This window comes from Cryptomeria japonica, chromosome 5, assembly GCF_030272615.1.
Source record: "Cryptomeria japonica chromosome 5, Sugi_1.0, whole genome shotgun sequence".
Lineage (NCBI taxonomy): Eukaryota > Viridiplantae > Streptophyta > Pinopsida > Cupressales > Cupressaceae > Cryptomeria > Cryptomeria japonica.
This window is the reverse complement of record NC_081409.1, coordinates 463,911,798-464,055,976: the sequence shown is the minus strand read 5'-3', so window position 1 is coordinate 464,055,976 and position 144,179 is coordinate 463,911,798.

The following is a 144,179-nucleotide window of genomic DNA, read 5'->3' as shown; positions in this document are numbered from 1 at the left end:
AGCTTACTATGATCTTGAGTATTTGCAGTACTAGAGCTTTCACCAACTTCAAAGCCAATTCTAGAAGTGTCACCTTTAGGTTTTTGATTCTTCAGCAAGGTGCCAAGTTCCTCTGAGCTTTTCTTGAATTTTTCTTTATGTTGATTTGCAATTTCTAGTTCTCTTTCTAAGACCTCTTTCTGTCTCATTAGTTCATTTGAGTCATTCTGAGTATGCATCAGATCTATCTTCAACATGTCATTTTCATAGCTAAGTCTTGTGTTCTCATTTGCTACATCACTTAGTCTTCTGGTCAATTCTTCTTCATTCTTCTTCCTATCCTCAGTCTCTTTACAAAATCTCATAGTCATATCCTGCATCTCATTCTTTGTTGTCATGTTCTCTTGTTTCAACTTGCTTATCTGATCATTAAGTGATTCCTTTTCATCATTCTCATTTTGCAACTTTTCACAAAGTTCTCTTCTCTTATTTCTTGCAACAGTAAGATTCTCTTGAAGTGCTTGAATGATATCCCGAGCTGCCCTTAAATCATCTTCTAGTTTGATATTTTTCAATTTCTCTGCATCATACTCTGAAAGAGCTCCTTCTAGTTGCTTCATTAGATTTTCCATCTTTACCGATGTCAAGATCTTCCTCAAGCTGTTAGGCTTCTGAAAATAGAGGACCAAGATTTGATACCAATTGTTAGGAATCCCATAGATACTAAGAGGGGGGGATGAATTAGTATCTAATCAGTGATTAGAATCTTAACTTAAAACATGCAGAACATATTATAACAGAGTACCGATATGCAAGAAATAATGCAATAAACAGAATCAAGACCATCCACATGAAAAACACACCATAACACAAGGATTTAGCGAGGAAACCCAGTGTGGGAAAAACCTCGGTGGGATTTGTGACCCATAATATTCACTCACTGGCCAATAAGAGAATATTACTTACAATAGGGGCCTACACATGTAGGAAGGCCAACTGCCTAGAGCTCACTTCTCAATGGGAAGTCTCACTGACTTATAATGTGGATTCTACAAATCCAATATCTTGTACTGCTTTACAATAGCATCTATAATGCCAGATCTAGTACCGGTTGCTTCTCTGCTTCTTACATAAACCTTTTAGCCTATATTTTGCATAATAGGTCTGCCTTATATTCTTTTCTTTTCTTCACTTCCATTACTTACAAAATGTCTACAATGATCTCTCTTATATATAAGAGTCATCTTACAACTTGCCAATTTGGCTTACAAAGTTTTTACAATAATATAACAAAATCTTGTCGGTCTCTGTGTCGGTATACTTCCTTTCTTTGTGCCGGTGCCAGTGTCCTGAGTGCTGGTGTAGAGTGTGATCTGTTGATGTCGGTGCACTATCTTGTTGGTGTAATGCCTTGCCCGTGCCATAGGATTGCAAGGTTGCCATCAATGATAAAACCTTCAATCACCTACAATGTCTCATTGGAGTGTGCATATGCCAAAAAGAGATGCATCAATCTAGTGAGCTTATCAGACATACTTTTCTGATCTGGGTTGATGAAGATGGTGCTACTACTTAGGGAGAGTAGTCAACTATTTGTTTTAGTAATCTTGGTTTAGTATCGGTCCTTTGTCATTTATGTCAAAGGGAGAGAAGGTATTCATGTGAAAATTTGTCATATTTTTTTATGGTGTTTATTTCAGATTAGTATTTTCTCTTTTGGAGATTGTTGGCATTCCTTCGCACTTGGATATTTTTCACATTCAGTGTTGCCATCAATGCCAAAGGGGGAGATTTTTGGAAATATGCTGGATTTGGTTAAGTGTTGTCATTGATGTCAACACTGTATCTATTGGGATCCAAGAACACTAAGAGGGGGGTGAATCAATGTTCTGCCGGTAAAATAAGATTTTATGCCTTTATGCCAAACACATATAAACTGGTAAACAAATAAAAATATAACTTGAAGCAAATGAACCATCCACATGAATGAACACCATAACACACAAAATTTATACATGGAAAACTTCAAAGAGGAAAAACCATGGTGGGATTTGTGACCCACAATATCTTCATTGGCCATATGAAAGGATATTACATATAATGGGGGCCTGCACTTACAAGAAGGAACACTGCTCATCACTAAAGAGCGTCATTAACTACAAGCTTCTACTGAAGTAAAACAATGAAAATGAACTCACAAGATGCATCTGCTATGCCAAATAGAGTTTCAGTTATAGCTCTACTCTATTCTGGCTCATAAAACCTCAACACTACTACTAGTATCTCTTCTCCTCCAAGAAAGCTATCCAAACTATCTATAGATCATTGCATGATATAACATTCACATACAAATGATCTACATACACATATTTTGCATTATACAGTTTTGCTATATTCTCCTATGTTACACCATATTGCACACTACAAAATGACCTAGCAAACTAACCTATATACCCATTACAAATAATATGCCTTATCTCAGCTTACAATACATTACAAATGATATTCAATGTCGGCCTCGACAATAATTACAAAATAATTTACTAAATAAATCTTCCTTAATGTCGGCTTCCTGAAGTGTTTGATGTCAGTGCCAGTGACAATGACGGTGACAGTGCTAGTGCCAGTGTAGCCTCAAATGCTCCAAATCTGGTGTCTACCGGTAAATGATTCCAATCAAATCTTGTTGCCATCAATGACAACAAAATCAATCCAATGAGTGCCAATTGCCAACAATCTCCCCCTTTGGAGTTGCTGGCAACACTCATATGAAAATGCATTCCCTATTGGTATGCTCCCCCTAAGAAATACACTCCTCTTGATATTCTAATATCCTTCCCATGTGTTCCTGTCTAATATTTTCTGATATTTTTCACATATATACATACTCCCCCTTTGGCAACAATTTCAAAGACCAGTGAAATGATTAAAAAAAAGATTTCAGAATAAAAGAATGAATAACTATTGTTTATTTCACTGGAGCTTGGCTATCCTAAAAATTTTGGGGTACGCATTATCCAACAATAGAAGATATGTATCCCAGTCAGTTTTGAAAGTTTTAGAAATGGATACTAGTCCACTTAGTAAGTGTGCTAGTGTTTCCTTCTTTTTGACTTCTGTCGGTGTGGGTTTAGCAATCATGTCCATGCACTCTCTCTTATGTACACCCAATGAATCTAATCTGGGACTTACAAGTCCTCTAAGACTTCTTGCCCTCCGAATGATCTTATCTTTCTCCTTCTCCAAAGAAAAAATTTGGTTCTCCAAGGACAAAATTTGTCCATCAAAAAATGTGGTCAGTGATATTAATCCATCAAAAGAATTTGAAATGTTAGCTATCTTATCATACAATTCCTTCAATTTTCCATCTAGATTAGTTGTAAGAATTTCTATGTTACAACACACTTTGTAGATGTTTGTACACTGTTTTAAATAAACCTCAATAAGAATGAGTTTGGCCTCAATTTTCTTTTTCTTTGTTTCTATGATTTGATCAAAAGCTACTCTTTTAGCTATGGTGAACCTTTCTAAATCCTATCGATCTCCAATCTGCTTCAGTGATTGAAAATTGTTACAACTATGTTTTGTTAGTGTTTTGAGCTTGTCGGAAGGGCTTGCTCCATCTTCAATCTTATAGTCAGGTATCAATTTGTGTAACAATCAAACTGATTGATCACTTACTCCTTTGTCTATAGTACCTTTAGTAATTTATGAGTAGCCATCATCATCAATTCAGTTGGACTCAACTTAGTGACTGATCTCTTCTCAACTTGAGAAGTGTCGATTGCCAAAACCTTTTCTGGGGAATCAATATGAATTGTTGGTGTAGACTCAATTCCCTTTACCTTATCCTCTTCAGCACCGGTGGTTTTGCCACTTGGTGTAGTGTCAATTACTGTTAGTGGAGTATTATCCACAATAATTTATGTAACCTATACATTTCCTTCCTCAAAAATGGTTTCAGCCGGTATGAACTATACACTCTCCTTAGTCAGTTTAGTCTGTATATCTATAGTTACTATCGGTTGAGTCAAAATTGGAGTTGAACTACCCAAAACACCTTTCCCTTTTGATTTGTTAGGAATGGTGGAAGTTGTTTCTTTTACAAATTCTTCATGAGATGTAATAAAATTTGGATTCTTCTAGAAGAATTTGGTCCAACCCTTACTGGTCTCATTTATCACCTGATTAACTCTACCCATCATTAGGCTTATTTGTTGGGGTTTTCTACTACATACTATTATGTTTGCAACATCTATGCATCTTTTCATTTCCTCATTGTTTATAGCACCACACATTTCCAAAAGTTCTACTTCCTTAATTTCTCTATCCCTCTTGACAGCGTCAAGTCTTCTAGCATCAAGTTTGTTATACAAAGATAGAGGTATCTCCATCAAAATTTATATTAAGGCTTTCTTATAAATGTCTATATGTAAAAAAATAGCCTCTTCTATCTCATAACACATAGATACATTTTTCAAAATTCAATCTATAGTAATTTCATCAATTAGCTCAGCATAGGTCATTTTGGCCTTACCAGTTTTAGTAACATCACTCTTCTTTTTGCTTGGGGTTGCTGGAGTAGATGTGACTAGTTGCCTCTTCTGTGTAGGCTTTATTGCCAAAGGTGGAGGTGTAATAGGTTTTGTTACCTTTCTGACAAGTCTCCTCCTAGGCTTTGCCTTCTTCTGTTCTACCAATGGCTTATCTACCTTCTTCCTCTATACCCTTCTGAAAGCTAAAGGTTCATTGCCCTCAGGGTCAGAATCAGAGGTGATGGGGGAAATGAAAGCATCAAGCTTCTTCACTTCCAAAGTACTAGCCACTGCCGGTTCTCCTGCCGATTTAGATCCAGAACCCATTTCAGTGTCTATTTTGTGTAAGACATTTTGCACAAAAGTAGACATCTTCTCTATTTTCTTCTCCCTTCTCTTCCTATTAAAACCAATTTTAACTTCAAAATCCTTCTCTTGTGTTGTACCAAAATGCTCTATTTTATCATCTAATGGGGCATCTAGCAACATTTTTTCATAGAGGTCCAGGATGTTGTCATCCACCTCATATCCAAGCTCTGTCACCCATATTTTCCTAGGTTCAACTACCTCCATAAGGGTTTTGTCAGTCTTCACCATGAAATAGATGTCAGTGGAGTATTTGTCCACAATGTTCTTTGATAACCTCTCTCTCTGCCTCATGTTTTCCTGAAATGATTTGAAGTATCCCCAAAGATTTTCATCTTTGTCAGTACTAAGACCGATGATTGCTTCCTTAATCTGCATACCTACCAGTATGTCATGAGCCCAATTCTTCTTGTTGAGACCATGTAGCTCATTCATGAAGTAAAGAATCAAACATATAATGAGATTACCATATCTAAAAGTTCCTTTCTTGACTCCCTTAATCTTTCCAAGATTTATCATTAACTCACTCCTCAACCATTCATATAAATCATACTTTGCATTATTCCTCAACATCTGATATGTGCCATGAACGCATGAAATAGGAAAAGAATTCAATTGGCTAGATTGAGTTACCTTGTAAACAATTACTATACTTGCAAACTTCACATCAGTGTCGGTGAATGTTCTGATCCTCATTGATCTATGATCATGAGTTGCACCGGTGAGTTTCTCAACCTCTGAGTTTGAAATTTTCTTGCCAAGTTCTTGACCCACCTTGGGTAAGTCGGTGACCACTTGAATAGCCTCCTTGGTGATCATGTAAAGCTGATATAGCCAAATAAATTCATTGTGAACCCTGCTCAAAACATATCTAATGACCTCATCCTTTAATTCTGGTATGTATGAAATGTCGGTTAACCCTAGATCCTCAATTGCTTTGAATTCCAGTTTGATGGTTCTGGAGCTACCTAGTATCATGGATTGATACATTCTTTTTATCTCCTTTGTGCCTAGATTCTCTAGGGTGTAGTGAATGTATACCCTTACATCTTCAACACACATCACCTCATCATGAACCTTAGAAAATGCTCCCATAGAGTCTTCCTTCTTAGAAATTTGGGGAACCTCCTTGAATACAAGCCTCAACCTATCCTTAACCTCTACAATAGTGGGATTTGCAATGAAAGTAGGGGTTGAAGATCCAGATGCCATTTCGAAGAATACCTGAAAGTGAATGCTGGTTGGAATATGAGTTCTTCTCAGATAACTACTTGAAATCCTTTCAGAATGCCTTTGCATGCTCTTAATTTACCTAAAATTTACCTTTTCTTCACTCTGAATGCTTGAATGTTTGGTGAGTGAAAATGAATTCACTTACCCCTTTTATCAATGAATAAAACCCTAATCTTCCTCTCTAATAAATGCTTTGCCAACAACCCTACAGATGTTGGTTTCATAGTCTTATGTAGGGTGAACCTTCATCAATGATGAACACAACTCTCCAGATCTCTTCTAGATCTTCTTAGATCTCCTCTGGGGTAATATGTAGGATTTTACAATGAATTTTCCAACCCCTAAGGCTTATGCCTTAGTAACTGGTGGAATTTCCTGTCGGTGGAGGAATACCCTATTCTACTGATGGAGTAACTGGTGTAGATCCATCTCCAATTGGTCCTTCATATTTCTAACCCATCTCTTATCATGATCTTGTTGTATTTCATCTACCTTTTTCTTTCCTTTCTCATTATCTTTATCATTGCTAACTGGTTGAGTCTTGATTCTGCAATATTTAGCAATATGACCTATTTTGTTGCATACATAACATGTAACATTGTTCTTCTGAATTGCTTTGACAAATTTGGTATCATTCCTTGACCTACAGTGATTTGAAAAAATGTCCAAACTTTCCACATGCATGTCATTTAACATTTATTCTATAGTCCTCTGACTTATGACCGTACTTCTTGCTATTTGTGCATTGACCGAGAACAAAATTGTAGTTTTGATTTGCTCTATTTCTACAATGTTTAGCCATATGCCCAAGTTCATTGCAAACAAAACATCTACCATTGAATTTATAAGAATTAGATTACCTTACCGATATTCTCTCTTCTAATGAGTTTTGCACACTGGTTGTCTAATTTGCAGTACCAGATCTTTCACCTTGTACAAATCCAAGTCCTCTAGAATCATCAGTATGCCTTTGTCTTTTCAACAAGTCATCCAATTGTGCAACACTGATCCTAAACTTTTCTTTGTACTCACTTGCAGTAGTCAGATCATCTCTTAGTGATATTCCTGGTCTTTCAAGTTCTTGTTCATTATGATTGCACCAAACTAGTTTTCAATATATCATTCTCATGAACCAATCTGTTACATTCCTCAAATTTGTTCTTCAGAGATGTAGCAATATTTTCTTCTTTCTTCTTCCTATCCTCAACATCCTTAGACATCCTCATTGTTAGGTCTTGCATTTCATTTTGCATGAGCATGTTTTCTTGACTCAGTTTCTAACATTGTTCCCTATGTGCATTCTTCTCCTCATCATCTGGCTTTTGCAAGAGTTCCTTCCTCTTGGCTTGAGCTGATGATAACCTTTCTTGCAGGACAAGAATGAATTCATTTGCAAAATTTAGTTCATGTTGCAGTTTCAAGTTCTTCATCCTTTCAACATCATAATTCTCAAGAGCCATCTCAAGTTGCTTCTCCATAGTCATGCTAAAGATTCTGGTTTCAAGATCTTCCTCAAGTTGTTAAACTTCTTTCGAGGTACCAGGCTCTAATACCAATTGTTGGGATCCAAGAACACTGAGAGGGGGGGGTGGGGGTGAATCAGTGTTCTGACAGTAAAATACGATTTTATGGCTTTATACCAAACACATATAAATCAGTAAACAAATAAACATATAACTTGAAGAAAATGAACCATCCACATGAATTAACACCATAACCACACAAAATTTATACGTGGAAAACCTCAAAGAGGAAAAACCACAGTGGGATTTGTGACCCACAATATCAATTCATTGGCCATATAAAAGGATATTATATATAATGGGGGCCTTCACTTGCAGGAAGGCACACTGCTTAGAGCACACTGCTCATCACTAAAGAGCCTCACTGACTACAAGCTTCTGCTAAAGTAAAATAATGAAAATGAACTCACAAAATGCATTTGCTATGCCAAATAGAGTTTCGATTATAGCTCTACTCTGTACCGGTTCATAAACCCTCAACACTACTACCGATATCTCTTCTCCTCCAAGAATGCTTTCCAAACTATCTATAGATCATTGCATGATATAAAATTTGCATACAAATGATCTACATACACATATTTTGCATTATACAATTCTGCTATATTCTCAAATGTCACACATTATCACACACTACAAAATGACCTAGCAGACTGACCTATATACCCATTACAAACAATATGCCTTATGTCGGCTTACAATACATTACAAAAGATATTCAATGTCATCCTCGACAATAATTACAAAATAATTTACTAAATAAATCTTTCTTGATGTCAGCTTCTTGAAGTTTTTGATGTTGGTGTCGATGTCGGTGTATCCCTGAATTCTCCAAAGCTGGTGTCTGTCAGTGAATGCCTCATAATTCCAGTAAATCATTCCAATCAAATCTTGTTTCCATCAATGGAAACAAAATCAATCCAATGAGTTTCAATTTCCAACAATATCCCAGTTGGAGACTATCCCACATGGATCTATCCTAGTTAGTCTTGGTGATCTTCGTGGTTTTGGTTGTGGTTTTGATCCAGTATGATCAGATTTTTGGAATCGGTATTGGATGGTTATTCTAGTGGGTTGAATTCTTTCTATATTCTATTGGTTCATGATTTGGTGCTTTGGCTATAATCACTTTTGGTATTTGCCTTTATTGGCTTGCCTTTGCTATCCTGGTTAGCTTTACCGGTATGCTGTTTTGGTGACTTGGTGAGTAGATTTTGTGTCTGTCTTATGGAATCGATTTCTCTCATGCTGAAGGTGTTTCTTGATCATGTCTTGAGCATTTGGTGACTTTTCATTGGATGGTGTGTTATTGTGATGGTCCTATTTGGATTTAGTTAAACTTTCAGTTACTTCACTAAGGGTTTCTATCAGTTGGTGAAGCGTGTTGGATTTTGGTATTAGCGGAATTTTTGGTGGATATAATTGTTTGGATATTTTCTTTAGGTCCATGCAATGTAATGTAAATCATAATATTGGTCCATTGGTATCTTGTGATGTAATTTTTGGTAATTTTTGGGTTTAGCCAACCTTGTCAATAAGGTTGATGATCTGTATTTATAGGTGACTTATTCATGTAATTTGAGAATAGATGGTTATGGGTGGTTATGTCTGCATTATCAGAGAAATGATTATGTGTGAATATAGTCATATCATTCCAGTGAAGGTTGGAAAGGTTTTGTATTTTCGAGCAGACATCCATGCTTAACCGAAACTATATCAGGCATTAGTAGATGCTACTTTCATAGTTCATTTCTTTTCAGACTGTAGTTTGATGTTTATGTAAGTCATTGAGACTTCCCTTTGTGATAGCAATAGGTCGAGTATAGTCATATCATTTCAATGAAGGCTGGAAAGGTTTTGTATTTTCAAGCAGACATCAGTGCTTAACCGAAACTGTATCAGGCATTAGTAGATGCTACTTTCATAGTTCATTTCTTTTTGGATTGTAGTCTAATGTTTATGTAAGTCATTGAGACTTCCCTTTGTGATGAGAAATACTTGCAGAAAGGTTATTGGCCTTTCTGCAAGTGCAAACCCCATTGTAATTATTCATAATACTACTACAAAGTATTCAACTGACTATGGGTAGGGTTTCCCACCATGGTTTTTCCCTTTCCAGGTTTTCCACGTTAAAATATTGGTGTTATTTATGTTGTTCTTTAATGATATACCTTTCATTGTGTTGTGCTCTAGTGTAAGGTTTATAATTGTATTAATTGTTTTACTTGTGAGTAAATTGATTCACCCCCCCCTCTCACTTTACTGTTGGTATCAGTGCATTCCAATAATACAATTATTTCTTGGTGAGGTTTTGAACCTCTTAAGACCAAAGGAGAGGACTCTCAAATTAGGAGTAATGCATAATTGGGGAGATTGGTATTTCCATGCCAATAATACTGCTAGCAAGGTTTATGGGTGTCTTGTAGCCCCACATATTTTAGCAAAATTTTTGCCCAAGAGATTAGTATTTTTAGAGGTGATGTGGCAAATAAATGAGACTGAGAAGTGCCACTTAAAAATCCTAAAGAAGGTATTTTTCCATCTTTCCAACCTTATATTCTCAGATTTATTAGCAAACAAGGAAGGGTTAGAATCAATTGACCTGATCCTTAATTCAAATAAGATGCAATCAAAAGTTATTAAATATTTTGAACTTGAAGGTTTTATTAATTTGGTTAGATTGAAAAGCAAAAGATTATATTTTGTGCATAAAATGCACTTTGAAGAAGATGTAATCAAGAATTGTTTGATATCTTAGGAAATAATTGAGAGGAGGACTAACTAGGATAAAATTCAAACTAGAGAGAAACAAACGAAGAGGGAGAATCCTGATTAGAAAGGGGCATTTTTAGACATTGAAGATTCTAATGCTAGATTGAATAAAATGACTGAAAATGTTGAAAGGTTAGCTAGTGTTGGCCTCCTATTTGAAATGGCCAAATTTAAACTTTTATGCCCAACTATTATCCCATGAATAATAATATGGTGTCCATCAAATGATAGGCCTGAATCTATTCTTCTGTAATAATGATAATCAAGATATCATGGAATCAAAAGTTATACACAATGTAAGCTATTGTCCCATGAATAATAATATGGTGTCCATCAAATGATAGGCCTGAATCTATTCTTCTATAATAATGATAATCAAGATATCATGGAATCAAAAGTTATGCACAATGTTGAAGCGTAGATAAAGTGCACGAACTATTTGACTAAGTGCTTCAAAGCAATTTCACCTCATGGAATGAGGTGATTGCAAGAAGTTTTACAAAATAAATTTTATATAAATACTTTCAATAGTGAGGTAAATTATCACTATGTGATATGGTATGGACACCCAACAAAGAATGGAGAAACTTTGTTAGACATTGCAGTCACTATTGCTATAATAAATGAGAAAGAAAAATGTGTAACCATGATCAAAGCACCCAAATCATTAAAATAGAATATCTCAAAGAGAATGACATCACAAGTGCACAAAACCGACTTGTTGAATAGACTTAGGATATCTTAACTAAATGAAATTGTAAGGAATAAAATCAAACTCTATGACCTTTGTGCACATCCTCACTATTTATACTAATTAGGGAAGCTTTGGAAGAGTGTTTAGATAGCGATTAAAGTGCAACAAAAAGGAGATTATTGTCAAACACTATAGTTGGAAATGAACTCATAGACATACATATAAAATATAGAATTATAGACAATGTACTTGAATTGTTTGCCATAATGCCTGGCATAATACTTCGAAGAGAGGTCATAGCAAGGAATGGAATGTAATAACTATATAAAATGCACAAAATAGATTCATTGAATAGGGCTTTGGAGTCGGGTTTTTACATTATTCATGAACCACAAAAACACTTGACATAGTTCAAAATTTAAAAAGACAAGCAGAAAGCTGACACAAATATCTAAATAGATTTATTAAAAAGGATGTAGAGTCATGTGTTCTCGTGCTTCTCAAACTACCCAAATCTCTAAAATAGTTCAAAATCAAGTGAGGTGCTGACACGGTTCAAGAATTATCCAAATCACCAATAATGAATGAGCTCATTGTATTTTTAAAAAAAAAATTCATTAAAGATGTTTGGGATGCATATTGCAAAGCTTATAACCATTGAGATTATCATGAGACCAAAATTGAAGATAATGTTATAATTATTGCATTCTTCGATACTTAGAAGATAACAAATTTATTATAAAATGACTAATAAATGTGGAATAAGGATTTTAAGAGCACACATGATGGTATGTTGAGAACCCAAAGTAAGCCTCGTATCATCTATTGCTAGGTACTGATTTGATTCTAGATAGAAGGAAAGTCCAACATGGAAGCTATGCACTGTCACAAGAAGGTTCTTAAAGCTTTGTAGACTTGCCTCAACTTCAAAGACTATCTTTTGATAACAATGAGCTTAGTGGTTCTATACCAGCTGACATTGGGTTGAACATGTCATTCACTTCTAATTCAACATTGTTACTAGACTTTCAAAACATTAGCATTTCTTTTGTAAATTCTCCTACAATCATAAATGTCCAAAACATCACCATGGGGAAAGCATGTTTGTAGTCAAGATATATCAAGTACAATAGCTCAATTATGTGGAAGTAATGCATAATTTTAGATGGTGAAAGCTCAAACAGAGTTCCTACGTGCAATCCAAATTCTTGTGTACCCCCTTACTTTGAGTATATTCCTGATAGTAATATATCTATGTCGTATGAATGGATAAATATGTTGGACATAATGGATTGCCGAGAGGGGGGTGAATCAGTGATTTAAACACTTTTTCTTCAACAGGGATATACCAGTATAATATAAAACAAACTAAGTGTTGACCGATAGCCCAAACAGTGAAAACTAAGTGTGTGAAAGTATTTGCTATAAAATCAACATAACTCATACACAAGAATGCATCACATAACACCATAAATATGAGGAAAATCCAATGTGGGAAAAACCTTGGTGAGAATAGCTATTGGAGATCTTTTGCTCCAATCCAGCCTCACAATGTAAAAGATCTGATTACAATTTTAGCGCACCAACCCAAGGAGCACTAACCCCTGATTTATGAGCACCGACTCAAAGGACCACCAACCCCTAGACAATTTATAGGTTACAACCTAAAGGAGCTACAACCCTTGCACTAAGCACCTACTCAATGAAAACAACATGAAGATTCAAATATAAAAATAACTTCCCTCTTGCAAATCAAGTTTTGCAACCCTTCAATACACTACTCTACTAGTTTCAATCTTATCGGTATGTGAAACCTCCACACTCACTACAACACTACCTTTATGCTGGTCCTTACTCTATTAAAAACTTCCCTTCCTTTGTCTAGTGGGTTTACCTCACACCTACTCACACTTTGACAGGTTCTATCTTTACTGATTGTTCTCTACTAGTTCATGCACCTTGCCGGTTTCTCCTTCAACACACATTCACTTGAGATTTTCCTTGTTTTTCACTTAAACAATCTTTTCTACCTCTCTTTCATTCACTAGTATAATCACATATCATTCCGCAACAACAGTCTCATCTATTTAGACTTGTATATTTAAAAAAAAAAAATCCCGCCAAAAACAAATTCAAAATTCAAGTGGTTAGGGTTTCTTTCCTCCGACCAATTTTGCATCAAATTTGATTCGATCTGCCTTGGATTGTTCACCTAATTTTGAGGAGATGCATCTGTACATGTTTTTATTCATCCAATACATTTTTTCTAAAAATATGAAACTACTGGATGCTTTACGGCCTTTAAATTTGTCGACCTCATCTCATCTATCTATTTCTAACTAAAGGTCAATCTACAATTAGATTTCATGTCCCGATCACCATGCCAAAAACTACTTGATCAATCTCTATCATTCATTCTTCCTCGAGCCGCAACAGTCAGATAATATACCATGATTTGTGGATTTATCATTTAATGACCACCAACTACAAGGACAACCATGTTGATGAACATTTTATCACCCTCTGCATATTTTCCACCTCATCTCTCCATGAAACACATCGACATACTTTCAACTCACCGTCAAAGAGTCAGTTCAACCCTGAACATCCTTGCCAATACAAACCCTTATACTAGAACAAACCTTTATCGGTATGCCTAACACACAAGACAACTACTGTTATCGACATCATATCATATTGATAGTCCATCTTACCTTCCAGTATATCTTCGTGCCATTTGTTCAGTTTAGCTCACTAGGCGTTGTTGTGATTCATCTAACATTTCACCTCTTCATCACAAACAAATAGCCAGCCATCATACCGGTTAATACTCAAGCATTCCAACTCACTCCTACATCTCACTTTATACTAGTTATATCATCTATCAACACATAATCATACTTCTCTTCTTTATGTCGATTCAATCTTCTTCATATCAGTTTGACACACCCTACCGGTATCCTACAATATCGGTTGACATCAATGACAACTCAATACCAACAATCTCCCCCTTTGGCATTGATGTCAACATTTGTGTTTCAGTTTCTCTCCCCCTTTGACAACAATGGAAAAGGGAACCTTAGTCTAACACCAATCATACTGCTAGAGACTACCCATAATTTCTCCCTTGTCTACATCCTGTAGGACACATTCTCCCCCTATGTCCATGCTTCATAATTTAGGAGCCATAAGATAGTAACAATTATTGACTCCCCCTAAACCATACATCCTCCTACACATTTAAGTGATGTCGGATGGTGGGACAACTCCCATCTTTTGTCTCAAGCACTCAAATGGGCCCAAAGGAAGTGGCTTGCTAAATATGTCAGTAATTTGCTCACTGGTCGGAACATATTCTACTATGACCTCCTTGTCTGCTACCTTCTCCCTCAAGAAGTGATACTTGATTGCAATGTGTTTTGTTCTTGAGTGCATTACTAGATTCTTGGAGATGTTTATTGCACTTGAGTTATCACACTAGATTGGAATAGGTTCTGGTATCTCCACCTGTATGTCTTTCAGTGTCTTCTTCATCCACCATACCTATGAACAACATGTAGTAGCTGCTATATACTCCACCTCAACAGTAGATAATGACATTGAATCTTGCTTCTTGATGTGCCATGATACTAACTAGTCTCCTAAGTAGAAATCACCTCCACTTGTACTCTTCCAGTCATCAATACTTCCTTCCCAATCTGCATCAGTATAATCCTGCAAAGAGAAGTCTCCTTTCTTTGGATACCACAGGCCATAACTAATAGTTCCTTGTAGATACGTGAAGATTATTTTGACTACCTTTAAATGAGACTGTTTAGGAGCAGCTTGGAATCTTGATACCATGCAAACAAGTTGTACAATATCTAGTCTAGATGCTATTAGATATAACAGACTACCAATCATAGACCTATACAGTGTTTTATCAACTTCTGATGACTCATCTAGTTTTCTCAACTTACAACCAGTAACCATGGGAATACTTACTGGTTTGTTGTCCCCCATTTAAAATTTCGTCAACATGTCTTTAACATACTTGGTTTGTGAGATGAAAATTCCTTTCTCCTGCTGTGAGATCTACAAACCAAGAAAATAGGACAACTCACCCAGCATGGACATCTCAAATTTTGTCTTCATCTTATCTACAAATTCTTTGCACATGGTGTCCTTGTCTCCACCAAAGATAATATCATCCACATATACAACAATTATAATCATGTGATCTACATTTACCTTGACATACAAGTTAATGTCTGCATTTGCTTTCCAAAATCCACCATGCAAACAACTTGTACAATATCTGCTCTAGATGTTGTTAGATATAACATACCACCAATCATAGACCTATACAATTTTTTCTCAACTTCTTATGACTCATCTAGTTTACTCAACTTACAACCAATAACCATGGGAATACTTACCAATTTGTTGTCCTCCATTTAAAATTTCTTTAACATGTCTTTAACATACTTGGTTTGTGAGATGAAAATTCCTTTCTCCTGCTATGAGATCTACAAACCAAGAAAATAGGACAACTCACACAGCATGGACATCTCAAATTTTGTCTTCATCTTATCTACAAATTCTTTGCACATGATGTCCTTGTCTCCACCAAAGATAATATCATCCACATATACAACTATAATCATGTGATCTCTATTTAGCTTGACATACAAGTTATTGTCTGTATTCCCTTTCTAGAATCCTTGCTCCTTCAAGCATTTATCTAACCATAAATACCATGCTCTAGGAGCCTGCTTCAAGCCATACAAGGCTTTCTTCAATTGACATACAAAACTCTCATCATCTATTGGCAATATAGCACTATAACAGACAATGAAAGATTGTTGGCATTTCATAAGGATATTGAGAAGGTTGTTGATGATTATTGATATAACTGATTAAGGATGTTTACTGTCTTGATATTATTATTTTTTCATTGATGTCAAGAAATTGATTTTCTAATTCAGTATGATGTTGCCATATCTTGAGAAGTATGATATGAAGAATAGAAAGTTGTCGGTAAAAGACACAGGAAAGAATATGATGAATAAGGGGATGAATAAGGTACTCAATGGGTAACTATTACAAAGTCAAACAATGATGAGATCATGATGTTTTAGATTGTTTTAACATCATACATATGTTGTAAATTGTAAAGGTTAATACTATACTTTGTTATCAAGAAAAGAACCTAGTCGGTAAACCCTAAGGTTATCGCTATCGGTTAATGAAGGCAGAATGTCTACCAAGTGAAGTTTAGTATTCACCGAGTTGTTACCGAGTTGTAACTGAGCAATAATAGAATGCATTAAATGTTTGCATGCGTTATTTAATGAAGGAAGCTGATGAGCTAGAACTAATTGAATGATTGGTATGTCATTAATATAGTTTGTTAAGAATTTAAGGCAATGGAAAGTCAGCATGAAGATCTATAGCACAGATTGAACCGCAATACCCTGGCACAAATTCCAAGAAATGTATGCAAGTTCCAAGGTAGGGTAAAATGTTTTCAGATTGAAAGATGCATTGAACCTGGACAAGATCAAAGATCTGATGGCTACGATTGATCATGGGAAATGTGATCAAGGAGATTAATCGGTTACCTAATTGTTTATAAATAGGAAATTGATGATAAACAATGCATGCGGGCAAGTGTATGCACAGGGATGCTACATAGTGATTACCGAGCATAGATGCTTGAAGACCTATTTGAATAATAGAGTATAGAAGCCCAGCAGATGGACAAGATTAATTCTATGTCTAGATTGTATTGAACAAATATGAATCTACTTTAGCATTTTAGATGTGAAGTTGCAGATAGATTTTTATTACTGTTATTTTGTGAAAGTGACAAAAAATATCTTAACCGAGTGGACTTAACAGTCTTATTTGTAAAACCCTCTAGCAAGGTGACATTCTGATTGAGTGTTTGAAATCCTTTAACAAGGTTACTTCTAACAAGGTGAAGATCCTAACAGATCTGAGGGAAATCTCTTAACCGGGTCACATCTAGCAATGTGTTTGTAATCTTTAATAGGATTTGATTTTAAACGAGCATACTCTAGAAGAGTATATTTCTTAGTGGGTCCGAAATCCCATAGTGGTTTTTCCCTATTTGGGTTTCCACATTAAATCTAGTGTTATGAGGTTTATGATGTTTATATGCTTTTGAGTTTGCATGTTTGACAGTTTTGGTTATATTACTGAAATATATATTACCAAGGTTGAATCTGATGTTTATATGGATGATTAAGTTTGTATGATTCACCACCCCCCCCTCTCATCTTGTTGGCTATTGGATCTGTACTTACATTAAGTATTAGAACTATCAACTGGTATCAGAGCTTTGGACTCCGGAAGAAAAGTTTAAAGGCACTTGAGTTAAAGATCCAAAGATGTATAAGAGGGATGCACCAAAGCTGAACAAGTCAAGTTTCTCTACATGGCAAAAAAGGATGAAGCTACATCTATCAGGAGATGGAGAATATGTGGTATATTATCTAGAGAATGATTTTGTTACACCAAGTACCTATCTATTGACTATGGAAGAGATAAAGGCAAAGCAGGAACATATTCAAGTAATGATTGAAATAACATCTGCATTGATCGACTCATAGTTTAATGATCTAGAAGGCTGCAATGATGCAAAGGCAATGTGGGTTAATCTCATATTAGTATATGGAGGAGATGAACATGTTCAAAGAGCAAAAGTAGATAGTCTAAGAGGACAACTTGAATCTATGAGGATGAATGAAGGTGAGAACATAACTTAGTACAGTACAAGACTAAAGGAGATTGTAAATCAAATCAAAGGAGCAAGTGGAACTATTGAAGAAAAGGATATAACAAGTAAGTTGTTGAGAACCCTTCTACTAGCTTATGCAATCCGAGTCTCTACAATCAATGAATTGAGGTTTGTACCTAATATGCCAGTTTCTTTAGATGCTACTATTTGTAAGCTACATGCATTTGAGTTAAGTAACTTTGATAACAGTGGATCTTCGGTAAATAAAGTTGAATCTACATTTAGTTCTTTTCATCTTGATAAATCTAATGATTACAATGAAAGAAAGTATAAGTACTCTGAAGGAGATTACAGTGGAGCAAGTGAAAGATTTCGTAAGAACATGGAGGAAGTACACAAACTATATGAGGAAATCAGAAAGCAAGAAGAGTTTGAAGCACTATTAGCCAAAAGGTTACTGAGAGGAAAAGGTAAGTATAAAGGAAAGCTACCTTTGAAATGTTTCAATTGTGATAAGATAGGACATATGGCTTCTAACTATCCTGACAAAGATTTTACTGAAAGGAGAGATTATTGAGATCATAGACAAAAAGACAATCATTATAGAGGACACCGAGACTTCAGAAGAAGAGATAGAAAGACATGCTTAATAGCTGATGAGGAATCTAATGATGATAAATCAGATGAAACTAATACAAAGGAAGTAGTTTATGTGGCTATCAAAGATGGATCAGATGAAGAAAGTTCATGACAAGAATGGAAAGTTAGCTGCTACCAGGACACAAACAAAAGGTAACACATTTCACCTTGACTCAACTCGTAATAAGTGTTTGCATGCAAAGATAGATGATACCTGGTTATGGCATAAAAGGTTTTGTCATGTCAATTTTGATAATCTGATCAAAATAAGCAAGAAGTACCAAGTAAGAGGTCTACCAAGTCTTGAAAAACTTGAGAATGCTATGTGCCAAGGATGCTAGATGGGTAAGATGACAAGATCAAGCTTTACAAGTAAGTCTTACACTTCTAAAGGAATTTTAGATCTAGTGCACACTGATCTTTGTGGTCCTATGAAAGTTCAAAGTTATTATGGTGATAAATAATTCATATTATTTGTGGATGACTATTCAAGGATGATGTCAATAATGTTTTTAAAAGAAAAATCAGAAGTTTTTCAAATGTAAAAATTGTACAAGGCAAGAGTTGAAAATGAAACAGGAAGACAACTGAAATTTCTTAGATTAGATAGAGGAGGAGAGTTCACATCTGATGAATTCAACTTATTCTACAATGATCATGGTATTAAAAGACAAGTCTCTGCATCGAGAACTCCATAGCATAATGGAATATTTGAGCGAAGAAACAGATCTATTGTGGATTGTGCTAGAACACTGATGATTGAAAAGAAGGTACCACAAACATTTTGGAGAGAAGCAATAAGCACAGCAGTTTACACCTTGAACCGAGTACAATTGAAGAAAGGTACTTTGAAGACACCATATGAAATCTGGTATGATAAGAAACCTAATGTTAGTTATTTTAAAATCTTTGGAAGTAGATGCTATGTTCACAAAGATGATAGAAATGGCAAGTTTGATCAGAAAAGTGAAGAAGGAACATTTCTAGGTTATTCTTCTAGAAGCAAAGCATTTAAATGTCTGATCAAATCATCTAACAAAATAGTAGAAAGTGCAAATGTGAAAATTGATGAAGGAAATTCCAAGGAACCAGAAGACTATGATGAATTTGTCTATGTTCAATTGAGAAGTCTTACTGAGAAGGCTGTTGAAGGAAATGAAGAGAATATCCAGTTACCAAGTGATGAAGAAGATCATGCAGAGCCTACCGAGCCTGTATTAGCCAAGTATGTCAGAAGACATCATGTACCAAGTCAGATTATAGGAGATAAGGATGATCTAGTGATGACAAGGAACAAACTGAGATAGAACACATGTTTGATATATGAATTTGAACCGAGAATAGTGAAAGAGGCATTTAATAGTGAAGATTGGATAAATGCTATGACAAAAGAGATTGATCAAATCAAGAAGAATGACACGTGGACACTAATCCCAAGACAAAAGGACAAGAATGTAATCGGTACAAAGTGGATTTTTAGAAACAAGCTAAATGAAAAAGGAGAGGTCATTCGAAACAAAGAAAGACTAGTTTGCAAAGGTTATGCTCAAGAAGAAGGAATTGATTATGGTGAAACCTTTGCACCTGTTGCTAGACTTGAAGGAGTAAGAACATTGTTGGCCTATGATGCTTTCAAAAATTTCAAGGTATATCAAATGGATGTCAAATCTGCATTTCTGAATGGAATATTAGAAGAAGAAGTTTTTATTGAACAACCTAAAGGATTTGTTGAAGACAATAATAAAGATCAGGTATGTAAATTGAACAAAGCTTTATATGGTTTGAAACAAGCACCTAGAGCATGGTATGAAAGATTGCACTCTTATTTGATTAAGATTGGTTTTATAAGGACAAGTGAGAACAACAATATGTACATGAAGAATGATAAAAATGGAATACTAATCTCAGCCATATTTGTTGATGATATTATATTTTGTGGAAATGACTCTTTATGCAAGAACTTTGGAAATGAAATGAGCAAAGAATTTGAGATGTCATTAATCGGTGAGATAAAGTATTTTATAGATTTATAAATACTACAAATGAAAAATGAGATTTTCATTACTCAATCCAAGTACATAAAGGAAATCTTGAAGAAATTTGGAATGGAGGATTCAAAACTAGTAAGTACTCCTATGACTACCAACTGTAAATTATCAAAGAATGATGAATCTGCATCTGTTGATGAGACACTTTACCGATCCATGATTGGAAAACTACAATATGTTTTTCACAGTAGACCAGACATAACACATGCAGTAGGTATAGTTGCAAGATTCTCTGCAGATCCTAAGGAAACACACATGACAACAATCAAAAGAATCTTTAGATACTTGAAAGGCATCGAGGATTATGGCTTAGTATATCAAAAAGGAAATGATTTTGATTTAAAAGTTTATACTGATGCTGATTCAACAGGCAACATTGATGATAGAAAAAGCACAAGTGGAGGAGCTTTCTTTTTAGGAGAAAGACTAGTGAGTTGGCTTAGCAAGAAACAAGGATGTGTTTCACAGCCAACAACAGAAGCTGAATACGTTGCTACAACATTGAATTGTACCAACATTGCATGGATCAAACAACTGTTGGAAGGTATAAATGAGAAAGTTACCAAGCCAGTAACTATATTCTATGACAATACTAGTGCCATTAATATTTCAAAGAATCCTGTTATGCACTCTAAGACAAAGCACATCTCTATCAAATATCATTATCTTAGAGAAGAAGCTCAAGAGAAGAAAGTGGTGTTGGAGTATGTTAGCACAAAGGAACAAATAGTAGATATCTTCACCAAGCCACTACCAAGGGACACTTTTGAATATCTCAGAAGTAAGTTAGGGGTCCTACCCCTATCTTCTACTCACTGATCAAGTTCGGTGAAAGCATCAATCCGATGACTCTATCGAATATCTTTTAGGAGTTGATGTTGAATTATACACTTTAGGGTGTTTTCTAAAGGTGTACAAGAATTATTACAGGGAACAGGAATTGAAGACAAAATGCTTTGACTGAGACTGAATTGATACACAACAAGCAGGAAATCACTTCATATACGAATAAATTATGTTTTAGTTCTTTACTTTTTGGCATTGTTGTCAAAGGGGGAGAAGAATAATATTGGGGGAGAAGACTGAGAGAAGACTGACTGAAGAAAGAGGAGAAGTCTAATGTATGGGGGAGAGCATTATAGCATTTCAGAATCATAGGAATCCGAATCTTTTTAAGGTCAAATCAATTGGTTTTTCCATCAATGCCAAAGGGGGAGATTGTTGGCAATATAGCATTATAACAGACAATGAAAGATTGTTGGCATTTCATAAGGATATTGATAAGGTTGTTGATGATTATTGATATAACTGATTAAGGATGTTTATTGTCTTGATATTATTATTTTGTCATTGATGTCAAGAAATTGATTTTCTAATTCAGTATGATGTTGCCATATCTTGAGAAGTATGATATGAAGAATAGAAAGTTGTCGGTAAAAGACACAGGAAAGAATATGATGAATAAGGGGATGAATAAGGTATTCAATGGGCAACTATTACTGAGTCAGACAATGATGAGATCATGATGTTTTAGATTATTTTAACATCATACATATGTTGTAAATTGTAAAGGTTAATACTATACTTTGTTATCAAGCAAAGAACCTAGTCAGTAAATCCTAAGGAACCTAGTCGGTAAACCCTAAGGTTATCACTATCGGTTAATGAAGGCGGAATGTCTACCAAGTGAAGTTTAGTATTCACCGAGTTGTTACCGAGTTGTAACCGAGCAATAACATAATGCATTAAATGTTTGCATGCGTTATTTAATGATGGAAGCTGATGAGCTGGAATTGATTGAATGATTGGTATGTCGTTAATATAGTTTGTTAAGAATCTAAGGCAATGGAAAGTTGGCATGAAGATCTACAACACAGATTGAACCGCAATACCCTGGCACAAGTTCCAAGAAATGTATGCAAGTTCCAAGGCAGGGTAAAACATTTTCAGATCGAAAGATGCATTGAACCTGGACAAGATCAAAGATATGATGGCTATGATTGATCATGGGAAATTTGATCAAGGAGATTAAGCGGTTACCTAATTGTTTATAAATAGGAAATTGATGATAAACAATGCATGCAGGCAAGTGTATGCACAAGGATGCTACATAGTGATTACCGAGCACAGAAGCTTGAAGACCTATTTCAATAACAGAGTATAGAAGCCCAGCAGATGGACAAGATTAATTCTATGTCTAGATTGTATTGAACAAATATGAATCTGCTTTAGCATTTTAGATGTGAAGTTTCAGATAGATTTTTATTACTGTTATTTTGTGAAAGTGACAGAAAATTTCTTAATTGAGTGGACTTAACAGTCTTATTTGTAAAACCCTCTAGCAAGGTGACATTCTTGATTGAGTGTTTGAAATCCTTTAACAAGGTCACTTCTAACAAGGTGAAGATCCTAATAGATCTGAGGGAAATCCCTTAACTGGGTCACATCTAGTAATGTGTTTGTAATCTTTAACAGGATTTTCTTTTAACCGAGCATACTCTAGAAGAGTATATTTCTTAGTGGGTTGAAATCCCACAGTGGTTTTTCCCTATTTGGGTTTCCACATTAAATATGGTGTTATGAGGTTTATGATGTTTATATGCTTTTGAGTTTGCATGTTTGATAGTTTTGGTTATATTACTGAAATATATGTTACCGAGGTTGAATCTGATGTTTTTATGGATGATTAAGTTTGTATGATTCACTCTCCCCCTCTCATCTTGTTGGCTATTGGATCTATACTTACATTAAGTATCAGAACTATCAATCATCATGTAAAAGATAACCCTTTGATTGTTCCATATACACCTCTTCTTCAAGGTTACCATTCAAAAATGTAGATTTGACATCTATTTGGTAGACCTTGTAACCTTTATAAGAAGAGAAAGCTAAAAATATTATTATTGCCTCTAACCTAGCAACCGGTGAAAAGGTTTCTTCAAATTAAATACCTTCCACTTGAACATACCCTTTGCAAACTAACCTTGCTTTATGTCAGATTATTTTGCCTTCTTCATTCATCTTGTTCCAGTAGACCCACTTGGTACCTATGACATTGTTGTCTTCTAGTCTAGGAACAAGTTCCCAAGTTTGATTTTTCTTAGTTTGTTTCAGCTCTTCATCCATGGTATCTATCCACTTTTCACTTTTTCTAGCTTCATCAAAAGTTTTGGGCTCAAGTTCTATCATAAGGTAGAAATTAACCTGCTCATCATTCTAGGCTAGTCTCCTTCTTGTCTACACACCTTCATTTTTATCTCCTATGATATGTTCTTCTAGATGGTTCTTCTACACATACCGGTTGGAGTTATTTCTTAGTGCTTCTTCTATTGGTTCCTTGTCAGATTGATCTTCATGCTCATCATCTGAAACATCAATATAGGGTGACGGTGCAAATTATTTCTTATGTAGCTCTTCATCTATTCTCGCATTTATACTATCAACCATTTTTCTCAATTTCTTGTTGTAGCATTTGTAGTCTTTTCTATTGGTTGAGTAGCCCAAGAATATTCCTTCATCACTCTTGGAATCAAAACTTCCTAATCCATCAGCTTCTCTCTTGATGAAGTACTTACTTTCAAACACTCTAATAAGCTTGAGTGATGGTTTTTGGTCGTACCATAACTCATAAGGAGTCATTCTACTGTTCACTCTTAGCTATACCCAGTTTAATGTATAAGAAGTAGTATGAACTGCTTCCTTCCAGTATGTATCCGGTGTGTTGGCCTCATTCAACATTGTTCTAGCCATTTCCTTTACTGTCCTATTCTTCCTTTCTGCCACACCATTCTGTTGTGGTGTTCTTACTATTGAATACTATCTCCAGATTGCATGTTTCTCATAGTAGTCAATAAACTCATTTGAAGAATATTCTCCACCCCGGTCTGATCTTGAATACTTTAACCGGTGTCCACTATCATTTTCAACCATCCTTATAAAAATCTTGAATTTTTCAAATGCCTATGATTTTTCTTGCAAAAATGTCACCCAAGTCATCCTTGAGTAGTCATCAATGAATAGCATGAAGTATCTCTCACCGGTCAGAGCCCTTGTCCTTGTTGGTCCACACAAATCTATATATACTAACTCTAGAGGTATTGAGGTATTATAATCTTTGTTTTTGCAACTCACTTTGATTTGCTTGCCTCTAATGCATTCATCACAAAAGGTACTTGCTAGTTTAGTTATTTGTGGAATATTTCTCACATAACAGTTTTTACTTATCTTCACCAGATTATCAAAATTCACATGACCTAATCTTCAATGCCACAACCAACTTTCATCAACCTATACCATCATGCATTGGGACTCATAGCATTCCTTTAGATTGTAGATATTATCATTTGTTCTCTTTCCCTTTGCTACAACCTGACTAATACTCTGCTTGCTTATCTAACAGCCGTGTAGAGTCAAATGTGAACTTCTTTGTCACACATTTGACTTACACTTAGCAGATTATTCTTTAGTCCTTCCATATAGTACACATCACTAGCCTTGAGATTTCCATCAATATTCAATATACCACGACCCTTAATCTTGATAGAGGAATTGTCACCAAACTGGACTGAAAACACCATTTCAATCATCAAGCTTGATAAACTGTTTATTGTCTTCAATCATATGGTTTGAGTAGCCACTATCAACTACCCATAAATTATTCCTTTCAGCATGTAGAGCAATTTGCACAATCAAGCTTGACTCTGTCTTGTTCTTCTCCTTCTCTATCCAAACCTATTTCTCTTCTTTCTTCTCCTCTTCTGTCATCTTGTGTTCTAGTTTAGTCTCTATCTTTTGATCTGGTACTTTTTTATTTTGCTCGTCAGTTCTCAGCTTACAATGCCTTGCTATGTGACCAAAATTTTGACACTTGTAACATTTTACATTAGCATTGAAAGATGTATCCAAAGCATTCTTGTAGGACATCAACACATTTCTCCTATACTCATAACTCTTATGACCAAACTCATTGCAATTATAACATGTGACAATAACCATGAAAATTTGGAACATACCAGTTAGATTGTCTTGGTCCTACAAATTAATGCCTTATTGGGGGTCTTCCTTTCATGCTGCTAACTTTGGCAAATCCTTCATGATCAACTCTTTCATTTCTCCTTAGATTTGCATGTCGGTGCATTGAGTATGGCCTCTGGTTTATTGATTGTGTACATCGGTTTGTGTGGTAGTTCTTAACAACATATGCATATGTCTTTTTCTCTTCACCTTCATTTGAAGAAGTAAATTGTATCTCTTTACTGGATATGTCTTTTCTATTTGAACTTTGACCCTCTTCAAATCGTAAGCCACCGGTATCTTTAGATTGCTTCCGTTTTCTCAACATCTTGTCTAAAGCTTCAGTGTTGCCTTCATATTTGCTTCTCACTTTCATTTCTTCCTTCATTTTCTCTAATTCCTTCCAGAGATTGATAATTTCTTCTTATAGGTTATGATGCTCCTTCTCCTTTTTACTTAAGAAGGTACTAGTAACTTCAGAGATCCTCTTGGCCTCTTCCAATTAAAGTTTTAGATCTGCAATTGTTTTCTTGGATTCTTCAAGAGATTCTTCCAACATCTCTTGTTCTTCAACTGCAGCTTCTTGCTCTTCCTCTTCTCCTTCTTTAGGTACCAGAACCTCTTAGGCAATAAATTTTTTTTCTCTAACTTCATCTTCACTGCAACAGTCATCTGAGGCACTTTCCTCAAGTGTGGTATCATTTTCATGTGTGCAAAGACTTCTTTGCTTCTGGTAGCCACTTCTACCATGCCGGTAGACATTCTTCTTCCTATCCTTACCATATGATCTGCTACCACTTGATTGATCATCTTCATTCTTATCACCATAGGGAAATTTAGTAGCAAAATGTCCAATCTTTCTATAGTTGAAACATTTCAAAGGTAGATTGCCTTTACATTTGCCTGGACCCATCTTGTGTCTTCTGACAAAGTTTGCCATGATGTCATCAAAGTCTTCACTGGTTCCATCATGAGCAGACTCTTCTTTTCCTTTTCTTGATGTTTTGAATGCAGCTTCTTTCTTCACAGCCTCAGTACTGACAATCCTCATCACATAATCAGTTAGGGAACCATACAACTCATCCATTGTAAAGACTTTCAGATATTTTTCTTCTTCTATTTTTGAAACTTTTGTATGATACTTAGATGTGAGAGATCTAATTACTTACTTCACTACCACCTCATCTTTTATTTTTTCTCCAAGCCCTCTAATGGTGTTTGTTGTTTCATAAATCCTTTGGAAATAGTCAACAATCTTCTCTTCATCTCTCATCTTCAAACCCTCAAGCTATGCTCTCAATGTCTGTAACTTGGCTTCCTTGACTTTAGCATCTCCTTCAAATATCTTTTGCAACTTATCCCAAGTTTCTTTGGCAGATGAGCAGTGCATGACCTTAACAAACTCATTATCAGATAACCCACTAAGAATGGCATTTTTAGCTTTATCATTGTTCTCATATTCCTTCTTAGCATATAGAATACTAGGGGGATTATTAGGGACCATATACCCATTCACAGTCGACATCCATATATCACAACCTAGAGAGGACAAATAGGTTTCCATTCTTCTACTCCAAAAGGCATAGTTGACACCATCAAACATAGGGGCTTTTGAGGAGGCAGATTCGTTTCTTGCTGTTATCACTATTTAAAAAATGGGTATTCTTGTTCCATAATTGGCTAAAAGTTTGAAAAATTTGAGTCTGATTGTGCCCTTATTGCTTCTTTGTTCTTGATCTAGAAGAGGGTTTAAGGTTTTTGTTTCTAACCCTTTAGGTTTTTTGAGAAAAACCCTAATGATTCTATTCATGCATTAGTTTTGTCACTTAAAAGAAGGGTTGGTCTTTCATGAGAAGTGCTCCCCCCCCTTCTGTTATTTCCCTAGGCGATCCCTTAATATTTCAAATTTATGCGCCCTTCCTTTAACTTGTTCTAATGTTTGTCGGGCCTAGTAAATATTGTGCAACTCTTTGTTGATCGAGTGATTGTCATTGCTTCATTAAGAGAAGTTGCTAGCAAGTTAGTCATCGTGAAATAGCGAAAGGCATAGGTGGGCCCGACCAGGTGGATTGATCGATGGATAAAAGACTTGCATCTTGATTGTGATCCAACGGCTCATGTTGATTCGCTAGCCCGAGATGCACATGGTATATGTTTTGCGAAATAGCAAAAACACATGGCGGGTCCCAGAGACAAGCGGTTTTCCTTGGTTAAAAGGTGATCGGGTTGGAGAAGGATCAACGACTCGCGTTGATTCATGGCTGGGAGATGCACATGTTCTACCTTTCATGAAGTAGCAAAAAGGTGGTGGGTCCCGCTAAGATGGCTGTCAAAGTGGTAGGTCCAGGTGGTGATGACAAAGCAGTGATGGGGCACCTAGTTGGTGGTCCGCGGTGGGCCCGGACGAGGTGGTCATAAAAAGGATAAACAATGGGCAACTTCTTGAGATCTAACGGCCCGCGCGGATTTGCGAAGACAAAATAATCATAAGATAGTCATCGTGAAATAGCAAAAGAGGCCGGTGGGCCCAAAAGACAGGTAGGACATGAAGTTAAAAGCTAATCAAGTATGTCTTGATCGAACGGTTATCATGGATTTGTGGCCGCAAGTCAAACGAAGATTAGTCTCTGCGAAGTGGTGAAAGACAAGTGGAAATCACAAAAAAGCATGACATGGCAGGACAGATGGTGTGTTTTCGTACAGTAAAAGGTGACTTGTCTGGTACATGTGGTTTTAAAGGATAGTTGAGGGCCCGCCTGGGTGCAACTGATAGTTATGTGGAGAATAGTGAAGCAAAACACGTGGCGGATTTAGAATGGAACCTGAAGGAACTTCTTGGGCTAATGACCAACTGCCACATGGCATTTGTTAACTGGTGATGAGGTGACATAAATGATCTTTGAGTTAAAGGGCCCACTTGAAAGGTTTGAAGCCTGTTAAAAGCTATTCATCTCATGGTCGATCCAAAGCTCCTCATTATTTCGTGGCCCAAAGATGCCTACAGCTTAGTCTTTGTGAAATGGCAAAAACCATTAGTTGTCAAGGTGAGGCACAGTTAGTTAGTGAGATTGACAGTCCTTGTTGGAGTTAAAGACTGGGTGGTTAGAGCTTGATCTAATGGTTGGCGTGGCTTCATGATGGAAAAGTGCATGAGTATTAAAGCCCGTGATGTAGCAAAAAGAAGGCAGGGCCCGACATTAACAAAGAGAGATCAGACGGAGATAAAGGCAGTGTAAGTTCTCAAAATCCAATGCCTAGCATTGCTTCGCAAAAGAAAAGTACAATGGTTTTATGTTCTGTGAAGTAGTGAAAGAGCGAAACAAAAGAAAGACTTAGAGAAGATATGACTCATTGGAGCCCATTTTGAATTCAATTTTGTGAATTCAATTCTGAAATGATAGCTGAAGCATGCGGAGTTAATTTCTAAAAATTGAATGCCAACTTTCTGTATTAGAGTCCGCATCAGCTTGATTGTTAGCATTGTTTCATCGAAGTGTGTTGCAGAGCAATCGATGTGGAGCGATTCTTTTCAGGCAAATAATAGGTTTTTGTGCTTTCCTTGATAATTCTGGTCTGTTTTTCATCATTGCTATGTGAATTCTTTTCATTTGAGGTCTGTGCTAGTTTCAATTGGTATAGTTGCTTATTCAAGATGGCACCAAGAAGGGAGTTGACAGGGAAAGTGAATTATCAGGATGGGAACATTTGTGATGAGTTTTTAGAATAGTTAACCATGTCTACCAACATCGGGGCTAAGGCCAAAGATTTAGTACCAAAGAACCCTCTTATGAGAATTGGAGATGGCCTGTATGAGAAAGGCAATTGGTTAAGGGACCCTGAAATAGGGATATTAGGTTTCTATTTTTTTGAGAGTATATGGTTTCAGAGGTACTCCTTATCTACTGCCCTATCAAGTCCCATTGAAGATAGGAATTGCAGAGCTATTGAGACAAATTGGTGGAGTAGAAGAGGCATAGCTGACCAATAGGGGTAAGGGGACCATTTTCCCAACTATCACCATGACCCACCATTTTGTAATCACCAAAGGTGGCTGGAAATATTTTGAGGAATTCTTTAAGCCATATAGGCTGTCAACTGCAGTTTCAAGATGTGTAGACCTTGAGGAGTTTTTTAATGGCATGTTTAGAAAGAGGGCGGTGTGTTAAGGTAGGCCTCATAAATTTTAGTTCCCTAAAGATTTAATTAGGAATGAATTCATCTAAGATGAGAAGGTACTAAGGAAGGAGAAGTGGGTCACATATAAGAAGGCACTTGATTTTATCCATCATTTTGATAGAAGTTATGACCCGCTTTCTAGCTTCAAACCTTTTGAGGAGAAAATCAAATTCTTGATTCTTTATTTTGAAGACCTCATGCAGACCTTATAAGAAAAAAGAGAGGCTATAATGCAAAGTGATCCTGATAGGGTTAAGTTGGTCCTGGCTAAGCCTGCCTTTGCTAAGGCTATCCCACCTAGTGATTATGTAATGCATAAGAAGTCAAAGTACACTATGATGATGCTAGTGACAGGTGAGCCTTCCACTTCAAGAGGGAAGAGGAAAATTGAAGGTGTCATTGACATCTAGGATTCCCCTAAAAGGAAAAGAGTGGGAAAGGAAGTTGAAACTGATGAACCTCAATATTCTCCATCTTAGTCCCCTATCCACATAGGATATGAGCAAGCGGTGGCTAAACAATTATTACAATTAGGGAGTCTCGGTGAGATTGCCTATACCTATGAGGAGAGCCAAGAAGGGATGATAGAGGAGCCACCTAGTGCTGAAATGAACTTGACTTATGGTGAGATAAGGGGCAAAGAATTACACCTTACTGTTAGGAAAGCCAGTGAGGAATTCCTAGCTAACAGTACATTTGTTACAATAGGGGCTTTCATGCAATTTGTGTGGAAGAAGAACATGGAATGATTCAAGGACAGATGTGAGTAGAGGAAGAGAGAACAACCTCTCAGAGATGCAACTCAGGTAGAAGAAGAAATAAAGCAAGAAATGATGGAAGTGTTTAAGACTATCACCCCTAAGAAAGGAAGAGAGATGGTGTCTAAAGTTGGTGTGTTATGGTGTCTAAAGTTGGTGTGTTGATTCTCCCTGAATGGGATATAGTTGATGCTTTAATTCTTGAAGTAGTGAGGAAGGAGACAAAGCTAATGGAAGGAGTGACTTTCAGCAAGGATAATGCTGCTTTAGTCATGTGGTCACTAAAAAAGGATGAGAACAAAAGGAGGAAAAATGCATCAGATTCTAGTCTCTTAGGAAGCATGATTGTTAGGAGAGTCCAAGATACAGGGGTAGTGGAAGCTGCAAGCACGGTTTTGGAAACAGCAAAGTTCAATGTGGCAGTAGCAGAGAAAGAGGCAAAAGAAAGAGCTAATCTCCAATTGAAATTGGAGACTATCTTACAGGCTTACAATGAGGCCAAAGAAGGAATAGCAAAGAGGGATAGCATTATTACTAGACATCAAAATCAGTTGGTAGGTCAACACCATCTAGGTGAATCCTCTACACTCTCAATAGCCTCCTCTCTAGCAAGACCCCCTCCTACTAGTCCCATTATAGAATATCCCCCTTCTCCTATGCCTTCTGGTTTCTAGCCTACTGAGTCCAACATTAGTTGGAAAAGTTGAAACAAGCTCAAGCCTTGTTTGCAAACAAGTATGAAGAAAAGGTGAGAGCCACAATCTTGAAATTTGTTGATTCAGTCAAGGCCTCCATTGTATACATTAATATGAAGAGGATTTTGGATGTTTTGATCAAATTCAGAGAGGATGAAGCCACTTTGGAACCAATCCTTAATAAGTGCATGCCCAGAGGTAAGGAGTTGGAACTCATGTGTTCATAACATGCAGATGCAGAGGAGAATGACTTTCTAAGGTCCACCAGTGAATTTATAAAAGAGATGAATATTCTCTCAGAGGAAAGGGCAGGTATAAAAGAAAAGCCCAATTATATAGAAAAGAGTATTCAGATCACAAGTTTGAATTGTCTCTAGGGGGATTTGTAGGTCCAATTCAGTTGAAAAAGGAGAAGACCTGGCTAGAAGAGCTGGACCACAAGTTGTCCTTAAGGGTTAATGAAATTATTAACACTGATGACACATCCTTATTTGTCCAAACATTGAAGAAATTGAAAAGGTAAAATCTCATTATGGTTTTATGGAAACGGAAATTGGGTAGTTAAGAGTCACTTGGAAAAGGCTAGAAGAGATGAAACAGAAGGTTTTCAACTTTGCTTGGCCCAATGATGATGTTTTTCAGGAATGGAAGGATAAATATGTCGGACAGAAAGAAGATGCTTTGAAGCAGTTAGAAGAGGTTGCAATAGAAAAAAACGTAGAAGAGGCCGTAGATGTTGAAAAAGATTTGTAACTGTTTCTTGGAGAGTATTCTGGTCTATAACAAACTTCTTAGGAATGTCCGAAGTTTGTAAGCATCCATAATATTATAAATGGATACTAGGACTAGTAAAAGAGGGATCACAAGAATTTGTAAAGAAACTCTGCAGAAATCTATCTGGGTTTTTTCAAAGTTTAGAGAGAATATTATAAGTTTTGTAATATTTTTTCAAAATGAATATCAATATATAGACCATAAATTTTTGAGCCTAGAATTTGTGTTGTCTTCTGGTGTGCTTTCAATAATTTACTGGTTTCATTTGGTTAATCTAGAGTTATTCAATTGAACATGGATTGTAATGCAGTCTTTATAGATATCTTTCTTAGCTTTCTTCTTTAGGAGGGGAATTTAATATGCAAGGAATATCTTTGTCAGTATGTTATTTTGTTGGAGACTTTGAATCTAATGAACATTGTCTAGTCTAATAAGGAAAGACTCTTATATATGTCAGGCATGTATGGGGTTGATAGAAGCCGAAGTGATGATATGTATGGAGATATTTGATTGTGAAATCCTTGTTTAACTTAGATGACTCTGTAGCTTGGATAAGGCACTAGTATTAGTTGTAGCTCTCTTTCTACATTTCTTGAAGATCAATACTAAACATGAGCATAAGCTTTATTTTATTATTTCAGTTTGTGTTTGAGGTGATAAGATTCATTGGTTTTGGATTGGTTTACTATGGATCTATTTTAAAAGTGTGAAATTATTCATAGAAGGTATACTCACCTGACCTTTGGATAAGTTCAAAGTGTAGAAGGTTCTTGAAACCTTGTCATATGTTGCTCTAAGGTTGTTTTTCTTTGATCTTTTTATTTGCAGATAGAGTTATTATATTTCTTATAAGGGATAAGAGGGGAATTAGAATTTGAAAAAAATAAAAGTGGTGACTCTGCTGGGGAGAGTCATAGTGTGTATCTAGATGCAGATTGGTGCTTGAATTAGCTCGGAATATTGTTTGGATATCTGTGTTCAAAATTGTTTGTCTGACCTTTGATTTGTGTTGTTTCTTTCTCTCTCTGAAAATCTTCATGATTTTGAATTTTAAAGATCAACAAATTTTCTGTGTAAAGCTTGTTTTCATATTTCCCACAGTCTTTGTGGGTGGTGACTCTGATAATCTTAACAAGTCCTTTTGATATAAGTGAATTCTTTAAGAAAGAATGCATAATGCAGGGAGGGAAAAACACCAGGTCTTTCATGAAGAAGCATCCTTGTGAGTCATTGCAGGAGGGATTACCTGAACAATCACATAGAGGTCAGAAGAGATCAATGGTTCATGAAGCATCAAATGCTACTTGGGTGCAAAAAAGCACCAATATGGCTAAGATATCTGAGAGACCTATGTATGCAAATTCAAATTCATCTTCCCATGATTCTGAGCATTATGTTTTAGCTTTCCATTCTGGTTTATTTGGAATGAAGAATATGTCCATGTTTCAAATCAAAGGATATCCCATGCTAGTTTTTTTTGGCAAAGACAGAAGTAGTTCAAACATAGTCAAAGATTCTGTACCTAGAACAATTGATGGAAACATTAGTTTAATTGATATTGATCAAGTCAATATCTTAGATTTTGAAGAAATCTTCCCTGATGAAGATAAGGTATCTCAAGAAATAGAAGACTTGAACAGAAGAGTCCATAATTTGATTTCCTTAAGAGCACAAAAGGAAGCAAATAAGGAGAGAGAGGTAAAGGCAAAATTGATGGAGAGAGACAGGCTCCTGAGACAAATTGTTGACCTTGAGTTGCTGGCCCAAGAAAAGGTCAAGAGTGAGGATGAAGGTCCTATGATTAGAGAAATTATAGTTCCCAAGGCCAAACCAGCATATAAGTCAGTAGTTCAACCAAATAAGGAAGTTCTTAGTGACCCACAACCTATTAGGAATGATGTTGGTAAAGGAAAGCAGAAATGCATGGAAGGTGGGTCTGGATCTAAGACTATAGTGGAGATCTCTCACAGGCTATCAACACATGAAAGAGAGATGGAGAGGATGAAAAAAGAGAAGGAAGATTTGCAAATGGAGTTAGAAAAGGCTGAATTAGAAGCAACTAATCAAGAAGTTAAAAGGAATATTAGCTATCTGAAAGCACCTCCTATCACATTTCCTTCAGTAGATCAAAATAAACCCATTCCTCAGCAAGCTCCACTCCCTCCTATTAAAATTCAACCAGCTCTGCCTGTTAGCACTGCAATAGCCAATCAAGCCTCTGTTACTAACCAAGGTAACCAGATCTCTCTAACTCAGAGCCCCAATGTAAGAATGATATGGGTAATAACCATGTTGTTAACCCATTCCAGAGAAGACCTATTAACTTAGAACTGTATAGGAAGCTCTTTTTTTATGGAATCCCAGGGTACCCTAACCATGTTCCTACTAAGTTAAGAGATAGACTTCATAAATTTGCTAGAAATAATGAAAATAGTGCAGAAGAGAACTTAAAATCTTTTGGTGACTTGATTAATGATTATGAAATTGTGGGTGAAGATGTCATCATGAAACTATTTGTACAATCTTTAGTAGATGATGTAAGAGACTAGTATAGAGGTCTTCCTGTGGATAGCATTGGGTCTTGGGAGGATTTTAAAAATTGTTTTCAAGAACAGTATGGTGATAAGACAAATGTGAGCTTCATGCTCAATGAGTTCAACAATATCAAAAAATTTGATAATGAAATTGTCACTGATTTTAATGCTCGGTTTTAGAAAGCAATGCATAGATTGTATCAAGTAATGAGATTAGATGACAACATGTGCCTGAACACTTATTACAATGCATTTGATTCTAAAATGGCTTATATTTTGAGGGATAAAAATCTGCATAGCCTGAGAGATGCATTTAGAATTGCTATCAATGTAGAGAGCAATAGAAAAGCATCTGGAAAATTGGGAAGAAGAACTAATGGTAGGCTATGGTAGGAGTCAAAACAGTAACCTAACAAAGTTGCTAAAGAAGAAGATAAAATAAAGAAGTTAGTGACTGCTATGAAGGATCTTACTACCAAGGTGTGCAAAAATGATAAACCCCATTACAACTAGCAAGATAGACCCCCTAGGTTGCATGATATGCCTTACAACACTACCTGGAAGGATGGTAAGCCTCAAAATGAGAAGCCAAAAAATACTCAGAGCCAAGATACTCATGATCCTTTAAAAGGAAAAAAAGTTCATAACATAGAGAACACTCCTTGGTGCATTGCTTGTGATGGACAACATTCTCCTCATTAGTGTGTTGTAGCTCAAACCCTTAAAGAATCCATGAGACAAGAGGCTGAGCCTGATATAAATATGTTTGAAACTATCATAGAAAGTGATGGGGAATCTTCACAAAGTGAATTTAGTGATTGTGATGTGTTGGATAGAAAAAGGTCTTACCAAGGACAACTAACACTTGAGTGGCATCCCACTTTGAATGTGGTAACAATCGAAGATGAAGAGGTTCATCTCAGGAGGTCTAGTGATGAAGAAGTAAAAAATCTCACTAAGGCTGCTATAGCCAAAGCTAAGCACAATTATAATTTAAGGAGTACTAAAAGGGATAGCGATCAAGGTGAACCTGGTTCTATGTTTATAAAAGAGGCATCCCAAAAGAAAGCAGCAAGTAGTGCTACTTTGCCCCAAGCTGGTCAAGAGAAGAAAGATCAAGTTAAAGAAGTACCCAAGGGTACAGGTGATAAAGCTACTAATGATACACAAGGAGCTGCCACAATGAAGAAGGCAAGTTAGCCTAAGGCAGAGAAAGCTAAATCTAATACTGAGTTGATTAGTAATTCCACATTTGATATGACTCAAGCTCTCACCCAAATGAAGGTTACTGTCCCACTGATAGAGTTATTGAAAATAAAGGAACATAGAGAGGCTCCTCTATCTTTGTTTTCTAAGATACCAGACAGTAACACATCTTCACTTTCTAGTTCAACTAAGGATGAAAAGGATCAGGAGCTGCAAACCTTGGAGGTATATGTTGGAACAACTATTACCCAAGAACCCTCATAGGTAGATCCTTTCTATGTTACATTATTAGTAAATAAGAGGTTGATTAAAAATTGTATGATAGATTCTGGTGTAGCTGTAAATGTAATGCCTTATGGTGTCATGAAAGAATTAGGACTATCAGTGAGTACAGTGTATGGGAAGTGTTATGCTATGGATAATAGAGAAGTGCCTGTGATAGGTACAATGAGAGACGTTGAAGTGAAAATAGCAACTTTCCCTGAAGCAACTTATAAGATGGATGCTATTGTAACTGACACCAAGCCTCATTATGGCATGTTGCTATCCAAGTAGTGGGCTGCAGCAGTAGGCAGCAATGTTCAGTTGGATTTGTCATATGCTACCATCCCAATTAATGGGAATCAAGTCAAATTATACTGAGAACCACGTGCCCCTAGGGTAATTAAGAAAGTAGATCATAACATTCTCAACTACATGATTGATGTGGATCTTGATAATTTTAGATTACAGCCAATATTACCCCAACTGAAGAATACTGACTCCATTGTGACTGAATTAGAATCTCAACAGCATGGTTTGTGGCAAATGTATTTTGATGGAGCTTTCTCTAAAGAAGGATCTGGAGCAAGAGTTCTCTTTGTATCCCCATGAGGTATAACTTTCAAGTATTCCTTCTTGTTAGCCTTTCAATGTACAAATAATACTGCTGAATATGAAGCCCTTCTATTGGGGCTTGAAGTTGCAAAAAGTAATGGAATTCAATTGTTAAAAGTATTAGGAGACTCAGAATTGGTTGTCTCTCAAGTTAGGGCTAAGTATGCATCTAAGAATGATAGATTGAAAAGATACAAGCATGCAGTATGGGATGTCATTGAGCATTTTAGTGCATTCTCTATAAATTGGATAGAAAGATCCAAAAATATCATGGCAGACTTCTTAGCAAATGTTGCATTAAAGAATGATGATGCAACACTAACCGGTATATCCATAGTTGAAGTAAAAGCTAGGCCTACCATTCTTGACAATGTATACAATTGACAAGTGTTTGCTGATGATGAAGATATTCTTAGGTTTATACAGTGCATTGGTGACTATGATGGGCAAAAAATTGATTACAATGCCTTAGTGGAAGTGGTTGAAAATAGAGAAACTGTGTTTGGAAATGATTTAGTTCAGCTAGACACTAATGAAATACCTAAAGGGTTGGTAGAGCTGGAAGGTATGTTTAGTTACAGTGACAGTCATCTGCACCAACAATCAACCACTAAGTTAGAGGAACTAGAGGAAGTAAACTTAGGGATAGAATCATCCCCTAAGTTGGTATATATTGGAAAAAAGTTGCCTCCTCATGTCAGAATGAATCTCATTAATTTTTTAAAGAAGTATAAGCATGTTTTTGCTTGGTCTTATGAAGATCTAAAGGCATATAGATGGGATTTGTTTCAGCATGAAGTCCCTTTGCTTCCAGATGCTAAGCCTTTTAGAAAAAAACAAAGACCTATTAACCCTCTGCTGGAATCTAAGATGCAGCAAGAATTAACCAAGCTAAGGGAAGGGGGAATTATTAAGCCTATAAGGCATTCCTCATGGGTCTCAAATTTAGTCTTGATGAGAAAGAAGAATGGGGACATAAGACTCTATGTCGACTTTGGGAATCTGAGTGTTTCTTCCTTGAAAGATAATTATTCTTCTCCTAATATGGAAGCTATGTTGCAAAGAGTGACTGGTTGTGACCTATTGTCTATGATGGATGGGTTTTCAGGGTATAACCAGGTGTTGGTAAAAGAACCAGAACAATTCAAAACTGCTTTCACCACCCCTTCTGGAACTTATGTGTATGTTAGAATGCCTTTTGGTTTGAAGAATGTTAGAGCTACATTTCAGAGGGCAATGCATGTATCTTTCAAAGAATTCATCAATATTATCATTGTAGTATATCAGGATGATTTGACATGATTTTCCAAAAGAGTGGATGACCACTGTGGACACTTCGAGCAGGTTTTCAGTAAAGCTCTGGAATTTGGAGTATCCCTAAATCCTAAAAAGTGTCATTTAGCTGTTACTAAAGGGAAGCTGCTAGGGCATATTGTCTCTAAAGAAGGAGTAAGAATAGACCCTAAAAGAATAGAGGCAATAAACAATATGCCTAAACCAAAGGATGTTAAAGGTATCCAATCTTTCTTGGGCAAAGTTAATTTTGTTAAAAGATTTATTGCAAATTTTGCAGAGATAGTCAAGCCCATTGTTAAACTACTTAAAAAGGATACACAATTCTGCTGGGATCAAGAAAGCTATCCAGGAGGCACCAGTATTGAAGTCCCCTGACTACAGTAAGCCTTTCTCTTTGTTTTCTTTTGCTTCATATCACACAGTGGCTACAGTCCTTTTACAAAAGGATAATGAAGGATATGAACACCCCATAGCTTTTTATAGCAAATCTTTATAGGTTGCAGAATTAAAATATGAAATAATGGAGAAGCAAGCATATGCTTTGGTCAAGGCTATCAAAGCTTTCAGGCCATATCTTGTAAGTGCACAAGTAGTTGCCTATGTCCCACATACTGCTATCAAAGACATTTTATCCCAGTCTGAGGTCATAGGTAAGAGATGCAGATGGATAAACAGAATCCAGGAGTTTGATTTGGAAATAAAGATCACTAAATTAGTGAGAGGTTTAGGCCTTGCTAAGCTTATGGCTGAGTCAAACCTTCTTGATGTTGAAATAAATAATGTTGAAGTTAAAAACATCCTGGTTGCCGGTATTGAAACGCAGCCCTGCTACTTAGAGATAGTACATTTTTTAAGGGATGCAACATTTTAAGAAGGAATGACACATAATCAAAGAAGAACTCTGAAGTTGAAGTCACAAAATTATGTCCTCATTCGGGGTGATCTGTTTTGGAGGAATAGAGATGCGGTATTGCTAATGTGTTTGGATGAATCTCAGGCTAAGAGAGTGTTAACTGAAATGCATGGTGGAGTGTGTGGAGGGCATTACTTTGCTAAAACAACTGCTGGTAAGATAGTCCGAGCTAGATATTATTGGCCTACTTTGTTTAAATTGAAGTATGAGGGAGCTTTACCCCTCAACCCAGTTACAGTGGAAGCACCTTTTGTCCAATGGGGTATTGATTTTATTGGAGAAATTATTGAGAAATCAGGAAGAGGCCATAGGTGGATTATAGTAGCTAATGACTATTTTACCAAATGGATTGAAGCTATACCCACCAGGAGAGCCACAAGTAAGGTTGTTATTGACTTTCTGATGGATAATGTTATAACCAGATTCAGATTCCCTGTAAAACTAGTTATGGATAATGCCATGAGCTTCAAGTCAGAAGAGTTTGTTGAATTTTGTGCTAGTCATGGAATCATTATGTCTTACTCTTCACCTTATCATCCTTAGGGTAATGGGCAAGCTAAATCTAGTAACAAGAGCCTCTTGAACATTATCAAGAAAATCCTGGAAGAGAACAAAAGGTCTTGAGACCAAAAGTTAAAATTGGCTTTATGGGCTAATAGAGTTACTGTCAAGAAAGAAATTGGGGTTTCACCTTTTGAATTAGTCTATGGCACACAATCCAGGGTGCCAGTTAATAACTTGCTTCCTGTATACAAGTTCTTGCAAGCTGAAGACATGGAGTTATCTGAGCTTATGGAAGGTAGAATGATTCAAATGATGGAAGTAGAAGAGATTAGAACTTTGGCTCATAAGAGGAATTTGAAGATTCAATTGTAGTCTAAATATTTGTTTGATAAAAGGACCACATTGAGGAAGTTTCAGATAGGTGATATGGTCCTTCAATGGAACGCAAGAGGGCAAGATAAAGGGAAACATACAAAATTTGAGTCATTATGGATAGGCCCCTCTGTTGTTTATGATCTTAATGGAAAGGATTCATAGTTTCTGTAGAATATGAATGGTGAAGTATGGGAATTTCCAGTGCATGGACAATTCTTGAAACATTACTTCTCTTGAGGTCCATGAATAGTAGGTCCCTATTTGTACATATTTGGGTTTGCTTTTGTTATTGTTTTTAGGCTTGTGTTTGGTTTGTTTCTCCAGAGATTTTTTGAATTCTTGTGTTGATCTTGCGATCAACCATCCCCAATTAGAGCCGTTGTTATCACTGTTTAAAAAATGGGTATTCTTGTTCCATAATTGGCTAAAAGTTTACAAAATTTGAGTTTGATTGTGGCCTTATTACTTCTTTGTTCTTGATCTAGAAGAGGGTTTAAGGTTTTTGTTTCTAACCCTTTAGGTTTTTTGAGAAAAACCCTTATGATTCTATTCATGCATTACTTTTGTCACTTAAAAGAAGGGTCGGTCTGTCATGAGAAGTGTCCCCCCCCTTTTCTTATTTCCCTAGGCGATCTCTTAATATTTCAAATTTATGCACCCTTCCTTTACCTTGTTCTAATGTTTGTCGGGCCCAGTAAATATTGTGCAACTCTTTGTTGATCGAGCGATTGTCTTTGCTTCATTAAGCGAAGTTGCTAGCAAGTTAGTCATCGCAAAATAGTGAAAGGCATAGGTAGGCCCAACCAGGTGGATTGACCATCGGATAAAAGACTTGCATCTTGATTGTGATCCAATGGCTCACGTTGATTTGCTAGCCCGAGATGCACATGGTATATGTTCTGCAAAAAAATGAAAACACGTGGTAGGTCCCAGAGATAAGCGATTTTCCTTGGTTAAAAGGTGATCGGGTTGGAGAAGGATCAATGGCTTGCGTTGATTCACGGTCAGGAGATGCATGTGTTCTACCTTTCATGAAGTAGCAAAAAGGTGGCGGGTCCTGCTAAGATGGTTGTCAAAGTGGTAGGTCCAGGTGGCGATGACAGAGCAGTGATGGGGCACCTAGTTGGCGGTCCACGGTAGGCCTAGGTGAGGTGGTCATAAAAAGGATAAACAACAGACAAGTTCCTGAGATCTAACGGCCTGCGCGGATTTGTGAAGACAAAATAATCGTAAGATAGTCATCGTGAAATTATTACTACTTATCAAGTTGCCATTAGTTTTATATCCAAAGTCATTCTATATACTCTAGTCAGTTACTACTACCAAAACATTCAGTCGGTATGCACAGAACAGTCGGTTATAGAAGAAAGTAGTCATAGAGCCTAGTATGCACCGAGCTGTCTAGTAAGCAGAAATAATGATACACTAAGTTGATATACACCGAGTGAAACATGTTACCAGATTCATTGAATCTAGACACACATGGGAAAATGTGTTACAAGATCGAGGAACATAGAACCATTATCACATTGGAAATTGCACTTAAGGATTGTGTATGATTTTGAGGTCATCTAACCAATGAAATATTTTGTATGGTTATTCTTTCGATAAATCATGTTTGTAAGATCAAAGCAATGAATCAGGTCACCGACATAAGAGATCTATTTATACAACATGGATTAAGGATAAAAGTGTGATAGACATAGATATACAAAGGTGTATGAAGCAAGACATGTGTGATACATAAGAAAGAACTAAGTGTTATGACTGTTACAGAGACACAGAGGTCACCGAGAAGGATTTCAAAGAACAGTCAAAGAATAGAGTAAATAGAAGGGTTTACCGAGTTATTCTATGGGTTACCGAGGTATGCTATAAGAAAGGTAATCTTATTTTGAGCACATAGAATCTGTTATAACATTCCAGATGTAAAGTTGCAGATATTTGTAAATATTTTATTGAAATATTTTGAAGCTATAAGAGAAACCTTTAACAGGGTAAAAGACTAACTAAGTCTATACATTGTAAAGCCTCTAACCAGGTGCAGCATTTAGTTTAAGTGTGGTAAAATCCTTTAGCAAGGTAGATCTAATAGATCTTGATACTCCTAACAGGGTAAGCTAGCAGAAATAGCTGAACATGTAGCTATAATCGAGCAACCTTTATTATTGTAGTAGTGAAGTTGTGGGTGACATCCCCACCATAGTTTTTCTCTCTAACCAAGAGTTTTTGCATAACCAAAATATATGTGTTATGGAGTGAATCATGTATGATTGTTATCTATTTGTTTTAGCTTTATGTTATGTTGCAGCAGTTTTTGGTTTATGCATAACAGTAAAGTTATTGTTGATAAAAATATTTGAAGTACTAATCCACCCCTTCTCTCTCAGTATATTAGTTTTCCATATTGGGCCTAACAATTGGTATCAAAGCTTGAGTCTTGGAAAAGGGTTTAACAGCCTAAAGAGAAAGATCTTATCAATGGAAGGCTATAAACAATCTCGGAGAATTGTGTATCTGCAAGAAGAGTTGGATCATGCTAATCAAGTGATTGTAGACATGCAAAGACAAATGCAAAAATCATTGAAAGTGAGAAGAAGATTATCTGATGATTTGCAGGACTCTCAAGAGTTAGTGGAACAAATTGAAACATCATCTGAGAATAGTATATCTGAAGAGATTGAAGAAATGATTGGAGTATTGAAAGAAAAGGACAAAGCACTGACTGATCAACTAAAAGAAATGAAAAGAGAACATGAAAATTCTAGCACACAGATGACTGAGAATCTTGATGCATTGAGGACAACTAAAGATAAAGTAAGAGATCTAGAAAGAGAAAAACAACAGCTTGAAGCTTTAGTATCTGAAAAGAATGAAGAAATCACAAGGTTGACTGGGATTCAACAAAATCTATCAGATCAATTAGGTTATGCATATCATGAAGCAAATATGAAGGATGATGAGAATCAAGCATTGAAACTTGAAGTATCAAGGTTGACCGATGAACTTGAAACAGAAAAGAAATCCAAGGAAACACTGAAGAAGAGCTATGAAGCATCAAAGATGTTGGATGAGCAACTGAATACAAGAAGACCCAACAAAGAAGCAGGACTTAGTTACAAAGGAAAAGACTCTACCAAGAAGGGAATTCATACAACTGAGAGAGGAAAATCATCAAAGCAAGTTGGAAACAAGAAGCACATCAAAAGAAAGAAGCCTATTTGCAACTACTGTGGAAATCAAGGTCATACTGCTAACATGTGCTAAATTAGAAAAGGTAAGAAACCGAATGTCACTAAGTCTAATGGTTATTGTTACAATTGCAATAAATATGGTCACACATTTAACCAATGTAGGACAAAGTCTGTTAACAATTATCAGAAGGCAAAATTCAAAGGGTTTTGTAAAAACTGCAATAGATATGGACATAGTACCGAGAAGTGTTGGCTTAAGCAAAAGAACTATATGTGGTCTGCACACCGAGAAAATACTAGAGGTTACCGAACTCAAACAGATCCTTACCGACAGTATTCTGCAGTACCATGGGATTACAATATAAGGATATGGTGTGAATGTTGTGGAAGATATGGACATATAAGTGCCAACTACTTTATAAGGTTTGGAATGAACAACTGAAGATCATGGAGAAATCCTGGTATGGCACATTTTCATTGTCAAAAAATTGGACACTTGGCTAGAGATTGTAGAGATCAACCTAGAGGAGACACTGAAGAAATAAAAGACAAATTACAGATGATTTGGAAAAAGAAGTAAATTGTCTTAAATGAAGAAAGCACCTTACCTACCGAGTTAGGTGCACCTATTCCAAATTAATCAGTAAAGGTATGAAGGGACTGCATTCTCTCAAAGATTAAATCTTAATAGTTCCTATTTTATCATGCACTTAATTCAAAATCTGCAAAGTTAAAGATGCATTATAAAGTTTGAAATTCTATCAAAGTCTTTTGGAGCACTATACAGGAAGACTGTCAAGTCGGTGAATACAGGAAGCCTGTCAAGTCAGTAAATGAAGAAAGTCTGGTTACTCGGTTAAAGCACAAAAAGGAAAGAAAGTTTAGTGGAACTGAGTGAATTTAATGTTTTTTGACCTAACCTGAACGAAGCCTAATAAGGTATATTGTCTACTTAAAGCATTTACGTGGTCATTTTTCACTCACCAAGTTTTCAAGAGAGCAGAGCAAAGTGAATCAAAGGCGATCAAACCACCTCCCGAGTGAATTTCAAAGGTATTTACATCAATCTGAATGCATTGTTAAGTTGGTTTACCAATCATATCAAGTTGTTATTATCTGCTAAGTGTGAAGTGTCTGTCATTTGAAAATCTTCAAACCCTAAGGATCTTGTGTTAATTCTTATCTAAAATCTGCAATGGCACCTAAGATCTAGAATCCCATTGTTGTTGAGAACATCAAAAAGCCCTCACTAAAATACTCTTTAACTCCCAAAATTGCATCTGAACTGGATGACAAAACTGCATTTTCACTCATTCCAGATAGAGTTTTATTAGTCGAGGATGTGAGATTCTTCACTAAATGTCAAGTTAAAGAACTAGGTCACGTTGAAATCAAAGACACATATGATGAATTGTGCACCGATGGTAAAATGGATAGCAAGTATGAGCGTATTAAGATAAAGGGATTGACTAAAGCCCTAACCTATCCCCATGTCTTCAAACCTCAATGGGTCAAGTTTGTTCTGAACAGAGTTCATGATGACTTCATGTGGCTAGAAGAGCAACCGTTTAAGATCACCAAGGAAATCATTCGTTTGATCATCGGTTACCCTATTTATGATCATGCCCAAGCTCAAAAAATGATATCACAGAAGGAATTGATCAGTTTAACCAGAGTAGAATCAGATTGTAGAGGACTGAAACTGAACAATGTCATAGATGCAGAGCTAAAGTTTGCCATTAGAGTAATAGGTTATTGTTTCTTCCAATTAGCAAGGGAAAACAGTGTACCCTGTGCAACAATAGACTTAGCTTATAAAATTATGAAGAAAGGCATGAAAATTGATTTATGTGAGGTATTGTTGAAAAACCTGTTTGAGAATCTAAACACCATAAGGAAGCCAAAGAAGAACAATTGGGCCAATACACTAAAGTTTGGATCACTGTTAATATGCATGTTTTTCTATTTTGAAAAATTCTTTCCATCAGTTGGTAAAGTTGTTTGGGAACTACACCGACCAATCACCCATCAAATCAATGACTTCATCAAGAAGCTAGGTGATAACTTTAATGATATTATGGATGATTACTTTAGCAAGTTTTAGGAAAGGATGCATAACAGGTACCGGATTCCACCCAAGCTAGTGGAGAAATACAAAGATGACATATGTTTTGAAGTGGACACTGATTACTGTTATGTGAATGTTGTGGAACTAGGAACTCAATCTTTTTCACCTATGGGTTATGAGATTGATTTTGACATCACACAATAGCAGATAGATGCATTTCTGACATTACCAAGGCATGCTACCGAGCTGAGGTATGGAAAATATGAAGAAGTGAAGGAAAAAGTAAAAATGAGCATTGTAGTACCCAAAGCTACAAGGAAGGCAACAAAGATGATTAAGACATTAACGGAGAAATTTGGAGAAGGTTCTTCCTCCACACTTGTCAAAGGCACTATAGTAATCACCGAAGAGGAATCTGAAGCCCAAGAGGCAGCTATAACACTGAGCACCGAATTGCCTAAGGGAAAAGTGTTGAAAAGAAAGAAACAAGATACATCAAAAGTATCACTGAGTCCTCCTACAAAGTGACCTAACACAAGAGCATCTGCAGCTTCACCGAGTAAGAAAACAAAGAGTGTTGCCATACCCAAGGTAACAAAAACTTACAAGAAATCTACTCGGAGACTCATTTTGACCAAAGAACACCGAATCTGAAGATGCAAGCAAATTTCAAATTATCAAGAGCAAAAAGGTAAATGTACATAGTGTTGAAAATTTTTGTGCTAATCTGAAGCAATATGGTGGATTTGGAGCATTCAGATATGTTAAGTATGAATCCAGATCTGATGATGAAAAGAGACAAATAGAAGAAGCTGTCATCTGCACACTATTGAAATTCTGATTGGCCCCATTGGAATTATCTAAATCTCTTCCAAATGAATTATACTTACATATTGACAACAGGTGGAAGTATAAAATGTACTTAGAGAAACAGATTAGAGAAAGAAGTCTGGTACATCTTTTCCCAGACATGTCGATAGATGAGATCACCGAACATCTGAAAAACTTCCACAAAAAATTCCTAGTCAAGCAAAGAGCTTTGAAATTGATGAATGGCCTTTACTTGGATGTAGAGAATGAGACCAAGGAAAAATGGCAGGAAATCTTTTGAATCAAGAATGTTGGTGAACAAGCTGAAGTTGAAATAGTTGATGTCACTGAGCAAGTTCTTGATATCACCGAGTAGGACCCTGCTGACACTATACAAGTAGATGAGGATATCATGGACACCGAGGCACCTGAACAAGAAATGATCAAAGCAAATGCTTATGCCCAACTTGTATCCAGTGAGTCAGTTTTGGAGAAATTTTAGCCCTATCCTCTGATTAATCAGCCTATTTCAACTGAGGCCCCTAAGGATACGACACAAGGCACAAAAGGTCACAAGACAACAACAAGAGAAGCTACTTCTCAAGAACAGACCTCTCAAGCTCCTTCCAGCACTGAAAATGTTGCAACTGAGACACCAAGCTCAGAGACACCAAAGGACACTACAGAGGCTAAAGAAACCAACCAAAGTGTTGCCTCTACTGAGCAACCTAGCAAGGGTCAACAAGCCTCACAAGCCATTGTTTTAGTCCAACTGATAAAAGGCAAAGAAAAGAAGATGAAAAAGCATAGTTTCAAATTAGATTTGTCAAAACCAATAGTGTTGCCCAATGTTGATATATCCAAATTAAAGGGGCAAGAACTCATTGAATTCGGTGAACTATGCAAAGCCAAAGTTGAACAGGAGAAGCAAATGGCTATTCAAAAGAAAAAGAAAGTACTTCAAAAGGTGAAAGCACTCTTAACCGATATGCTACCTGAAGCTACAGTAACCAAAGATGCAGCCATCCACATTCAACTAGATGAACTCCTAACCAAGATAGAGACATCTGGAGTAGATGCATCCAAATATTTGAGCAAGTTAAAAGACAAGGAGCTCACTACAAAAATGATTGAAGAGGTATAGAAAGCTATTGCCATTGGCAAAGTTAAACTTGTCAAATTTATTGTTGAGTTGACCCCTCAACTCAAGCACATTCTTTATTTATTTTAGAAACTCACCGATCTCTCTAATAAGTTGACCACTGAGTCACATTCCATTCAAAAATTTTATACCAAGCTACAACAGCTCATGGCTCAACAATTGGAACTAAGGAATGAAGAACACAAGATAAGGACGGACATAATGACACTTCAAACATTATTCCTTCCTCATCTTTCATCTATCTAAGAGCAGATCAACAAAGCTACCTCCCTATCCACTCAACAAGAGGGAAGCACCTTAGATGGACTAATTTCACTGTTAGCTGACATTACAACTCAGAATTCACTTATGGACAGTGTTAAGGATGCCCTCTCTCCCGCCCTTACCGATGCCAAGACAAAGTACAAATCCATTTTTGACTAGTTGCCACCATCGAATGGTAACTAAGTTTAGATGTTTGTCAAAAAGGGAGAGTGAGTATCATATCAAAGTATACAAGGGAATGTAGTATACAGGGGGAGTATATACCAAGCAAAATAGAGTATTCAAATATAGAGTCAGAGTCAATTTTGACAGGGAACAGAGAATAGAGAAATGAACCAAGTAGTTATCACAGAACATTGATCACCGAGCATGCAAACTCAGAGCTTTGTACAATATATTGATAAGGGGAGTATATCTAAATATACTATTTCATTGACTAATGTATAGACTATCTGTTTAGTCAAATTTTGTAAGTATATAGATTATTGAGTTATGACTTTGAAAGTAGTTTTGTCCAACATCTCAACTAATGTCAAAAGGGGAGATTGTTACTACTTATCAGGTTGCCATTAGTTTTATATCCAAAGTCATTCTATATACTCTAGTCGGTTACTACTACCGAAACATCCAGTCGGTATGCACAGAACAATCGGTTAAAGAAGAAAGTAGTCATAGAGCCCAGTATCCATCGAGCTGTCTACCGAGTATAATTCCATGTCTACCAAGAAGAAATAATGATACACTGAGTTGATATACACTGAGTGAAATGTGTTACCAGATTCATTGAATCTAGACACACATGGGAAAATGTGTTACAAGATCGAGGAACATAGAACCGTTATCACATTGGAAATTGCACTTAAGGATTGTGTATGATTTTGAGGTCATCTAACTAATGAAATATTTTGTATGGTTATTCTTTCGATAAATCATGTTTGTAAGATCGAAGCAATGAATCAGGTCACTGACATAAGAGATCTATTTATACAACATGGATTAAGGATAAAAGTGTGATAGACAAAGATATACAAAGGTGTATGAAGCAAGACATGTGTGATACATAAGAAAGCACTAAGTGTTATGACTATTACAGAGACACAGAGGTCACCGAGAAGGATTTCAGAGAGCAGTCAAAGAACAGAGTAAATAGAAGGGTTTACCGAGTTATTCTATGGGTTACCGAGGTATTCTATAAGCAAGGTAATCTTATTTTGAGCACATAGAATCTGCTATAACATTCTTGATGTAAAGTTGCAGATATTTGTAAAGATTTTATTGAAATATTTTGAAGTTGTAAGAGAAACCTTTAATAGGGTAAAAGACTCTAACTAAGTCTATAAATTGTAAAGCCTCTAACCAGGTGTAGCATTTAGTTTAAGTGTTGTAAAATCCTTTAGCAAGGTAGATCTAACAGATCTTGATACTCCTAACAGGGTAAGCTATCAGAAATAGTTGAACATGTAGCTCTAACTGAGCAACCTTTATTATTGCAATAGTGAAGTTATGGGTGCCATCCCCACCACAATTTTTCTCTGTAACCATGAGTTTCTATGTAACCAAAATATATGTGTTATGGAGTGAATCATGTATGATTGTTATCTATTTGTTTTAGCTTTATGTTATGTTGTAGCAGTTTTTGGTTTATGCATAACAATAAAGTTATTGTTGATAAAAAGATTTGAAGTACTGATTCAACCCTACCCTCTCAGTACATTAGCTTTCCATATTGGGCATAACAAAAATAGAAAAAGAGGCCGGTGGGCCCAAAAGACAAGTAGGGCATGAAGTTAAAAGCCAATCAAGTACATTTTGATCGGACGGTTGTCATGGATTCATGGCCACAAGTCAAACGGAGATTAGTCTCTACGAAGTGGTAAAAGACAGGTGGAAATCATACAAAAGCATGACATGGCAGGACAGACAGTGTGTTTTCATAGAATAAAAGGTGACCTGTCCCATACAAGTGGTTTTAAAGGATAGTTGAGGGCCCACCTGGGTGCAACCGATAGTTATGTGGAGAATAGTGAAGCAAAACATGTGGCGGATTCAGAATGGAACCCAAAGGAAATTTTTGGGCTAATGGCTATAGCCACATGGCATTTATTAATCGGTGATGAGGTGACATAAATGATCTCTGAGTTAAAGGGCCCACTTGAAAGGTTTGAAGCCTATTAAAAGGTATTCATCTCATGGTCGATCCTACAGTCCTCATTGTTTCATGGCCTGAAGATGCCTGCAGCTTAGTCTCTACGAAATGGCAAAAACCGTTAGCTGTCCAGGTGAGGTGTGGATACTTAGTGAGACTAACAGTCCTTGTTGAAGTTAAAGACTGGGTGCTTAGAGCTTGATCTAATGGTTGGTGTGACTTCGTGATGGAAAAGTGCATGAGTGTTAAAGCCCACGAAGTAGCAAAAGAAGGTAGGGCCCAACATTAACAAAGAGAGATCAGACAGAGATAAAGGCAGTGTAAGTTCTCGAAATCTAATGGCCAATGTTGCTTCATGAAAGAAAAGTACAAAGGTTTTATGTTCTGCGAAGTAGCGAAAGAGCAAAATAGAAGAAAGACTCAGAGAAGATATGACCCATTGGAGCCCGTTTTGAATTCAATTTTGTGAATTCAATTCTGAAATGATAGCTGAAGCATGCAGAGTTAATTTCTAAAATTTGAATGCCAACTTGTCATATTAGAGTCCACATCAACTTGATTGTTAGCATTGTTTCATCAAAGTCTGTTGCAGAGCAATCGGTGCAGAGTGATTCTTTTCAGGCAAATAATAGGTTTTTGTGCTTTCCTTGATAATTTTGGTCTATTTTCCATCATTGCTGTGTGAATTCTTTTCATTTGAGGTATGTGCTAGTTTCAATTGGTATAGTTGCTTATTCAAGATGACACCAAGAAGGGAGTTGATAGGGAAAGCAAATTATCAAGACAAGAACATTTGTGATGACTTTTTAGAATAGTTAACCATGTCTACCAACATTTGGGCTAAGGCCAAAGAGTTAGTATCAAAGAACCCTCATATGCGAATTGGAGATGGCCTGTATGATAAAGGAAATTGGTTAAGGGACCCTGAAATAGGGATATCAGGTTTAGGACTATTCAAAATCAGTTTTGGGCAAAGACATTCCCCGGCCTATTTGAATAGCATACGAGAACTAGATGTGGGGAAACTTGTAGTCCCTAGTGTATTCATGGATGTAGATCTGTTGACCCTAATTGCACAGATTTATGACCCTATCGCAAGATGCATCAGGAATGTAAAGGGATTAGCCTTGATTGAAATAAAAGATGATGAATTCAGAAACATGTTTAAACTCAGCGAGGCTTCCAATTTGTTAGAGCCTATTGACTTTGAGTCATTAGCCCAGATCTACAATGCACAAAGGGATTGTCTTAGGAGTGGCCCATTGAAAGAGTTCTTTGTTAAGATAGGGGGTTAATAGTTGTAGGCCCCAGCACCATTCTCCCTCAATTTATTTACTCTGAGAGCTAAGGGTATGTATTGGGCCCTATGTCAGATCTTTGGAGAAGATGCTGAGAAAAACATGCCAACCCATTACATGTTGATGATTGCACAAATTCTAAACCCCTCCCTGGCAATAAGATTTGATTATGCCCCATACCTCACTGATGCAATTCATGCAGGGCTAGTAGGGATAAAAAATGGCAAGGTAGATAAGCTGTTTGGATGGTACCCCCTATTAATGCATATGTTTTTGTTCAAAGGTGCTAACTATTTTGCAAAGGAAATGGACTTGGTTAAGGTAAAACATAAGGAGGAGATGCCGGTCCAACTTTGGAGCACTGTTTTATCTTGGGATAGAGAAGATGCTAGTTTTTTAAAGTTTGATAGATGCTTTGCATCTAAGATTAGAATTCTTTTATGCACAGAAAACCCTAGGATTCCTAAGGCTCTTTTGGAATTCCTCAAACCTAAAGAGTTTGCAGAGGGCATTAAGATTGTTCACAATTGCGAAGACATGTATTTGTACCCTGTTTCTACTATTTTTAGAGTATATGGTTTCAGAGGTACTCCTTATCTACTACCCTATCAGGTCCCATTGAAGATAGGAATTGCAGAGGTATTGAGACAAATTGGAGTAGTACAAGAGGAAGAGCTGACCAATAGGGGTAAGGGGACTGTTTTCCCATCTATCACCATGGCCCACCATTTTGTAATCACCAAAGGTGGCTGGAAATATTTTGAGGAATTCTTTAAGCCATATAGGCTGTCAACTGCAGTTTCAAGATGTGCAAAACCTGAGGACTTTTTCAATGGCATGTTTAGAAAGAGGGCGGTGTGTAAAGGTAGGCCTCATCAATTTCAGTTCCCTAAAGATTTAATTAGGAATGAATTCATCTTAGATGAGAAGGAACTAAGGAAGGAGAAGTGGGTAGCATATAAGAAGGCACTTGATTTTATCCATCAATTTGATAGTATTTATGACCCGCTTTCTAGCTTCAAACCTTTTGAGGAGAAAATCAAATTCTTGATTCTTTATTTTGAAGACCTCATGAAGACCTTAAAAGAAAAAAGAGAGGCTATAATGCAAAATGATCCTGATAGGGCTAAGTTGGTCCTGGCTAAGCATGCCTTTGCTAAGGCTATCCCACCTGGTGATTATCTAATGCAGAAGAAGTCAAAGTACACTATGATGATGCCAGTGACAGGTGAGCCTTCCACTTCAAGTGGGAAGAGGAAAATTGAAGATGTCATTGACATCCAGGATTCCCCTAAAAGGCAAAGAGTGGGAAAGGAAGTTGAAATTGATGAACCTCGTATTCTCCATCTCAGTCCCCTATCCACATAGGAGATGAGCAAGCGGTGGCTAAACAATTATTACAGTTATGGAGTCTTGGTGAGATTGCCTATACCTATGAGGAGACCCAAGAAGGGATTCTAGAGGAGCCATCTAGTACTAAAATGAACTTGACTGATGGTGAGATAAGGGGCAAATAATAAGACCTTACTGTTAGGCAAGCCAGTGAAGAATTCCTGGCTGACAGTAATTTTGTTACAATAGAGGCTTTCATGCAATTTGTGTGGAAGCAGAACATGGAACAATTCAAGGCTAGATGTGAGTAAAGGAAGAGTGAATAGCCTCTCAGAGATGCAACTCAGGTAGAAGAAGAAATAAAGCAAGAAATGATGGAAGAGTTTAAGACTATCACCCCTAAGAAAGGAAGAGAGATGGTGTCTAAATCTGGTGTGTTAATTCTCCCTGAATGGGATATAGTCGATGCTTTAGTTATTGAAGCAATGAGGAAGGAGAGAAAGCCAATGGAAGGAGTGACTTTCAACAAGGATAATGCTGCTTTAGTCATGTCGTCACTAAAAAAGGATGAGAACAAAAGGAGGAAAAGTGCATCAGATTCTAGTCTCTTAGGAGGCATGATTGTTAAGAGAGTCCAAGATACAGGGGTAGTGGAAGCTGCAAGCATAGTTTTGGAAATTACAAAGTTTAATGTGGCAGTAGCAAAGAAAGAGGCAAAAGAAAGAGCTAATCTCCAATTGAAATTGGAGACTATCTTAAAGGCTTACAATGAGGCCAAAGAAGGAATAGCCAACAAGGACAACATTATTACTAGACTTCAGAGTCAGTTGGTAGGTCAACACCATCTAGGTGAATCCTCTACACTCATGATAGCCTCCTCTCTAGCAAGACCCTCTCCTACTAGTCCCATTATAGAATATCTACCTTATCTTATGCCTTCTGGTTTCCAGCCTGCTGAAACTATCCAACATGAGTTGGAAAAGTTGAAACAAGATCAAGCCTTGTTTGCAAACAAGTATGAAGAAAAGGTGAAAGCCACATTATTGAAGTTTGCTGATTCAGTCAAGGTCTCCATTGTATACATTAATATGAAGAGGATTCTGGATGTTTTGATCAAATTTAGAGAGGATGAAGCCACTTTGGAACCAATCCTTAATAAGTGGATGCCCAGAGGTAAGAATTTGGAACTCATGTGTTTATATCATGTAGATGCAGAGGAGAACGACTTTCTAAGGTCCACCAATGAATTTATAAAAGAGATGAATATTCTCTCAGAGGAAAGGGTAGGTATAAAAAGAAAAGCCTAATTATATAGAAAAGAATATTCAGATCACAAGTTTGAATTGTTTCCAGGGGGATTTGTAGGTCCAATTCAGTTGAAAGAGGAGAAGACTTGGCTAGAAGAGCTGGACCATAAGTTGTCCTTAAGGGTTAATGAAATTATTAACACTAATGACACATCCTTATTTGTCCAAACAATTGAAGAAATTGAAAAGGTAAAATCTCATTATAGTTTCATGGAAACAGAAATTGGGCAGTTAAGAGTCACTTGGAAAAGGCTAGAAGAGATGAAATAGAAGGTTGTTAGCTTTGCTTGGCTCAGTGATGATCTTTTTTAGGAATGGAAGGATAAATATGTCGGACAGAAAGAAGACGCTCCGAAGCAATTAGAAGAGGCTATAGATGTTGAAAAAGATTTGTAACTATTTCTTGGAGAGTATTCCGATTTGTAACAAACTTCTTAGGAATGTATGAAGCTTGTAAGCATCCATAATATTATAAATGGATACCAGGAATAGTAAAAGAGGGATCACAAGAATTTGTAAAGAAACTTTGCAGAAATCTATCTAGGTTTTTTCTAAGTTTACAGAGAATATTATGAGTTTTGTAAGATTTTTTCAAAATGAATACCAATATATAGACCATAAATTTTTGAGCCTAGAATTTGTGTTATCTTCTGGTGTGCTTTCAATAATTTACTGGTTTCATTTGGGTAATCTAGGGTTATTCAATTGAACATGGATTGTAATGCAGTCTTTATAGATATGTTTCTTAGCTTTCTTCTTTAGGAGGGGAATTAAATACGCAAGGAATATCTCTGTCAGTATGTTATTTTGTTGGAGACTTTGAATCTGATGAACATTGTCTAGTCTAATAAGGAAAGACTCTTATATATGTCAGGTGTGTATGGGGTTGATAGAAGCCGAAGTGATGATATGTATGGAGATATTTGATTGTGAAATCCTTGTTTAACTTAGATGACTCTCTAGCCTAGATAAGGCACTGGTATCAGTTGTAGCTCTCTTTCTACATTTCTTGAAGATCAATATTGAACATGAGCATAAGCTTTCTTTTATTATTTCAGTTTGTGTTTGAGGTGATAAGATTCACTTGTTTTTAATTGGTTTACTATGGATCTATTTTAAAAGTGTGAAATTATTCACAGAAGGTATACCTGCCTGAACTTTGGATAAGTTCAAAGTGTAGAAGGTTCTTGAAACCTTGTCATATGTTGCTCTGAGGTTCTTTTTCTTTGATCTCTTCATTTGCAGACAGAGTTATTATATTTCTTATAAGGAATAAGAGGGGAATCAGAATTTGAGAACAACACTTGCTATTATGAACACTTTGACAAAATAGGGTACCTAGGCTCTGATACCAATTGTTGGACACAATGGATCACTAAGAGGGGGGTGAATCAATGATTTAAACACTTTTTCTTCAATAGGGATATACTGGTACAATATAAACAAACTGAGTGTTGATCAATAGCCCAAATAGTGTAAACTAAGTGTGTGGAAGGATTTTCTATAACATCAACATAACTCATACAGAAGAATGCATCACATAACACTAGATATACGAGGAAAACCCAATGTGGGAAAAACCTCAGTGAGAATAGCTGTTGGAGATCTTCTGCTCCAATCCAGCCTCACAATGTAAAAGATCTTATTATAATTTTAGGGCACCAACCCCTGAATAATTTATAGGCTACAACCTAAAGGAGCTACAACCCCTGCACTAAGCACCTACTCAGTGAAAAAAAATATGAAGATTCAAATATAAAAATAACTTCCCTATTGCAAATGAAGTTTTGCAACCCTTCAATACACTACTCTATCAGTTTCAATCTTACTAGTCTATGAAAACTCCACACTCACTGCAACACTTCCTTTATGCTAGTCCTTACTCTCTTAAAAACTTCCCTTCCTTTGTCTGTTGGATTCACCTCACACCTACTCACACTTTGATAGGTTCTGTCTCTGCTAGTTGTTCTCTACCAGTTCTCACACCTTACTAGTTTCTGCTTCAACATACAATAACTTGAGATTTTCCTTGTTTTTCACTTAAACAATCTTTTCTATCTCTCTTTCATTCACCAACATAATCACATATCATTCCACAATAGTTGTCTCATCGATTTAGACTTGTATATTTAAAAACAAGTTTTCCCACCAAAAATGAATTTAAACTTCACGAAGTTAGGGTTTCTTTCTTTCGACCAATTCTACATCAAATCTGATTCAGTCTGCATTGAATCATTCACCTGGTTTTGGGGAGATGCATCTGTACACATTTTTATTCATCCAATACATTTTTTCTAAAAATAGCAAACTTTATCCTGCTTTACAACCTTGATCTTTGTCGACCTCATCTCATCTAGTTGTTTCTAATTGAAGGTCAATCTGCAATCAGATTCTATGCCCTGATCACCATGCCAACAACTAGCTGATAATTCTCTGTTGTCCATTCTTCCTTGAGCCACAACAGTCAGATAATATCTTGTGATTTGTGGATTTATCTTTTAATGAACACCAACTACACAAACAACCATGTCGATGAAAATTTAATCACCCTCTGCATGTTTTCCACCTTAGCTCCCCATGGAACACATCGGCATACTTTCAACACACCGTCAAAGAGTTGGTTCAACCCTAAACATCCTTGTCAGTACAAACCCTTATACCAAAACAAACCTTTACCGGTATGCCTAACATATAGGAAAACTACTATTATCAGCATCTTATCATACTTATAGTTCATCTTGCCTTCTGGTATGTCTTCATGCCATTCATTCAGTTCAGCTCATCGGGTGTTGTTGTGATTCATCTAACATTCTGCCTCTTCATCACAAACAAACATCCAACCATCATACCACTTTATGCCTTACTGGTTAATACTCAAGCATGCCAACTCACTCTTGCCTCTCACCTTATATCGGTGATATTATCTATCAACACATAATCAAACTTCTCTTCTTTATGCCGGTTCAATCTTCTTCATACCAGTATTGTAGGTATTATAGGCTAATATTATCCTCCACTAGATTCTTCGTTCTCTCCTTCATATGGGCCCTTAAGAATAATATTTTGTTAGCATTGAGTTGTCATTGATGTCAACCAGTATTGCAGGCTACCGGTAGGGTGTGTCAACATGTGGCCTAAAAAAGGGAATTGTGGTTGATGGTATGATTGTAGCTATGAAGAATGCTCAAGAGGGATCATTGCAGTGAGGAAAATATTTTTTTACTAAAATACAATAGTTCTCTATAGTAAATCATCTAAAAATTGTTTCACTTGTGGGTTATTGTTATGACCAAGGAGAGCAGATGTTGTTTTATGAATATATATCAAATGGAACTCTTTGGGACCACCTCTTTGCAACCTCCAAAAAGCATCTAAATTTTGCCTAGTGCCTTTATATTGCTTTGGGAGTAGCTGGATTAATTCTTTAAATCCCATAATGAGGCCAAACCCTCCCATTTTTCATCATGATATAAAGGTAACCAATATATTCTTAGATTGTACATTTAATGTGAGGACTGCAAATTTTGGACTGTCAAGGCTTGCACTAGTACACAATCTTGAAGGTTCATCTCTGGGCCATGTATTAACTATAGTGAAAGGCACTTTGGACTAGCTCAATCTAGAATAATCCTTGACTCACAAGCTTATTTATAAGTGATTTTTATAGTTTTGGTGTGGTCCTCCTTGAGCTTTTAACAAACATGTACCGAATTTCACATGGGGAGAACATCATTAGGGAAGTGAACATGGCATATCAATCTAGAGTGATGATATCTATGATTGATTTGAAGATGGGTTCATATAATTTAGAAATATTATAACCATTTTCCATTATTTCATTGTCTTTGATGTAGGAGCATCCTCAGTTCATAGCAATCTTACATCAACCAAAAACTTTTTCCTTTCTGTTTTGCTTTCTGTTTGCAGTTTCAGTTTTCCTTTCTATGTGTCCCATTTTTGGCTCATCAGATCCTATGGAGTTGGGTTCTAATTGAAGAATTGATCATCTTTCATTCAAAACACATCGCATTTGGATAATTTTCTAGCAAGATATCACTATCGATTTCCTTGACAGTTCCCTGTTACAGGTTGGCAGTTCTTGTTACCAGTTGCCTAGACCTATTTTGGTGATCTACCAGAACCCCTCTGAAGCTTATGGAGCCTTGGGCATTGATTTTGATGTTCCTTGGCATGTGGCCGACCTTTTCCCATGATCTATATTTCATCCTTTGGATTTTCCAGAGGAATCTCTTGGCGGAGGCTGACCTTGTTATTTTACATGTTAGGTCTTGTTCTTCGGGTTTTGATCCCTTTTGGGCCGACTAGATCCTTTGGATCGATATATATAATTGCAATTGCACATTAGAATGTAATAAATTAGAGAAACAAGTAGCTATATTGTGTGTAGAAGATAGATATCAAGATTCAAGGTCTCGGTTGTGACCTATTCTGTATGTTCTACTAGGCCTGTGAGCCGGTATGTTGTAACTCGGTTATTACCAGTTGGTTGTAATCACTTTTCATGCAATAAAATAATCTATTCTACATTGCCTCCATCATATCTTTTTATTTTCGTTGTGTTTACTCTTGTTGTCCGGTCCAGATTGATCTCTTTAAGGTCCCTCTTCACCGGTGATTGCTTCAAGTGGTATCAGAGCGCAGTTTCATTTCAAAGGTTGCATGTCCTGAAATTTTGTTGTAGGGTGGCAAATTGCAAATCTGACCTATAGCTACAAAGGAATAGCTTGACTGATGGCATGAAGAGCAGCTAGGAATGGTGGAGTGCATGGGAATGTAGACCCTATTATGATGGAGATGTTGCAAGGTATAGTAGCCTAGTTGGAAGCTGTAGAGACAACCTAGACAAGAGACCAACATATTGAAGATGTAAGTGAAGATGAAGGAGAAGAAGCCCCGACATAAACAAGAAAACCTACTGCCAGTTGATCTAGATGAGAAAAGGTTTTTGAGGGTTTTGAGTAGGGAGAATACTAAACCTTATTTTACCCCACCAAAATATGATGGGAAGTTAGATTTAGATGAGTTGATGGATTGGATCTTAGAGATGGAGAAGTATTTTGATTTTGAAAACACTGCAGAAGAGAGGAAGGTGAAATATGTATGTACCCAGTTGAAAGGTCATGCATCTCTTTGGTGGGAGCATATGAAAGTTGATAAACAAAGAAGAGGTAAAGAGAATATTAATACATGGGATTGAATCATTGCTAAGTTGAAGTCAAAGTTTGTACCAATGAATTATCAAGTCAATCTGTTCCAGAAGTTGCCGAATTTGAGACATAAGGAATCTAATATGAAGGAGTACACTGAAGCATTTTACAAGTTGAATATCAGATCCGAACATGTTGATGATGAAGTTGAGAAAGTTGCAAGATATTTGAATGGATTGCAGATGTGTATACAAGATGAACTCAGTATGATCAAATTGCAATGTAGAAGAGGCCTACCAGTATGCCCTGAAGGTAGAAGAGAAGTTAAACAAAAGACATGAGAAAAGGCAAAGGTGGAAGGTTTACCAGAGGAGGATTTCAAGGAGGAAGATTAGAGCAAGGACAAGGAAGTGAACAAAAAGGTAATTCATACTAGAAGGATGACATGAATTTCTATCAGAGGAGAGAACCGGATAGTTACCAAAATGAGAATTTTGGAAGACAAGACAAGAGGACATTTAGAGGAACCTACTTTAAGTGTGGAGGAGAAGGACATCGTACATTCGAGTGTAAGAAGATAGAAAGTAATGGAAGAGAAGAAGTGGTGGAAGAAAACCCCACTGGATCAGACAATAAACCAAAAGATGGAGAAATGTTGGTGATGATGAGAGCTTTGTGTCATACCAGAGCAGACGAAGAGCCCTTGCAGAGGAAGAATGTATTCAAGACCAGATGTAAGGTATATGGTAAGTGTTGTAAAGTTGTTATTGATAGTGGTAGTTCAAATAATCTTGTTTTACAACAAATGGCGAATATGTTGAAATTGGAGAGATTAAAACACCCTAAGCCTTATCAGATAGCATGGATTCATGATGAACACAAGTTGTTAGTAAATGAACAATGTTTGGTGAAATTGGAAAATGGAAATTATCATGATGAAGTCTTATATGATAATATGCCTATGGATATTTGTCATCATTTGTTGGGTAGACCTTGGTAGTTTGATAGATAGGCAGTATATGATGGGAGGAAGAATACATACACTATTGTGGCCAATGGGATGAAGCAAACCTTGTTACCCTTGGAGGAACCTTTGAAGAATGAAGTTTGTATGAATGCTAGAATCAATTTGGTAGATGGAAGGAAATTCTTGGATGGATTGAGACATGAGAATGTGTGTTTTTCCTTAATTCCTAAGAATACTGATAAACCAAAACTGGAAGGAGAACACTCAAAAGAGATAAAAGATTTGTTGACAAAATATGAGGATATTATTTTAGATAATGTACCTGATGGATTTCCACCTATCAGAAGTATTAGTCATTGCATGGACTTTGTTCCCGGAGCTACTCTGGTTAACTAACAGAGAATGAATAACTAAATAGACAATTGCAGGAGCTGTTGAAGAAAGGTTTGATCAAGGAGAGTTTGAGCACTTCTATAGTACCAAGAGTATTAGCACCTAAGAAGAATGGAGAATGGAGAATGTGTATTGATTCCAGAACAATCAACAAGATCACAGCAAAATACCGGTTTCCTTTGCCTAGGATGGATGACATAACAAACTATTTGAGTGCAGCAAAATATTTTACAAAGATAGATTTGAAGAGTGGATATCATCAGATCAGGATTAGAGAAGGTGATGAGTGGAAGACAACATTTAATACAAATGAAGGATTGTATGAATGGTTGGAGATGCCTTTTGGATTGAATAATGTACCAAGTACTTTCATGAGGCTAATGAATGAGGTATTGAAGAAATTCTTGGGTAAGTTTGTTATTGTGTATTTGGATGACATACTGATTTTCAGTAGGACAAAAGAGGAGCATTTGTTTCACTTAAGACAGATTTTGTAGAGGTTGAGAGAAGAGAACTTGCTGATCAATATTAAGAAGTGTACTTTCATGAAGGATGAGTTAGTCTACTTGGGATTTATGATATCTGAGGATGGTTTGAAGATGGACCCTGAGAAAGTGAAAGAAATTGTTGAATGGCCTAAACTACAAAGCATTGGAGAGCTAAGATCATTTCATGAATTGGTTAGTTTTTACCAGAAGTTTATCAGAAATTTCAGTTCAGTTTGTAACCCTATGACTGAGACTGTGATAGGAGATCGGAAGAAATTCAACTAGACCATAGGAGCAAATAAAAAGTTTTGAACTGTTGAAGCGAAAAGCGACTGAGCAACCTGCGTTATCTTTACTTGATTTCAATAAGGTATTTCAAGTGGAATGTGATGCAAGTGGAACAACAATAGGATTAGTCTTGAGTCAGGAAGGGAGAGCAATAGCCTATTTTAGTGAGAAATTGAATGATGTCGAGAGAAGATATTCAGTGTATAATCAAGAGTTTTATGCCATAGTTTAAGCCTTGAAGAAGTGGAGACATTACTTGTTGCCTAAGGAGTTTGTATTGTATATAGATCATCAAGCTTTGCAGTATTGAACAGTCAGAGTAAGTTCAATCAGGGACATATGAGATGGGTATAATTCTTGTAGAGTTACACCTTTGTGTTGAAGCATAGAAGTGGGAAATCTAACAAAGTTGTTGATGCATTGAGTCAGAGAAGGAATTTTCTAACATAGATGAGAGTGACAATATTGGGATTTGAAGATTTGAAGACCTTGTATGATGATGACTCGGATTTTGGAGAACCTTGGAAAGCATGTAAAGAACCGGTTATGGTAGATAGAAGCAAGTGGTTGGATTACTTCATTTAGGATGGGATGTTATTCAGAGGAGTTCAGTTGTGCATACCTAATAGTTATATAAGGGAGAATCTGATAAAGGAGAAACACAGTGGAGGACAAGCTAGACATTTTGGCATTGACAAAACAGTAGCATTGGTGAGTGAGCACTACTTTTGGCCATAGATTCATAAGGATATTAAAAGATATGTAGAGTTGTAGATTTTATCAAGTTTCAAAGGGTAGTAGTTAGAATGTGGGTTTGTATAAACCTTTGACAGTACCGATAAGACCTTGGGAGGATATAATCATGGATTTTGTACTTGGATTTTCTAAGACACTAAGAGGAAATGATTATATATTTATGGTAGTGGATATATTTTTTAAGATGACTCATTTCATACCTTGTAAGAAGACATCATATGCATTGCATGTAGCAGACTTATTTTTCAAAGAAGTGGTGAGATTGCAAGGATTACCTAAGAGAATAGTTTTAGACATAGATACTAAGTTTGTTGGCTATTTTTGGAGAACACTTTGGAAGAAGATGAAGACAGATTTAAAGTTCAATTCTACTTTTCATCCACAGACTGATGAACATACATAAATTGTTAACTAGAGTTTGGGAAACTTGTTGAGATGTTTAGTGGGAGATAAAACCAGAAGTTGGGATTTAATCATTGCACAAGAAGAGTTTGCCTACAACAATTCAATGAATAGAAGTACCAAAAGATCACCTTTTGAGATTGTTACTAGAGTGCATCCTAGAGGTATATCAGAATTGAGAGACATTAGTAGTGAAGACCAGAGAAGTTCAAAAGCATAAGACTTTGTAGATCAGATGGCAGTATTGCATATTCAGGTTAAGTGACATTTGGAAGACATGAACAATAAGTATAAGGAGAAGGTAGATGAGAAGAAGAGACACAAGGAATTTGAAGTTGGTGATGAAGTGATGGTATATATGAGAAAAGAGAGATTCTCAGTTGGAACTTATAACAAGTTACAAATGAAGAAGTTTGGACCTTGCAAAATTTTGAGGAAGTTCAGTTCTGGAAATGCATATGAATTGGAGTTACCAGATAGTCTAAGTATTTCACCTGTGTTTAACATTGTAGACATCTTTAATTTTTAGACATGATTCTTATTGTATAGGGGTAGAGTGATGTTTGAATAATTTTATTTTCATCAAAGAGAAAGGAGGAAATATATTTCAAAAAATTGTGTTTGCATGTATTCCCTTTGATTGCAAATTTTTCTTTGAGTCATTGTAGTCGCTCTTTTGATATTCTCTTGTTCAATCTGATTATGCATATCATTTCTGTGGAAACTTTGAGTTATTGGCCATTCATATATCTAAAAATAAATTATTACATATTTCCCTTTTTCATCTATTTTGGGCATTAAGGAAGTGAGCTTTGTGTTATTTTTGTTTTTTCCTTATTTCCCTTTGTTTATAAATTCATAATCACATCTACAATATTCCTATGCTTAGGTGCTAGTTTTCCATTTCTTCTTTTTGGTTAAAGAATACCCCCAAAAACTAAATTATATCATAGGAGGGAGCTATAACTCCCAAATTAAAAGGAAGATCATTGATAAAATAATGTTCTCTTCAACTATTTTTTAGTGGTTTGTCATCATATCTATGTAAAGAGAGTCACTTGTTTGCTATTGTAGGAGGACAAATCTATTAGCCAACATATTTTTGGTGACTCTTCTAGGGAAAATTGAATAGATTGGTTCTTTTCTTTTCTCTGACATCTAATGGTACCTCCCTTGAAATGGAGGTTGGAAACTATATTCTATTGAAGATCTGAGAAAAATGGTTCAGTGCCAGCCAAACTAAAAAAGACCTTTACCATCAATTGAAGAAATATCATCTAAAGATGACAAATTACTCCACTCTTTTTGGAAAGATTTCAAAAATAGTATCTCTGACGTTGAAAAGAAAGGGCTATATCCATTTGAAGGTCATGAATCTACACTATTATTAAGAAGTTTTCATCATAGATATTATTTACTTAAAGATATTGAACAAGAAAATCATCGGTTGTAGGCTATAGTAGAAATATTGAGATTGCATAAAGAAGAGCCATAAATTGAACATCGAGTTTCTTATAAATTTTTCATTCTTCATGAGTTGGATTTTGTGCAGACATTGGTTGAACCCAATTATTTATCGATGCCATGGAATAACAATTGGCAACAAAGAAATTTTTTGAACTAGAATAAAAATGAAGAACCTTTCATAAAATGCATGTAGATGGGGAAAATCGAACAATCATTCATTTCTCTTGAAAAAGAGGTTATTCTAGAAGGACCCAATGTTGTTGTTATTCATAGCTGATGCTTGAAAGGTTTCGGTGATGCCTTCTTATGTGGAATCATGGATGAATATAGTCATGCCACTGAATTCAAAATGGAAGATACAAATGAGCATAAGGAAAAGAAATTACAAGAAGTGATAAGTCATTGTTCCACTTTCAAAAATTATTTTTCAAGTGGAGATATTATGCAAGATTACATTACTTGTGATGCTGGTTCAATGAATAAAAATTATGCACATGATAATGAAATCAAATTTGATAATGAAATGATTGAGCCTAGTAAAGGTATGGATAAAGTGCATTCTCAATCTTTTTTTATCTTTAGTGATGATATTATTTGTGAAAAGGAGAATAAGTTATTTCTATCAAATTTGACCCCATTATTATAGAATGTGAAACTCAAAAATCACAAGCAATAATAAAATGTTTAAAGATCGATTTAATCTATAATCTACAAAATAAATGCTTGGATTTTAATGCTTTGTTTCCATACTCAAATGAAGTTGATGAAATTATGATCAGTACTGGACCAATAAAATATGTTACAACAATGATAAACATTGAGAAACTGCCAGAGGAGTCTAAGAGTAAAGAACATGCAGATGGTTAGAGAAGATTCAACACACTATATATACTAGCAGATTTTTACAAAGACTCAAAGGTTAGAGATAACCCTCTCTTCAAAATTTATCATTATTTTGAAATAGATGATGGAATTTAATTTATTTCTCTTTTTCACAATAGTATTGATGAACTTAGTCTAGATAAATTTAAAAATATGGAAATCAATGAACAAAGAATTGAGGATGACAAAAATGTTTTATGTGAAAAAGGAGTTTTACCTCCACCACAAGTTATAGAATAAAAGCTCCCAACTAGTAAGAATGAAGGTTTTGAGTCAATTGTTGGAATTGATCAAGTGTTTATTTCAGCTAGTTGGCAGTTCTTGTTACTGGTTGCCTAGACCTATTTTGGTGATCTTCCACAACCCCTCTGAAGCTTGCAGAGCCTTGGGCATTGATTTTGATGTTCCTTGGCATGTGGTTGACCTTTTCCCATGATCTACATTCCATCCTTTGGATTTTCTAGAGGAATCTCTTGGCAGAGGCTGACCTTGTTATTTTACACGTTAGGTCTTGTTCTTCGGGTTTTGATCCCTTTTGGGCCAACTAGATCCTTTGGATTGATATATATATAATTGTAATTGCACATTAGAATATAATTAATTAGAGAATAAAGTAGCTATATTGTGCATAGTAGATCTCAAGATTCAAGGTCTCAGTTGTGACATATTCTTTATGTTCTACTAGGCCTGTGAGCCGGTATGCTATAATTCGTTTATTACTGGTTGGTTGTAATCACTTTTCATGCAATAAAATAATCTATTCTACATTGCCTCCATCATATCTTTTTGTTTTCATTGTGTTTACTCTTGTTGTCCGGTCCGGATTGATCTCTTTGAGGTCCCTCTTCACTAGTGATTGCTTCAAGTGGTATCAGAGTGCAGTTTCATTTTGAAGGTTCCATGTCCTGAAATTTGTTGTAGGGTGGTGGATTGCAGATCCAACCTATAACTATAGAGGACTAGCATGAATGATGGTGCAAAGAGGAGCTAGGAATGGTGGAGCCCATGGGAATGCAGACCCTGCTATGATTGAGATGTTGCAAGGTATAGTAGCCTGGTTGGAAGTTGTAGAGACAACCCAGAGAAGAGACCAACATATTGAGCATGTAAGTGAAGATGAAGGAGAAGAAGCCCTAACATAAACAAGAAAACCTATTAGCGGTTGATCCAAATGAGGAAAGGTTTTTGAGGGTTTTGAGTAGGGCGAACACTAAACCTCATTTTACCCCACCAAAATATGATGGGAAGTTAGATTTAGATGAGTTGATGGATTGGTTCTTAGAGATGGAGAAGTATTTTGATTTTGAAAACACTGTAGAAGAGAGGAAGGTAAAATATGCATGTACCCAGTTGAAAGGTAATGCATCTCTTTGGTGGGAGCATTTGCACGTTGATAAACAAAGAAGAGGTAAAGAGAAGATTAATACATGGGATTGAATCATTGCTAAGTTGAATTCAAAGTTTGTATCAATGAATTATCAAGTGAATTTGGTCTAAAAGTTGCCGAATTTGAGACAAAAGGAATCTAATGTGAAGGAGTATACCGAAGCATTTTACAAGTTAAATATCAAATCCAAACATGTTGATGATGAAGTTGAGAAAGTTGCAAGATATTTGAATGGATTGCAGATGTGTATACAAGATGAACTCAGTATAATCAAATTGGAGAGTGTAGAAGAGGCAGAGAGGTAGAGGTGGAAGGTTTACCTGAGGAAGATTTCAAGGAGGAAGAGGATATATTGGAGGAAGAGGAACCAGTATAGATTAGAGCAAGGACAAGGAAGTGAACAAAGAAGGTAATTCATACCAGAAGGATGAAAAGAATTTCTATCAGAGGAGAGAACCAGATGGTTACCAAAATGAGAATTTTGGAAGATAAGACAAGAGGACATTTAGAGAAATCTTCTTTAAGTGTGGAGGAGAAGGACATCGTGCATTCGAGTGTAAGAAGATAGAAACTACTGGAAGAGAAGTAATGGTGGAAGAAAACCCCATCGGATCAAACAATAAACTAGAAGATGGAGAAATGTTGGTGATGAGGAGAGCTTTGTGTCATACCGAAGGAGACGAAGAGCCCTTGCAGAGGAAGAATCTATTCAAGACTAGATGTAAGATACCTAGTAAGTGTTGTAAAGTTGTTATTGATAGTGGTAGTTCAGATAATCTTGTTTTAGAACAAATGGTGAATAAGTTTAAATTGGAGAGATTAAAACACCCTAAGCCTTATCAGATAGCATGGATTCAGCATGAACATGAGTTGTTAGTAAATGAACAATGTTTGGTGAAATTGAAAATTGAGCATTATCATGATGAAGTTTTGTATGATATTATGCCTATGGATATTTATCATCATTTGTTGGGTAGAACTTGGTAGTTTGATAGACATGTAGTACATGATGGGAGGAAGAATACATACACTATTGTGGCCAATGGGATGAAGCAAACCTTGTTACCCTTGGAGGAACCATTGAAGAATGAAGTCTGTACAAATGCTAGAATCTATTTGGTAGATGGAAGGAAATTCCTAGATGGATTGAGACATGAGAGTGTGTGTTTTGCCTTAATTCCTAAGAATACTTATAAACCAAAATCGAAAGGAGAACACTCGGAAGAGATAAAAGATTTGTTGACAAAATATGAGGATATTATTTTAGATAATGTACCTGATGGATTTCCACCTGTCAGAAGTATTAGTCATTACATGGACTTGGTTCCCAGAGCTAGTCTGCTTAACAAAGCTGCACACCGGTTGACACTGACAGAGAATGAATAACTAAATAGATAATTGCAGGAGCTATTGAAGATAGGTTTGATCAAGGAGAGTTTGAGCCCTTGTACAGTACCAACAGTATTAGCACCTAAGAAGAATGGAGAATGGAGAATGTGTATTGATTCCATAACAATAAACAAGATCATAGTAAAATACTGGTTTCCTTTGCCTAGGATGGATGACATAACAAACTGTTTGAGTGGAGCAAAATATTTTACAAAGATAGATTTGAAGAGTGGAAGACAAAATTTAAGACAAATGAAGGATTTTATGAATGGTTGGAGATGCCTTTTGGATTGAATAATGCACCAAGTACTTTCATGAGGCTGATGAATGAGGTATTGGAGAAATTCTTTTGTAAGTTTGTTATTTTGTATTTGGATGACATTCTAATTTTCAATAGAACAAAAGAGTAGCATTTGTTGCACTTAAGACAAGTTTTGTAGAGGTTGAGAGAAGAGAAGTTGTTGATCAATATTAAGAAGTGTACTTTCATGAAGGATGAGTTAGTCTATTTGGGATTTATGATATTTGAGGATGGTTTGAAGATGGACCCTAAGAAAGTGTAAGAAATTGTTGAGTGGCCTACACTAGAAAGCATTGGAGAGGTAAGATCATTTCATGGATTGGTTAATTTTTAGAAGAAGTTTATCAGAAATGACTAAGACCGTGAGAGGATATGGGAAGAAATTCAAGTGGACCACAGGAGTGAATAAAAGTTTTGAACTGTTGAAGCAGAAAGTGATTGACCAGCTTGCATTAGCTTTACTAGATTTCAATAAGGTATTTCAAGTGGATTGTGATGCAAGTGGAACAACAACAGGAGTAGTCTTGAGTCAAGAAGGGAGAGCAGTAGCCTATTTTAGTGAGAAATTGAATGATGTTGAGAGAAGATATTCAGTGTATGATCAAGAGTTTTATGCCATAGTTTAAGCCTTGAAGAAGTAGAGATATTACTTGTTGCCCAAGGAGTTTGTGTTGTATACAGATCATCAAGCTTTGCAGTATTGAACAGTCAGAGTAAGTTCAATCAAAGACATATGAGATGGGTATAATTCTTGTAGAGTTACACCTTTGTGTTGAAGCATAGAAGTGGGAAATCTAACAAAGTTGTTGATGCATTGAGTCGGAGAAGGAATTTTCTAACATAGATGAGAGTGACAATATTGGGATTTGAAGATTTGAAGACCTTGTATGATGATGACTCAGATTTTGGAGAACCTTGGAAAGCATGTAAAGAACCGGTTATGGTAGATAGAAGCAAGTGGTTGGATTACTTCATTCAGGATGGGATGTTATTCAGAGGAGTTCAGTTGTGCATACCTAATAGTTATATAAGGGAGAATCTGATAAAGGAGAAACACAGTGGAGGACAAGCTAGACATTTTGGCATTGACAAAACAATAGCATTGGTGAGTGAGCAGTACTTTTGGCCCCAAATTCATAAGGATATTAAGAGATATGTATAGAGTTGTAGATTTTATCAAGTTGCAAAGGGTAGTTGTTAGAATGTGGGATTGTATAAACCTTTGACTGTACTTGTAAGACCTTGGGAGGATATAAGCATGGATTTTGTACTTGGATTTTCTAAGACATTGAGAGGGAATGACTCTATATTTATGGTAGTGGATATATTTTCAAAGATGACTCATTTCATACCTTGTAAGAAGACATCATATGCATTGCATGTAGTAGACTTATTTTTCAAAGAAGTGGTGAGATTGCATGGATTCCCTAAGATAATAGTTTCGGACATAGATACTAAGTTTGTTGGCTATTTTTGAAGAACACTTTGGAAGAAGATGAAGACAGATTTAAAGTTCAGTTCTACTTTTCATCCATAGACTGATGAACATACATAAGTTGTTTTGATTAAGTAAAGCAGGTATTTGAAAGGTACCCGAACCTTGTACAAGCCAGGAGAACAGAACTGCTAGAAAAAAGTGCCTGATCACTTGAAAAAGACAAAATGATCCCACCGAAAGGGATCAAATAACATAACATATCATTAAAAACCTAGAATAGACAGTGAAAGGAAAGCACATAGACAACAAAAAGATAGAACCTAGGACACCAATAGAGACCTAAATACTATTCATAATTTCCTCAGCATAACAACCATTTATTTCATGTTGCTCATTGAGGTCTTTAGTTCCTCTAGCTCATGACCTTTGATGTCTCCCTTGATCTTTGTGTTAGCTCTAGTCCTCCTTTCATGACCCTTCTTGTCCATCTACTCTTTATCACCATCCTTCTCAACATTGTTCTTAAACCTGTTGATAAGGATGTTCATGTTGTCCACTGATGATTTGAGGATTTAGAAATTTTGGTCTGAAATCTTCTTGATGTTGAGTTCCAACATGTCAATTCTGCTGCCAAAGTCATTCATTTTATTTGCCATTTCCTTTCTATCTCCCATCTCATTGACCTTTTTTTTTGTAGCTATGATTTTTCCAACCACACATTCAATATCTTCCACATTATGTAGAACGACAACCAATTCTTTAACATGTTCAGCCAGGGGCTTATCACCAACCATAACTCTTGCGATAGCTTGCATATCTATTTTCAATCTATTGATATCCTTCACCATGGTAGCGATGGTCTCACAGAAGGCTTTAATAGTATCATTGTCACCACTACCACTTTTATCCCCTTTATCCTCCTTTTGTAGACTTTTGGTATTCATGACCTCAGTATTGCCCATCACCGGGTTACCCTCCCCTTCTTTATCCTTACCCTCAACCTTCTTGTTTTCTTTAGTCTCCTCCTTAGAATCAACTAGAATGTGGTTGATGTCTGAATTGTTACCCTTTTTAGTATTCTTCCTCTGAGTCTGCCTTCTAGTAGCTTTCCCTTTCCTTTTTTTAACAATTTTTTTCTCAAAGGATTCGGTATCAGAATCCAACATTTCTGATTCCACAATAATCCTTCTCCTCTTGGCCCTATTCTTCCCTTTTTTGCTAGTTTCTTCTGATTCTCCCTCGGTCTTAGATTCAAAGTTAAATCCACTAGCTTCACTCTCTATTATCTCATCTCTTGCATTTTTGCCTTTAATAGGCTTTTCAATGCACTTCCCCTTAAGCATTTTATAAACTAGGGCCATAAGCCCCTAGTGGAGGGCATGGTCGCCTTTAGGATCCTTCTAAACCTCCTTTATAGTATGATCCATTGAGCATGCAAGGTAATAGGGTAGGCTCACCTTTTCCCCATGACAGAAGTGGTTGAGCAAAACAAAGTGATGCCCATAGACTCTGGTAAACCTAACATCTAAGGTAATGTATGCAATAGAAGCAAATAAAACAAACCTCCATGGCCTACAAATTCTCTTCGGAGCATGGTAGGAGTTGTCAATTTTAATCATCTTTCTCCTCTCTTCATCCATGACAAGAAACTTATCTATTGCTTTATATGATATGCCTCAGTCCCTATAAAATTTCATTCCCTCAGTAGTCATCCCCGTGGCCTCGACAATGACCTCTTCATCAACATTCACCATCTAGGATCCGATAAGGATTTTGCCATTTTTTCAGCTCTTGATGAAATAGCTAGTGATTGTGGGGTATTTCCCACTTAGCTGCTCCATGAAAACATAAGTTGTTAACCGTAGTTTGGGAAACTTGTTAAGATGTTTAGTGGGAGATAAAACTAGAAGTTGGGATTTAATCATTGCACAAGAAGAGTTTGCCTACAACAATTCAGTGAATAGAAGTACCAGAAGATCACCTTTTGAGATTGTTACCAGAGTGTATCCTAGAGGTATATCAAAACTAAGAGACATTAGCAGTGAAGACTAGAGAAGTTCAAAAGCATAAGACTTTGCAGATCACATGGAAGTATTGCATATTCATGTTAAGCGACATTTGGAAGACATGAACAACAAGTATAACAAGAAGGCGGATGAGAAGAAGAGACATAATAAATTTGAAGTTGGTGATGAAGTGATGGTATATATGAGAAAAGAGAGATTCTCAGTTGGAACTTATAACAAGTTACAGATGAAGAAGTTTGGACCTTGCAAAATTTTGAGGAAGTTCAGTTCTAGAAATGCATATGAAGTGGAGTTACCAAATAGTCTAAGTATTTCACCTGTGTTTAATATTGCATATATTTATAAGTACCATGAACTAGAATTCAGTGAGAATAATGTTGTAGACTTGGAGAAATAGTTTCCCTAGAAGGAACCAGATTAGATTGAAGAGATTTTGGATAGTAGGATTGGGCGTAGTACCCAGAGCAGTCAGTATAAGGAATATCTTGTGAAGTGGAGGGATAGACTAGTGGAAGATTCATCTTGGATTTCTCAGGTAGAGGTAGACCGTATTGGTTTCCCTCTAACCCCAACAAAGTGATAGGCTCACTTTTTCAATAACCCCGGATGTCTGTTGCAGGAGAATCCCCGGTTCATAGCAATCTTGCATCAACCAAAACATTTTCCTTTATGTTTTGCTTTCTATTTGTAGTTTTAATTTTTCTTTCTACGTGTCCCAATTTTGGCTTACCAGATCCTACGGAGTTGGATTCTACTTGAATACTTGATCATCTTTCTTTCTTTCAGACCACATCGCATTTCGATCATTTTCTAGCAAGATATTGCTATCAGTTTCCTTGATAGTTCCTTGTTACCAGCTGGTAGTTCTTGTTACTGGTTGCCTAGACCCATTTTGGTGATCTACCAGAACCCTTCTGAAGCTTGTGGAGCCTTGGGCATTGATTCTAATGTTCCTTGTTGTGTGGCTGACCTTTTCCCATGATCTACATTTCATCCTTTGTATTTTTCAGAGGAATCTCTTGGCAGAGGCCAACCTTGTTATTTTACACGTTAGGTCTTGTTCTTCATGTTTTGATCCCTTTTGGCCTGACTGGATCCTTTGGATCGATATATATATAATTTTAATTTCACATTAGAATGTAATTAATTAGAGAATCAAGTAGCTTGACTATGCGTAGAAGATAGATTTCAAGATTCAAGGTCCTAGTTGCGACCTATTTTGTATGTTCTACTAGGCCTGTGAGCTAGTATGCTATAACCCAGTTGTTACTGGTTGTTTGTAATTAATTTCCATGCAGTAAAATAATCTATTCTACATTGTCTCCATCATATCTTTGTGTTTGTGTTTGTGTTGTGTTTACTCTTTTGCCCCGTCTAGATTGATCTCTTTGAGGTCCCTCTTCATCAGTGATTGCTTCAATCTTGTAGCAAGGATGAAACATATGCACACCCTTCCATGGTTGAAGTCATACATGATCTTGATAAGATCTTCAAGATTATACCTGGAGTGGACACTACACCCATCTAGTCTAGTGAAATAGATGCTTTAGTGGATCAATAGCCACCTATGGTTGATATGATGAGTCAAAATCCTTGTGTGTAATCTTATATTATGGAAATAATTGTGTATATAGCTCCAATTCTTGTTGCCAAACATTCATTTTTCATTTTTAAGTCTACTTCAATTTATCATGTGAAACTTTATAAACTTTTAGGAATATTGAAGGAAATAAGGAAGAATCAATTACAAAAGTTGAAACTGAAAAGGTTAGTTGAGAAGACTGATAATACCGAGGGGGGGGGTTTAAATTCTGAAAAAAACTGTTTCTTTTTGCTTGGCCATATTTATTAGAAGGAAGGAGTTTTAGTGAGATTTTCATAAGGAAGGAGGAGATATCTTTAATTTTTAGACATGATTCTTGTTGTACAGGGGTAGAGTGATGTTTGAATAATTTTCTTTTCATCAAAGAGAAAGGAGGAAATATATTTCAAAAAATTGTGTTTGTGTGTATTCCCTTTGATTGCAAATTTGTCTTTGAGTCGTTGTAGTTGCTCTTTTGATATTCTCTTGTTCAATCTGATTATGCATATGATTGTTGTGGAAACTTTGAGTTATGGGCCATTCATATATCTAAAAATAATGTTCTCTTCAACTATTTTTTAGTGGTTTGTCATCATATCTGGGTAAAGAGAGTCACTTGTTTTCTATTGTAGGAGGACAAATCTATTAGCCAACATATTTTTGGTGACTCTGCTAGGGAAAAATGAATAGATTTGTTCTTTTCTTTTCTCTCACATCTAATGGTACCTCCCTTGAAATGGAGGTTGGCAACTATATTTTATTGAAGATCTCAAAAAAATGGTTTAGTGCCAGCCAAACCAAAAAAGACCTATACCATCAATTGAAAAAATATCATTTGAAGATGACAAAGTACTCCACTCTTTTTGAAAATATTTTAAAAATTGTATCTCTAAAGTTGAAAAGAAAGGGCTATATCCATTTGAAGGTCACAAATATGCACTGTTATTAAGAAGTTTGCATCATAGTTATTATTTACTTAAAGATCTTGAACAAGAAAATAATCGGTTGTAGGCTATAGTAGAAATATTGAGATTAGATAAAGAAGAGCCATAAATTGAACATCGAGTTTCTTATAAATTTTTCATTCTTCATGAGTTGGATTTTGTGCAGACATTGGTTGAACTCGATGATTTATCGATGCCATGGAATAACAATTGGCAACAAAGAAGTTTTGAACTAGGCTGAAAATGAAGAAGCTTTCATAACATGCATGTAGATGGGGAAAATTGAACAATCATTCATTTCTCTTGAAAAAGAGGTTATTCTAGAAGGACCTAGTGTTGTTGTTATTCCTAGCTGATGTTTGAAAGGTTTCGGTGATGCCTTCTTATGTGGAATCGTGGATGAATATAGTCATGCCACTGAATTCAAAATGGAAGATACACATGAGCATAAGGAAAAGAAATTACAAGAAGTGATAAGTCATTGTTCCACTTTCAAAAATTCTTTTTCAAGAGGAGATATTATGCAATATTACATTACTTGTGATGCTGGTTCAATGAATGAAACTTATGCACATGATAATGAAATCAAATTTTATAATTCGATGATTGAGCCTAGTAAAGGTACGGATAAAGTGCATTCTCAATCTATTTGTATCTTCAGTGATGATTTTATTTGTGAAAAGGAGAATAAGTTATTTCTATTGAAGTTGACCCCATGATTATAGAATGTGAAACTCAAAAATCACAAGCAATAATAACATGTCCAAAGATCAATTTAATCTACAATCTACAAAATAAATGCTTTGTTTCCATATTCAAATGAAGTTGATGAAATTATGATCAATACTGGACCAATAAAATATGTTACAACAATGATAAACATTGAGAAACTACCAGAGGAGTCTAAGACTAAAGAACATGAAGATGGTTGGAGCAGATTCAACACACTATATATACCAGTAGATATTTACAAAAACTCAAAGGTTAGAGATAATCCTCTCTTCGAAATTTATCATTATTTTTAAACGGATGATGGAATTTCATTTATTTCTCTTTTTCACAATAGTATTGATGAACTTAGTCTAGATAAATTTAAAAATATGGAAATCAATGAACAAAGAAGCAAGGATGAAAATAATGTTTTATGTGAAAAAGGAGTTTTACCTCCACCACAAGTTATAGAATAAAATCTCCCAACTAGTAAGAATGAAGGTTTTGAGTCAATTGTTGGAATTGATCAAGTGTTTATTTCAGCTAGTAGTGACTCTAAATCTAATAGTAAACATGATATTTTTGTACTCTTTTCTAGTAGAGGTGTACAATGAGAAATGACTCTATGTTTGTAATCTTATACACAAGGGCTTCTTATACCTAGTGAGTCTCCATTGGACCTATGTGCTATTTTTTATTTTACAAGTGCTTCATATGTATGCATCCTTATTCCACAGTGGGTCCTATTTCTCACAATCCATCAATAATTTTGCATGAAAAACATTGGGCATCCTTTGACGTAGGGTCTTATGGACATGTATATATTTAGGTGGTTTTGGTGTGTGGTAATATGTTGGATGAATATTTTGTCACAAGCATACCAATGACAAAATATGTATTTCACACACAACTCTGTTAAGACAAAGTATTTTCTCTCATCAAGGGGAGGTTCCCTGGAAGAATTTGGGTATTTCAACATCTTTGAAATTAAATTTGAGGGTAAGCTTAGGGAATGCAATTCTCTTTTTTTAGAATTAATGTATCTCCCTTCACTTGATGCTATTTCTTACAACTAATAGAACTTTTTTATAATGATTTTAAATATCTCAACAATCATGTAAGCTCAAAGTCTTACATGAGTGCAACTTACTTTAATCACCACAATTACAACTATAATCACAACTTGTAACTCAAATTCTCCAAGATGTGATTAATTTTCCTAAAAACTAAGAGCAACTAATAGCAATACAAAGCTTACTATGTAATCACTTAACTATAAGAAGATTTTCAAAGTATGCAAATAGCACAAAGTCTACTTATGACAATTAGAAAGCTCTCTTACTCACATAAATAATATCACCAATAAGATTCAAGTATTTAGGAAATGATTATGAGAACTGGACATAAGAACAATTCAATCATAAACACAATCTTTGGCCCAACACAAAGTTTCGAAACTAGTAGATTGCTATCTTTATTTCCTTGAATCAATCTTTACATCAAAAAGCTCAAAATCTTTGTTGAGGCAAAAATTCAGCAGAGTCTTAGTATAATAAAAGATGAAGATATACAAATGAGGTTCCTCATTTTATAGGAAAATTAGTTGAGAAAAATGTGGGCTTAGTTGACTAATTCAACTGTAGAGTCCCACTTGACTACAACTAATGCATAAAATAAAAATGCAACTGCAAGAAAATTTGTAGTAAGAAAAAATGCAGCTACATGAATTCTACTTAGTGTCAATGAGGACACTCTATTCTTCATTTTCTTCCCTTTGGATTTACTTGGAGAAAGATCAGTCATCCACCAAAATCTGCAACATTTTTATCATGAAAATTGACATTCACCATCAGATCGCCAGCTTCAAAGATCTAGAATGATGCCTGAAAAATCAAAATTACACTTAGACAAAAAGACAAAAAATTAGCAGATCGGGTTTTGAAACCCGATCTGCACTTGGGTATGGCAAGGCTAGAGGTTGGGTTTTAAAAATTGAGCTAGAGTTTTGAAAAACCTAGGTTACAAGTCAGTTTTTAAAACCCGACCTGCACATGTGCAAAAAATGACCTGCAAGTCGTGGACAATTTCCTAACCTGCCAATAGATAGACTTGCAAGTCAAGAAAAATTTCCCAACCTGCCAATAGATAGACCTGCAGGTCGAGAAAGATTTCCCAACCTACACATAGGAAAACCTGTAGGTCAGGAAAGATTTCTCGACCTGCATTACTTTGCAAGCCAAAATTGTACTTCAAGTTTTAAAACCTTATGTGCAGGAAAACACAAGAAATAATGCATTTTGGGTTTTAAAACCCGAAGTGCAGTCAAAAGATGAAATACAAGATTAAGGAAAAAACATGAACACAAAAAATGAAAAAATAAAGATGCAAACTAACATGACTTACGAGATAATTCAACCAACCTTAGAGGACGTGGGCTACGAAACAAACAAATTTTTTAGTTGAAATCAGTGACAACAACTGGCTCTGACTAGGGAACTTCCTTTGATTCTTGGAATGATTGAAAGGAGTAGAATCCAAAACTCTAAGTGCCTTTGTATCCATTGGGTTATAGATTCAAGAAATAAAGACATAGATGACAAGAAGGATGCAAAGACTTTTGAGGAATTATTGGCTTCCAACCAAGTTAGATGTCTTATAGGACATCCTCTTGAAAGGACAAAACCAAAAATCTTGTTGATTACGTCTTTATCAACTGCTTCTTCAACCATAACCTCATGTTGAATAGAATGGGTTTTCTCATGCGAGTCAAGTGAAAATATGGCTACATAGCTTGCTTCCTCATGTTGTTCACAAGCTTTAGATTTGGGAGAATTGTCAACAAAACTTGAACAAAACTCCTCTATTATGCTTGTGAAAAGGTCTTCTTCAAGTTCCTTGTTGGCTTCTTCATGCACAATATGTGCAAGTTCATGACCTTGAAATATAGATGTATTCTTCTCATTTTGTTCAACTTGACTTATACCTTCATGCATGTCCATCTTTTCACATCTCATTGTATGATTTTCCTCCTTTACCAGTACCTTGGAAAAGTGGCCTTCAACCTCTTGTTCTATATTGTCCATGGTATTTGGCATGGTATTTTGTTTTTGTTCTACAACTTTCTAGTATTGCATAAACTAGATATGAGAGTCACCAGCTATTTCTGCTTCCTCCTCTTGGAAGAGATTAGTAAGATCACTTTGTTCAAATTTAGAGTTCTCCACTGCTCCATTTGTTGGTGTTGCCTCAAGTAAAATCTTTTTTGGTGATGAAGGAAGCTTCTCTTGATTTTTTGCTACATAACTAGGAGTAGTATTTGGATATGGCCTCCTTGGAATGTCTTCATAAGGAGAAGAGAATGTACCTTGAGCTATTTTCTTTTTTAGGGCAAGAAGCTCATTGGCCAACCTCTGCAACATGGGATGTATTCTATTGGTAGACTATGATGCCAAAGATGAATTTTCTTTAAACCCATTTCATTCTATGTTTATCTTTCCAGCAAGGCTAAGATCATCTTCAACTGATATGGCCAACTATTTTGCAACAACCAAATCTGTAGGAGCATTTCTTTGTAAAAGAAAACCCACCTCTGACAATTGTGCATTTATAAAGAAACATTTTAAGTTTCTTGCAATTGGTTGTGAAGCAACCAAAATGAGGTTATACAACTTATTGAATTTAGCAACAAATTCCTGCACAGGCTCTTGCGATTCCTTCTTCATTTGATTCAACTGCACCAAAAGCATATGCTCATCTTCAGCGGGTTTAAACCTTGCTACCTCAAACCTTATTTTGAGGGTATCCCAATTTTTGATACAATTATTAGGAAAATGGTAAAACCAATCAACGACTACACCTTGTAATGTTTCAGTAAATAACCTTATAAATACATCTTCATGTTCAACTCCCAAAACACCACATGCAATATAAAATGCAGTGATGTGTTCATCAGGATGTTGAGCACCATCACCCAAAAAATTGAGTAAATTATTGTTGGAACCTCAAGGAAGATCATGTAGAGGTGGCATTAGGCTCAAAGGACCAAACATAGTACCCCAAGGACCTCAAGAAACCATCCTTGGTGGATTATATGGTGGTATAACAAAATGATTAATGGTTGGGAAAATCGCAACCTGCAAACTTGACACCTCACTTGGAATAGGAGACTGCAATGTAGTAGGAGGAAAACTCCTTGTACACTGCAAGAGAGATCTTGTTTGTGGAGGAGTCAAGAATGGAAAATTATGTTGCTAGAAAAACTCAAACGTAGGCTTTTCGACCATGAGTATAACTTAGATCAGCTAGGTTAATAATTTGAGAAAATCAGCAATAAAGATATTACAATGGAAAAACACTACAATCCAAAAGAGAAAATACCGGTTGCACGTCGCTCCCCAACAAAGTCACCAAAAAAATGTTGGGTGAATATTTTGTCACAAGCGTACCAATGACAAAATATGTATTTCACACACAACTATGTTAAGACAAAGTCTTTCCTCTCATCAAGGGGAGGTTCCCTAGAAGAATTTGAATATTTCAACAACTTTGAAATTAAATTTGGGGGTAAGCTTAGGGCATGCAATTCTCTTTTTTAAAAATTAATGTATCTCCCTTCACTTGATGACATTTCTTAAAACTAACAACTAATAGAACTTTTTTTACAGTAATTTTTAACATCTCAATAATCATGCAAGCTCAAAGTCTTACATGAGTGAAACTTACTTTAATTACCACAATTACACCTATAATCACAACTTGTAGCTCAAAGTCTCCAAGATGTGATTAATTTTCTTAAAAACTAAGAGCAACTAATAGAAATACAAATCTTACTATGTAATCACTTAACTATCAGAAGATTTCCCCAATATGTAAATAGCACAAATTCTACTTATCACAATTAGAAAGCTCTCTTACTCACATAAACAATATCACCAATAAGATTCAAGTATTTAGGAAATGATTATGAGAACTGGACAAAAGAAAAATCCAATCATAAACACAATCTTTGGCCCAACACAAAGTTTGGAAACTAGCAGATTGCTATCTTTATTTCCTTGAATCAATCTTTACATCAAAAATCTCAAAGTCTTTGTTGAGGCAAAAATTCGGCAGATTCTTGCTTAGTATAATAAAAGATAAATATTTTCAAATGAGTTTCCTCCTTTTATAGGAAAAGGAGTTGAGAAAAATGTGGGCTTAGTTGACTAATTCAACTACAGAGTCCCACTTGACTACAACTATTGCATAAAATAAAAATACAACTGCAAGAAAATTTGTAGTTTGAAAAGATGCAACTACATGAATTCTACTTAGTGTTAATGAGGACACTTTATTATTCATTTTCTTCCCTCTAGATTTACTTGGAGAAAGATTAGTCATCCACCAAAATCTGCAATATTTTCATCATGAAAATCAATATTCACCATCGGATTGCTAGCTTCAAAGATCCAAAATGATGCCTGAAAGATCAAAATTACCCTTAGACAAAAAGATAGAAAAATTAGTAGATCAGGTTTAAAACCCGATCTACACTTGGGTAGGTCAAGATTGCAGGTCGGGTTTTAAAACCCAATCTGTAGTTGGGAAAAATCTAGGTTGCAGGTTGGGTTTTAAAACCCGAGCAATTGGGGAAGACCTGCCAATAGATAGACTTGCAGGTCAGGAAAAATTTCCCAACCTGCCAATAGACAAACCTATAGGTCGGGAAAAATTTCCCTACCTGCACATAGGCAGACCTATAGGTTGGTAAAAATTTCCCAACCCACATTACTTTGCAAACCAAAACTGTACTTCGGGTTTTAAAACCCAACGTGCAGGAAAACACAAGAAACACTGCATTTCAGGTTTTAAAACCCAAAGTGAAGTCAAAAGATGAAATAAAAGATTAAGGCAAAAACATGAAAACAAAAAATGACAAAAATGAAAATGCAAACTGACATGACTTATGAGATAAGTGAACTGATCTTGGAGGATGTGGGCTATGAAACAGACAAATTTTGTAGGGGTTGTCCCATGATTCAAGCTAGTTGAAATCAATGAAAACATAATATTAGTTTCTTTTTGGCCTTCTCTTTTTGGCTTGTTCATTTTTGGTTTATACCCAGTCTCCCCCCACCCTTCTGCCAAGAAGCACCCTATCCTCCTACTTTTGTTTTGACTCTACCACCTAATAGATTTTAGCACTAGCCTATACCACAAATATTGGAGTTCTCTACTTTTTTCCAAGAAAACTAGTACCCAATCAGATCTAGTTGTTGGCCCCCTATTTGAAACATGATCAAATTTAAAATTTTATGCCTTGCTATTGTCCCATGAATAATATTATGGTGTCTATAGATGGTGGAAATGGATTGAATACAAGATTAAATCTTCCAACATCCAACAATGAAGTACTTGCAACAAACATGCATGCAACATAAAAAAAAAATCTAAACTAATACGCATGCATTCTATCAAACTCTACTCCATTGCACTCCTATTCCTTAAGATCTCACATTTAATATTACTGCTCTCAGAAGCACTTATGTAAAAGCCTATGAGGAAATGGAGATTTGGGAATGCAATATAAAAGAGGATATGAGACAACAAGAGATGCAAGAGATAATCAATGCTTGAAATGCAAAGATAGCGGATATGTGCTCAAGATGTCAAGATAATGGATGGAAGAATGAGAGAGAGGCTTGGTTTTTATAGATGTTATGAAGGAGAACTTAGGCATCAAGGTGTATATGGGATAATGAGAGATTAGAGGTATGGAAAGGATAAGTGGTAAGGAGAGACGATAGGTGGTAACAATAAGTGGTAAGTAGTAAGTGGTTGGAGGGAGTATTAAAGGGTTTTTTATTAAATAAATGGAGAAAATGTATATAAGGTGAATGGATAAAGGTGGATAAATGAATATAATGCAATGTTTATTTAATAAATTTAGTGGATGAATAATATGAATGATAATAATATAATGAAGAATGGAATAATGCATATATTATGATATAAAAAGAAAATATGAATAATGGATAATAATGCAATGATGAAATGGAATACAGATCTACCCGATGGTTGGAGCAAATTTGAAGTTAAATGAGGATAAATTTGATGAAATTTTTTATGTATCTACATTTTTCCCCTCTTTGAGACAATGCACCCTATCACATTGTTTCAAAGAAAATGATCAATTGATACATACCCTAGAGATATCCTAGTAAGGATGATGATTTATTGGCTATGCCCCCTTGAGAGATTGATCGAACAAATTGATGGAGATTGATCTATCGATAGAACATGAGAGAGAAGATTGGATGATTGATATTGTGCAAGTGATTAAGTTGAGATGTACATTTTATGGAAATGCACAGTTGATGAGGCGTAACTAAACAATTGATAGAAATGAATAGTATAGCCAGGTTGATAAGCTTATTAAGATGATTAAGCTAGTTAAGTTGATAGGGATTGATGATAGTGCAAGATAAGGTGATCCAATTATTGATTGATTAACCTAGGGGGCATTGAGATTGAGGAAATCAAGTTGATTGATAAAGTGATTGAAGATTCGGATACATGCATCGGTTGGATAAAGCATTTGATTGATCTTGCTGCATTGAAATGAATGAAGAAGATGAAGAAAAAAATGATGAAAAGAGAGATGAAAAGGGGTGATGAAAAGAGAAAAATGATGAGAAAGAAGAGTGAGTAATGAGAAAGATGGATATGAGAGTGAGTAATGAGAAAGATGGATATGATAAAGTGATTGAAGATTCGGATACATGCATCGGTTGGATAAAGCATTTGATTGATCTTGCTGCATTGAAATGAATGAAGAAGATGAAGAAAAAAATGATGAAAAGAGAGATGAAAAGGGGTGATGAAAAGAGAAAAATGATGAGAAAGAAGAGTGAGTAATGAGAAAGATGGATATGAAAGTGATGAGAATTCTTATGATTTTTAAGTGCTTATATCATCATTGAGCTTATTATAGCAAAAGGATAAAACTCATCTAGATATGAATAAGACCCAAATGAATCGTCCTACCAATTACATGAAAGGAAACAAATCACAAAAGAAGGATTGCCTCAGTTTGTATCAGACCATTATGTCCTTGATGATCTTGGATGATCACGTCCTAAGACAAGTCATCATATTACTAAGGAACAGTCCACAAGTAGCAACAAGTGAAGATGCCCCATCCTCACCTTTCTAGTCAAAGACATCTTTGAGATAAAATCTCTAGTCAAAGACATCCTAGAATAGCTAAAAGACATGTCACCAAAAAGAAAATCAGAAATGAGCAAAAGACATAAACAAACAAATAGACAATATGTTGCATGCCAAAGTGATTTTCATTCACAGATAATGTGTTTGGTTTTGATAAGTCGATCAAATGTTGTTATGCCTGTTCAATTGTAGTCTCATCACATCATGATTTCGTTGAAGTTAAAAGTTGCATGTTCATCTAAAGTGTTTGTGTTTATCGCAATGTTTATTGCATGTTTTTGGATTTTTATGATTTTTAGGGTTTTTGTGAATGTTTTAATTTTTAAGGTTTTTCCAAGGCATTTTATGATTTTTATAATTTTTTCAGGACATTTTATGATTTTCTTAGGACTTTTTATGATTTTTAAGATTTTTTCATGACATTTTATGATTTTTATAATTTTTTCATGACATTTTATGATTTTTGTGATTTTTTCAGGACATTTAATTATTTTTTAGTTAATTTTATGATTTTTAAGATTTTTTCAGGATATTTTATGATTTTTATGATTTTTTCACGACATTTTAGAAGATAGTTCCTCCGACAGTGAGATGCCAACTATCTCAACCCATTTCTAAATTTAAGGAGATGCCCTAGTGAGGGATAAGACTATCTTAGTGTGCAAGAGTAGCATATGCGCGAGTTATGCAAAACAATCCACAAGCTATGATGGGGGTGGGAGGGTTATTATGGAATGGGAGGCCAGATATAGATAAGGTATGATCAAGTAGAGTACTAAAGGAAAGAGGAGCTGAATCTCTACACATGACACTGGTTGCTTGGTTTTCACCATGGTACTTGCCCAAGGCACATGTTTGCCAGGTTTTCACCAGTGGATGAATTTTTTTCAGGATCTTTTTCTCACTTTTTTGTATTTTTTTAGAATGTTTTTCTCATTTTTTTTTGTATTTTTTCATTTTTTTTTAGGATATTTTTCTTTTTTCTTTTTTGTAGTTTTTTAGGATCTGTTAAAGAATTTTTTTTGAAGTAATCAAACATAGAATTTATGAAGTTGAATGCTATTGATTAGATCTTCAAGTAGTTCACCCTCAATTGTAGCCAACTGATATGCTCCTAATCCATGTGTAACAGTAATGATGCATGAACCCAACCATTCTGACTCGAGCTTGCCTTTTTACTTTTCTTGATCTTGCAAAGAAAATAGATATTTGACCAGATGATGAGTATCTTTATCTTTTTCCTTCCTTGTTGAAGAAACTAGGGTATAATTACTAATGTGTGCCCCACTTAGGCTCATTTGCATATCAACTAAAGAGGTTTGGGTAACTCTGATAGAAAACCCCTTCGATGAAGTTCTACAAAAGGTCCACTGATGTGATGTATCGCCAAAAGATGATGGATGCATGGAACAAGTGGATGTGGGATGAAGGATTATGAGTGTGAAAAAAAGTGAAAGAAGTATGGCATGATGGAGACTTAAGATCAACAAGTATGCTTTTTGACATGAAATTTTAAAATGCTTTCCCCCAATTATTTTAGTATTAGGGGAGATCAATTCATGTTTTTCTTTCTTCATAGGATTTCTATCATTGACTTTTATTTTTCCAAAGTCTAGTAGCTTTTGATTTTGATTTGGACTAGAATTCTTCTTTTAAATTTTTTTTTATTTTTGAGTTTTCTTTTCCATAGCTTGATTCTTGATCTCTGATAAGTAAGGGCCTATGTGATTCTTGTTGATCCAATTGTAGATGGTGGAAATGGAAGGAATAGATGGGATGGTAAGGTGATGTGAGTTCTCAAAAGGGTTGGCAATATATTCAATGGATTTTTTGTTGGAACCACTCTCAAGACTATTGATACTGTAGTGCCCAAACTTTAGGGCAAAAACACAACAATTTGTTTTTAAACTCTTAATTACTTGTGTTTACGTAATGTGAAGATGAAGTTGCCCACTTAGTTCAAAAAAATTGATTATCCTAGTGTCAACTTAATATGATCTTAAATGTGAACGATTAAATTCTTTATTTAAGTTTTAATTAAAATGGTGACATGCAATGTACATTGACTATGTGGGGTAAATTTAACCCCTTAAGCCATTGCTCTACATTACACTCAATGGGGAATAGTTCTTCAAAATAAATTAAAGATACCATCTCTAGAGTTGACAATGATACTCTAATTTGGTTAATTAAATTATTTATTAAATCACAACTAAGTGCTTGAAATAGCTCCATTCACTTACAATATAAATTTCCTAGGGATTATAATCTAGTTCCCCTTGAATAACTATTAAGTCCATTTTCATTTAGAGTTAATTAAATTAACTCAAATAATACCATTTTAACTTTATTGCTAAATGTATTATTTAATTGTGAATTTTCCAACTTTATTATATTAATATTAATTTAATATTCAAATGTATCTATTTACCAACAGGGTCATTTCACTATTTTAAAAATTAATACAATCTTTTGGAGTTAATATTAATTTATTAACCCAAGGTGTGCATTTATAATTTCTATATGTATGTGTGTGTATGTATTTATTTACATATACCCCATTTGTATGTAAATAAATACACAGAAATAATACTAAAAATGCCACTTTATATATTCAACCCTAAAACCCTATTTTTTATATTATTATTAGGGATCTTCTATATTTAAAAGAATCCCCTTTTATAACCTAACATAAGTTAGAATTTTTCATTTTTCTTGTAGGAAGTTCAAAATTTCTATGAGAGGCAAATATGCTATTGGACACCATTGTTGCAGGTGTCGATCCTGCAACAATAGCGGTGTTGTTTTTTTATCGACACAATGTTCTTTCTTTGTTGTAAGGAGGTGTTTGGGGTGGGGGCACCACTGTGTGGGTTACGGTCCACACGTCGCCCCACCCTTGCACTGTTTGTTTAGGTTTTTTTTTTTTAGAATACACACACATACGTTTATATATATATTCTAAAGTGCATATACATGATACTATTTTCTATAACAATTATATATATATATATATATATATATATATATATATATATATATGCATGCTGAGACATATATACATATGCTCAGATTTTTATGAGGTTAAAAATCAGATTTCTAGTTTTGTTAATATGAAGGGTTTATATATATATATATACCTTTAGTGGAAATATTTATTTCAATCTATTTTATTTCAAGAATAGTTATTTGCAGGATTTTAAGGAGGAATGTGTTTATAAATATATATTCTTATGTATATATGTAGCTATATACATAAGAGTATATAAACTACTTATAAGACTTTTAAATCTGATTTTTTTTTTTGATATCTAATAAGCAGATTTAAAATCATTTAAATATGTATAAGTAGATTTAAACTCATTTCATTTACTATTATTGTAATAGCTTTTTCTTAAACATGGATATAATCTAACTACTACATTTTTTTCCAAATCAAGCTATATTTATGAATTGACACAAATGTAAATGCTGCAAATACAATGAAACTCTTCCTTTATTTTTGTAAGAATAACTTTTATTATCTATTAAAATGCAAAACACTACCTAGCTTTAGGAACAAACTTAAATAAAGGTTAATCTCATGCTAACACTCATTTAAGCTTTAATGGAAGATGCAAATTTATGAACCTTTCTTTTCCCCTTTCAAGTTGACATTTGAAATAATCATCTAGGAATGAAAGATAACTATGAGTTTATATCAAAATGTAAATAATGCATTACTACATGGTTTCATCGATTTTATCATTAACTTAAATCTGAAAATAACAACTCAATACCATTTAAAAAGTAAATCTTTTTCCAGCTTTATATTTTTATCAAATAAAGATTACAACAAACTTAACTACACATTTCTTGTCTCTCTTTCTTTTCTTCTAAGTAAATAAACTTAATGGAACAAATACATTCTTTTCACATAGTCTCTTTTTTTGAAAACTCAATAGTAGGAAAGTGAAATATATAGGTTTATTTTCCCTGTTACAATCTTTTTCCAGATTTCACAAAACACATAAAATGAATCATAATCTAAAACATTCATGAAGATGCAACTTGATAACTCTCTTAAATCAACCACATAGGTAACTCTTTTTCTTCCATCTTCTACTTCCAATGTGTAGACTTGCAAATAGAAGAACTCTTTTGTTTGTGACCATGGAGGCTCACCTCCCAACCTAGGCCTACAAGAGGCCACCCCCAAACTTAGGAGTACTAGGTACCAAACAAGTTAAAAACAAGCTTAAACACACATACAACTTCCAGAATACATAGAGGAAACATTCAACACAAAAAATCCCAACCCAAGCTTAACACATAGTAATTAAATGATATTTTCAAAGAGGGGTGAAGGTGGACTAGACATAGGGAGATCTACAAGTATATTACAATAACCATATCTTTCACAAGGCCAAAACCTCCTTCTAAACTTGGTGTCTCAAGACCACAAAATTTCCTTATGGCTCGCTAGGGCTTTCAAGCCAAATCCTTCCCTTATCACCCCCAATTTACAAAAAAATAATGCAGCAAGGATCCGAGATCCTTGTTTCCCTCTCTTCTTAGAGAAGAGACTCTACACCCTATGACTATCGTACTCCCTTCGCCCCAAGAATAATCTGCCCTCCCAAGGGTGAGTTTGGTCTTGACTCCCATAAAAACATGCATATGAAAGCATACTATAATATGCAACAACTCAACCAAAAATCATAATAAAACAAAAACTCAAATCACAAACAAATGCATTTGCAACATGCAAATTTTTACATAAAGCAACAAGAATATGCATTTAAATTCTAAGGGTGACAATACACCAACCTCAACTCCTGCAAATGGAATGTGCTATGAAGATTTCATGAAGATCTTTTAACCCAAGCCAACAAGATTCCAACCAACTACAAGATTTTTCCTTAGCTAAATTTTTCCTTTCCAATTCAAAATCATTCAACAACTCTTGATCTCCAAGATTGGAGAGTGGGTGATGAATTCTAAGTTTTAATTTTTTTTCCTAAGTAGACTCTTTTCACACTTTCTAATTTACTTGGAAGAGGATGATGAGAGCTCATAGGTTGGTCTTCCCAATCCTCTTACAAGGATTCTAAACTAGGAAACTGAAAAGGTAGGTGTAAGGTGGGGAAGTGCATCCAACACAAGAATAAAAGGTTGTTTTAGCAAAACTTAATCTGCTAAAAGTTGATTTTTGTCCATCTAGAAAAGGTCACTTTTGAAGTGACTTGGAAATCACATGTGAGTGGTTCTATGACCAAAAAGGTCCCTTACCCATAGGTATATCAAGTGGGCCTTCAAAAAATGACTTAACCTTAGGTATATAAAAAGATTTAGTTTGACTCTGCAAAAACCCACCTAAAGTTTACCTACAGGTCAAACTTGATTTGACCATACCAAGGGCTCCCTAACCAAGTTGCCTTTTGGGAAAACTAAATAAGGTTTGAAAAATGCATAGGTTTTCACATTTCCCTCTCAAGGATATGTCACATTCCAATTCACAACACATTACAAGTGTCAAGTGACACCATAAAATACAACACATCAACATACACTGGACATGTCCTTTCAAGGTGGAATAAATTAAAATTTAACAAATTGAACACACACACATGCATTCACTTATAGGAAAATAAACTCATTACAAATGAGGTATTGTCTCCCCAAATAGATAAACCTTGGCTTCATAATCACACATAGGTTTGGCTCTAGTTCTCTCATGTATTTCAATGGTCTCATGGATTAATATCTTGCACATCTCAATCTACACATTAGTAGGTCTAGAACAATGTGCATACATACATGAAGGAATACACTTTTAAACACATAGAATCCAATTTCATATCATATCATGGATTGATCTCCTAATCAAAGAACAATATAGGTAGAATCCAATTACTTTTCCTAACAATCCATATGTGACCATTTAATCAATTACATCATTGAAATCATATATAGAAATCATCAATTAGGCATGCACACATGAATCATAACATCATCAACATAAATACTAAAATCAAACATAAATATCCAATGATATCAAATAGTCTCTAAATCCATAGTGCATCAAAGTAATGTATCAAATGATAAGTTCATAGTGAAAATAAAGAAGTGCTATGATGGACTCAGGGTAGGGCCTCACACCCTCCCCCCTAGGCATGAACTTCCTCCTGGAGTTCATCAAAAGGATGGGGATACTGAGATCTCATCTGCGTTGCATCCTCCCATGATGTTGTAACCTTGTCATAACAATCCCACTGGACCCTAACCTGGTCCAACTCTCAGCCTTCAAGAGATAGTGTCCAACAAGCCAAAATGCAAATGGGCTCCAAAGCCAGCTGCCCGTCTGACTCCACCTATAAGGAATCCCAATCTAGAACATGAGGCTCATCATAAATATATTTCCTTAGTATAGACACATGAAACATATCATGGATGCATGACAGGCTAGGTGGAAAAGCTAGACAATAAGCAACTAGTCCTATCCTCTCCAGGATCTCAAATGGTCTGACAAAGTGACATGTAAGATTAGAACCCTTTCCATAATGAATTGGACTCTTATGTGGTTACACCCTCAAGAAAACTCTATCTCCAACCATGTAGCTACGATCTATCCTCTTCGCATTTGCATACTTCTTCAGTCTATCCTAAGCCTCTCTAAGGCATTGTCTAATCAAATCCACCTATTGCTCAATATCTTGAACTAACTCTAGACCAATGGCTACTCTATCCTCAATGTGGTCCCAACTCAAAGGTGTCCTGCATGGTCTGCCATACAATGTTTGATATGGTGGCATTCCCAAAGAAGTATGATGCCCATTGTTATAGGAAAATTCTACCAAGTGAAAGTACTCCTCCCATCTAGTCTGATGATCCATGACATACATACAGAGCATATCCTTCAATACCTGGTTCACTCTCTTTGTCTGTCCATCCATCTTCAAATGATAGGTTCTACTAAAGTTGAGTTTGGTACCCAACACTACCTGTAATGCCTTCCAAAAGGAAAAAGTAAAGAGGGAATCCCTATCTAAAATGATCCTGTGTGGAATGCCATGAAGTTTGACAATATCCTGCAAAACCCCCTATGCCACTACTAGTGCTATAAAAGTAGTTCAGACAGATGAGAAGTGAGCCACTTTGGTCAACTTATCAACTATCACCATGATGGCATCATGGCGGTGAAATGACATAGGAAGACCAATAATGAAATCCATTGAAATTGTGTCCCACTTCCACTCTGGTATCTCATGAGGCTAGAGAAATCCACCTGGATGGTGGTTCTCCACCTTAACTCTCTGGCACTCAAGGCATTGGGCTACTAACTCTACAATGTGTTGCCGCAGACTCGGCCAGTTATACAACTATCTCAAATCTTCATGCATCTTCTTAACCCCAAGATGTGCTACATAGGGTGCTCTATAAGCCTTAGTCATAATGAAATTATGCAATTTCTTAGAAGAAGGTACATAAATGCGCCCCCTATGGCATAGTAGTCCATTGAACTCTAATGAATAATATACATATTTTCCTTCTAGGGCCCTCTAAGATTTCACTACTTGACACACCTCTAAATACCACTCATCCTCTGACAAGTGCTGCAATATGCGACCTCTCAAATCTGTAACTATGGACATAGAGTATAACTCATGACATCTCCTACTCAATGCATCTACAACTACATTCTCTTTTCCCTTGATGTAGTGAACATCAAAATAATACTCACACAAGAACTCCATCCATCTCCTTTGATGATAATTAAGGTTAGGCTAAGTAAATATGTACTGCAAGCTCTAATGATCAGAATGAAGCTTAAAGTGATGTCCTAAAAGAAAGTGTCTCCATTTCACTAGTGTGTGCACCACTATTACAAGCTCAAGGTCATGAGTAGGGTAGTTAATCTCATGAGTCTTAATTTTCCTAGACTCATATGCAATATCTTGACCACCCTTCATAAGTACTGCTCCCAAACCATCCAAGGAAGCATATGTGCATACCACAAAATCTGCGGAGGGATCTGGCACAATAAGAATAGGTGTGCTAGTAAGTGCCTTTTTGAGTTACTAAAAGGCCCTCTCATACTTTTTTGTCCACTCAAATTTATTTCCCTTTCATTAGAGAGATGTAATAGGGTGTGCAACCCTAGAGCTCCCCTTAGTGAAGCGTCTATAATACCCTGCTAGGCCCATGAAGCTCCTGACCTCTATCACACTGGTTGGCACTGGCCAGTCCATGATAGCTCTAATCTTTGATGGTCAACTAAGATCCCATCACCTGATATGAAATGTCCTAAATATCAAACCTCTATACAAAAGAAGGCACACTTAGACAAGCTGCCATACAACTAATTCTCTCTCAAACACTGTAATACCTGATGCAATTGCTCCTTATGCTCTTCCTCATTCCGAGAATATATCAATATATCATCAAGGAACACAATCATTAATCTATCAAGGAAGGTGTAGAATACCCCATTCATGAGACTCATGAATACTATTGGAGAATTTGTAAGGCCAAAAGGTACTACTATGAACTCATGGTGGCCATATCTAGTTCAAAAAGCATTTCATGAATATCACTTTCCACTATCCTCAACTGATAGTACCCTAACTTCATATCTATCTTTGAAAACACTTTGGCACCCTACAACTGATCAAATAAATCATCGATCCTGGGAAATGGATACTGGTTCTTAATGGTAACTTTGTTTAACTATCGATAGTACATACATAACCATAGGGATCCATCCTTATTTACCAAGATGACTGGTGTGCCCCAATGGGAGACTCTAGGATGAATATGCCCTTTCTCTAAAAGTTCCTCAAGCTGAATCTTGAGCTCACTAAGCTCATTAGTGGTCATCCTATAAGGTTCTCTTGAGACTATCTCAACTCTTGGTACAAGATCTATATGAACATCAATCTCTCTATGAGGTGGCATACTAGGTAGCTCGGAAGGAAACACATCTACAAATTCCTTAAGAATAGGATGATCATCAAGTGAGGGTTCCTTCTCATCCTCTTCTTCCTTGTCACTAATAGTTATGGCAAATAACTAGCATCCCTTATGCATGATCCACTTAAGCTGCATAGTAGAGATCATATGAAGGGATATGGGTCTTTGAACTCCTAAAATCACTATGGAAGTGCCATGATCATCTACACACTCGATCTTCTTCTTCCAACAATCCATCTTGGATCTATGGGCATATAGCCAATCCATGCTAAGAACAATGTCATAAGATACTAGTGGTGTAACTTGGAGGTCTGCTATGGTGGTCATACTCCCAATCTGAAGTTGACAATCCCTAACCACTGATTCAATGGACACTGTAGCTCCTGATGCTAACTCAACCTCCCAACTAACATCCTGCCTAGTTGCCACTAGCCTACAATGCTCCACAACCAATGGAGAAATAAAAGAATCAGTAGCACCTAAATCAAATAGGATAGTAACACTACTACCTCTAATCATACCTATGGCTTCTATAACTATGGCTTGATGCTCTGCTTGCTGGTTATCAACCGCTACGAAAAACTTTGTGGGAATTACCCATGTCCCCAACTATAGGCTCTAAACCTACCATTTGTCCCTATGGGAACTCTCTCACCATGTGCCCCATGGCACCACAAGTAAAGGAAGCACCATGTGCTTGAATATGAACACCATCTGGCCTAGAATATTGTTGTCCTCCTATCCTACTAGATCCACTAAAACCATCCCTAGTGGACTGTTGAGTCCGTGTCGGAGATGTGTATGGAACCTGTGATCATTGATCACGTCTAGGACCCTATGTCTACTAATTTTTAGGCTTAAAGCCACGATGCCCTTGTGGAGGCCTATGCCTCTGATTCTGCTAAGACTATTGTTAAGGGTGAGGGGTTTGTAAGACCTCGAAGAATGTCTATGATTACCTTTCCAATGGGGTTTCTGAAACTTGGATTTCTATGGTGCAGGGTTTCAGTTCTAAAATTGATTCCATGTATCCTATGGCTTACCCTAAATCTCCTATTCTAATAAATTCTTCTCCATGAAAACCCAAATGCTCCCTAGAGCTTCCATGCGTATGGGTTCTTCTATCCCAACATTTAGTCCTTTGATAAAATGGTTAATGAGCAATATCTCATCCTTTATGTAATCCACATAAGGTAGTAGCTCAAAGAACTTTCTCTCATATTGTGATATTGTGAGTCACTTCTATTGAAGGTCATGGAACTCATCAATCCAATGTTGCCTAAAGTGCTCTGACAAGTATCTATCTCTAAACCTTTCAAAGAAGGTACCCTAAGTGAGTGTGTCAATTACTATATCATTCTTATATTCCTCTTGCCTCCACCATGTAGAAGTTGACCCTCTTAGAAGATGTATAACAAATTGTGCTTTTAGATTTGTCTCATAGGGACGCAATCCAAAGCACCTCTTTGAGCTCAAAAGACATGACTCAGTTTCTACACCATTGGTAGATCTTGTAAATGAAAGTGGTTGTAGGCATAGTAGCTCTATGATTCGATCTCCCGGGTCATGGGCTTCTCTCTCTACAACCATTGGTGCTATAACTAGTGGTGGCTCTAGTAGATGAAATAACTTTGTCTCATGCTCAACATGTCCCTCTACTTGGATAGGAGGTGGACTCCTACTCTGATTCCCAGTTGTTGATCTATGACTCTCTAAAACCTGTTGGTCTACCTAGTGACCTGCTAGAGGTAGTCTATCCTGGAATATCCCTATCAGGTTATGCAGTGCACTCAATAAGTCTTTGTTTGTGTCTAGAGGTTGTTTGGGTTGAGCATCTTGATTCCCTTCAAGAACTAACACTTCCTGCCCAACATCCTCATGTGCCATGGGAGCACATCTAGGACCCCTTCCGTGTCTGTGAGCTTGTCGCATAACTGGAGGCATCCTACATGAGAAATTAAAATTTTTAAGAGATATGTAATGGAAAAGGTTCCTAGCGTTGATACCTTTCTCTGATACCAAAATGTAGTGCCCAAACTTTAGGGAAAAAACACAACACTTTTTTTTTTTAAAGACTTAATTACTTGTGTTTACGTAGTGTGAAGATGTAGTTGCCCACTTAGTTCCACTAACTTGATTATCCTAGTGTCAACTTAATGTGATATTCAATGTGAATGAATAAATGCTTTATTTAAACACAAATCAGTAGATTCTAAACACAAATCATGTAGTTTTCATAAAGAATCTTCATTTACATGTGTTAATGCAATCTTTAGCAGCAAAAATGTAGAGAAAAAAATTAGTTCCATTGATCAAGACAAATGTAAAGACTCTCAAAGAATGACATCTCAAGACTCTGACGAAAGATATATAGATTCTAAACACAAATCATGTAGCTTGTAGATAGAATCTTCATTTACATGTGTCCATGGTCAAGAGATTATCCAGCCCAGGGTAACTCAAAATCATATAGATGAAGGTCATCATCTTGAAGTAGAAGAAGCTCAAACCAAAGAAAAGGAAACACAAAATCATGAAAACCTAGAAATCCCACGCAAGCTTTGTGGATGACAGATAATAATTTTTAAGGAATGAAGATTCTGAAAATAAATCAGTAGATTCTAAACACAAATCATGTAGTTTTTAGAAAGAATCTTCATTTACATGTGTTAATGCAATCTTTAGCAGCAAAAAAGTAGAGAAAAAAATTAGTTCTGCTGATCAAGACATGTAAAGACTCTCAAAGAATGACATCTCAAGACTCTGACGAAAGATATATAGATTCTAAACACAAATCATGTAGCTTGCAGATAGAATCTTCATTTACATGTGTCCATGGTCAAGAGATCATCCAGCCTAGGGTAACTAAAAATCATATAGATGAAGGTCATCATCTTGAAGTAGAAGAAGCTCAAACCAAAGAAAATGAAACACAAAATCGTGAAAACCTAGAAATCCCACGCAAGCTTTGTGGATGACAGATAATAATTTTTAAGGAAAAAATTCTAAACCCTGAAATAGGAACCCTCGAAAAAAGAATTTACAATTTTGAGGAGAAAATAAAAAAACCAAGAAATCTGAGGTTACAAATCATTGTTTTTGTGGATAAAAATGGTAAAGCCCAGATATCTAAAATCTTACGTGAATATCGCGGATTACAGATGAGATAATTTTTAAGGAAAAATTATAAACCCTATGAACAATTTTTGAGGAAAAAATCGTCAAAACCCTCCCATGATTTTTTGTGGAAAAAATAAAAAAACCGATAGACAATTTTTCAGGAAAAAATCATGAAAACCTTGGGACCTGTAAGATGAGGTCTGGCCTAAATCAATCTGATCAAGGCAACGATATTCAGATATCATGAACATGCACTGTTTCTAGGTTTTGTGGTAGCTGTTGAACTTTTGACTGTATTATTTGAATATCATTGCCTAGATTATGTGATTAATTAAGGAAAATGGATAATAATTCAAGTTGTCTTACACCCACGGCTAAGAGGCTTAGTGACCCAAACCTCTTTTGACCTCAAGTACTCATTGTCAAACCATATTATCTGATCTCTATCATAATTATTTAATTAAAATGGTGACATGCAACATACATTGACTATGTGGGGTACATTTAACCCCTTAAGCCATTGCTCTGCATTACACTCAGTGGGGAATAGTTCTTAGAAATAAATTAAAGATACCATCCCTAGAGTTGACAATGATACTCTTATTTGGTTAATTAAATTATTTATTAAATCACAACTAAGTGCTTGAAATAACTCCATTCACTTACAATATAACTTACCTAATCTGGTTCCCCTTGAAATAGCTGTTAAGTCCATTTTCGTTTAGAGTTAATTAAATTAACTCAAATAATACCATTTTCACTCTATTGCTAAATGTATTATTTAATTGCGAATTTTCTAGCTTTATTATATTAATATTAATATAAATCCTTTATATTAATATTAATATAAATCCTTTATATTAATATTAATATAAATCCTTTATATTAATATTAATTTAATATTCATATGTATCTATTTACCAACGAGGTCATTTCACTATTTTTAAAATTAATACGATCATTTCCTTAAGCAAGGGTTTTTGTTTCTCTCCTGTTGCCGATGGCACTGTTTCCATATGAACCTATTCCTGTTCCGAAGCCTATTGCTTAGCTTGTGTCTCTATTTGTTGATCTGTTTCAGTCTTTGTCTGAGTCTCTGCCTACTACCCTGTGCTATCATCTTCCACTTTTCCTTCAGTGTTGTCAGTGTTGTCAGTTACCGGCGGCTCGCTAGCCATGTCTGTCCCTCACTCCAATTAGGAATTTAGGTCCAATATTACAACACAATAAATTCTCAGGCAAACCATTCAACCTATCATTCTCAAGCTCAGTTTCAATTCATTTAGAATATGAGATCAAGATAAAAACTAGGATTTTGCAATAACTCGGCAAGGCCAAAAAATTTTTAAAAGTCGGGACTCGCCAAAACTCGGCAAAAAATTTGGCAAAACTCGGCAACTTTATCGAACATTTGAAAATACATTTTTTTTATATATATAATTCAAAAACACACATTTACACCAAATTTGTATAACATATATGATTTCCATGATATATAAATCAAATTTTTTTGGTAACCCAAGGTGACCATTTATAATTTCTATATGTGTGTGTGTGTGTGTGTGTACAAATACACAAACACATATTATATAATTACCCCATAGGGATGAAAAGAATACATCCCTTTTATTTATTTAAAAAAAAAATACATACAAATATATATTTGTATATGTATTTATTTACATACCCCGTTTGTATGTAAATAAATATACATAGAAATAATACTAAAAATGCCACTTTTATATTCAACCCTAAAACCCTATTTTTTAATATTATGATTAGGGCTCTTCTATATTTTAAAAGAATCCCCTTTTATTTTTCTTGCAGGGAGTTCAAAATTTCTATGAGAGAAGCGAATATGCTATTGGGCACCATTGTTACAGTTGCTGACTTTGCAACAATGGCGGTGTTATTTTTTTAATGGCCCAGTGTTCTTTCTTTGTTGTAGGGAGCCATTTGGGGTGGGGGCTCCACCGTGTGGGTCGCGACCCACCTTGGTGAGTTGTGGCCCACACAGGTGGGTCGCGGCCTACATGGTGCCCCTCCCCTGCACCATTTGTTTAGTGTTTATTTTTTTATATATATGTATTTATATATATACATATGTATATATATGCATATATGTATATATATTGTAATGGTGAGAAAATGATGAGTGATAGATCAAAAAGAAAACTAACCCTTTCCCTCAAAGAGAGATGAGAGTTTCACTATTGATTATCCTTTAAGCACTTTTGACCATTACATTAGGGAGATAAGGGGTAATTCACTAGTTTCAATCTCCACACAAAGATGATAGATTGAATTTTGAATGAATTAAGAATGTTAAGTTAATCCCCTTATTCCTTTGTTTGAATTAGAAAGGAAATTGATTGAATTATGTAGTGCAAATGTGGAATTGATCATAACTTGAGATCTAAATATGGGATGAAGTTGTACACTTGGATTTGGTAGTAAAATGTCAAGATGAAGTCACCCTGCAAATTTGACGAAAAGTTGTCCAGACCGTGGCGTGCATGTACATGGTCCTCCAAAAAATCTGTGAAATGAAAAGGGTTTTTCCGCCTCTACAAATGAAGCCCAAATCTGAAAGTACAGCTACACACCTAAACCTACACATAGAAAAGAGAGGGAAATGTGTTGGGATTGGGGGTTTACCTTCAAGTCAAACCCCAGTTTTGGAATTAAACAAGTAATGAAAGAAATTACTTGCAAGTAGATGTAAATGAAAGACTGAATTGTGAATCACCTCAAGGGAGGTTGTAGTAGAAATGTTGATAGAAATTCTTGTAGGGAATTTTATGTTGAAATCAATCTCCTCTTCAATGGTTGAATCCTTGACTTAAATGCAACACCTAGCCTTGAAGGGGGACTTGAGAATGCTTGATCGCTTGTGAATTTTCCACTTATCCAACTTATCGAACTTATTCAACTTATGCAAATGAGAGGACAAATGCCCCTTAAATACATGTTTGAAGGATTTGAATTTTATCAAGGGCTGACATCGAGGAGATTTCCTGCTCACTACACAACCCACAATGCTTTCTCTAGAAAGGTTCTGCCACAAAATAGGGTAGGGACAAGGGCACCACACCCCTGTCTTGGGAGGACAAGGGCACCATGCCCCTATCCAAGGGGGGACAGGGGTGCCACGCCCCTATCCTACCCCTTTCTCCAGGGTAGAGTGCGAAGGTCAAGGAAGAAGTAGTTTTCACAAGCCGATCACTCTCCAGTCTCCGATCAAGCTAAAGGATTCGAGATTGCATGAGTGATGACCCTAATGTAGTCATAAATTGCTAGGGTCACAATTTTATGACACTACATATATGTGTGTGTGTATGTTTATATATATGCTGAAGTGCATATACATTATTTATATACACTTCAACACACACACACACACACACACACACACAGATATATATATATAAACATATATATATGTGTGTATATATATACATATATATATATATATGTATGTATATATATACATATATATTTATCTATATATAGATATACATGTATATATATACACATGTATATGTATATATACATGCTCAGACATATATACATATGCTCAGATTTTTATGAGGTTAAAAATCAGATTTCCAGTTTTATTAATATGAAGGGTTTGTATAAATGAGTATATATATATATATATATATATTTATATATACCTTTAGTGGAAATATTTATTTCAATCTATTTTATTTCCAGAATAGCTAGTTGTAGGTTTTTAAGGAGGAATGTGTTTATAAATATATATTCTTATGTATATATGTAACTATATACATAAGAGTATATAAAATGCTTATAAGATATTTAAATCTGAGTTTGTTTTTTTCAATATCGAATAAGAAGATTTTAAATCATTTGCAGATGTATAAGTAGATTTAAACTCATTTCATTTACTATTATTGTAATAACTTTTTCTTAACCATGAATTTAGTCTAACTACTATATTTTTTCCAAAGCAAGCAATATTTATGCATTGATACAAATGTAGATGTCGTAAATAGAATGAAAATTTTCCTTTATTTTTGTAAGGATAACTTTTATTATCTATTAAAATGCATAACACTACCTAGGTTTAGGAACAGACTTAAATAAAGGTTAATCTCATGCTAACACTCATTTAGGCTTTAATGGAAGATGCAAATTTATGAACTTTTTTTTTCCCCTTTCAAGTTGACATTTGAAATAATCATCTAGGAATGAAAGCTAACTATGAGTGTATATCAAACTATAAATTATGCATTTTTAGCTTAGAGAATTGCATGGTTTCATTGATTTTATCATTAACTTAAATCTAAAATAACAACTCAATACCATTTAAAAAGTAAATCTTTTTCCCGCTTTGTATTTTTATCAAATAAATATTACAACAAACTTAACTACACATTTCTTGTCTCCCTTTCTTTGCTTCTAAGTAAATAAACTTATTGGAACAAATACATTCTTTTCACATAGTCTCTTTTTTAAAAAACTAAATAGTAGGAAATGGAAATATATAGGTTTTTTTTCCCTATTACAATCTTTTTCCAAATTTTACAAAACACATAAAAAGAAGCATAATCTAAAACATTCATGAAGATGCAACTTGATAACTCTCTTAAATCAACCACATAGGTATCTTTTTTTCTTCCATCTTCTACTTCCAATATGTAGACCTACAAATAAAAGAACTCTTTTGGTTGTGACCATGGAGGTTCACAACCCAACCTAGGCCTACAAGAGGCCACCCCCAATCTTAGGAGAACTAGGTACCAAATAGGTTACAAACAAGCTTAAACACACATACAACTTCCAGAATACATAGAGGAAACATTCAACACAAAAACTCCCAACCCAAGCTTAACACATAATAAAATGACATTTTCAAAGAGGGGTGAAGGTGGAATAGACATGGGGAGATCTACAAGTATATTACAATAACCATAGCCTTCAAAAGGCCAAAACCTCCTTCTAAACTTGGTCTCTCAAGGCCACAAAATTTCCTTATGACCCCCTAAGGCTTTCAAGCCAAAGCCTTCCCTTATGACCCCCAATTTACAAAAAAATAAAATGTAGTAAGGATCCCAGATCCTTCTTTCCCTCTCTTCCCAGAAGAGAGAGTCTACACCCTATGACTATCATACTCCCTTCACCCCCAGAGTACTTTGTCCTCCCAAGGGTAAGTTTGGTTTTGACTCCCATAACAATATGCATCTGAAAGCATACTACAATATGCAACAACTCAACCGAAAATCATAATAACATGAAAACTCAAATCACAAACAAATGCATTTACAACATGCATATTTTCACATAAAGCAACAAGAATATGCATTTAAATTCTAAGGGTGACAATACACCAACCTCAACTCCTGCAAATGGAATGTGCTATGAATATTTGATGAAGAGCTTCCAACCCAAGCCAACAAGATTCCAACCAAGTGCAAGCTTTTTCCTTAGCTAAATTTTTCCTTTCCAATTCAAAATCTTTCAACAACTCTTGATCTCCAAGATTGGAGAGTGGGTGATGAATACTAAATTTTAATTTTTTTCTCCTAAGTAGACTCTTATCACACTTTCCAATTTCCTTGGAAAAGGATGGTTAGAGCTCATAGGCTGGTCTCCCCAACCCTCTTACAAGGTTTCTAAAAGAGGAAGTTGAAAAGGTAGGTGTAAGGTGGGGAAGTGCATCCAAAACAAGAATATAAGGTTGTCTTACCAAAACTCAATCTTCTAAAATCTGATTTTCGTCCATCTAGAAAATGTCACTTTTGAAGTGACTTGGTAATCACATGTGAGTGGTTCTATGCCCAAAAAGGTCCCTTACCCATAGGTATATCACGTGGGCCTTAAAAAATGACTTAACCTCAACTATAAGAGTTAGTTTGACCCCCCCAAAAAATCAGCTAAAGTTTACCTACGAATCAAACTTGCTTTGACCATACCAAGGGCTCCCTAACCAAGTTGCTTTTTGGGAAAACTAAATGAGGTTTAAAAAATGAATAGGTTTTCACATTTCCCTCTCAAGGACATGTCACATGCCAACTCACATATAAGTGTGAAGTGACACCATAAAATACAACACATCAGCATACACTAGTGTAATAAATTAAAATTGAACAAATTGAACACACACACATTCATTCACTTATACAAAAATAAACACATTACAAATGAGGTATTGTCTCTCCAAATAAACAAACCTTGGATTCACAATTGTACATAGGTTTGGCTCTAGTTCTCCCATGTATTTTCATGGTCACATGGATTAATATCCTGCACATCTCAATTTACACATCAGTAGGTCCAAAACAATAAACATACATATATGAAGGAATACACTTTTAAACACATAGCATCCAATTTCACATCATATCATGGATTGATCTCCTAATCAAAGAACAATACAGGTATAATCCAATTACTTTTCCTAACAATCCATATGTGACCATTTTATTAATTGCAACATCATTGAAATCATATAAAACAATCATCAATTAGGCATGCATACATGAATCATAACATCATCAACATAAGTACTGAAATGAAACATAATATGGGATATATGATATCCAATGATATCAAATCATCTGTCAAATAGTCTCTGAATCTATAGTGCATTAAAGTAATTCATCAGATGATAAGTTCATAGTGAAAATAAAGAAGTGCTATGACGGGCTTGTGGTAGAACCTCACAAACACCAAAAGTTGCTTGCAACTCTAGAGAACATTTGCATTTAGGATTAGCAGCCACAAAATCAGGTGATTCATATCCAATTCCTTGATATTTTGAATTGTCTTGCTCTGCTATTTCATTTTGAGTTATCTCACTCCGCCATTTCATTTGTGGTTTGCCATAAATTTGAGGAGACAAAGGTAGCTTTCCAATATATAGAACATGACTCATAGAGTATTCCCCTACTCCATGGTCTTTCACTTGTATTGTGATCTCAACTTCATTATATTTGGATGTGGATGCTTGTAAAAACTCAAGGTCAACATACGCTTGAGATGGAGCTTCTTCACAATTGCTAGGAATGATGGATTTAGTCTTAGAAATCAAATTATTACAATACATAAAAGGATTTGGATCTGTTGGTATTGTAACTTGTACCCCATTATGCAAAAAATTGATGCACTGATGACATGTAGAGGGTAAAAATTGCATTGCATGGATCCATGGCCTTCCGAGGAGAATGTTATAGGTCAAAGGGAGATCAAGGACTTGGAAAACCATATCCTTCACCATAGGTCCCACTTTGATAGGCAAGGTAATTGATCCCTTAGATGAGTGTTCATATTCATCATATGCCTTTATTGTAATCTTTTTCTTTGGATAAATTGCATTTTCATCAGACCAAATTTCTCTAATCAATTTCAAAATACAAATATTTAGACCTGCTCCTCCATCTATCAGAACTCACTTGATCTTAACTCTATGGACAAGGACCTCAATGTGTAGGGGTGCATTATGTGGTTGTTGCATGGAAAAATCATCATTCTTAGTAAAAGTGAGGGTATGAGAGGAGGTGATTGTAATACCTTAAAAATGGTCATCTAAACCATGGACCCCTAATCTCGACAACATCACCAAGGTCCTAACCAAAGGCAATTAAATCAACCTTGGGCACATTATTAATTCTTTAATCATCAAATATCACATGGCAAATCAATTACTCAATATTAATTAAATATTTATTTAATTAATTGAATCATTTCCAAGAATATCATTTTGAACAATTATCCTATTTAATTTATTAAATATCCTTGCATATTTGATTAATTAATAAATTTGCCATTTAATCATGCAAAAGGAATTAATTTATTACAAAAGAGGAATTAATTACAAAGCAAGAGTTGAATTGAAAATAAAATAACAGAATTGAATTGAGAGAGAAATCAAACTTGAGATATTATTACTTTTTCTAAATTTAGAACTTGAAATCAGAAAAGCAATTAAATTGAATTATTGAATTATTCTCTAAAATTAGAATTCAAAGCTTTTTAGAAAAAGAAGTTCAGTTGCATTAAAAGACTCTTTTCTTGAATAAATAAAAGAATATCTATTTTTATCACAAATGTATGGAATTAATTTATTATTATTTCCAATGCAACTTGGACTTCTAATTTAATTGCATTTCAATTAAACTATAATTGGAATCTATCTCAAGGTTAACTAAACTTGATTTCTCAATTATTTCAATTAATCCTAAATTGAGCTTTTCTCTTGTAATTCTCTATAAATTCAGCCTTCAGCTCTCATTCCAATTCACCCCAGAGATTTTTGAGAACAGGCTTGGAGATTATTATTATCACACTAATTTCGCTATGGAGTCATTGAAGATCATTGTGCTTTCTTAGATTATTTGCATCCATATTTAGTTTATTCATTATTGCTTGAATCCATATTGCTTGAATTCATTATTGCTTGAATTATTCATCTATTTTGCATCCATATAGTTAATATCATATAGATTAAATCCTTCATCTTGGTGTAGTCTAGTCACTGGTATTGCTTATAAAAAAATCTAAGAGCAATCTTATACTCGCATCTTTTAGAAGGAAATTAGTTGCTTTTTTATGGTTTATTACTTATTGATTATTGATTACTAACCATGCATATAATGACTTAATTGAAGTGTTGTACTTATAGCTATAGACCCTTATTCACACACACATCTCTGGCACCCACCGTGGGGCAGAAGACTACATTTTTTGGCCTCCAAGACTGACTGCTTATTTTTTTGTTATTTTCCAGTTTTTAGATTTTTTGGATTTTTGTCCACACATCTCATACGACATTTCCAACAGGCTGAAATGACAAACTACAGGTGTTGTATGAACTAGAATCCTATCTCATATGAGCTAGAATCCTGTATCGTACAGGTTTACATACTGTCGTATGATTCTGTATTTTTTTTGGTTAAAAAGAGGAAAAAGAAAATTTCATGATTTTTGGTTTTCTGTTCAAATTGATTATTCTGACGACTGACCCTAGTTGTTTATCTGTCTATCTTAGAGTTTTTTTCACAGCCTAATTAGTTTTTGCAGAACGCTTGCCAAAGAATATTATTGTCACACAAAGACAATATGACTACTGATTCATTGTCTTTGCAGGTTGCCTAAGAAAAATTGACCAAACATCGTGTATTCTTTCAATTCATTTTTTAGGCACCTAAATTGCTATCTGGTTAAAGAATAAATTTGTCTTTCATGTTTTTAGAAAATTTTGAGAGGTAGGAGAGTATGCTCTTGTCTTTTTCTAGACAATCAGAAATCCAAACCCTTGAGGCTTTTTCTTTGTTTGAGATTTGTACATCTTTAGAAGGCCTACCCTCCCGAGGGGTTGAAAAACTCTTAAAGTCGTTACGGCTGGTGTGAGGGGAATGACCTAAGTGGGAATGACTAAACACCAAGTACTCCAACCCACTATAAAATAAACATGATTTGATGAAAATCAAGCCAACGACAGTGCTCAGGAATAGGTCTCCTTTGTACCTTCAGGTATATTAAACCTTGGTTTTCAAGGTTGGGAAACCTCTTAATTGAGTTTATACCTCAACACGCCAAATGGATCCCTTACTAGTTCCAATTAAAATTAGAAGCTACCTAGTTCACCTCCGAAAAGGGGGATAATATTTGTGCAAGAGAGATAGTAACTCTCCCAAGATACTTGTCATTTCATGCCCCCATTAGCATTTGGAGTTGGATAATACAGCGTTGAGAATCCATTGTGTGAGACTCAGCGGCCATATTCTGATTAGCTATTGGGTGTGTACCTGAGTCTACAAGCAAAGGTTTTCTTCTCTCACCAAATTCCTTAAGGTTTGCATGTTGTGATTGGAGTTACTATTTATACGACGTGTCTTCTGTGTTTTCATCCTTGAAACAAAAACTGAAATACCATAATTGGAGAAGACAAGAAACAACTTAGTGATTAGAAACTTTGTCTATGTTAGAACTAGTCCATCCTAAGTCAAAACTCTGTCCATGTTAGATTTAGTCCATCCTTAGTCAAAACTATGTCCATGTTAGAACTAGTCCATCCTAAGTTGAAAATTTGTCCGTGTCAGTACTAGTCCATCCTAAGTCAAAACTTTGTTTGTGTTAGAACTTGTCCATCCTAATTCAAAATTTTGTTCAAAACTAGTATATCCTGGTCAAAAAATTAGTCCATCTATGAATTGGTCATACTCAGTTGTCATACTCAACAATCTAAAAACTCAGAATTTTAGTCTCTACCCTATGAATAGTCATACGAAACTAATTATTTATCGTCCTACATCACATCCTGTGTCATACAAGTTTTGTCATTTGTCATCCTGCACTGTATCCTATGTCATACGAAACCCATAGGTCTATCATCCAGAGCTAAATCCTATGTCGTACGAAAAAAAATTGTCCTAAGTCTTTTGTCATCCTATACATACCCATCTGTCATACGGTACAAGGTAACAACTCATACAAAATAGAACTATTGTCATCCTGTAGCTGCTAAATTGTCATCTAGTTCATAAAATCCCGTCGTACGAGTCTCTGGTTTTGTCATAACAAAACAGTCAAACTTGCCTAAAAATAGTCTACAACAAACATAATACTAGTTATCATCATCCTAAGCATAAAATAGATCAAGATAGTGTACCTCTGCCATTTGCGTTGCATGATTTGGTCGATCATCTTTCAGCTAGTTTGATCAACTACCTATCAAATTTAAGTCACTTAGATAAAGTTTTACACAGGATAGATCATTCCTGAAACCAGACTGAATCTTACACTACTCTTAGAATAAACTTAGACAGACATCTTATACAAGATAGATCTTTCCTGAAACCAGATTAAAATCTCAGTTGTTTCTCTCAAACAATACATTAACCGATCAAACTAGCTTTGAAATTGATCTTGACCTTTGCATCACAAACAAATTTAGGTCACACTAATCCATAAAAAATGCCTATTCAAACTAGGAGCTCTTGTAAGAAAGAAGGCAAAGGCAAAGGACAACCCTTCTCATATCAAGATAACCCATTTTACATGAAGGATCCACTCACTGACATACCTTCATCATTAGGCAGACCAATTTTTGATGAACCTGAATATCCCACTATATATGAGATAGAATACAATGACAAAAACAACCATAATGTTCATGAAACCGACAATGATTCCTCATCGAGCGAAGCTGAAGAAGACACAAAACCTCCAGAAACAGATATTCTTGACTGTCAAAAGGATAAAGACTTTAGAAAAATGATGAAAGTTATCCTGGCTCGAGAGAAGGAAGACTATTTCTTAGAACTAGCAAAACAAGGTGCCAAACTTCCTACTAGATATGATGTTCAGACACTCGTTACTAAAAAGGAAGAATCGCCTATACTCATGGTACACAAAAAATTACAAGCATTACAAATGGAGGTCACAAAACTGAAGAATAAGGATAAGTCCCCAAAACAATATTCTCTAGAAACAATATGTCCCTTTCCATTTGACAAAAATCTATACATGCCTCCATTTCCTTCACGAGTTGATGTCCCAAAATTTGACAAATATGATGGTACCTCAGATCCTCAAGATCATGTCAAGGAATTTTGTGTCGCTTGTATGGAGTTCATGCATGATAAAATGTACCTCATGTGCCTTTTCCCTAGGAGTTTAGGGGGTCAAGCAATGGAATGGTTCTCAAGTCTACCCAAAGGAATAAAAATGTTTGAAGAACTAATCCAAATATTTTTACAACAATACTCATACAATATTCGACATCCTATGACTATGATCGATCTTTGCAATACTAAATAGAAAATAGGGGAGCCTCTTCTTACCTTCCTCCAATGTTGGAGAAAGATGTTCTCTAGGTATTCTCAACCTATCCCAGACTCTGAGAAAATGGATATATTTGTCAATAAATTGGTCCCCAAACTGAAGTATAGTATACAAATGCAAGTACAGCCATCATTTAACAAAATGGTAGATAATGCCATTTGAATAAAGATGTGCTCATAAAGAAGGCAGATATCTCACCTTGGAAAGAAACACAACCAGGGTCTAGCTCTAAAGAGAAGAACAAGCATTGGAAATTTGGCAAAGACAACAACAAGAATGTTGTTAACGATGGAGTAGTAGATACTGTTAAAGCTAACTCAAATCCCACAATATTCAACTTTGCTAGTGGTACACAAGCGTGATTTTACTCCTCTCGAAGAATCATATGAATCTACTTTCAAAACTCTGTTGGCAAACAACTTGATAATGCTACTAGATAACTCTAGACCATATGATCTAGAAGTCAAACCAAGATGGTGGAGAGAAAATGAATACTCTAACTACCATCAGAATAAAGGTCATAATATAAACAATTGCATGAAGCTAAAACATGAGATTCAAGATCTCATAGATGTTGGTAAAGTTGTTGTTGGGAATTGATAAGTTGATGCTTTGACATGTTTTTTATCATGACTCTTAGGTTTTTGGCATCTTTTGGGTTGCATTGTGATAGTAAAGTATTTTGAATTGACTATATGCAATCCATGTTTTAAATCTGAACTTATGAAATCATGTTTGAACTTTGTCGGTTAATTCCTGCAGCCATGCCAATTTATTCCTGCAGCCAAACGATTTGTCCCTGTGATATGTGGATTATTTAGGATAATGTCATATGTGAGTTAATGAATGTATTAATTGAGTAAGATACATATGCATGTCCTTGTATGTTGTTTTTTTTTTAGTGCAAACAATAATTGATGATGCGGTGGATGATTTTCTTTTGCACCTAAGGACTGGAGAATCACGTTCAGATAACTGGAGATCAAATTGAAGGGGATCCAAGAAAGTGCAATGTATGGCATAATCAGAGCAGTTATACTTCACCATGGGAGTTTAACTCTAGTGCATATTGAATTCACAAAATATTGCTTTGGCGTGCAAAGACTGTGGTTCAGTTTTAGATCCACGGTTCCTGCAACCAAGCTCTCAATTATCTCCTTCATTTGACAATCATCCAATGAGAGAGGAAGTCTATCAAGCGTATGAGCATTTGGTTCAAACCCATAGGACAACCACACTAGAAGGGTTAACTCAATGCTAGAATAATCTACCAGATCATTTAAAACTGGGAGAACCTTACTCATTACAAAATTTTCATGCATCCATACAAAGAGCCTCTAGATACATATAGTTAGGCAAGCCAACAACTGGTTGTCATTGATCTTTCAGCCTCCGATCCTTATGTGGCCACTTTTGGCATGCCAACCAATAGAACATAATTATGATGCAGTTGCAAAAGAAACAACTAGATGGTCCAGGTTAGAAAAAATGAAAGGATTTTATTGGAATTTGCCTTCCAAGGGAACAGGGCAGGACACTGTTGGTGATTTTAGAGTTTCAGCAAAAATTAGAAATTTTTCTTTTGCTGCAGGAGCAGCAAACCCTTAAAGTTGGGGGGCATGATAAGTTGATGCTTTGACATGTTTTTTATTATGACTCTTAGGTTTTTGGCATCTTTTCGGTTGCATTGTGATATTAAAGTATTGTGAATTGACTATATGTAATCCATGTTTTAAATCTGAACTTATGAAATCATGTTTGAACTTTGTCGGTTAGTTCCTACAGCCATGCCAATTTATTCCTGCGGCCAAATGATTTGTCCCTATGATATGTGGATTATTTAGGATAATATCATATGTGAGTTAATGAATGTATTAATTGAGTAAGATACATATGCATGTCCTTGTATGTTATTTTTGTTTTAGTGTAGATAATAATTGATATTGCGGTGGATAATTTTCTTTTGTGCCTAAGGACTGAAGAATCACGTTCAGATAACTGGAGATCAAACTGAAGGTGATCCAAGAAAGCACAATGTATGGCATAATCAGAGTAGTTATACTTCACCATGGGAGTTTAACTCTAGTGCATATTGAATTCGCAAAATATCACTTTGGCATGCAAAGACTGTGGTTCAGTTTCAGATCCACGGTTCCTACAGCCAAGCTCTCAGTTATCTCCTTCATCTGACAATCATCTGCCTCTTCTTCTGGGCATGATTTGAGTTGTCCATTGTAGTTGATCCTTTCTTTATAATCAGCTCTTCCTTCTTTCTTAGATTTAGACAAGATAGAAAGGAATTGAGCAGAGTTTTGACAAGCATTCTGAATTTTCTCTTTTAGAATATGTAATCATTTTCAGGAAGAAATGAATAAAGAATATGTTGTTCTGATCTGTTAAAAGTATTTTGCTAGAAATTTGATATCACTCATCTAAGGGGGCCCACTTGGTGAGTGATCCTATTTTTATGATAATTGAAGTTAGTTTTTACTTAGTTGTAGTAGAAGTTCATAACTGGATTGTTCCTGTAGTCACTGGAAATAGATCCGCTGACTGTTCCTGCAGCTAAGATAGAATGGTGTGATTTCTTTTATTTTCATTAGATCATTCTAGCATTTTTTTGTGAAGCTTTCATGTAGCCTTTTATGATTTCCATTCTTGCCTTTCCTTTCTACATAATGTTAGTTACTATAGTAATGCAGAATAATCATTTAAGGAGCTTAGTGCATATATATTGTAGACCCATTTCAAGATTTATGTTCTTGGATTGATAACTAAGTGAACACCAGCCATGAAAATAGTAAACTCTACCATATGAATGTCCAAACTTTGGATTGAGATTTCAATTAGAGATATTATTATCATTATAGTTGGGGTAGACATTTTTTGTGCCGCTGTTGGGGATGGTGTCAAGCTAAGAGCCTTTTATGATTATTTTAGTTTCTAGTTAATTGTTTGAAATTTCATGAATCTGCATGCATAATAGAAGAAGAGATGCCAGAGGTATATTTCTTCCCACTCATCCTACTCATGCAAGAGATAATTTTCTAGATATAAATCCTTTTGTTGAACTTTACCAAGCCCCACAGAATTTGAATCACCCTGAGTCTGAGTTTCCAGAAGGTAGCCTTCAGTTCCTTTTTGGTTCACAAGAAGAAGAATTCCCTATAATAACAACCCCCAAAAGTCCAATGCGAGGGAATCCTCCTCCTGGTGGGAATAATCCACCACCACCAAGTCCAACATTTGAGTTTCCCATCTTTGACCAGCATGATAATGCTAACCTTAAGAACATTCCAGCATCTTCACTTCCTAAATTTTATGGGTTGGTGATAGAGGATCTGGATACATTTTTGTTTGAGTTTGATGTTCTTTGTAGGAGTTTTGACTATACTACAGATGCCCATAGACTCAAAAATTTTCCAGCCACTTTGAAGGAGTCATCCTTGAGATGGTTTATGAGCTTGGGTAGTAGCACAATCAACACATGGGATGAGATGAAATGATTGTTTCTTGCAAAATACAAAGATTATTGTAGAGGTGTCGATCATCATGGGGATGATATCTTTAGAATGACACAAACTAAAGATGAGAGTCTTGAGAATTATCTGGAAAGGTTCATGTTTAGTGTCAAGAAGTCCAAGCATAGTACTCTCAATGAAGATTCCCTCAAATTGATATTTTTGAGGGCCATCCGTGATGAATGCATCGATTCCTTAGATCTTATGGGAGGAGGTGACATTACACAATCTACTTGGGCTGAAATAGGACAAATTTGCAAGAAGTATTCTAGATCTACTTCTAAGAAAAATAGGAGATTTAAGCCAGGGGCACCATCATCAACATCTGGAACTGGAGTTTCTAGACTGGAACTGAGCCATCTATTAAAAGATTTCAAGGAGGACATTATAAACAATATGGCTACTTAGTTGGATACATTGGTAGCTAAGAAGAAGCATGAGGAAGCTGATGCATTTCTTGCAGAATTCTATCCTCATTGTAAGCAGTGGAAGAAAGATTGCAGATGCAAGATGGTTGCAAATGTTGAAGTACCTGATTTCAAACCAATTCAAGGTGAGGATGAACAAGTCTTCTATGTTGCTTAAAGAAGACCAAATTTTCAAAGACAAGGTATGCCACCCGATCCACTTTCTTTTTTTGGTTATAGTGGTAATTCTTATGCACCAAATAACCAATGGCAACCACAGTATTCTCAAAATTTTTGTAACTATCCACATTGGTATGGGTCACAAGGCCAAGGAAAACAATTTGCTAATCAATTCCCCTAGTGGCAGTAGCCACAGGGAAACTAGTATCCACCTCAGGGTCAAGGGAACCGGTTTCAAGGGAATTGGCAACCTACCTCTCAATGGAGGGGAAACCCATCATGGCCATCCCAATCTTCTGGATATCAGCCCCCTACTCAGCAGCCACAACCTCCTGCTTTAATGCCTCCTCCTGCAACTACAATTGCACCTCCTAAGCCAACACATTTGCCTACTCAACCATTGCCTAATCCAAATATCAAATCTCAGCAGCAACAACAACAAGCTTATTTAGCTAATGCTAATCAATACCCAGCCTATTCTTTATCACTAGATGATATTCACCTCTGATCTGGGACAACTCTACCTAATCCCTCTCATCCAGTTATTACTGAGGTACAAGAAGAGCAGCCAATCTCTGATCCTAAAGGTACAATACCTCAGAATCAAATATTACCACCATTTCCCCATAGACTGAAAGACAAAGAAGTTTCCATTGAACAATAGCAAAGCTTTGATATTCTTGATCAACTGAAGCACATTTGTGTTAAAATTCCATTGTTGCAAGAAATAAAGGATGTCCCTATATATGGTAAGGCATTGAGAGAAGCATGCCTAAAGAAACCTGGCAGAAAGAAAAAGGATCCACAAACAGTTCATGTTATAGGTCAATTGGCTGATATTATGTTAGGAAAATTGTCATTCCAAAGTATTCTGATCCAGGTAGTCCTGTTGTGAGTATAGTCATTAATGGCAGTCAAATAAAAAATATTTTAGTTGATCTAGGGGCAGCCATTAATGTAATGACAAGGGAAGTAATGAAACATCTAGAGATTGATAGTTTAAGGGCTACACCCACAGTTCTCCAACTTGCTGATGGATCTACAGTAAGACCTGATGGTATCATAGAAGATATAGTAGTTATTCTAGATTCTTGAGAATATCCTCCAGACTTTATGATTTTATCTCCAAAAGCAACATTGGGGGGATATCCAGTCATTTTGGGTAGACCATGGCTTGCCACAACTAATGCATATATTGGGTGTAGATTAGGAGATATGACTATTTCAGATGGCAGTTCCATAAAAACATTAGCCTTGTATTCCCTAGCACAACCTCAGCTTGAGCAGCAGCAGGCTGTTTGGCCTATCTTGGGAGAGGAATCTGAAGAAATTGACTCTATTAATCAGCTTATGATGATTAATCGAGGGCCACTAATGTAGTTATATGATGAAGAATCAATTCTTTATAAGGTCCTAATAAATAAATAAATATAAGATCAAGAATTGCAGGAATCGGTTCTGAATATTGCAGGTTTGGACTTTCCTACAACCACTGATATCTTGCATACCTTGTTGCCACAGGAATTGTCTTATTCTCATTTTTTTGATATAAATCAGATTGATCTTACTATCAAGATAGAGGTGGAATTGAATAAATATCTGAACATCAATAAGAATATATTAGATACTCAAAAGGATAGCCTAGTGGACTTGCTGAAACTCCATAGAAATGCTTTTGCATGGGATTACAAGGATATGAATGGAATTGATCCAGCAGTTTGTACTCATCATATTTCCCCCTCAAACAACCTCAAAGAAGAGTCAACCCTACCTTGAAGGAGATAGTTAAAGAAGAATTACAAAAATTGTTGAAAGCTAGGTTTATCTATCCTATCTCTGACAGTCAATGGATATCAGCTTTGGTGATAGTTCCTAAAAAGGGAGGCAAATGGAGAGTATGTGTTGATTATAAAGCATTGAACTTAGCCACAAGGAAGGATCATTTTCCATTGCCATTTGTAGATCAGGTATTGGATTCTCTTACTAGCAAGAGATATTTTTCATTCCTGGATGGATTTAGTGGCTATAATCAGATACAAATAGCGATTGAGGATTTGGAGAAGACAACATTTACTTGCCCATGGGGCACATATGCATATTTTGTTCTTCCTTTTGGGTTGTGTAATGCTCCAGCCACTTTTCAAAGGGTAGTGATCAATATTTTTTCTGATATTTCTCAAGATATTATGGAAATTTACATGGATGAATTTACAACTTATGGCTTTAAATTTGATCAAGCATTGGGTAATTTGATGAAAGTTTTGCAGAGGTGTGAAGACTACAACTTGTCTCTAAACAGTGAGAAGTGTTTCATTATGATGGAAGAAGGAATAGTCCTTAGTCATCATATATTTGTATAAGGCATACAAGTGGATCCAACAAAGATTGAGGTTATTCAGCATATTAATGACCCTATGAAGCAGAAAGATGTGAGAAGTTTTCTTGGCCATGCTAGATACTACAAAAGGTTTATCAAAGATTTCAGCAAAATTACAAGTCCCTTATATTCACTGCTTACTAAAGATGTCAAATTTAAATGGAACTCAGCATGCAATGAAGCTTTTTTAAAGCTTAAGCATGCTTTGACTCAAGCACCAGTTCTTAAAGGACCAAATTGGTCTCTACAATTCCAAATCCATACTGATGCATCTGATTATACCATAGGAGCAGTGCTGGGACAAAAAGTTAACAAGTTGGAAAATGCAATATATTATATTAGCAAGAATTTGTAGGGACCTGAATTGAATTATATAGTTACTGAACAGGAAATGCTAGCTGTCATATATGCCCTTAACAAGTTTAGACACTATATTATAGGGTATCCCATATTTGTGCATACAGATCATACTCATGAATAAGCCATCAATCACCAGTAGATTAGCTCACTGGTTATTGTTGATGTAGGAATTTGATATCACAGTTGTTGATAAGCTAGAGAAGTCTAATGTGGTTGTAGATTATCTTTCACATTTTCAATTGTAGGAAGATTCTACAATGATAGATGACACTTTTCCAGATGAGCATTTGTTTCTCATACAAGCTCATACTCCTTGGTATGCTGATATTGCCAACTATTTAGCTACAGCTAAGATGCCAATTTCTTTTTCTCCTAAGGAAAGAAGGTTGCTAGTTGAGAAAAGTTTTAACTTTTCATGTATTGTTGATTGTCTATTATATACTGGACCTGACCAAGTCATGTGAAGATGTGTCAGTGAAGATGAAACATATGACATCCAGCATGCATGTCATGATGAGCCATGTGGAGGTCATTTTCCTACCAAAAGGACAACACTAAAAATACTCAATACCGGATACTATTGGCCTACATTACACAAGGATGCAACTTAGTACATAAGGAAATGTGACAGATGTCAACAAATGGGCAGACCTACAAAATTTGATGAGATGCCACTATATCCTCAAATATCTGTTACACCATTTGACAAGTGGGGATTAGATTTTGTTGGCCCCATTGATCCACCTTCTAATGGAAAATCTTATATCTTGGTATGTACAGACTATGTAACAAAATGGGTAGAAGCTAGAGCTATGTAACATGCAAGAGATAATAAGGTGGTTGAGTTTCTCTATGAAGAGATATTTACAAGGTATGGAGTACCAAGGGAAATTGTCTTAGATCAGGGACCTCAATTTAAATCAACATTGATAAAAGCTTTGGTCAATGAATATAATATAAGACACAGGAAATCTACTCCATATCATCCACAGTCTAATGGACAAGTAGAAGTTACCAATAGAGAGCTTGAGGCTATTCTTACAAAAACAGTGTCTATCCACAAGAAAGATTGGTCTCATTGACTTTCAGAGGCAATTTGGGCATATAGAACAACATGGAAAACACCAATTAGATTCACACCTTTTGAGATGGTTTATGGCAAAACAACAATGATGCCTATTGAATTTGAGCATAAAACCTTGAGAATAGCTCTACAACTGAATATGACATTGTCTGAAGCACAGAAAGAATGCATTCAATAGTTACATGCTCTTGATGAATGGAGGAAGATAGTTGTTCAATAGACATAATTTATTCAAAACCAAAGAGCAAGATGGCATGATAAATATATTAGAGAAAATAAATTCAAAGTTAGTGATTGGGCACTCCTGTATGATTCCAGATATAAAGATGCTATGGGAAAACTCCAAACAAGGTGGTTAGGTCCTTATGAGTTAGAAGAATTTTTTTAGAATGGAGCAGTCCGTTTGTCCACAATAGATCTTGTTCAATTTAAACTCTTAGTGAATGGACACCGCCTACGACTTTATCACAAGCCAGCTACTAGAGAAGAGTTCCTGCAGCAGTTTGCTCCACAAAGTGAAATAAAGTTCCTGTAGCAAATGCCAAGGTTCCTACAGCAATTGCCAATGATGAGGTGTCAATTCATGAGCTTCCTGTTGCACTTGAGTAGATTGATAAAGGTGATGTTCCTGCAGCCTCTGCAGTGAACTTATTTACTATATCATAATAAAATATTTCCATGGGAATATTGTTCTCCATACATAAAGTTCCATCCACTACATTCCATCCCACTTTCTTACCTATCACTTCATTTCATTTCGCCATCATTTTCACCCAATTGAAGGTATGTGTATATTGTACTTTATTTTAATTATGCATTTATTAGTTCATTATGATTTTATCCTATTTAAATCTGCTCCAAACTCGAAATCTCGTCAGCCTGTGTGGGCATGTGCTAGGTTAAGTTGGGGGGGTACTTTATGGTCCTTTTTCCAATGAGATTTATTATCAATTTTTTGATACCCTAAATTGATTTCCTAACTGACATTACTTATGATGATTATTATTTCACGCAAGTGAATAATAAAGTCTGCCGCCAAAATTAAGATATGTATGTAGGTTTTAGTTTTTTGCAAAACTGTCAAACATTTTGGTGAAGCTGCGGAAGTATCAGAGTAAAAGATGGGTGGTGATCTAATTCACCATGAGCCAATGGTCCATTAAGGGTTGCTACAAGATGTTGTCTATGAGCATTATTTCCAAAACCATGGCTGGTTGGATTATTTCTTGAAAATCAGGGATTACAATGATGAAATTGCTGCAAAATTCATGCATTCCTTTGATGAAGGAGAAGCTACAGTTAAAGGGTTGAGGGTAATTGCTACAGAGCAATGAATTGTAGAGGTCACAGGGTTGTTGTAAGAAGGAGAACTCTTTCCAAAATCAAAAGATGCAAAGAGTGCCAGGGCAGAGTTCACAATTTCCACTGACAGACCCTTAATGGTGGATAGACAAGGGACTAGAAGGGTTTCTTTACTAGCACATTGGCCTCAGGTAGCTTTGTATGTTATGAAATATATTACATGTGAAGGGTAGTATTCAAATCTACATTCACCTCATTTTAAGTTACTTAGTCATCTGCGTCATGGTCGGTGAGTTAATGTCCCTAATTTCTTATACCATCGCATTTCTATAAGTGCTAAGGAGACTCAAAAGTATGGAAATCACTCTATTAGCCATCATGGACTAGTTAAGTTGCTTGTATAGTGGTCCTTGAGAGATGTTTCACAAATGGAATGGGGTGTATTTGAGGATATTCTGCAATTTAGGGTTGATGATGCCCCTATTGTGAATAATCCACCAGCTCAAGAAGAGATTGTTGCAGAAGATCCTTTTGGTGAAGATGAGGGTTTTCTTGTTGCTGAAGGAGCCATAATTATTATGGAAGAAAATATTGAAGTAGAGTCAATTGAAGAACAACCCTCTAATTCTCTTCAAAGAGAATCACCCATTTTGCAAAGGGAAGGAAAAGAGTTGGAAAAGGATGATCAGATGAAGAATTTGTTATCCGGTTGTAGGTAACTCAGATTCCTCCTGCAACCAAGAGGCATCGAACAAAAGCAAAAACTCTTGCAGCCATTTCAAAAGTGCATGTAAGTAGAACAATGAGGACACAGAAGACTCAACCCATGAGTAATCCAGCAAAGGTTATTATAGTAGAAACTTTGGAAGAAGAAGATGTCACAGAGAAATCAATGCAAGAACACCTTGTGGAAGAAGAAATTCAAGAAAACCCTGCAAAAGAAGAAATCCAAGAAGAAATTCAGGAAGAGGTTATAATGGATAAGCTAGCAAATCTTGCTTCTATGGCATTGCAATGTGAAGAGATTATTGATGATGTTCTACAACAACCTAAAGAAAATGTGGGAGATATGTCAACTTAGAATGAGGAGTTTATTGAAGAAATTCCATGGTCTAAGGTAGGACCTATTAGACCTCCTTCATCCCTAAGTAGTTTATCTATTGCTTTAACATTTTTTAGGCAATGGGAAATAGAGAAGGATAGGTTGCAGGGGATAATTAATAAGCAGCAAAAAGAGATTGAAAAGAGAGATAATAGAATTGAGGAATTAGAAGCTAAGGTAGAAGTGATTTATGGTATGGTTCCTGAGTTGATGCAGTGTAGGGCACCCCCAAGAGTTTATGCAGTACATTTGAAAGAGCAGTATCTGAACTTCAGACTAAACCGCATTGTTAGGGACCTTAATCCATCCTTGGAGACACCTGAGGAATTCTATCATGCTTATCAAACCTCTCCACATGCTGTGAGGAATTTGTTATGTGAATTATATTTACATAACTATGTTGTACCCCAAGACAGAGAATGAAATCCTTTATTGTATATTGGGGATATCCATCTCAAAGCTTTAATGTCATGGATCCAAAATGAGATTATCATAGGGCCACAAGCAAGGGAATTTGAAAAATTAGAGCTTGACTATCCATTACAATTAAGAAGGGAATCAGAAGCACCAAGGGTTCTTTATTATGATTGGCAAAAGTTGCTAATAAGAGATGATATTAGTAAGATAGTACTTCCAATGAGAGAGGAAGTCTATCAAGCGTATGAGCATTTGGTTCAAACCCATAGGACAACCACACTAGAAGGGTTAACTCAATGCTAGAATAATCTACCAGATCATTTAAAACTGGGAGAACCTTACTCATTACAAAATTTTCATGCATCCATACAAAGAGCCTCTAGATACATATAGTTAGGCAAGCCAACAACTGGTTGTCATTGATCTTTCAGCCTCCGATCCTTATGTGGCCACTTTTGGCATGCCAACCAATAGAACATAATTATGATGCAGTTGCAAAAGAAACAACTAGATGGTCCAGGTTAGAAAAAATGAAAGGATTTTATTGGAATTTGCCTTCCAAGGGAACAGGGTAGGACACTGTTGGTGATTTTAGAGTTTCAGCAAAAATTAGAAATTTTTCTTTTGCTGCAGGAGCAGCAAACCCTTAAAGTTGGGGGGCATGATAAGTTGATGCTTTGACATGTTTTTTATTATGACTCTTAGGTTTTTGGCATCTTTTCGGTTGCATTGTGATATTAAAGTATTGTGAATTGACTATATGTAATCCATGTTTTAAATCTGAACTTATGAAATCATGTTTGAACTTTGTCGGTTAGTTCTTACAGCCATGCCAATTTATTCCTGCGGCCAAATGATTTGTCCCTATGATATGTGGATTATTTAGGATAATATCATATGTGAGTTAATGAATGTATTAATTGAGTAAGATACATATGCATGTCCTTGTATGTTATTTTTGTTTTAGTGTAGATAATAATTGATATTGCGGTGGATAATTTTCTTTTGTGCCTAAGGACTGAAGAATCACGTTCAGATAACTGGAGATCAAACTGAAGGTGATCCAAGAAAGCACAATGTATGGCATAATCAGAGTAGTTATACTTCACCATGGGAGTTTAACTCTAGTGCATATTGAATTCACAAAATATCACTTTGGCATGCAAAGACTGTGGTTCAGTTTCAGATCCACGGTTCCTACAGCCAAGCTCTCAGTTATCTCCTTCATCTGACAATCATCTGCCTCTTCTTCTGGGCGTGATTTGAGTTGTCCATTGTAGTTGATCCTTTATTTATAATAAGATCTTCCTTCTTTCTTAGAGTTAGACAAGATAGAAAGGAATTGAGTAGAGGTTTGACAAGCATTCTGAATTTTATCTTTTAGAATATGTAATCATTTTCAAGAAGAAATGAATAAAGAATATGTTCTAATATGTTAAAAGTATTTTGTTGGAAGTTTGATATCACTCATCCAAGGAGGCCCACTTGGTAAGTGATCTTGTGTTTATGATAATTCAAGTTAGTTTTTACTTAGTTGCAGTAGAAGTTCATGACTGGATTGTTCCTACAACCACTGGAAATAGATCTGCTGACTGTTCCTATAGCCAAGATAGAATGGTGTGATTTCTGTTATTTTCATTAGATCATTCCAGCATTGTTTTGTGAAGCTTTCATGTAGCCTTTTATGATTTCCATTCTTGCCTTTCCTTTCTACATAATGTTAGTTACTACAGTAATGCATCATAATCATTTAAGGAGCTAAGTGCATATATATTGCAGACCCATTTCAAGTTTTACGTTCTTGGATTGATAACTAAATGAACACCAGCCATGAAAATAGTAAACTCTACCATATGAATGTCCAAACTTCAGATTGAGATTTCAATTAGAGATATTATTATCATTGTAGTTGGGGTAGATAGGAATCATCCAACCAATGCTAATCATAAAGCATTTAAGAACCCTTTGCCTATTTACGAACAAGGTGATTCCTCAAAGACCAAAGGCGGTGCCAAAGTAAATTATACTTATACCAGCAATGACAACATCATTAACATGATTCAGCCTTCCCAATCAGAATATTGCAATGTGATTATAGTCCAAGATAAACTGAATGAATCACGATATGCAAGAGCTCTGACCCATTCTCAAAAGAAAGTCACTCTCCATGGAGCTAGTTCTTCCAACCCAGCTCAAGAAACATCAAACCCACTAGCCTTGTCAAACAAACAAAAAGAATCAACCTTGGATAAATTTAAAAGGCTAACTTCAACATCATCCTCTGGATATAGTTTCGTTGAACAACTAAAAAGGACAAATGCCCAAATCTCTATTTTCGAATTGCTAAAACTCTCGTCTGCTCACAAAGATATCCTAGACAAAGCATTGCTCACCACTAACATTCCAAAAGATTTAGACATTAATCAGTTTCAGTCTATGGTGGGTCATCTGACTTCACCTCACTATCTGACCTTCTTTGAAGAAGATGACAACTTGCTAAATCATCCATATAACCAGCCATTGCATATTGAAGCCATGATCCATAAACACATTGTCAAATGTGTTTTGATAGATGGAGGCATGGGGTTGAATATCTATACTTACAGTCTACTTACACAACTAGGATTCTCTGAAAATGTCATTGATCCTAGCAAGAAAATAACAATAAAAGTGTATGATGAAGAAGAAAGGATCTCTAAAGGTTTGGTATCATTACCTATCAGAGTGGGACCTGTAGAAAGAGATGTCCTTTTCCAGGTACTTGATATTCCTTTTTCATACAATATCTTACTAGGTAGGTCATGGATTCATGAAATGAAGGCAGTTCCATCAACATACCATCAATGCTTAAAGTTTCCTTATAATGGAACAAAAGTCAGTATTCCTGCTGATATGAATGTCATTTGTCATGCATTGACAAAAGGTGCATATACTTTTGTGCCTCATAATAGGGAAGTCTCTACAATTGAAGATCCAAAAACACCAATGAAAGACTTAGAAAAGAAATTGAAGATTACAAATACCAAATTGGATGGCTACAAGATAGAACTAGTACTTTCATTAGTTTCTCTCCCTCCATCACCAAAATAGTTGGGCAAACCATCAGAGGCTATGAGAACACAAACTTCAGCTCTGAATACCATATATGATGGTCTCTTTGTACAATCCTCTACCTCCCTAAAGGATGAAATGGAAGAAGATGTTGTTCTTAACTAGCTCTTTAAGGAAGATAGTCAAAATGAGGAGGTACGACATTGTGAGATTTCCTCTAACCAATATGGTCTTGGATACAAGATGATTCAGTGCATGGGATATACAGGTATTGGTCCCCTGGGTAAACATCAAGAGGGTATTACTGAGCCAATTCAGCTGCAAACAAAATCCACAAATGATAAGGCTGGACTAGGGTACAATCCTAAAAAAGACATCAGATCAAAAACATGTTTCTAAGTCTAAGTGGCAAAAAAGGATATTGCCTTCAACATTACAAGAAACGGAAGCTCAACAAAAAAAATGAGATTGTGGAAAAGAGAAAGAAGAATCAGTAGCCAAGAAAGAAGAAATAGTCAGTGCTCAAGCTTCGATGGTGTCAGCTACAATAATACAAGAAGTTGAGGTCCCAGAAGATATAAGAGATGAAGTAGTAAGAATCAGAGAATTGTTTGCACCACTAAAAGTTCCAGTCACATACACTGGTAGGAAATAAGTAGATGATTCAGAGACTGACTCAAATGAGTATGAATGGGGTCCTGACCACCTCTCAGATACATCCAGTACAGAAACTCTAGAAGAGTCTAGCGGTGTCATAGATGATATTCAAGAGCTGATGCACATAAAACTAGAGAAGGAAATACAAGAAACTAGACAAAAGAGACAAGCAAATTATGAACAACGACAGAAGGAAGGAAGAGTACTAGAAAGCTTTTCATCTATGTACCCTTATGCTAAAATAGAACAAATCAGGTATAGCACTACACAAGAAGAGTTAGAAGCTACAAAACAAGAACCCATTATCAGTTCAGAGGAAGATGAATGGAGTAGATGACAACAAATCACAAAAACAGCAAGATCATGTCAATAGATGTGTCAGATACAAATGACAAATGAACCACAATATGAAGGAACTTATAGCATTAAAGATGTTGGTGTTGATACCATACATACACTTACTAAATCACTTGAAGAAGACTTGAAAACTTCATCCGATGACTTTGATGACTTTGATGATAGTTGTATTCAAGACAATATCTACTCAGCCTCAAATTGTGAATCACCTGATACAAACAATGAAAATTTGTCTACTGATCTTATCACTATCAATCCATGATATGACATCCAGTCTGGCATAGGGAACGATGCTACCAGTATGTCTATTGGATTAGGTCAATTAAATATTAATGTGAACTTTAATAATCATGTTCTGACTCTTCCTGGTCTCGAGACACTTATGCAAGGTATCCTTCTAGAACTTGACTTTTCAATTTGTAGTTGTGATGACAATACTGTGAATGCTCTTGAACCTATCCAACATTTATCCTTACTACATCCAAAACTAATTGACTATACTTTATAGAACTAGCCCATGAATATACCTACTTTTGTCAATGACTATACGTTAGCCTATTATCTCAATACAGTTGAACCCATGTACTCTTCCACTAGCGAACAGAGTGGAAACATGACTGAAGCAGATATCAAGTATCTTAGTTGCAAAAACAAGAAAAACAAAAATAAAAGATCTGATGGTGAAAACCACATTGTGGCGGTGTTAGAATCTAAAAAAGAGAAAATAAAGGATGTACCTAAAGGTGAAAACCTCTCTGAGGCACCTAAAGGTGAGATACTTGATGTACTGCCAAGTCATTTCCAGGAAAGGTCCTCCATATTGATCGAGACAACTCAGCCAATGAACATTGGGAGTCAAGAGACACCACACATCATTCATGTAGCTCAATCACTATCAACAGAAGAATTGAAATATTTCACTCATCTATTCTCAGAAAAGAAAATAAACTTTGCATGGACGTACTCTGATATGCCAGGCCTGGATCTTGATCTCATCATGCACCATCTTTCTATCACACCAGGACTTAAACCAATTAAACAAAAACTTTGTAAGATGCACCCATATGTGGCACTACTGGTAAAGGATGAGCTAGAAAAACTATTAAAAGTTTGATTCATTAGAGCTATAGATTATGCCGAATGGATTTCAAACATAGTACCTATGTCAAAGGAAGACAAATCTATCAGAGTTTGCACTGACTTTAGAGATCTTAATAAAGCTTGTCCGAAGGATGACTTTCCATTACCAAATATTGATATGATAGTTGACATGACTGCTGGGTATGAGATGTACTCACTAATGGATGGATTCTCCAGATATAATCAAATCAAAATAGCTCCCGGAGATCAAGAAAAGACAACTTTCACCTATGCATGGGGAACCTTTTGCTAGAATATCATGCCATTTGGGCTTAAGAATGCAGGGGCGACCTATCAAAGAGCAGTTACGACTACATTTTATGATATGATGCATAAGAATATGGAATATTATGTTGATGACACCTTAGTGAAGACTATGAAGAGATCAACGCATATTCAAGAGATAGGTCCTATACTAGACAGAATGGACAAGTTTAAACTCTAGTTAAATCCAAAGAAGTATGCATTCAAAGTAACATCTGGTAAACTACTTGGATACATCATTTCAAAGAAGGGAATTGAGGTTGATCCTGAAAAGGTCCAAGCTATAATCAAAATGCTGCTTCCAAAGAACATCAGTCAAATGAGAAGTCTACAAGAATGTCTCCAATCCATCAGATGCTTCATTTCTCAGCTAGTAGACAAGGCTCAACCTTTCACAAAAGTATTGAGGAAAGGAATAATATACAATTGGGATCAGGAATGTGAATAACACCTTCTGTAGATAAAAGAGTACCTATCTAATCCACCAATATTGATGCCACTGATTCAGGGTAAACCATTGATCTTATACATATTAGCAACTGATTCATCATTGGGGGTACTTCTGGCACAACAGGATGACAATAAAAAGGAGCAAGCTATTTATTACATTAGCAGGACATTGGTGTCTTATGAAATGAAATACACTATAATAGAAAAAGCATGCTTGGCATTAGTCTTTACATCACAAAAATTGAGACACTACATTCTGGCACATTCAGTCAAGCTGGTGGCTAAAATTGATCTGCTCAAGTATCTACTCAACAAAGCAACACTAATAGGAAGATTGGCAAAATGGGTCATGATCCTTACAGAGTTTGACATTGAATATGTGGAACACAAAGCCATAAAAGGACAGGTAATTTCTGATCAACTTGTTGAAGCTCCGCTTGAGGACACTCAACTACTGCATATAGAGTTTCTAGATGAATCAATAATGCATCTTACTCAACAACCATGGAAGATGTTCTTCGATGGGTCTTTTACTCAAAATGGTTCCCGTGCTGGAATATTGTTTATTACTCCTCAAAAGTATTCAATCCCAAAGTCTTATAATATTCTATTCCCTTGCACAAATAATATTGCAGAATATGAGGCTTTGGTGAACAGGATCAAGCTAGCTATTGAATGGAAGGTTGTGGAATTACACATCTATAGAGATTCTTAGCTGATCATAAATCAAATCAATGATATATATCAAACTTGAGATGACAAACTGATGCCTTATAAGAGAATGGTTGATGATCTTAAGAAGTATTTTGCTTTTGTATCATTCCAACAGATTCCTAGATCTGTAAATAGAGCAACAGATGCTATGGCTACCTTGGCATCTATACCTAAGTTACACAAGTCCAATTTTCTCTTTGAATTCCTAGTGGAAGAGTTACATTACCTGGCCTATGATTCTCATGAGACCCAAATAGTCTATTCTATTATTAGACATGACTCATCCCGATACAGCCACATCTACTCTTATCTATGAGACCAAATTATACTTGAAAACCTTACTCATAATGAGAAAAGGAACCTAACTCAGAATGCTTCATGGTATGTTGTCATTGCTAATGATCTATTTAGATGAGGTTTGGATGGTACATTGCTTAGGTGTCTAGAAACTGAAGAATCTAAATGTGCGTTATTGGAAGTTCATGAAGGTATTTGTGGATCTCATTCAAATGGTCTTACTTTATCTTAGAAACTATTACTGACTGGCTACTACTAGCTAGACATGGAGAAAGATGCTAATAAATTTGCTAAGACCTGTGAAAAATGTCAGCTACATGGAAATCTCATACATGCTCTAGCAAGGGATCTTATACCATTCACTACACATTGGCCTTTTCAACAATGGGCCTTTGATCTCATTGGTCAAATATATCCAGCATCATCTAATAGACATAAATTTATCATAACTGCCACTGAGTATTTCACCAAGTGGGTAGAAGCAGTTCTGATCATCAAAGCAACCAGTAAACAAGTCACCTTGTTCATCCTAAACTATATCATCTGTAGGTATAGGATACCTTCATCCATTATGACTAATAATGGAGGACAATTCAAGAATAAAGATCTGGATGAGCTCTATGAGAAATTCAAAATAAAACAACACCAGTCATCAGTATATTACCCTCAAGGTAATAGACAAGCTGAGGCATCTAACAAAAACCTACTGACTATCTTGCACAGAATAGTGAACAAATCTAGGAAGGATTGGCATCTGTAGCTCAACCCTGCACTATGGGCTTATAGAACAAGTATCAGAACACCTACTGGGGCTACACCTTTCTCTTTGGTGTATGGGTCCAAAGCAATACTTCCTATTGAAGTAGAAATACCATCTCTAAGAGTTTCCTTGCAAGGTCTTATTACTGATGAAGATCATAGAATATCTAGATTGCAAGAACTCAAATTGCTAGATGAGCATCAACAAGTGGCATTTGATCATCTCAAAGCTTATCAGAAGAGAATGTGTAGAGGATATAACAAGAAATTTAGACAAAGAGAATTTCAGGTTGGTGACCTAGTTCTGAGAGAAAATCCTAAAAATCAGCAAGACAACAAAGGGAAGTTTGAACCCAACTGGCTGCGTCCTTACATTGTTACTATTGTATTCAGCTCTGGTGCCTATCAACTCTTAAATTTAGAAGGAGAATAGCTTTGTGAACCGATTAACACAATCCACTTGAATAAATTCTTCGCTTAGCATCCTCTATGCCATCAACATGTACAACTGAAAAAAGTCCTGAAAAAAAAAAATTAAATGAAAAAAAAAAATAGAAAAAGAGAGAAAATGACTTGGTGAAAACCTAGTAAACAGGCATCTTGGTTAAAAATAAATAAAAATGAATCTTTGCCAAGCAAGTGAAAACCTGGCAAATAGGCACCTCTTGTACTCAAGTGCTCCATCTATCAACGCAACGTTGGCATTACCCACTTTCATGCATCTTTGCTTTCGCTTGTACATATATTTCAGTCACTTTTGTGACATCCTGGTTCATTGGAACCTTCATGACTTGAAACTGATCAATGTCCTAGTCTTAAGTTAATCGACTAAGAACATTACATATCCTAAGTAGGGTCAACCAAGTCATCTTTCCGTCAATGAAACCTAGTTGTCTGCTCTGAGTCAGTCACCTGTCTCCTAACTACAAAAGAGTTTTATCACTAAGTAAACAAGCAAAACAACATAACAGAAAACAATCACTAAACAGTTTGAGCTATGAATGAAAATTTTCTTTGTATGATGTCTTTTATATTGGTTATTGGTTATTATCCCTCTGAGTAACTCAAGGAAGTCTATTGTGACTAAGAGGAGCAAGGATTGGGGGCATAATATTTTCTTTGTTTTCTGCTTGTAGGAATGATCCCAATGATCTGGAAACATCTAAATTAGTTGGGTGTCTGTGATAAGAGCCTTCACATCAAGGTGAAATCACCTCACATACCTCGACTCCACTTATTTGTATGCTACAAGGAGGTCCACATCATTTCTTTGTTTGTTTTGAGGGAATTTCTTTATGATGCAATTTGGGTCCCTACAAAATCTGTCCAAGGATATGAACAAAAAAAGGGTCATTGCGAACAAGATAATAAATATTGCACATTGAAAAAGAAAGGAATTCTAACCTACCTGTTGTGTTCGTTATGCTCGGTGATGAATCTTAAGCATTTTAAATCCAGTGGCTAGGTTTAGGTTGCATTTTGCATATCATTCTACATTTTTGTGAATTTAGAGTGATTTTGGTATGGTAATAATCTCTTTATCTTCTAAATCAGAGCTAAAAGTATCATCATCTCTTACGCTAAGTGGTCTATTTATCATCATTTCTTCGATCGAGTATTTGTGTTTTGAGATGTTTAGCTGCATACATAAACATTTTATATAGATTCATACATTTCATTATTCACTCATCTGCATTCATCTTATTGCATAGAAAATGAAACATTGGATTTCATATTACTCATTACACATTCATCTATTTGCATATGAAAAAAAACAAAAATAGACATCCATAATCATTTGCATTACATACTGAAAAGAAATGCATAGATATAGAATAAAGCATATAAAAAAAATCTCATAAACGAATCAACACAAGTACAATGAAGTCAAATCAGATCTCTTATATATATATCATATAAAGTATAAGAGTACAAAATGATGTCGAATGACATATACAAACTCCCATTGAAGCAAGAATCGTATAAGCTACAAAAAATGGGTGTGTCTGCAAAAAAAACCTGAGCTACAAAAAGAATATCTAGCTCTCGACCTCTCCCTCATCGCCTGGTGGAGGAAGAGGAGCCTGATGACCAGGATCCTGATGAGGTGCCCGAGCTCCCTGTGACCATTCCATATACTGCAAGTAGGGAATAACCTACTGCGCAACTAGAACTATGAGGCTATATGCTGCAACATAGTAGGCTGCCCTACTAGTCTAGAGAAGGACCTCCTGTTGCAAGGCCTCTATCTCTACTCTCGTCTTTGCTCTCATCTCTGAGATTTGGCGATCATGCTCAACCCTAAGATCTGCAAGCTATCGGTCTCACTTCGCTAGCTGAGTCTGAGCCATTATCAATTGTGACTACAGCTCTGCAAGACGTGCTCTCATTGACCATCCCATGTCAGTCCCCTACTCTCTCGTAGGTTCTCCACCCCCACCTCTACCTCCAGCTCCACCCTGCTCCTCCCTCCACTGCCAGACCTATCTTGGTGCTGCTTGCTCCTCCTCAGTTCCACCAAATCTCATGCCTATACTCCCTAGGGATTCACCCTCACCCCTCTGCTATCCAACCCTAGCTAGAACCCTACTGCTACTAGCACCAGGATCACCACCTGCCCGCCTCAGAGCCTTGGCTCTCTCTCTTTCCTTGTCCCTTTGTGGGGGCATCATCCTCAATCTCCTCAATACGAGGAGCTTGCTTAGTTGGATCTGTGAATCTAGGGAATGGATGTTGCTGGAACCAATCCCTATACTGGGGAAATACCCCCACATCCGCAACATCATCCATGTAATCCCATCTCAAGCATTGTAAACTAGTGAGCTCCTGCATACTCAAGGCATAGGATAACCTTAGTGACGATCCCTTCCTCTCCTCATCAGCATATCTTGTGTATGTTGTGTACTCCTATGAGATCCCCTGAGGCCTACCATACCACCTCATCACTTGAGATACTACAAATCACTCCACCACAGTCTGCGATCTGCTAATAAGTGGGTGCGTAACAAAAATATCCTGGCATACTAGCTACCAGTCATCCCATGGCTCTAGGCCCCTGTAAGGTCTCCATATCATGGCTATAAGGTCATCTAACTACCGCTACCAAAAATTGGTCTTGCCTAGATGGGGCTGTGTAACATAACTGGCATACCTATATATAATCGGCTGCCCAGGCTCTCTACTGTCATCCACAATAGGCCAACAAATGGGAATGTGGTGCCAAGCCCAAACTTGTAAGATCAACACACCAGCAGCCATTCTCTTGCCCTCCTTATGCACTATCTCATGCATCTCATGATACATGTGGGATAATAAGCAAGAACCCCAGCCAAGCCTCTGAGGGGTCTCCATCAATCTCTCCAGCATCCTGCCCCATCCGCACTGGAATCCCTATTGTCCCCTATCTGGCATCAAAAAACAATTGCTAAATCCTCCTAGAACACACGCCAGCGGAAACTCCTCACTGTATCTGCTCATCATCATGTACCAACTAATGGAATGGGTCAAAATGTCTGGATCCCTGAGTACATGTCTAACCGCCTGTAGTCCAGGTAACAATGCTGCATCATAATCCACCTTATCCCCAACAAAAGGGATACGAAGGATCCTATATACATCCTTGGGAGTGATGGTCATCTCCCCCATTGGAAAATGAAATGTGTTATGCTCTGAATGGAAATGCTCAACCAATGTTGTGAGTGTACCATGATTCACACAGATATCTGGTAAGCCAAGAAGATGAGTCAAACTGCACAAATCAATATGAGCCTGATCAACCTCTAATAAATGTCATACTAATGCCATGGTGGGAGGATAAATGCATCTGAATAGCACAGGAGGTAATCAAACCTACAAAAACCCAACAACGAAGCATCAGAAAATAGTCCAAATGAGCCTACAAGAGAAATAAAACATCACGCAAATCTAACTAAGCCAAGTCCAAAATCAAAATTTCAAGTTTAGACCTTCAAAAATGCCCACTGTTTCCCAAATGACAAAACACAAAAGGGCAGCATCTCGTACAAGTCAGGATTGACCTTCGTATGATAAGACATCCCCATATGACAAAATATAAGACCTTGCATGACAGAATGGTCTTTTTACAATCATGTCGTACAATACACAGGTAGGGTCCGAATGACAAATCTAATGGTCTCAAACAACAAAAGATAATTCAACAGTTTGTCGTACGAGACAGGATCCTGTCTCGCACAACAAAATGTGAAACCCGACTTCAAACATGCCAAAAACTTGAAAAATGAACAAGGCTTAAGATTGACCACTTACCGCTGGCTCAAAGTTTCCGGGTTGATTATGTCATTTTTGGCACTCAAATCGATGCTCACAAGTAGGGACCACCATTTTCTTCACAGAAAGCTTTTTGAATTTTCAAACTTGGAGGGTTAAAATGATCTGAAAATGACACTTTTGTCCCATATATAGCCAAAAACCTAATTTTTCAACTTGCTCCGATGGACATGAAAATTGTACCCTTAGCTAATTTGCTCGTTCTGATTCCATTTTCGGGTTCAAAATCAAAATTTGAGATCATTTTACTAGTCAATTTCAAAATTTGGACCACTTAGCGCTTGTCATCAAATGCTCATTCTTTCTTCAAATTGCGCTCAATTTCTCATGAATCAAAGCTGAATCTCAATTTTATTCTACAAAACAACTTTGCGCTCAATTTCTCATCAATCAACGCCAAATTTTCAAAAATTCCTTAGGATCAATTTGTGCCCAAATAACTTATCATCGCCAATAATTGCCTATAATGTACCCTCGTTATCTTTCAATTTCATTCCTGAGGAGGCATACTCATGACCTTATGACCCCACATCTCACATGTCGAGATTTTTTTATTTATTTTTAATCTTTATAAAAAATAGAGCAAAAATATTTTCAACTAAAGAAAAACAATTCTTATTGCTAAGAGGCATCTCAGCTTCATCGCTTCACATCAATTTGAGATCTCTCGCTCATCTGAATCGAATCAATCACTAGGGGCATATCAATTTCATCACTTCAAATCAAGTTGATATTTGTCTTCATCTGAATTAGTCTCTTAATGTTAATCAGTTTCATCGCTTTTCATCAAGCTGATTATTCATTTAAACTTAATCAAAATTTTAAAGAGTATCTTTGATCACATGTTAAATCTAAGCAAGTATTTAGTTTCATTGTTTCGAATCAAGCTAGATAGTTTATTTTTCGCTCATTGTATCTTGATCAATCAAGTTCAAGATTGATTTTTATCTTTGCTTGCTGTGTCTAGATCAATCAAGTTCTAGATCAGTAAGATCCGCTTCTTGATCAATCAAGTTCAAGTTCGGTATTTTTTGTTTTCTATCATTCCTTAGTTCAATCAAGTTTGGGATCAGTATCGCTTTAATTAGACTTCATTCAGCTTCATCACTTCAAATAACGCTAAACACCTTGCTCTTCATATGGTTTGTGATCAATCAAGTTCATAACTGGCATCTCCTAGACATCACATATTCTTTGAACCAATGCATTGCTCGCACATTAATTCAAAGAGGGGAAAATGTAATACCCTAAAAATGGTCATCTAAACCATGGGCCCCTAATCTCGACAACATGACCAAGGTCTTAACCAAAGGCAATTAATTCAACCTTGGGCACATTATTAATTCTTTAATCATCAAATATCACATGGCAAATCAATTACTCAATATTAATTAAATATTTATTTAATTAATTGAATCATTTCCAAGAATATCATTTTGATCAATTATCCTATTTAATTTATTAAATATCCTTGCATATTTAATTAATTAATAAATTTGCCATTTAATCATGCAAAAGGAATTAATTTATTACAAAAGAGGAATTAATTACAAAGCAAGAGTTGAATTGAAAATAAAATAAAAGAATTGAATTGAGAGAGAAATCAAACTTGAGATATTATTTCTTTTTCTAAATTTAGAACTTGAAATCAGAAAAGCAATTAAATTGAATTATTGAATTATTCTCTAAAATTAGAATTCAAAGCTTTTCACAAAAAGAAGTTTAGTTGCATTAAAAAGACTCTTTTCTTGAATAAATAAAAGAATTATCTATTTTTATCACAAATGCATGGAATTAATTTATTGTTATTTCCAATGCAACTTGGACTTCTAATTTAAATTCATTTCAATTAAACTATAATTGGAATCTATCTCAAGGTTAACTAAACCTGATTTCTCAATTATTTCAATTAATCCTAAATTAAGCTTTTCTCTTGTAATTCTCTATAAATTCATCCTTCAGCTCTCATTCCAATTCACCCCAAAGATTTTTGAGAACACACTTGGAGATTATTATCATGCTATTTTCACTCTGGAGTCATTGAAGATCATTGTGCTTTCTTAGATTATTTGCATCCATATTTAGTTTATTCATTATTGCTTGAATCCATATTTCTTGAATTCGTTATTACTTGAATTATTCATCCATTTTGCATCCATATAGTTAATATCATATAGATTAAATCCTTCATCTTGGTGTAGTCTAGTCACTGGTATTGCTTATAAAAAAATTTGAGAGCAATCTTATACTCGCATCTTTTAGAAGGCAATTAGTCGCTTTGTTATGGTTTATTATTTATTGATTATTTATTTACTAACCATATATGTAATGACTTAATTGAAGTGTTGTGCTTACAACTACATACCCTTTTTCACACACATAGTGATATACCCCATAATAGCTTGAAATTGATCTACATGTAGATCTGTAGGCATAGTAGTGGTAGTGAGAGCTTTATCAAGGATAGATTTATGCTCAGGGGATAAGCATAGAAAATCAAGTATAGAAATATGTGCGGGCATAATCCCTAAATTCTCTATAAGGTTGTCTTGCAAAGATGATGCAATGGGTTTAGAGTTAGGGCCCTTAAGGATAAAAGTGCCTCTATGGGTGGTAACATTACAATCAGTTTCTTTGTCCTTTATGATAAAAGTGTTCACATGATTATCAGCTTCATCGATGTTGTTTATGGTATAGTCATATTTAGCATTAGAATAGTTCACAACATCACCAGATTTTGGGGCCTTCCCTTTATCCTTGTCATGTTTAGGGAAAGGATTTTTGAATATCTCATGATCAATGTTACTGGAAGGAGTATGTCCATCAAACAAAATCTTTTCCTTATCAAGAAGTTCTTGTATGACATGTCAAAGTTTATTACAACTGTTAGTCTTATGACCCTTGTGTTTATGGTAGTTGCAAAAGTGATCATAATTCCACCATGGGGGTTTAACTTGGGGATTGTATTCCCTTATCTCTAACAATGTTATAAGATTATTTTCAAGGAGTTCTTTCAATGTTGATTTGAGTGGTTGTCCCAATGGTGTAAAATTTCATTTAGGGAAGCTTCTTTATTTTTCTTTTCCTTTGTCTGTGGATGTAACCTTAAGGTTGTAAATAGGTGATGATGTTTTAGCATTTTTCACATCAACAACTCTGTCATTAACCACATTCTTAATCTTATCCCAAAAAGGTGTTTTATGGTTTGAACTCAATTCTTTGTGATCTTTATCATCATTTATCTTTATAGTACCATCATCAATACAGGTTTGTTCAATGCATAATCACATGCCTATAACCTCATCAAAGGTGTCCAAACACTTGAGGCAAAGTTCTCTTCCAATTTCCTTGTTTAAATTGCAACAAAAGAGGTCAACAAGTTGCTTACCGGGAATGTCATAAGTTTCTCTTTTTGTTAGATGTCTCCATCTTTGCAAAAATGATATGAAGGATTCTCCTTATTTTTGTTTTGTGTTGAAGAGGTCCATCATGGTCACCTCATGTTCATAGTTGTAAGCATAGTGTGAGACAAACTTATCAGCCAATTCTTGAAAATATTTGATAGTCGAAGGTAATTGCGAGAACCATTCCATTGATAACTCAATAATGAACAGATAGTACCAAATCAGTACTTAGAGGGGGGGTGAATCAGTATAAGCAAAAACACAATCCTAAAACCGGTTTTTCAGTAGACACTATGCATAGGCAAATAGATAGTAACTCTGGTCTTAAACAGAGTACAATCAACAAATCCCAAAATAATTGAGACAAGCATAAACTAGTTGACACTTATCTTCTTACACAATCTAATACTTCATTTCCATTTCACCCTAGTGCATGAACAGGTAATCTATCATCAAAAGATACATAAACAACTAGATCAACATGATTTACCTTCAGACACAAATTACTCAAACCATCACATGAATAACACCACACATGACACACAAATTTTTCACATGGAAACCCAACTGGGAAAACCTATGGTGGGGATGAATACCCACAAGCCATTTTTGAACTCTTTAGAAGTCCGCTCTGTTAGGAGCCTTGTCCAGTTAAAGATTGATACAATAGGTTCTATTAGGAATTGATCCTCTTAGGGATCACTCGGTTAAGGGATGGCTAGAATACCCGGTTAAGGGTTAAACCCTATTAAAGGTTACCTTGTTAGAGGATTTCAAGAACTCAATGGTTTTGAGTCACCCTGTTAAAGGATTTACAGTAAGCCGATTAAAGCTACCCTATTAAGGGATTTCCCAACTGTTGAAGTGGTTAGAGATCAACAAGTATTACAATGATCTGGTAACAACACTCAATGCTAATGCATATCTGCTTTAGCTCCTCTTCACCTTCTGCACTTACACTCTACAGGTATCACATCTCTCTTCTGGTCTGGCAAGAGTCACGTATCTCTTCTCTTGGATACACACACAAAACTTTTGCCAACAACCTTAGAAAGAAACACAACATCGATCTTATAGGAAATAGATAGGTCGGTAGCATAAACCGTAAACCCTAAACCTATTAGGTTAAGCAATTCAAATGGTTCAATCCTGACCATTGAGCACATTGCATTAAATGTAACAGTCTTGAGCCAATCTCAAGACGTTCTCCATTGTTCATTTTCCACCGATTTCATGGCGGTTGATAACCCATCATGCATTATCACCATTTACAGACTTCGCACATTCTCGAGGTAGATAAGAACAATCTCCTTCATGCAGGATCCTTCACGCACACAAAGATGACATGGCAACATGATTTGTTCTTCGTTACAATGCCAACTCATCACACAAAGTCACCAATTGAGTCACATAGGCTTGAGACACTTCAACCAGAAACCCTAAATTGTAGACTACCAACCGGTAGTCATATGAAGCTTCCATGTGCTGGTTCACCTTAAACAAACACACCGCTTCACTTTGGCACAAATGTCGGTTCATAGTGTTATATTGGTTCTCACATATACCAGTTCTTGGTAACATATTGGTTCTCACATTTACTGGTTCTCTCGTCTTCAAAATATTGACATCAATGACAACATACAATGATACCAGTTCACATAATGCCAACAATCTCCTCCTATGGCATTGATGGCAATATACAAAGATATCTCTTCGCATCACATCTTCTCCCCCAATTTCTATAGATATCTTCTTCGCTTCTCTTCTTCTCCCCCTCTGACAACAATACCAAAGTGGAGGCACAAGCTTCTCTATTACATTATATTGCTCCCCCTGAGGAGTAGCATCCTTCAACACATCAATCCTGAAGAAAAATTTGACTATGTAATACTTGACTGATGTGGAGCATATACCTTTAGTTCACCTCCTGAAGGGGCAGCACCCCTAATTCACCTCTTAAGTACATAAATGTAGCCTTTGGGAGAGGCTTGGTGAATATGTCAGCTAACTGCTCCTTACTGGAATCATGTTCCAGTACAATCTCTTTGTTCTAAACTTTTTCCCTCAAGAAATGATACTTAAGCTCAAAGTGCTTGGTTCTAGAATGTAAAACCGGATTCTTGGAAATGTTAATTGCACTAGTATTGTCACAAAATATACTTACCGGTTTAGATACAGGAACTTTGAAGACATTCAATACTTGCTTCATCCAAATTGTCTGAGTGCAGTTCATGAAAGCTGCAACATACTCTGCTTCTGCTGTAGACTGAGAGATACAACTCTGCTTCTTACTCATCCATGAGACTAGTCTACTACTGAGAAAGAATGCACCACCAGTTGTGCTCTTCTGGCCCTCCACATTACCTGCCCAATCAGTGTCTGTGAATACTTTGAAGTTGAAATCCTTGCTATATGGATACCACAATCCATAATAAATAATTCCCTTCAGATACCTAAGAATCTGCTTGACTGCAACCAAGTGGGATTCTCTTGGGCTTTTTTGGAACCTTGAAATAATCCCAACTACGTGTGCAATATCTAGTGTTCTATGCACTACATAATGCAACTTACCAATCATTGATCAGTATTCCTTCTCATCAACTAATGTTGAGTCATCCTCTTTAGATAGTTTACAACCGGTCACCATTAGTGTACCAAGCGGTTTTCTATCTTCCATGCCAAAGGTCTTCAACACCTCTTTGACATACTTTGACTGAGTGATAAAGATTCCATCTTTCATCTGTTGGATCTGCAGTCCAATGAAGAACTTAATCTCCCCTATGAGTGACATCTCAAACTCTTTCTTCATCTCATCTGCGAACTCATGACTCATCTTGTCATCTCCACCAAAGATAATGTCATCAACAAATACCTCATAGATCAGAATTTTATCTCCTTCAGACTTCAAGTAGATATTGCTATCTTTGTTTGTTCTCTCAAATCCAATCTTCACAAGATGGGAGTGCAAGCGTTCATACCATGCTCTAGGTGCCTGCTTTAGACTATATAAGGCTTTATGTAGCCTACATACCATGTTGCTATCTTCAAATAGGGAAAACCCATCTAGTTTCTCTATATACACTTCCTCTTCAGGTACACCATTTAGGAATGCAGATTTTACATCCATTTGTTTGAATCCTTTAAAAGCTTCATATGCAAGAAGCATACGAACTCCTTCCAATCTGGCTACAGGAGAAAAGGTTTCTCCATAGTCTTCTCCTTCTTCTTGAGCATATCCTTGGCACATCAGTCTGGCTTTGTTTCTAATCACTGTGCCATCCTCATTCCGCTTATTTTTGAAAAACCCATTTGGTGCCAATGACATTTTTATGCTCCGGTCTGGGTACTAAAGACCATGTACCATTTTTCTCTATCCGGTCAAGTTCCTCTTCCATTTCCTTGATCCAGTCTTCATCTTTATGTGCCTCTTTGAATGATTTAGGCTCAAATTCAAAGATCATACATGAGTTTTCTCTGACCTTTCTTCTTGTAAGAATTCCTGCATCCTTATCTCCTATGATCTACTTAGGATCATGATTCAGTTTGACATACTGAGGAATGGTCTTGATAGATTCCTCTTGCTTTTCTTCTTCATCCTCATCTCCATCAGTATCAACATCTACATCTACTAGTGTAGGAACACTATTACTGGTACTTGGTTGACTGACAACCAGTTCTGAGAAGGTTACAACCAGTTCATTTACCGCTTGCTCACTGCTAGTTTCCTTAGTTTTCTCAGAGATTTCATCAACTCTTACATTGATGCTTTCTATAATTCTCTGAGTCCTATTATTGAAACACTTGAGAGCTTTGCTCTTGGTGGAATACCCTAGGAATATTCCCTCATCACATTTCGCATCAAATTTGATCTGGTGTTCACTCCTCTTGATGTAACATTTTCTACCAAACACTCTAAAGTAGCTAACCACAGGTGTCTTACCGGTCCAATACTCATAAGGAGTTTTATCCTTACCTTTCTTAATGAGTACCTAGTTCATTGTGTAGACTGCAGTGCTCACCACTTCTCTCCAAAACGTGTGAGCTACCTTTCCTTGAATCAACATAGTTCTAGTTGCTTCAACCATAGTCTGGTTATTCCTCTCTGCTGGGCCATTCTACTGTGGAGTTTGGGGAGCAGACAGTTGCCTCTTGATGCCATGTTCTTCACAATACTTGTTGAATTCACCAGAAGTGAATTCCCCTCCTTGATCAGTTCTCAGGCACTTCATCCTTTTACCGCTTTCCTTCTCCAGTAATACTCTGAAAGCTTTGAACTTTACAAAAGCTTCAAACTTATCTTTCAAGAATGTGACCCACATCATTCTTGAGTAGTCATCAGTGAGAATCATGAAGTACCTATCACCCTGCACACTCCTAGTTTTCATAGGACCACACAAATCAGTATGCACAAGATCAAACAAATTGTCAGCAGTGAAAGGTTTACCTTTAAAGGTTGAGGAAGACATTTTCCCCAGTTGACACTCTCTGCACAAGGTATTTTCTGGTTTGCTTAGCACTAACAAGCCTCTAACTGCCTTAATCTTACTAGCCTTCGCAATGTTATCAAAGTTTACATGGCAAAGTATCTTATGCCACATCCAGTTATCATCAAATTTAGCCATAAGACATGTACTTATATTTGCTTTCAGCTAAAATAGGTTACCTTTGGTCTGCATGTTGGTGGCCACCAATTCACCATTATTTCCTTTGATTCTGCACACTCCATTCTTGAATTCTAGAGTGAGACCACTGTCATTCAGCTGGGCAACACTCAGAAGGTTGTGTCATAGACCATCAACCCAATACACATTGTCAGCACTACTCTTTTCATTTAGAGAGATGGACCCTTTGCCTTTAACCATACATGGTGCATCATTACCAAAGCGAACCACACCACCATCATACTCTTCCAAGGATAGAAACTTGCTCCGGTGACTAGTCATATGGTGAGAATAGCCACTGTCAATAATCCACTCATTGGAATTATCAAAGCGGGAGACAAGAGCCTTCTTGTTTGACACATCTTCCTTGACAGCAACAAACACAATATCTTCTTTTTCTTCATCTTCTGATTCCTCATCTGTGACACCTTCATCAACTGCCACAAAATAGTTTCTCTAGTTTCCTCCTTTGAATTCCTTGAACCTTTCTGGTTTATCCTTGTTGTCGCCATTAGGATAGTATACAGCAATATGTCCTATCCGGTTACAAGAAAATCATTTCAAAGGAAGCTTACCTCTGTATTTGCCAGTTCCTTTAGGAATTTTCCTGGCAAGAAGAGCTTCAAATGCCATCAGAATCTCCTCATCATCCATTTCTCTACTCTATCTTGGTTCACCACTAGTGCTAGCTTCTTTTCCTTTTCTGGATGGTACAACAGAAGCTTTACAAGTTGATTCAGTCTTTTGAACATTGCCATCAAAACTATTTAGCTCATAGGCTATCAACTTTGCAATGATGGAGTCTAGGGATACCTTAGTCTTGTCTATTGATCTCAACTTCTGAATAGCAACAACCCTTATTGCATAGACTAGTAATAAGGATCTTAGGACTTTGCTTACCGTAGTGGAATCTTCCATTTTACCACCTGCACTCTTGATATCTCTGACAATAGTTTTGATTCTTATTCCCTACTGTTGAATGGTCTCACCTTCAACCATTTGCATGTCTTCAAACTTCCCTCTAAGGCTTTCTTCCTTAGCTTTTTTTACATGCTCATCACCGCTATAGATATTTTCAAGAGTATCCCATACCTCTTTGGGATTTACCTTATCTTGGACATCAATAAACTCAATGTCAGATAAACTACTAATTAGGGCTTCCATGACTTGCCCATTCTCCTGCATCTCTCTCTTTTGGTCATCGGTGAGAGTACCGGTAGGGGCAACATAGGCATTCTCAACATAGCTCTAGTGTTGAGAACCCATGCTTCTAATGTATATCTTCATTTTGTCTTTCCATATACTAAAATTTTCTCTGTTGAAATTTGGACCTTCCCTCTTCATCATTAGACTGGGATCTTTACCTCAAGCGGTTAAGCTTATGACACAGAGGACTTGGAGGATGCTTTGATACAAACTGATAAATCAATGATGAACGGATAGTACCAAATCGGTACTGAGAGGGGGGGGGGTGAATAAGTACAGGCAAAAACACAATCCTAAAACCAGTTTGTCAACAGACATTGTGCATAGGTAGATAGACAGTAACTCCAGTCTTAAATAGAGTACAACTGGCAAAGCCTAGAATAACTGAGACAAGCATAAACCGGTTGACACTTATCTTCTCACACAATCTAATACTTCATTTCCATTTCACCCTAGTGCATGAAAAGGTAATCTATCATCAAAAGATATATAAACAGCTAGATCAACATGATTTACCTTCAGACACAAATTACTCAAACCATAACATGAATAACACCACACATGACACACAAATTTTTCACGTGGAAACCCAACTATGAAAAAACATGGTGGGGATGAATACCCACAAGCTATTTTTGAACTCTTTAGAAGTCCACTCTGTTAGGAGCCTTTTCCGGTTAAAGACTGATACAATAGGTTTTGTTAGGAACCGATCCTGTTAGGGATCACCTGGTTAAGGGATGGCTAGAATACCCAGTTAAGGGTTAAACCCTGTTAAAGGTTACCTTGTTAGAGGATTTCAAGAACTCAATGGTTTTGAGTCACCCTGTTAAAGGATTTATAGTAAGCCGGTTAAAGCTACCCTATTAAGGGATTTCCCAACTATTGAAGTGGTTAGAGATCAACTAGTTTTACAATGATCTGGTAACAACACTCAATGCCAATGCAAATCTACTTTAGCTCCTCTTCACCTTCTGCACTTACACTCTACAGGTATCACTTCTCTCTTTTGGTCTGGCAAGAATCATGTATCTCTTCTCTTAGATACACACACACAACTTTTGCCAACAACCTCAGAAAGAAATAGAACATCAACCTTATAGGAAACAGATAGGTCGGTAGCATAAATCCTCTATCCTAAACCTGTTAGGTTAAGCGATTCAAATGGTTCAATCCTGACCATTGAGCACATTGCATTAAATGCAAAAGTATTGAGCCAATCTCAAGACATTCTCCATCGTTTGTTTTCCACCGATTTCATGGTGGTTGATAGCCCATCATGCGTTATCACCATTTATAGACTTCGCACATTCCTGAGGTAGATAGGAGCAATCTCCTTCATGCAGGATCCTTCACGCGCACAAAGCTGACATGGCAACATGATCTATTCTTCGTTACAATGCTAACTCATCACACAAAGTCACTGATTGAGTCACATAGGCTTGAGACACTTCAACCGAAAACCTTGAAGTTGAGACTACCAATCGGTAGTCATACAAAGCTTCCATGTGCCAATTCCCATAACCACATTCCAGTTCACCTTAAACAAACACACCACTTCACTTTGGCACAAATGTCGGTTCATAGTGTTATACTGGTTCTCACATATACCGGTTCTCTCCTCTTCAACATATTGACATCAATGACAACATACAATGTCATCATGTCCTCATACCGGTTCACATAATGCCAAAATCCATGGCACTTCCTCCAAGACTATGAAAAAAGAGTCTCATGAGATATGTTTTGTCTACCACAAATTATAAGGTAGCAAGACAAAACTTTCTTAAGTGATCTTTAGGGTCCCCTTTTCCTCTATACTTATCTAGTTTTAGTATTTCCCAATGACTAGGAAAAGGTGGCATAGAAATACTCAGATCAAAAGGATAGGGACATATGTTCTCAATAGGAAACATGTGTGACAATGCCTTCTTATTCATGAGAGTGTCTATTTCTTATCTTAATGCTCTCAATTCACTCAAAATGAGATCATTGGTAGGAATAGGTTTCAATGTTTTTGTAGATCTCTTGTATCATGGTTGCAAGTAGAAAGGTCTGTGATATTTTATCCTCTCCTCATTGTTTTTCCTTATAGTTTTAGATCTACTAACTCTCTGTTTGTCCTTAACTGTGAGCAATGATATGTCAAAATCAGGTGGCAATTTAATTTCCTTGTCAAAAAAGGCTTTGAAGTCTGCTTTTGGATCACGTTTAACCACCTCTTTAAGAAGTGTAGTAAATTTATGGTCATGAAATGCTTTGTCAATGGTAGATTGAGTTATTTCTTCATCGCTTGTTTTACTTGTTTCATTAGTTACAATGCTAATGTGTTTTTCTTCATCAAAATTAATAAGGTTGTCTCCATATTAAAATAGATAATTTTGAAACATTTTGATTCTTGAGTTAGGAGACATAAGCTATTGTTCTGATCTTTGACCTAAGGTTTATGAATATGATGGTGAATGAGACTCAAGGTGTGATACAAACCCTAAAGTGCAAAGGGGTAACTATATGAGTGAGATTTGAATGTAACTAAGGATCAATGCAAATCTAAGGTGCAAACTATATGATAGGAAGGTGAGATTGGAATATGATAAAGACCAATGTGAAATGCAATTTACGTGATATGATTGAGAGGGAATGTGCTAAAGGATTGATGTAAAATGTGATCTATATGATAGGAAAGTGATGTGTGGCATAAAACCTAAATGGGATATGAGGATGAATGATGTTTGATGCAAGGACTAAGGATACTCTAGGTCTGAAAATATTTGCAATGTGAGGTTTGACTTATGCTATGATGGATAGACACAAGGATAAGTGATCAAAGAGAGGGCATGCTATGATAGGAGATGATTAACTCCAAGTGGAATACCAACTCAAAGACACAAACAATTCCTTAACTAAAGGAAGATGCACCTCAAGTGATAAGGGTGAATGATGATCTAAAGTTGATGTCAAACCTAAGACGAGAAATCCTAAGTGTAAACAATGTTTTTAGTTTTTTTGGAAATTTTTTTTTTTTTGGATTTTGGTATGCAAGTAATAATGGAATGCTAGGACCAATGATGAAATGACCTAAGGAACTTATGCAATATTTAAGGTTATTTCCTAAAGGAATGGTGAAAGTATGTCCTAAGAAAATGACATAAGGCTATGCAAACATTATGGGTACGATCCAAGGGAATGATGCAAGGGTATAACCTAATGATGGAACCTAAGGATGTGATACAAGGATAAGACCTTAAGGAAGTATGGAAGGGTATGATCTGAGGGTGGCATGCAAGGTCTTAAAGGTGTGATGATGTGACTATGCAAAAACCTAAAAGATTAGAACTCGAAAATGATGTCTATGCAAGATATTTAAAATGCTTGTTTTGAGAACACAAGTTCAATGTTTCAAGGACAATGTTGTTTTGCACAGTTTCTATTTTACAATGCAGATGGATACTTGAAAGTTTAGACCAAGATTTTTATAAAGTTTTTCAATTTCAAGTGTGGTGTTGATTGTAAAATATTCTTGTTTGTTTTGCACACACTCAGAAAACATAATAGACAAAATGTTTGATTTTGAAATAAAAATACATTCAAGAACAATCCTAAGGCTGGCTAGGACAATAGTTGTTGGATGTCACTTGGGTTTCCCCAACTACGCTTTCTCAGAGAAAATACTTAGATGCTTGACCCTAATTGTTCCACTCCACAACACTCACTTCTCTAAGGTAGCCAAGCATTAGTCCCCATGAAAACTCCCCATGGAGAACTTTGTATCTCTACTAAGAACCATAAGGACGTGAGATGGCATCAGAGGTCTGACCTCTTGTACCAACAACTAGAAGGTTTTTGGCTTCTTAAACAAAGATCTTTTAGTAAGGGCGCCTATTTAGGTTGCCATACATGTGGCATTTCGCTCAAATTAATGAGGTCTCCTAGCCCTTGCAAGTTTTTACACATCGCACATATGCTGAGGGAGACATACGTCGGTATGACACATCGACACCTATTGCTTGCAAGTTTCCTCATAGACACATTTATTTATAGTGGCTTGGATGGGATTGGCCTTAGCCTCATTACCACTTGGGTCGTTCCCTCTCACTGAGCCTTAAGGGTTTCTTGGGAGGTGATCCCTCTAAAATGTAAAAAAGAGCCTATTTCTCAAGACACAAAAGACACTGGTTAATTTTAAAGAACCAATTGAAGTGTGATCTAGTCTAAAAATAAGACAATCAGTTTCAAATCACAAGTTCTTCGACAGATGTCCTGCATCAAAAAATGTCAATAGTTTTTGAGATATGGTCTTCGGCAAATGAGGGTAGTCTACACAAGCACACAAAGTCATGAAGATTAGTTCACAAAAAGAAATCAAAGCTTACTGACATAAAATTAAACATTAATCTAATTAAAAAAAATTAAAAAACTTAATCTACTTAACAAAATTTAAAATCTAATCTAATTAACAAATTAAAAATCTAATTTTAGTCTAAAATAAAAAATCTACTCTAAATTAAAATTAAAAATCTAATCTAATAACAAAATTTCAATTTAAATCTATTTAGCAAAAAAAAAATCAAGTCAAATTCTAATCTAAATAACAAACTATATTTTTTTTAACTAATTCCAAATAACAAAGCTAAAATATAACTAATTAACAAAATAAACTAAACTAAAAAATTAATTTAAAAACTAAAACTAATTAACAAAATTAAAAACTAAAACTAAATACTATTAAAAAAACTAAAAACTAAAAAAACAAATGAAAAACTAAAACTAATTTAAAAACTTAAATAATTTAAAAAAGAAAAAACTAAAGAACTAATTTAAAAACTAGGACTAAAGAGATACTTGAGAGCTTAAGAAACTTAAAACCTAAGACTAAATCATGGAAAGAACTCATGCCATATGGAAAGAACTCATGTGAGAAACTCTAAGTCAAGAAACACTCACACCAGGTGGGGAAACAGGTACACCCAGAATAACAATACTTATGGCCAAAACAATAATACATAGGCTAGAACAGTAATGTTTTCAGGCCAAAAGAAATAATGATTGCAGGCATGTTTAGAATTTGCAGGTAACGTGGAGCTGTGTGAAAGCTTGGATAGGGAGCATGAACTATTTTAGTAGAAATAGGAAGCACATAAATTGTTGTTCATAGTGCTAAATGTGGAGGCTATTTTGGGCAGTACGTGGCTGCAAGATGTGGAAGGTTATGTTAGTTTTAAACTAAGTAGAAAAACATGACAATCAATAATAAAATAGAGAAAATAAAACAGAAATGAAAACATAACAATGCATAACATGAATTTTAATGTGGTTCATTACTAAGTGGCTACATCCACCAGAAAGCAAGGAAAATTCTTATTAACCAATATCAATTCTACAGTACATACTTGACTGCACTCAATCATTTATATAGACATCTCAAATATGAAATGAAGAGTCTCCTGGGAAAGACAAACAACCATGTGACTATTAGGCTTCATATTCCCAACAGGTTAGACAAGTGTTTGACAATGTTTTAAAATCTACAAACAAAGACAAGATGTATGAATCATTTGAAGAAGAATGCAAATCATGGCACTCTAAGTTTTTGCCCAATGTGAAAAACTCAAGAACAAGGTGTTGGATCTCAAATCAACAGATTGGATAGTATCTAAGGAAATGCAAACTCTTATGATCAAACCCTCCAGTTGACTTGGCCAACTTATAGAGTGAACCTATTTGGTTACTAACTCCCTCACTTTAGGCTCTGCAAGACCTAGGCGGGTATACCTATTCACTAGTGGATTTTGATGACTAATGCTTTTTATAGAAGATTGAGTATCTTGGTCTAAATTATTCCTCTTCATATCTATCTCCAATGAAAAGATATCAAATACTACCTAGTTGACAAGTGGGGTTGCATCTTCATCCTGGTCAAATCTAGCCACGACTTTCTCCTTAATTCATACAAATTCTTTTTTCCATTGCTCTAATGGAATTAGTTCACCTTCTCTGTAGACAACCAGTATTGTTGCAACACAGTCCTCACCCAATATTTGGACTACTTTATTCAGTGTGTCTACATATTTATCGTGCTCTACCAGGTATTGGTCCCCTTGAACTTTTTCTTCTACAGTCATGGCCTCATTATCCTTCAATACATCTTGCAATCTTGCCCTCAACCACTCATGCTCTTTTAGAGATTTTACAGTCCATGTGTATACTTTCCAATATTGGTTAGCATATGGCAACATAGCTTTGAA